Below are 144,179 nucleotides of genomic sequence, written 5' to 3'. Positions count from 1 at the left end.
ACCTACAGAAGGCTTTGATATTGTTAGCAGGAATGGCATGTACAAGATCCTGTTGGCTGTGAACAAAAGGTGCTCTCCCTATTTAGAAGTTCAATGGGGGAATGAAGGCAACTATCCAGTATGAAAATTAAACATCGTCTGAGTTTAGCATTGATACTGGCATGAAGCAAGGCTGCGTCTTAGCACCTACCGGATTTGGCATCTTCTTCTCTATTCTTCTTAAATACACTTTTGGAAACGATCAATCTGGTGTACTAATAAATCGAGGATGGATGGCACTTTAACAGCAAGTGATTTCAGAGCAAAAAGGCACGTCATCCAACTCACTATTCGGGATCTGCTCTTCACAAATGACGCTGCATTCTCTTCTAATTCACCTGATGAATTGCAGATCATGATGAATAAATTCTCTGATGCATGTATCAAGTTTGCCATAGTAATTAGTATTAAGACGACAGTTGTCATGTCACAGGGCACTAACATCCTACCTAAAGTCTATGTCAATAATGAAGCTCTGGACAACATGGATCACTTCTGCTGTCTTGGCTCAAGTTTAACCAGTTCACTTAGCCTTGACACAGAACTTGATCTGAAAATCAGCAAAGCCTCTGTCACCTTTGGCAAACTTACCTCACATGTCTGGAACAACAGGCTGCTAAACCTGAATGCAAAGGTGTCCGTTTATCAGGCTTCTGTCCTCAGTACCCTTCTTTACAGCTGTGAAAGCTGGGTCATGTACTCCAAGCAGGAGTGGAGATTGAACAGCTTCCACCTTCGTTGTCTCAGAAAAATCCTTGGAGTCACCTGGGACTAATGGATCACTAACAATGAGATCCTTGAGAGAAACGGCCTACAGTCTATGCAGACTATGCTGGATGCTTGCAGGCTGGGCTGGCTGGGACACGCGGAGCACATGCCTCAAGATCGTCTGCCGAAGGTTGTCCTCTATGGCCAACTCAAGAACTACCCACGACGCAGATGAAGGACACAGCTCCAATCAAGGACAAGAAGGGTCTCAAGAAGTTCAGCGTTCCCACTGACAATGGGGAGAGCCCTGCCTACAACCGCTCAGTCTGGAGAAGCCGGGTCAAAGCTGGCACAGCCATTGTGGAGAGTCGTCAGAGAGCCCAGGCGGAGGCCCATGGGTGAGCCCGTGGAAAGCAGTGTGCATTCCAACTTCCATCTGGAGAGTATATCTATAGCCACTGTGGGAAGGTCCTGCTGCTCATGCACTGGGCTTTTCTCCCACACTACTGCCAAGCACCACTGATGGAGTGACTTCGCTGTGTTTCTTTCATCTGTTGGATGGATAATAATAATAACAAAAATATAGCTGAATTTCAGAAGCTGAAGAATTTCTGAGCTTATATAGCATCACTAGCATACAGTACAACAGGATGCAGCCATCAACGGGAGATTGCCAAAACTCATGAACTGGACTTTAAATGGGATTGGTTGGAACATATATTACTAACAGTATCAATGAATGGTAGGCGAAAGAAATGAGCTCAGGGCCTACAAAAGATGTAAGGCAGAACACCTTGGCTGTATTCCCCTCACAGTGTTGTGCATCATATGTAACTCCACTGAAGTCAGTCAGTGGGTATGTCTACACTGCCAGCGGCTCTGTCGGCATTGCCGGATCGATGCCGCAGAATCGATTAAGTAGGCCGTGGAGACCTGCTCAATTGATCCCAGAAGTGCTCTCTGGTCAATGCCGTAAATCCACCCCTGTGAAAAACGTAAGGCTGCGTTGACCAGAGGGCATCTCCCATCGGTGCAGCGGAGATGCTGCGGTAAGTCAAAGTTAGTAAATCGACAGGAGATACACAAGCTACACTACACAACTTGCCTATCTCCTGTCGACTGCCGCCGGCATGGTAGACCGATATGACACAAACACAGAAGAAATGTAAATGAGAAGAGAGTCAGGCCCCATTACGTATTTGATGTAAATGGAGTACAGTGCTCTAAGAGTTTGAGTGACAGAATAGTCATGGGTGGTTCACAAAGAACAAGTTCCTCCCATAAAATTAAAACCTTTAAGCCATCACAGAGTTACATATTTTATTTATGGCAGATTTTCAAGAAAAAGATTATTACATTACTTTTGAATAAAGTATTTGCTGAGGATTATTAGAAAGCCTGAAATCCCAATCTTTTAGTGACTTCAGGCAGCTTAGAGCTTTGACAAGTTAGAAGGTTTTGTTTTTTTTGGTGTAGATGGATTAGCAGGTAGAGTGCAAGTGAGGAGGTTAAAGATGCAAAAATAAAAGCCAAACCCAGCTTATTCTAGAGTAGCAAAAATAAAGCAAATTTATTCCATGATAATCATCATGATGTCTATGTTACCACTATTTATAGCCTTGGTATTGTGTTTATTGAACATATCCACTTGCGAGCAGGTTCATATCTTTATCACTACATCCAACAGCATCAGGGTGATGGTCTAAATCTTCTTTCCATGGTCCTCACATAACCCAGGGTTTTAGAGCACTTGACAGAGCAGCACTCCAATTTTTGTCTCAAAAGGAAAAAACCATTGTTCCAGCAGGAGACAGTCTGTTTAACTTCTTTATCCAGCTGGTCACCATGGGAGTCATGAACTTTGTGCAGCCCAGCAGGGTGCACTTACATAACAGAGTCAGCAAGAACAAGAAGCAAGAGATGTCAGAGGTCTAAACTTCTGTGTTTCCCAGATGTCCCAGGAGAAACAGGGCAGAGAAAACTCTCTCTCTCAAAACGATTTGTTTAAACATTTGCAATTGTTGAGCTGGAACCACTGTATTGGATGCTTTAGACACAACAAATTCAGCATGTTGTCAGGGGGTTAGACTAGATGACCCTTGTGGTCCCCTCTAGCCCTACGATTTTATGATTATGGACAAGCTCAGAGAGAGCACTGAGGAGATGAACAGCCCAAGAACAATTTACAGAGAGGAGATTGGGAAACATCAGACACAAAGATGTCAGAGAAAGAAACGGGAAAAAACAAAAACAAAATAAAAAACCCATCTCTCTATATGAGCAAGTACTGAGTTTGAGTAAAAAAGCTATTGTATTCAAGTTCCTGGTAATTATTTGAAATAGTTGTGAGCCTTTCTATCTCTACACTCCCCCCCATTTTAATGAACTCTGGGTAGCAGTCTTATTGATTTCAAAACTCTATACCCTCTCCTTTGAATCCTTTAGTGTGTTCCCAGTCAAATTATGTTCAGTTAGGGTAAAGTTGATACAAGATATCCTCCTCCAAGAAATAATTCTTAATATAGGTCCTGATCCAGCAAAACATTTAAACCCATGCTTAACTTTTAGCGCATGAGTAGTCCTGCTGAAGTCAGCTGGACAGCTCGTGGACTTAAAGTTAAGCACGTTTAAATGCTTTCGTTGGTGAGAGCTATAATATTTGACTTAGATAATGAAAGTTAGATTTCGCACTAAATTTATATGTTCTCTCTAGGTCTTCAAAGTGCTTAATGTCAGGCAACCAGAAGAGTTGTTTTTCCCATAGCCCATTATGCAGGCTGGCCAGGCTTTGTCTATAAACGCAGCCTCGAATCTTTAGCAGTGCTGAGATTTGGAAAGACTGTACAAAGCTATGGTGTTTTAAAAACTGTATCTAGATTTTCCATTTTTGGATATTAATAGGCTAGCCAGTGCCATTGAACATGATGTAGTGGGGCAAGTTCAAAGGTGACAGGTAAGGAGATGTAAGTAACATATTGGTAAGTGGGTGTGAATTTAATGAAGATCAGTTGTGTTTAATATAACTTGCATGCTGATATGGCTGAAAGAAGCTACACCATCTTTGACTGCCTTAGAGCCATTTAAAATCATCTCTGACGGTGGCATTATATGTTGTTCATTCCTACAGTTTACTAGCTCCTTTAACTTATCCGTCAAACCTTTAATTTTCATTTCTGCCTTTTAGCCACTGTTCACTCATCACTGCTCTATTCCCTAAGGGAAAGTCAAAGACTTTTGTCTACCATGTGGTCATTTATTAAGTTACATTCTTTTGCAACCCAAGGCATCAGGATGAGTAGGGGGAGGGGGGAGGTAATCAATCACATCCTTTTGATGCAGTGACAAGTCACATTTCAGCTGTTTGTGACACAGCTGCATTAGATTAATTATGCCCATTTTCTATCATTTCAAGGTGTTCATGTGAGGACATTTTTCAACTCAGAGGGCACAGCATGAATCTAATATTAGGGAGCTTAAGTCAGCTTTCAAAAGCAGATTTCATTGCCCTCCTTCTCTGTCTCTCACACACACCCCTACACCAGTACTGTACCCATACTTCACAGTTGTGGTTTGCTTCCCAAGTCTGTCTTTTCATATGTTGACAGGCCACTTTTACTTAGGTGCTCAACAGCAGATACTCAGGTTTGAACAGTACAGCGTTCAACACTGTATTTTATTAGTATTAATTATATAGCACACAATGAGACCTATAGCATTTCGACATCTGTAAGAATAGCCAGACAACAGGGTCTTAGAAGAACAAACTTTTTTAGCCCACTCATTTGTACTTGTCTCAAGAACATGCAGCTCATATAAATCTTTTGGTTCCCCCTTAGCTTCTTCATTTTCCCTAGTTTCACAGCTGGTCTGAACTGAAGCATGAAGAGGTCAAGTGACTAGCTCCAGGTCTCAATGAGTCAGTGGTTTAGCAGGGGTGGCCAGCCAGGATCTTCAGCCCTTCCACTACTTTTGCGTTAGTCACTGGACCACACATCCTCCTAGACAAATTACTTTTGAAAATCCCACCCTAAGGGTTGGCCTAACTCTGCTCCTGTTGAGGTCATGGGGAGTTTTAGAAAAATGGAGAGAACTTTTGGAAATCACACACTTACCATATATACATATTTAATGCTGTATCAAATGTTTTGAGAAACGATATTTAAAGAGCAAAATTAAAAACTGCACGGAGGTATTTTATGAGAGTCAGATGTTTGATGGAGTAATGATATAGGAGCAGGCCCTTGGAATGTATCTAGAAAGGTAGAATCAGTATCACTGATGTGCTTTTGTATGCATTTTTTCATTTAACCTTTGTCAGATCAAAGGACTCTGTTTATCATAACTAAGCTGGTGGTCTCAGGACCTATGTAAGTTAGGAAAGAGTGTAAACATTTTTATTCAAAATTAGCATCAAGGAACAGAAACATTACTATGCAACACTGACCCAGTGATATAGTGAAAAAGCAAATACAAAAAATAAATGCACTTCACAAACAAGCCAAAGGCTGAAATATGTTTTTCTAGGCTGTCTAGAATTACCAGGAAGGTACAGATCTGCACGACTCAGTGTTTGTTCATCAATACCCCAATCTGGCATGCATGGAAACATATATTTAACTTTGCTCACTTGATTAGCTCCATTTACTTCAACAGGACTTCATATATATGCCAATTTCATCATGCCCCTTAAATGTTTGCAGGATGGGAGTCAAGCAGAAAAGTGGACTAGATGTACCAGTCAGGCATGAATGATTTGCCCAACTAACAGAAATGGAGCTGTGCAACACTTCAAAAGTGAGGACCCAATATAAAATTGTGCAGGAAAAAAAAAATACCAGTGAGGGGCTGGGTGGAAGTGGCTGGGCTAATCAAAAGTCAAATATTGGGTACTCATAAAAGCTGGAGAGCTCTGTCTCTCTCTCTCTCTCTCTGGGAGACTGGAGTGAGTACAGCAGTCTCTGTGAGACCACAACGCACACAATTGGGTTTCAGCAGTGGAAGGGTGAGAAAGGAGTAGATTTCAGAAATGATGCCCACAGAGAAATGGTAAGATTCAGGGAAAAGCCTGGATGTGAGGACAGAAGGAAAATGAGGAGTGTGGTATGCTGAGGACTGTGTTGGAATCACAAGCGATCGCTGTAGGAGTGGGTGGGCGTATCAGGGGTGGGCAGGTTGCTGGCTCTCTTTGCAGGCAAGGGCTCTGCAGCAAAGCGTGTGATTAGGCTCAGTCTGGAAAGAGCCTTCTTAAAGCAAGGTGGGGTGAGTTGTATCTTGCTGCCTTAGGGAGCAGCCTGCTCTTTCTCTATTGGTGTTCTTGTGTGTGAGCATACGCTGCAGCCTTCCAACAAGAGCATTTCATGTTTATCTGATTTTCCCGTGTGTATGCTGTGAGCCCGATAGAGAAACACTGTTGAAGATGGGATTACAAGAAGAGAAGAGGGGGCAAAAAAAAAAAAAAAAGAACAAACAATCCTCCTCCCCCATCAGGTTGCTCTCTAAGACAGTGAGGCACAACTCACCCCCTCGCCCCGCCTCCCCCTTGCTTTCAGCCTGCTCTTTCCAGACTGACTCAGATAATTGCACGCTTTGCCACAGAGCCCCCTTAGCCTGCGAACAGGACCAGAACACTGGACCTGCTAACACTGTTGGAATTGCAAGCTGTCACTTTAAGAGAGTCCTCAGTACACCACAAGGAATATTCCTCTAAAAGATAAAAACACTAATGGTACAAAGCTAGCAAGAGCTCTGCAGTCAGAAGGGACTACAAAGGACTGGGAATTACAGAGATGCCGGTTTCTAAAGCAGAGCCGGTGACATGCTGTTTCCCTCCAGCACCGAGAGAGAGAGAGCGAGATCCTCTACAACTCTGGATACTAGGAAACTGCGTGGTGCAATGGCTAGGACCATCATGTAGGCAGAGTCCCTGCTTAAATTTTCAGGGGGCAAAGGGAGGAGGGTAGGCAGCAGCTTAAACAGTTTTGAGAATTTCAAGCCCAATGAAGGGCAGCTCCCCTCTTTCCCTGAGAATCACTTCACCATAAATTGGCCTCTCCAATGTTCTCTCTGTGTGGACAGCAGATTCTTCAGAGCGCGCAACCATCCCATGGAGGCTTCCCCACCCATGATCTCACATCCTCTCCAACAGCCTTCGCATTAAGTGGATTTGTACACGTGTGGTTAACATAGAAATCAAAGCCTGTCTTTGATCTCATGAGTAAGTGAATGTTTACTAAGCTTTAAAAATCAAATTATTTTCCATTCCAAATCCCACTGTCTCCTTTTTCTCTTTATTTTAGCTGCCACCCCCTTGCATCTGTCTAGCCCAGTCTCCCCCAATTCCTTTGCCCATCCTCTGCTCCTCTGCCCTCTTCACCCCACAAAAAGAATCTTGATGGGGAAGGTCTTGGCTCCTACCCACCAGCAGCTTATGGGCTCATTTTCCATTAAAAGATCTAGGGTTCCCAACCTTGAGGTCGTGACCCCATTTGGGGTCATAACGATAAAAAACAGGGTTGCAAAGATGCTCAACAGCTCCCAGCCAGGAGCACTGGGCAGCGCGGGGCAGGGCTATGGGCCCTTCGGGGCAGTAGCAGCGCCAGCCTGACTGTGTCATGGGCAGGTGGCCTCACTCCTCCCCTTTCGCTTTGCGTCCTCCCCACCACGGTGAATCCTGGGCGCGTCGCAATACCTAGCAGTGCTCAGCTCGGGGCAGTGGCCCTGGAATGGAGGGAGGGGGGCCAGGAGAGATGGAGGTGCCACAGTGCTTGGTGTGGGGCTGTCTAGGGCAGGAGAGCAGGGCAGGGGTGTGGTCACACTGTTGTGGATGGAGCCTAAGTGAGATGAATGATGACAATTACTGCAAGGCACTAAAGAGGTGCAGCACAACAAAACCTGCAGCCCGAGGGGAAAGGGATGAGGTGACTTTAAGTCATTTTGTATCCTCTGGTGTCTGGGATGATCTGGGAGCCAGAGACACCCATGGCAAAACTGAGACAGCACCAGGGAACAGCCTACATTACAGCAGTCTGTTCTGGATACCTATACATAGCAGCAGTGCCCAGAATCTCTGCAATGTGCCCCCTTCCCTCACTTTTAAGTCTCAGTTTAGCAACTGTGAAATCTAGGGTTGTTTAACAGCGTGACCGCACAGTAAATACAATCCACAGTTAAAGCAAAAGTAATAAAGGGCAGATAAATGGATTTAATAGCTATTTTAGGCTTTGTATTCAATGTTGTATTTCTTATTTAAAAAAACGTTAAAATGATTTTAAATGTTTTAAATGAAAAATATAAATACCATAAGCATTGCAAAGCCCTGACCTGTTTGCTGAGGTCACCAAAATTTTCAGTGTTTAAATGGGGTCACCCCAAGCAAAAGATTAGGAACCCCTGATCGAGGGTATGTCTTCACTGCAGAGTGAGCCTGGTCTAGCCTACTCTGCATAGAGCATCTCCACTGCAAAGCTCTCCCTCTGCCAGACCTGGGTCCACAGTGATTCTGTACTAGCCCACATGCCGGGATGGGGTTCTGATGGCATATCTCATGGTTCTTAGTAAGTGTATTGAACTGGGTTGCTCTGTGAATTCATTTGCAGGGTGCTTTGTGCTCTCTCCTTCTGACTTCTCCTAGCATGGAGCAGCAGTCTGTGGCAGTGTCATGAGAACAATCCTTTTTGTAAATATCTCCCAAGTGGAGTTACTCATTATTGGGTACCCCTACGCTGCAAAACCAAACAACCAACAAAAAAGCCCCACCTCACTGGCAGCTAATGTCAGAGCCTCGGTGAACTGACTGGGGCCTATGCTATGGAGCTACAAATAGCAGTGTAGACATTCATGCTGGTGTGAGAGGGGGCAGGCTTTGAAACCCGGTGAGGGAAGAGGGTCTCAGAACCTGAGTTTGCCCCAATCCCCCCCCCCCCCGTGAGACCCAGGCTCCGAGACTTGCTGTGGCTTTTTTCTTGGGGGTGGGGCATGCGCAAGGGGGGGAGAGAAGGGAGCATAGACGTACCCATTAATGCTGATAGTTCTGAAGATCATAGGAAAGAGCCTTTGGCAGCAAGAACTTTTAATGACGCATGAAAGAATTCAGTCTGCCAGCCACAGAGTAATTTGTAGCTCATCCAGCTGACTTCTGCCTCTCCATTTCTTTCCTGGCCCCTAATCATAAAGGTGCCATTTTGGGTACGTTTCCCCACATTATGGGTTTTACTGGTATCATACCAGCTTTACCAGAAGCCTGGGGTCAGCTTCTGGCCAACTGGCAGCATGGGAGGATTTCTTGTGCAGCATCTTTATTCAAATGCCAAGGAAGTGCAGCAAAAAGAGCAGAAGGGAGGAGGTAGACTAGAAAGTACAGCCCAGCTGGAATTATGGGGTAAGTTTGAAGGACTACCAGCACCTTGGCTTGACAAGCCAGTGCTCACTATAAAGTAGGTAATTTGCCAGCCTAGGCTGAAGTGAAACCCAGCCTCAAGCCTATACCCTCAGGCTTAGAACACCCTCAAGCCAGCATTATAGGATTTTTTGTGTGGACAGGAAGGCTGGGGCAATACCTCTGCAGTAATGTCAAACCCTTCGGCCTGGTCTACACTGATAATGTAGGTTGATGGAATGCAGCTTCCGTCAACCACATAAAATATGTCTCCACTGGCATGTCAGTTCCGCCGACTGAAATCGCAATAAAATGACTTAATAAAACCACCTCCACAAGTGGCATAGCACTGAAGTCAAATTCTGTGGGTTGAATGAGCATCAGTGTAGGCAGAGTGTACTGTAAATCAACGTCATTGGCCTCTGGGAGGTATCCCATAATGCTCTGTTGTGACCACTTTGCACATTCGCGCTCTGTTGCACTGTGGCCAAGTAAACAGGAAATGGCTCCTCCCCGCAAGCCCCGGGAAATTTTGAATTCCCATTTCCTGTTTGGTCAGCATGGAGACAGCTTGCCAGCAGAACTGATCATGGTGACTGAACGCCCCAATTGTGCTCCAGCCTGGAGTTGACCTGAGTTCTTCGATCTTATCGGTCTGTTGGGCGAAGAGTCTGTTCTGGCTCAGCTCTGATCAAGCAAAAGAAATTTGGATATCTACGAGAAGATAACATGTTGGAGCATAACATGTTGGAGCAGGGGCACGACAGGGATGCGCAGCAGTGCCGTGTTAAGATCAAAGAGCTGAGGCAGGCTTATCAGAAAACTAGGGAAGCTAACAGTCATTCTGGCTCCTCACCCAAAACATGCCGCTTTTACGAGGAAATGCATGCGATTCTGGGCGGAGACTCCACCACTGTGCCACCATACAGCATTGATACCTCGGGGGAATCCGAGGCCAGGAGGAATGAGGATGAGTCTGTGGATGAGGAGGAGGAGGATGAGAATAAGGGGCAGGCATGTGAGGTATCCCTTCTCCCTGAAAGCCCAGTGCTGTTTGCAACACAGGAGCAGCCCACCCAGATGCAGGAAACCGTGACTGACCGGGATGCCAGAGAAGGCACATCTGGTGCAAATTGCATGTCTTTGGTTATATCTCCAGCCCAGAATCTTGTACCAGCGGGAAAAAGTGGTGTGCATAGCGGTGGGGCTGCGCTTCCTCATACTTGGTGTGCTTAAGCATTGGGTTCACCCCAGAAAAGATTATTTATGTGCATAGGGATGCTCTGAGAATCCTCCATGCATATCTCCAGGAAACTTTCATGTAGGTACTCTGCAATCCTTTGTTTCTTGGGAGGGCAGCCTTATTTCTTCCACCGCCATAAGACACTTTCCCCCACCACTCTTATTAATTGTGCAGGCATCATCGCAGAACACAGCATAGCAGCATAAGGGCCAGGCCTGTAGCCAGATGCTTGCAGCAAATCCTCCCTTTCCATCTGTGAGACCCTCAGCAGGCTGATATCACTCCTGGTTACCCAGGGAAGATGGCGCACATTTACAGTACCTGCCCAAGAAAGTTTTTTAAAGTGTGTGTTATTGCGCAGCCGGGGATGGTTTCTTGGTTCAGCACACCACAAGTCCCTAAGCAGGACGTTGTTGCTATGGGCCTTGGGCATCCGCAAACGAGTTCCCATTTTTTTCTTCCAGAGACAGTTAACCCATACCCACCACTCACTCTTTCTCCTGCCTGTTAAAAGCCTGATCAATGGGAGCCCGACATCCATGCTGCTCTAGAGAGCATGGGCGCCAGGGATTTCCCTAACAGAGATGCACTAGCCCCTTACTTACCATGGCTGGAACAGCGCTCCAACCCCTGCAATAGTTAGGCAATGGTATGCAGTTCTAGCCTTCCCTTGAGAATGCTAAGGGGAGTTATTTATAAATTGTAACATTGCTTTTCATCCATGGGGTGAGTTAAAAATGGGTACCTTGTGATTTGCTTCCCTTACAGTGGGCAACCTGGCCTTCAACACACTGTCTCATGCTCCTGCAGAGTACCTGTCGCAGATAAGAAGGCGAAAAAAACCCACCTCGGGATGACATGTTTAATGAGATAATGAACATCTCTACGGCTGCTGACACAGAGCTAGAGTGTGGAGGATTTCATTATCTGACAGGCTGAACATGGACAACAGAAAGGCAGCACAGGAGTATGAGTGTTCAACGCAAGATGAGATGCTGCATATAATGTGTGATCAGTCAGACATATTGAGGTGTCTGGTTGAGCTTCAGGAAGCTCAGCAGCAAGACAGACTCCCTCTGCAACCCCTGCAAAATTCTGAGCTAAAGCACTCTTTCCTAGCCCTCACATCCAAGCGGTCTAAGAGGAGGTTGAGCAGGCTGCACTCCTTGCCTGTTGAGGGGAGCAGAAAGAGGCGATGGCCTCTTTAAGGAGTGGGAATGTGAGATTCTTTTGTGTGTGCACAGCCAAAATGGGCTCTGTATCCCCTCTCAGGCCCCACACAATGCATGTGTAACATTCAATTATCTTCCTTTCCCCTCCTCTGTGAAGGATCACCAATAAAAAAGTACTGCTTTACAATTCATTCTTGTTTATTTATTGATAAGAAGGGAATAAAGGGAGAGGGAAGGTGGGAGGAGAACTGGAACGGTGGGTGAGGCAGAAGTGGAGAATTGGACTGGTTGGGGATGGGTAAGGGATGTGAAGTGAAAGCACAGCACAGATAAGTGACACACATTACTGTTGTGTCTCATTGCAAAAGTGGTTTTTCAATGCTTCTCTGAGGCGCAGCGCTCAGCGATTGGCTCTCAGCGTTGCAGTGGCATCTGGCAACTCAAAACTTGCGGCCAGCCTATCTTCCTCCACTACCCAACCCAATGGGAACTTCTCCCCCTTTGTCTCCCAGACGTTATGGAGCACAAAGCAAGCAGAGATAACTATTGGGATTTTTTTTCAATGAGGTCTAAGCTAGTGAGCAAACTGCGCCAGCGTGCCTTTAAACATCCAAATGCACATTCCACCAGCATTCTGCACTTGCTGAGCCTATTACTAAAATGCTCCTTCTCACTGACCAGGTGCCTGGTGTAGGATTTCATTAACCAAGGGTTCACTATTGGCATTTCAACATCACCAATATTTATTTTTTGGTCAGGGAAAAAAGTGCCTGCCTGCATCTTTTTGAACGACCTGAGTGCCTAAATATGCGCGTCATGCACCTTTCCAGACCACTCCACACTGATGTCAGTGAAGCGTCTCCTGTGATCCACAAGGCCCTGCAACACCATTGAGAAGTATCCCTTTCGATTTATGTACTCTCTGGCAAGGTGGTCCGGGGCTAAGATAGGGATGTGTGTGCCATCTATGCCCCCCGTCCAGTTTGGGAGCCCCATTGAGGAAAAGCCTTCCACTATATCCTTCACGTTTCCCAAAGTCACGACCCTTCTTAGCAGAAGTCTATTAATGGCCCGGCACACTTGTATCACAGCTGCTCCCACAGTGGATTTACCGATTCTGAATTGATTCCCAACTGACTGGTAGCAGTCTGGCGTTACTAGCTTCCACAGAGCGATGGCCAGTCTTCTTTTCCACTGTCAGAGCTGGTCTCAAGCGAGTATTTGTGTGTTTCAGGGCTGGTAAGAGCTCTCCACAAAGTTCAAAGAAAGTGGCCTTTCACATTCAAAAGTTCTGCAGCCACTGCTCATCATCCCACAGCTTCAGTCACTCACTGCTTGTTTCCCAGGACCAGAAGTGGCGCTCCACCAACTGCAGATGGTGTGTGACAGCCTGCAGCAAATGGGAATTGTTTCGGTCAATGGCTTGTAGCAAGGCGGCCTCTGTAACATCGCAATTTTCAGCACTGCAGCTCCTGTCTCACCCCTGAAAATACTGCAAATAAGTCGTGAGGTGTTTGTGATGCTCACAATAATAGTGCAGAGCTGAGCAGGCTCCATTCCTCTCAGGCAATGGTGTGCACACGGCAAAGAGTGAAGGGTTTGAAAAAAAGGTGCGAAAAGACGATTGTCTGTCTGTTTGGACTGGCACAAGCAGGGAGGTGGGAGGGAGTACGTTGCATCATGGGAGGACGACAACCTTCCCAAATGCCCATGTGGGTAGTTGCACTGTGGGATAACTACCCATGATACACTGCTTTGATTGTCGATGAAAGCGCAGATGGTGGGGACGCAATCCCCCAACACAATGAATGTGGTGTCATCAAGCTCCTCCAAATTCTGCAGCTCAGTGGATGAAAGTCAATTTAAATTAAATTGACCTCACTCTGCAGTGTAGACATACCCTCAGTCTATTCCTGCTGACAGTTATGGGCTCCTCTTCCTCATCGGGCAGCAGCATCGCCCTAGTGAAGGCCATCCACTCTTTGTGTGGTTCCCAACACTGTGCTATCCAAGGGTCTCGGACAATAATGAATTTATCCTCAACACTCGTTTTCTTACAGGGGAAGAAGCTGGAGCTGATTAAGTGCACACAGAAAACGTGACACAGCTAGGAACTAAACCCAGGTCTCAAAAGACCCAGTCGTACCTGCAAGACCATCTTTCCATCTCTCCTAAAATTGCTCCTCTCCTCCTATACAGTGCTTCTACAGACATCCAGACTCTAAACCTGTTAAATTAGCAGTAAAGGAGGAGTCAGCACCCAGTGCTCTCTGGACCACAATTTGAGAATTGCTACCACAAAAAGAAACCAGAGAAAAGTCACTGCTCCTGAGAGGACTCACATTACTGGCTCTGTGGTGAAGAGGTTTTTGGGCTCCTTTAATGTTCTGACTCTGTAGGAGGGTGGGAGAGTGATCAGATGTACACTAGCAAGATGTTTGCAGAGCTAAAAGGTTGTACTGATAGTTTTGTTTTTTATTTCAGTGCCTATCTTAACAGTAGTGTTGAATGCGTGAAGAATCAAAGATATTGATTCAAGAGACCAATATCTCCTATGAAGCATTACAGGGTATCTGAATTGGACATATGTTTAGGCACAATAAAAGCTCCAGCAACTGCCTCACTTGAAACAGAATGCTGATTCTTGCTACCCTCCAGTGGTGATTTGGTATGACTGCAGGAGTTTCCTTTGGAAAAGGAGCACAAACAAACTCTGAGCACTCATAAGAAAGCCCAAAATAAACTCAAGCAGCTTCTTATAAGCAATCCCCAATTACAGTCATTCTCTTAAAATACATACTATTGCAAGCTGGAAGCACATTTCACTGTGAGGCTTTTCTCCTCAGTTTTCATGGAGTTACCCCTCCACATCAAGCGAAGAACTGTTCATTTTAAGCACACTGCATTCTGGGATTGGTCACAAGTAAGGGGTCAAACCTTAGTTATGCCCTACAGGTGCCCAACACTCTATATGCAGTAGAAATGCTGCTATCTGCTGCACCAAGACCAAGCAGCAGAGAGCTTCAACTAGGTAGACCCTCTGTGTGCCACAGCTGCCCCATAGATGGTGGAGAGAAGTGAATCAGGATCATGAAAATGGGGTGGCTAGTGGGTATTTGTACAGCATAAATCCCCTGTAATTATTATATTATTACTTGTATTTAGGTAATGCCCAGAGGTCCCAGTCAGTGACAGGGCCCCACTTTGGTTGGCCCTATAGACTGCGCCCCAAAGAGTTTGCAAGCTAATCTGAAACAAGATGCAGCATGAGACAGTGTGACAACAGAAGAGGGGATAGTAATCCACCAAGCTGTCACGTAGGATAGCTATGTGCATCACGAGATGGCTCGGAGTCATTGGAAAGGTTTATTTTAAAATCAAGATACACGAACAAATATCAGCTACTTTTGACTGCTCCTCAATCTGGCCATCAACAGGTGGCTGACCACTCACACCAGAGGTGAGCCTTGAGGAGACATTTGAGGGAGTAGCTTGAGAGAGGTGTCAACCCCAGAAAGTGGAAGTGCGTGTGGAAAAAGCTGTGGGGAAAGCAGACAAGTGTGTATTCCAGGTGAGCAGCACTGGTAGAGCTGAGGGGTCAGGGCATGAGGCCGCAAGTGACATGGGTAGATAAGTAAGGAGGGGTATAGTCATGAGGAGCCTTGAAGGGGAGGATGCTAGGCCAAAGAAGTCTGTGTCCACTGCACAGATTCCCTGGCCATTCCCTATCCTTCGCACAGCACTTGACTATATACCATATGTATTCAAAATGTACCAAGTAAACAAGCTGAAAACTAGAGAAGTGATAAGTGTTTCTAGTAATCTTAGCAAACAAGATCTATTCAAACAGCAACATAGACTGAGATTTTCAGACTAAGAAATGTCAATAACCAATTCCCATTAAAATGAATGGGGTTGGAGCAAGCAAATCCTGTATGAGGCTTTGAAAAATCTCAGCTCTGAGAGACAATCTTTGTCTGTCAGCCTTTGTCTATCAGCTTGCACCACTCAGGTGACAGGTAAACAGTTATTTGTTTTTATCTGCTCTAAGCATTTTGTTTCTAAAGGGTACGTAGAGAGGGAAGATATCGATATACATCACAACTGACACGCTGAACCCTGATGGCTCATTTAGCGCTTTGCTGGTCTGTTGCATAAGGGCTAATGGATTTTTAAAAATCCACGTTAGAAAGATAAATGAGAGTTTCTCTGTTCTACCTAACACTTATCTATTGCTGAAACCCCCAGTGCTTGCCTTACAAGAAAGTAGTGCAGCTATAATTATACCTTAGGAGAGGAAAAGAAAAAAGGTATGTTCTTAACTCACGTTAACTAGCACAGGATGAAATCCTAGAGAAGACAAGATAGTTTTCACATAGCAGGGTCCTCTACAGTCTTTACCAGAAACTGCATTGTCTTCACTACTGTTTCTGCCTGGAGTTAGTTAACTCGAGTTCAGAGCACACTTTTTCTCCTAGTGAAGGCCCAGATTTTCACTTCATTTTCACTGGGGCCAGATTTTCATTTCATTTACACTGGTGTAAAACTGAGACATCTACTTTGACTTTAGTGAACCTATTCTGGATTTACACTGGCATAACAGAGGTCAATACCTGGCTAGAAGGGTATTAGCTCAAGACACAGAAGTTGTCCATTCTTCCACGTAAGCATGCTAGTTTGATCTGAAAAACCAAAACCCAAGAACCCTGCATTGCATAGCTAATGCATTCCCATATTAAAATACCCATCTCCCTCCTTGAAGAGCTACCGGCCTTAGTCCATAAAATACAGAATGTTACAAGTCATGAGTCTAAGAACAGAAAAAAGGTTTAGTCTGTATGTCTAACCACACTATGGTTTTAAGAGCGACGATAGCCACATTTCCCTGCAATGTATAAAAATAATCTTGTCCGGGATTTTCAAAAGAAACCTAAGGGAATTCTATCCCAGCTCCCATAGCTTCTTTGGAAATTCCATCCTTTGCTTCAAAGTAGAGACTTGATCCAGGAAAGCACTTAAACATGTGCTTAACTGATTCTTTTGGGACTATCCATAAGCAGGTGCTTAACTTTAAGTATAAGCGTTTTGCTGGATTGGGACCTCAGTAAATAAATTTGAGCCTGGTATAGGTTTGTACCATTTAGTGAATCCAGTGTTGCAATGAATTTGTTTGACTGGAGTGTTCTCTATGTTAATCTCTCTCATGCCGCATACCTCACTTTGGTAAGGTAAGAGTTGTATTTGTTAGGTCATATCTTTTCTTCTTCAGATTATAAATATTGTTGAGTGACAAACATCAGTTCTTTTTATTCTTTTCTGAAACGCTGCCTGGTAACTTGGGGCACAGCTCAAGAGACTTTACAAGCCATTAGGACTGTGGCAATTCACAGTGCTAACGTACAGGCAATGGATAATGTACATCCAAACCATGAACCACTTGTAGCTACCTATGGCAGCAGATAAAATTACTGAGGTGTGCTCTGAAAGGGAGTTTATGACAGGAAGGAGTAGCAGTGTTACTATAACAGTGTTACAACTTATTGTAACATGCAATATGCCAGTATTTACACAGAGTGCATTAATTCATAAGGTGGTAATGACTTTAGGTCATAGTCACCCTATGGTTGTAACAAAGACTGAACACAGTTACAAGCCAGTTTTAACACCATATGCAGTCGTGCACAGAGTGATACAAGCTGCATGGGCCCCAATCCTGCATTCCTTGCACATCCATAATTGCCATCGATAGACGTGGGAGTTTAGGGTGGGCAAGGAATGCAGCAAGATCAGTCCCTATGTTACAATGGTGGTAAGGAACTGTGCTCTAGACTAGCTGAGGGGTAGGCTGTAGCATGGTTTCTGGAGGAAAGGTTGTTTAGAAAAAAGAAATACTTGTCCATTCTGGATAAGATTTTTCAACCCGGGACTGGGCTAGGATAAGATACTCTCCCAGAAAATGGAGCAATTTATTGTTAATATCAGTCATGAATTATATATAATCCCTAGTAGGAGAGAAAAACCTCTTATGTGACATCTGCTGCCTAAGACATCTAGAGCCTTTGAACACTAAACTAGTTACAAAGGCATGACTAGGAGTTCATTTTCAGTGACTGTTCCACATGTGGATTCTGTCAAGAGTGCATAATAGCATCAGTTTTTATGGTGATTTTATTATGTAGGCCCTCATCCCCAAGGTAATGGAATGAGATCACCAGCTGAAAGATACTAGTAGCCTTCAATAACTTCCAGCCTGGGCCAGATTTGATTTAGTGATAAAATACTTATCCCTATTCTGAACCCTCAAGCGTCCACACGCCAATATTTCCGTAGAAACTCAGTTATTATTCAAGTATATAGCACCAACAGTGTGCTAGGCACTTTACAGACATGAGTGTAGGCTCTTGCCCAGAGACTACAATTTAACTTCACTTAAAAGTTCCTTTTAGTTCAAACAAGATGAGGGAAATGAAGGAGAAAAAGTTCACCTGCAAAAAAAAAAAAAAAAAAAAAGAAGAAGAATCTAACAAACAAAAATTTAAGTTTGATACCTCCTGCTTCATCAACTTAAATTTTTCAAAATGGGTGAAAGCCTAGCTTCCAATTTAGGTGGCTAAGCGACTTGACTTTCAAAAACATTAAGCACCTCTCACCAGTCACTGGTTGCTGCTCAGTGTGTTATTAAAATAGGTCCTTTATTCAAGCACCTAAACTGGAAGTTAGGAGCCTAACTTGTAGCATGCATTTTTTAACATTTTTATTTTTTAAAAATAAAAGAAACAAATAGCTTTTAAAATGAACACTGCTACAGGATTTCTATCCTGATCCTCCTTGCTCTTTAGAGGGTTGATCTTGAAGCTGATGGGAACATTTCCCTTGACTTTGATAGGCTTTAGATCAGGCCCTAATCTTGTGCTACCTAAAATATTTGAAAAACTTAGTTTCACCTTTGCATGAACTTTGTGGTTTCAGACAAACCAAAGACAGTAATTTATTGTAGTTATACTCTATGAAGAAAAGACACTACAGTGAAAGGAATGATTATAGGCTATATTACCGAGCTGGAAGAGAATTCAGAACCCCACACGCCCACCTTAGACGTCTGAAAGGGTCACATTTTGCACTGTATCCTCCATGCAGTGGTATGCAATCCTCTCCCCACAATGTTTCTTCACAGGCAGAGTTGTTGACAGCAGCATTTGAAGTTTGCCTACATTGCTTCTACCCCTCTCAGCACATCTTGTCGTCTGCTCCTCATCATCCAGATCAAAAGAGCCCACACAATGAGGTTATCTTAGCTGTGGGTGGCCTGGTGACCTGCCAATTCCACCCATGTGCGGGCACTGCTCTGCAGTAATTAGACGGGAGTCAGAGCACAGGAGGGGCCGACATGTCTCTAAGTGTGTCAAGCCGCAATATATTATAAATGCAGGGCGTGAACAGAGTGGTGCTTTTATTCTTTCCCATTTTCTGATGGAACCCCTCCTCCCCCTGCAAAGACTACCCATGTCGCCTCTCCAGTCGTGTGATCTTGTGTAACTCTAGAAACCTGTAGCTCCTTCTTTAACTATTTCTTTTTGTTCTACTCCAATCACACGCTGCATCATTGCTGAGAACTACAGCACACGTCTTCTGAATCACAGCTAGCGAAGATACAGGCAGCTTGGTGAGATGTACTGTATAATAGAAGACCAAACACTCTGCATTCTCCTCCTTTATGTGATGTTCCAGGTTTTGGAGCTTTGGACTTTCAGCCTAAGAACCTTTAACATTAAAAGGCTTGGCTCTGCCCTTTTGGGGTGTTTCTTTGCTAGGAAAAAAGGTGTGTTCTTAATTCAAGTTAACGAATTCAAAGCAAAAGTCCAATGAAGACAAGGCAATATCTAGTTTCTGCATGAGTTAGCAGGTCAAAACAAACACTAGGTTCCCCCATAGCCTTTAACTGCATGGTTCTGCTTGTGTCATTCCATACACTCCTATCTAGTGAACCATAGCTTCTCTCCTTTCACACCTCATCAGTACAATCAAAGAAATTACCTCCTCTCCGTAATCCCCTCTGTAGATGTGGTCCTTACAGGACTCCCTGGTCTCAATTGTTCAGTCCTGTCTGGTCAGAAGCAATGGGGCTAGCTTCCCCATGTCTTTCATGAGACAATTTCAGTCTAACAGGTGTCACCATCAGACTTGTGTACAAATCGAACTTGAATCCAAATTTACTCTCATCCCTAACATTGTTGGGATGCTGCTGGAAATCCTGTAACGTCTGTTATCTTATATCAAATTTTAAAACAAAGTTTATGTAGCTCATATGTTTTAGATCTATTGGGGACCATTTGGTTAGCTTGATCCCGTGTTTACAAACAGCCTCATATCCCAGTTTTGTATCTATTGAAATATAACCATAGCTGGATCTATGGCTTACTGACAGATGTTGTGTATCTTCGTAAGTGGGGGTATCAGCCCATCTCTAGGAAAGCACCAGTAAGGGCTTAGGGTGTCCCCAGGAATCCCAAGGACTTGGTCCACAGAGACCAGGTTGATAGAAGTGGCAACGCTGTTCTTATGTCAGCCTCCTTGTACAGCTGGTCCATGCAACACTTTTCAGCTTTGCTCTAAGATAAAAGTTACTATGCCCCAAGAAAAATGGTTCTCTGAATGAGAAACTTAGTTCATCACAGCTTTATCAAAAGCTGTTTAATTGTACAAGGAACATGCACACACAGAGCCAACCTATTCCCTTTGTCAACATTCACACAGTTGTGTATTTTTGGAGATGTGATACATATATCATCCTTTGATTTAGCTGTCAGTCTCTGTCACAGAGTCCTTATCCTCCAGCATCGCTGCCTCTATTTCCCCTTCTTGTTCACGGCCTCTTTCAGTGGAGATTTTAGTGCTTTTGCCCTTCTGGCCAAAGCAAGAGTCCACCCCCTCCCCCCGACAACAAAATTCTCCAAAAACTTAAATAAGGCCATCCTCATTCTCTTCCTCCTATCTCATTTTCCCCCTTGATCTAGGGATTTCTGTATCACCTCTTTAGGTGGCACCAGAGCCTGGGGGAGAAGTATGACCTCTCTCTACTACAAGCCATGGCTCTGAGTCTCTAATTTGTGGGAGGTGGTCTGCCCACAAGCTCCGCTCCACTGTTTCCCAGGAGCACTTCCTCCAGTGGCAGTTAGTCAAGCCTTCTTCTCTGGCAGTGCACAAACCCTTCTCCTGGGACCTCCTGTAGTCCACCTGCAGGCCTTCCCACAGGCCCTCCTGCCTCTGCCCTGCTTGGGCTACCTCCCTCGCTCTCTTATTAGAGAGCCCTTTCCAGGGTTTGCCCTATTTCTACCTTATCCTAGACTGAACATAGAGTTTGCCTTATATTCCCCAGTAGGCCTCAGTCTTGGTCTACACTTGATCCTGCAGCCACTGTAACACTTCAGTGAAGACGCTACTACGCCGACAGAAAAGCTTCTCCCATCGGCATAGTTAAACCACCTCTGGGAGAGGCGGTAAGTATGTCAATGGAAGAAGACCTCCTGTCAACAAAGCGCTGTCAACACAGGGGTCACTGTGTCACTGGGGTGTGGATTTTTCACAGCCCTGAGCAGTGTAGTTAAACCAATGTAAATTTGTAGTGCAGACCCTGCTCCCTCTGGCCTTAACAGTAACATGCACACTGGTGACAGCTGCTCTTGAAGGGGCCAGCACACCGAGTCTCCAGCAGATCAGAGGAGGGGGAATCAGAATCCTTATTGCTTTCAGCATCGCCTTTCTAGTATGTTTAAAACCAGAGGGCTGGTTAAAAAAAATGGACAACTAATGTTATTCCCTGAGGGCCATGTTTAAGCCCATAAATAAGTGGCCTGGTTTTCAAAGATAACCACCTATTAGTGTTTATTAGCTTCATTAGGCGCTTCTGAATGCTCAGTGCTTTCAAAAAAAAATAAATAAATCAGGTCACTTTCTCAGCCCCCTAAATCCAAACATTAGAGGCCCATTTTTGACATTTTAGCCAGCTGATATAACTTCATCTAATCATAACCTCCCTCTACATCCACAAACAAGTTTTAGTTTCTTTTTGCGTTGTTTTAAAGCTATTTTGTTCCCAGTGTAATTGCTTCCTCACACTTGTGCGGTTGTCTAGAATACCAAGAGAGCAACTACTAAAACAATACAAACACAGGCACCATTTTAAGTTTAATCCTGAGCTTTATTTCGCTATGCGGCAGACTGATTTGTGAGCAAGTTCTTAGCAAAGTATATGGAGTATAATTAAGCTGCGAGGTCAAGTTGGTCAGAAAAACAACTTAAATGGAACTATTTACTGTCAGAAAATGCAGTTCCATCCAAATGGACATGCTCCTCAAAATCATCAGTCTCTCAGAAATTTAGTTTTGGAGGGGGAGGAGGGGTGGCTGGGGGGGGAGTCCTGACAATGTCAAAGCCTCCTGTGTTTACATCTTCAGAATGAAAAATGTTTCAAATTTTCATTTTGAATTGTTTTATTTTGTAATATAGTATTAAAAAAATTGAGGTTTCTATCTGGCAGAATTTTGAAATTCTCAGGTTTCGTTTCAATTTGAAATGTCAAATTTCAAAATCCCTTTGCAAAGTGGAATTTCCATCCTCTGCCCAGCTCTACTACTAGGAATATTTTATCATATTCTGTGGAAATGCTTTTGTGGTGTGAACATGCCTTTCCAGAGAACATACTTTAGTCAAATAAGTTATTGGGCTCAATACAGGGGGAACTGGGTGAAGTTTTGTGGCCTGTGTTATATAGCTGGTCAGACTAGATCTTAAATGGCACTGTTAGGCCTTAAAAATCTAAGAATATATTTTAGGAGCAGTGAATCAAGTACTTCAAATCAACTAATTTCTTCTGTTGAAAGCTCTGTTTTCCTGGAATAATACAAGACATTGGGACACTGGAAGGCTTAGACAAAATAGTTATAGTTAAAAGTTCTGTTATTGTCTATATCTGGGATACTGGCCTTGCTTAATAAAAAAATTCCTTTGAGTAAAGTTTCATATTCAACCAGAAGATGTCAGTGTTAACACAAATAAAGTAGTGCTGGAGTTTTTAAAAATAGAGCAGATGACACACTAAAGACGACCTATTTAGCTTTACCTTAGAGGCTAATACACTGGATGAAATCACATGTGAATATTAAATGACTTAGCAAGAAAAGATTTGCTGAAGAATTAAAATAGTTCAGTGTTTGTTGGGGAAAACACTGAAGGATTTCTGCATCTGTGTTTTACTCTACGGATAAGGTCAAAATGATTACGGTTGCATTTTTCAAATCAGCAATCAGTTCAGCATTAGAGCTCACATCTATTCAAATGACTATATGAAAATATTTAAGACAAGCCAAAAGACAGACAGGATCTGTAATGAGATGTGATGCTTGTCACCTCTAACTCACTGGCTCTGGTCTGGCCTAGCTTTTACGACTGAAAGTTGTTAGTGTTTGACAGCTGTTTGGTGGTCTTCCTGAGTTAGTGATCTATGTGCTATTCCTAGTGGATTGATGTCCCTGACACATAAACCAGCTCAACAACTGGCATTCTTATGGACAGTTTCAGCAGTCATGCTGAGGTATTAATGGAGAATGAACTGATCTCTTACCCCATAGAGCTGGTCTCCCAGGTCAGGGTACAGGCACGCTGAAGGGGCCATTTGGAAAACTTTCACAGACTGTACTCTATATTTCAGTGTGGTCAATCCAGCTAATTTCACAAGGGCAAGCAGATTGGTAGTGAACAGAACAAGTTAAGGAGCCAAGGCTTGTCCTATTCCTATTCAAGCCTATGGACATTTTCCCATTGACTTATATGGTGCAGGACCAAACCCCAGAAAGCTTTTCATACACAGCTCAATGAACACTTGTTGTTTGGAAAGAAAGCAAACCTCCAAGTGGACGTCATAGTGAAGTCTTTAGAAAGGAAGGCTTCAAAAGACTTTACGAGTTCTCTAGGACACAAAGTGTTAGGAATTCCTTGCTTGTATCTTTATTAATGATAAAGTTCCTGTAGGTTTGGAAGAGGCAGGAAGCACCGTATAGAGCAGGGGTGGCCAGATTTATTTATCCTCCCCCACAGACCCTTCTCCCCGCCGGGCAGAATCCTCTAGCCCCCCCTCACCACCCTCCTGCTGCAGGGCAGAAGCTCCGAGCTCCCCACCCCAGTCTGGTAGGTGGAGAATGGGAGGGGGCATAAGGGGCTCTGCGAGCCGCACTTGAGCTGTAAAAGAGCTTCATGTGGCTTGCGAGCCACAGTCTGACCACCCCTGGTATATAGTTTGTGTTCCTTGGTGCATTTGTTTAGGGCCAAATCCTGCCTTTAGGCATGTCCCTACAATTCACAGACAAGTCAGTGGAAATCATATATAGGCCTGAGGACAGAATTTGGCTTGTGTCTATATATCAGCACATCCACTTGCAGAAGTACTTACACGGCCTCCACCATTGGAGTAGTTGAGTGCATACATATGAGGTGTCCACATGCCAAGACACATGAAATATCCGTTGGATTAGCTTTGGGTTGCCACTTATATTTTTATATAAGCAAGTACTTCTATATAAAATATAGAAATTGTTCTTCAAAATTGTGGCATTCAATACTTCAGATATACTCAGCTAAAGGCCTACGAAAAACTCACTATTTTCAAGTCTACTTTTGATGGTTAGCACCTGATTGACTAGGTCTGTATCTTGTAAATATTGCCTGGGATCCCAGGTGCTTGTGGCCATTGTAACTGCCTCATTGATAGTGGGATCATGGAACTGTTCTCCTGACTAGGGAGAGGGGACTTGGGATGCACACTACTCCATTTGTGTGATGTTCTAGAAAAACAAAACTATCATTGTTTATTGGTGATGTCTAAGAGCGGAGATGAACCTGAACCAAAACCCCAAACCCAAACATCCTCAAACTTCAGGGAAGCTCACACAGGGACCTGACATTGGTAGCTGACTATTGTCTTTACAGTGGGCCAAACCATAAACCCTGCTGCAAACACACTCAAACATTCAACGTGTTCCAATCCAATCCAAACGTGGGCCCATCTCTGCTGAAATTGCTTAATCTGGTGATAAAAAACTTTTACTATCCTACCCAACTGAGTATTGTTAAGAGTGCAGAACAATAAAGGGTTTAATAGGCGTTTGTATTACAGTAGTGCTTAAATGAAGCCAGACTTTCAAAGAAAGATATGGAAAAATGGTGTCATTTTAACAATGTTGTGAGGGGATATTGAATTGTTCAGGAAGAAATTACTTACAGAATACACATCAGGCTCCTATGAAGCCCTTTGCACATAGTCACACAGTAGGGTCTAATTTCAAGCACTAAAATTTCCCCTAAAAATGAAGACATGTATAATACACTGTCATTTCCTCTACACATGTGCTTCTGCAACATGCTACATCCTGGCATGATGCATTTGCACATTAAGTCGTGTTCTGAGCAATGAAACAAGCTTCTGACTTACTCTTCTCAGATGAACTCCAGCCACAGGTTTAAACAGTTTGATGCCCGTCTGAAGAGATCAGATGATCCAGTGCACATAGCTCTCAGTCCTGTTTCCTTAAAATCCATGGCAAGACTCCCATTGACTTCAAAAGAGAAGGACCAGGCCCTAGATTCAGCAGAGATGTGCAAATGGAATAAATCAGACTCCTGTACATTTGGGTAGATTCCTTTACATTCAGTAAGGCTTCCTTTTAACTAGCTACTAGAGTTTATTAACTTTTTTTAAAATGGAAAAAAGTTCGAAATGGCCCTTAAAAAAAACCCACAAAAACAAAAACAAAAAAAAACCAACCCTGAAACATTTCATACACAAAAACCTGACTTTTGAAGGGGATTTGTGTGAGACTTTGTCAAAAAATTTACAGAAGTTTCTATCAAAAACTGTTACTGAAAACATGAAAGTAGTTATCAAATAGTTTACCAAAATCCCAGGTTTCAGTAAATGAAATATTTTGATTACCATTTCAATCATGGTTTGGCAAATCTTACATAAAACAAAACAAAACAAAAAAAATCAATTTCCTAAGTGGAAAATGGGTCCATTTCAAACCCTGCAAAATGAGAACAGTTTTGACATTTTTTTCCTCCATAAAAAGTTTGTGACTAGCTCTGCTAGTTATCCCTATTGTGAAAGGGAGTGAAAAGTAGTCTCACAAGCCAGCAGGAAATGGTCAGAAGACATAAGTTAGACTTGGGGCTGGCTGACCATAATATACACTACTGAAGAATGCAGTTTTAGGATTAACAATAGTACCAACCAACTGCAACAGAAGTTGATGGATTTTTGGATTCACTGCATGATGGGTTGGGTTAATTCAAAGCCATGATGAAATGGCCATTTGAGCAACAAAATAGAAAAATACAGTGGGCGAAATTCTACCTTCATCTTAAGCGGGCTTGCAAAAGTAAAAATGAAAGCAGATTTCCAAACACAGAATGTTAAAGGTAGTAATTTCAGAGTAAACACCCTTACAAGAACATTCTAGTTTATATTTGTTTATTGGGAAAAAAACCCTAACCCATTAAAACTAGGAAATTAGTTTAAAGTTACAAGAAACCCACACACTGGAAATGATGGGTATCTTAACTGTGAACTTCTAAACGACCTTAATGCTGCTCCTGCTGCAGTGCATGAGACAGCAATAATACCTAGCTCTTATACAGGACTTTTCATGAGCAGATCTCAAAGCACTTTACAAATGAAGTATCATTTTCCCCACTCTGCAGATGGTAAAACCAAGGCACAGAACAGCAGAATGACTTGCCCAAGGTCACCCAGCTGGCCAGTGACATACTCTGGGAACAGAGCCCAGATTTCCCGAGTCCCATGCTTTATCCACTAGGCCACATTGTCAGACCATCTTATCTAATGGAATCGGTTCATCTTATCATTAATCACACGCACCTTTACTTTCAGAGAATGAAATTCATCCCTGTGCAGAGGACTACACAAGATTTATGCATTATGAAGCCCTCAAAATAGTGCTTAATGGAATCATATAGGCCTTCTGATAGCACTGTGCACACAGATGACTTTCACTACAAGTACTGTACCTTTCAAAGCCTATTGAAATCTATGGAAATCTTTCCATTGACTGCAATGGGCTTTGGATCAGGCCTGTTACTGTTTCATTACTTTAGCACGCTAATTTGCATACACTGTACATCCAAATGTGTTGGTCACAGAAAAGGCATTTAGGAGGATTTTGAAATGTTACTCTGGTTTACTACATTGCAGACACTTGAGATAAACATAAGAAGGAAAACTGGATTATATTAAAAAAAGACCTACAGCAGTGACAAATTAATTTTCATTCTATCATTCTGACTCACGAGACAGTGTGACGATAACATTGCATAAAAATGTCCATTAAAGTAGTAGTAATTATTTCCATTGCTAATGGTTACTCTGGCTCAACAACATTTACAAGCTTTGTTGCACTGCCATAAAATAAACAACGCAAGGAAATAAACATGACTATTTTACCAGTATAATCAGACCCCTCTCTGTTTAGAAAATAAAATGGATTTTTTCCTAGCCTTACACTTGAGATGTCATGATGTCCAATGAAGAAAGATTTTCAAATCAACTTGCAAAAAATTCTTGTGGTAGTACATGAAAACTTATTATTATTCCAGCAGCACCTAATTGCAAACTGGAGTATGGGGTCACAGTGACACTCGTGTTTGGCTTAGCTACTCCTAGCAGCTGGGTGCCACCCTTCCATGGGCCCCAGGGTGCTAGATACTGTACAAATATAGAATAAAAGATTATCCTTTCCCCTTAATCCTTTATTTATAAAACAAATCTCACAGAAAACAGAAGGAAATTTTTTTTAATGGATCAGAACCTCATCTGGTGTAAATCAACATAACTCAATTGAAGTTAATTATAGTAACTGAGGATCTGCACCTATATTTTCCTATGATAGGCAGTATGTCTAGTGGTTAGAGTTGCAGATTGGTGATACAAGAGAATTGGGTGCTTAAGCATTTAATTTTTTTTTTTACAATCCAATACTTACTTAAAAGTGCACCAACACCTAAGGGCGCTGTATGTCCAGTGAAGGTTCTCCCTTGCCCCCAGAAGAACATAGTCTCCATCAGATTGCAGATGGATTTTTTTTGTGGTTTCAAGCCAGAGCATTTATAATAATTCAGTGAGTAAATTAAAGCAGGACATACCAGGACAGAGAGATTGTCCCTGACAAAGCAGATTTTTGATGAAGTTTTATAATGGTCATGATTAGCTGTTGGGATCCTGAAACCCATGATTATAGTAATTCAGCTGTACAGTAAAAGCCTTATGCTCTGCATGTAATTTATAATCTTGTTGGCAACCCTTAAACTAGATGATTAAAACACTATTTTAAAACACCTTCCAGAGCGATCAATAACTTAGGGCTTGTAACAGAGTCTACTCACCACAAAGCAGCTCCTCATGGCATCCCAACTGTCAGCTAGGCTGGAGCCCCCTGCTCATATTTACTCACGTGCTTTTTCTGTCAGGAACTGAGACCTCCACCCCTTCAAAGCTCACAGTTGTCCAAACTAAGAGTCTAAAGATGTCTTTAACAGAAAAGAAGTTCTTCTGTCCTCAACCTGCCTTTGTCTTAGCCAACAGCCCCCCCACTTGGCTTCATAACCCTTTCAATAGACTTGTAGACCCCTAATCCCACCTTCAACTCTGGGTTCTGCCCCACAGCTGTACCAAGCAGCTAGGCCTGCTCCTTCACTTTTGCTTTGTTTTTCCCAGGGCATTCCCTACCTCTCCTTCTATTCCCAGCCTTTGAGTCTTCCAGTAACTTCCATTGTTAGTCAGGGTCTCTCCTAGACCTCCCTGGCTAGAGAACTTTCTCACCTGCTGACTCCATCTTCTTCCCAGCTGGGCTTTATTACCACGTTAGCCTGGCTCTCTATGGGGAAGTGCCCGATTTCCCTCAGGTGGGATTCATTCCATAATCAGGTTGGCTGAACCCTGGGCTCTCCAGCCCACTCTGGTGCAGGGCTACATGGTGACATACATTACAACCTGTCCTCTATAAGGGGCAATGTGTAGCCATATTGCCCTAGGAGCAGAGCAGAGAATAAAATGTGACTCTGAGGGTCATAATTAAGGTCCCTCTGACTCCAGATGGAAAATAATGTGCTATTTGTCTATACCAGTAACAGGTTACGTCCCACTCCAAACCACCTTAGCTGTGCTGGCCAGTGCAGTGAGGGGGTGGGGGAATTTAAGAGCCAAGGCTCCAGCCATTTCCCTCGCATTCTCTGCTCTCCTTCATAGGGAGATGTACTGGCACCTCCTCAGGGGCTGCTTTTCCACTCAGTGAGCTCGTCTTCATAGCAAGGCTAACTCAAGTTATAACTCAAATGTGGTGGTGCTTTTCACTCATGTTGGCTGGCCTATCAGGGGGTCTGGGCTACAGTGCGAGTTAGTACAACTCCTCAATTGCTAATATGGCCACTCTGCAGTGTGGACGCAGGCTAGCTCCACTTGAATGCTACTAGTCCTCCAGTGCCTTTCCACTTCCCCCCATGTTCCCAGAAAGGATAGGCAAGGTCTCCCACAACTGAGAAAAAATTCATATAGTTGCTCAGCTCAGTGAAGTGCAGTGCAAAGAACCATGGGTTAGGCCTCAAGATATCTAAGTGTCAGACACTAAAAAGTGCAGCGTGGACACGGCAGCTTGAGTTCATTTCGCAGAGTACCTGCTCTCACTCGAGATAACCTCAGTTAACTCTACAGTGAAGACATGCCCTGTGCTGAGACGGTGTTACTATCCCACACAATGGCGTAAGGGAGTACTTCCCCTATGTAGCACTGTATGGCCAGGTCACAATACTGATCCTAATAATAAATATTTATAGATACAGATGAAGTCATGTTTATATAATTTCCATATAGGCACTTCTATGGCACTTGTACAATAGTAGCTCAGCACCTCTCTAGACCTAATCTCTCTCTAATTCTTTAGACATATACCCAGATAGACACACCGCAAGCACAGAACTCTGCAAAATGAATACAAACATAATGTGTTAGGTTTTGCTGAGATCTGAGAGAAAATGGAGAAAAAATATTTCAACGCTGCATTAAAAAGGAAAAGGATGAGATCATAATTCTAAGATGCTTGCCAAAGGTAAAGTCAGCAACAATTGCTGAAGCATTTACAGGAGTGGAAACCAGCTATCAGAAGCCAATATGAATACTTGAGTTATAAATATATAATTATATATAGAGAGAGTATATAAATATAGAGCTATAAAGACTAATATTTCAGATGAAGTTTGAGATTAAAGCATGGATCAAGTCATTTGGCAAAATTTGATCATTTTCTCACTGTCTGGTCTCAGTGTTGCTTGGCAGAAGCAGGTGATTACTGACTGATATAACCTTTGTAGATTACAGACTAAACAGCCTTATATGGACTTTAAATCTGCATTAAAAAAAACCTCTTGGCTATAATTGTATAAAAGTCAAATGATAGTTCTAGGACCCTAATTTATCCATTTAGTCCAGCACCTCTGCTTTTCACATCTCATCTTTATTACATGAAAAAAGAGTAGCTCTCTCTGCAACTTCTCCTGACCATTTTACCAGGAATAAGAGGACTGAGAAACAGCTAATTCTTTTCACATAGGGCATTGAGTAGACAGTATATAGTAATGGCGTCTGGTTACTACCAATTTTGGCTGGATTAGAATGGGCCGAGTAACAGTAAAGACAGTGTAACCTCTTCCCACTCCCAGCAGCCATCCTGTCCTCACTCGAACACTGATTTGAGGCCAGATTGTGACCGGCCCTTGCAGAAGTGCAAAGTAGGGTGGACTCAAGAAGTCTTCTCCATGCTGTCACCTCACACTAGGATCAGCCACTTGAAAGAGCATGGGAAGTACTGCCCTCAGGCTCCCCAAAGAGAATATGTAGAGACAAAGCCCTGCCCACCTCTATACCAGGCCTCCAGAGCAGATTGGGCACACAGGGAACGCAATGCTGCCTGCAAATGCTCCTTCAGACACAAGTGGCACGATCCCTTTCCCAGCTCTCTGCTGGGGTAGTGCAGCTCTACCCCAGACCTGACTCAGGGCTATGCTTACCTGGCACAGCCTAGGCCTTTGGGTGTAAGATCCTAACATCTTGCTTAGCCCACAGACAAGTTCATGGTTTCATACGGTGACATACCAGGGCGTAATCCAGACGAATGAGCTGCTGTGTCACCCCTGCCCTGCAAGTTGGGTGCCTTACAGTGCCTTGCTGAAGTCGTTCCCACCTGGGCTCCCCACAAACAGCCTTCCACCAGCATGCAAGCCACACTCTGAGTTTCTATGGTAACAGCGGCCTGCCAGCCACCCTTGGGTTACACGCAGGTTCTCACCAGCCTGGGTTATACTGCAGGGGGACCCCAACACACCCCCCAGTCCCAGATTTCCCCCCCCAGAAATGTATGTCTTGTTCTGTCCAGCCCTCTCCTGGACAGTAAAATATATTTTAAGTCCGTTATTTTTTTAAAGGAATAATACGCCATTTTATCATCTCACAGAGTTATTCAGACACTTCAATTTAAACACACTGGATTAGATAAAACAGCAAAACAAGTTTATTAACTACAGAGAGAGAGATTTCAAGTGCATACAAGTCACAAGGCATGAAAGTCAGAAATGGTTACAAGAAAAATAAAGATAAGACATTTGCTAATGCCTAACATAACAGACTATATCAGATTCAAGCAAAGTTATCGCCACGTGTTTTCAGCAGTCTTCTTGACCAACCGTGTAGGTCAGGACCCATCTCTCAAACTCCAACAAATGCTTCCTTTGTCACTTCAGCTGCTGTGAATGTGATGGGCAGAGGGAGACACAGGGGAGCCTTCAGGTGTTTGTCCCTCCTTTTTATAGTTTCAGCTCCTCGCTTGAAACACATTTCCAGGTGGGCACTAGGAGACAAAGAGTCTATGTGGAAGGATGTTCCCTGCCTCCTTTTTCTCATCTGTTTGAGCTCCTTTGCTGCTTACTGATTCTGTTTATTGCTTGAATGCAAATTAAGCAGAGCAAACGTCCCTTTATTTAGGACAGACCTGTTTTCCAACCTCAGTTTGGACAGGACTGTAGGGCTTGGAACATGTGTTAACAACACCACGTAGGGAAATGTCATAACTTTACATTCAGTATTGTCACACATACTGTATTTTAGCAGGATGATACTGACCAGCTATTTATGAGTTTTACAAGACATGTCTTATACACAAATTATTACAACAGCCTGGAGGGCGTGAACACAGGGATACACACATATAAGCTCCTAGACAACAACACTGGAGACAGGGTCTATGGCAAGGCTCTACAAATATTCCATTAAAAGGAGAGGGCAAAACAGTCTGCCAGCCTAGGCTGTAACAAGCTCCCATGTCCCAAGGGTGCCTGTGCTTCTGAAGGAGAAAGGTGAAGGAATCTGGAATATATTCACTTTTTCCCATAAAATATCCATGGCCAGAAGCAGCACCACTTTGAAAAGAAACCGCTATGAAGAGCACTTGCTGGAAATGCTGATGCTTGCTTTCTGAAAAACACACTGTATACATTGACAGCATGGTGCAGCGTGCAACGTGTGGAGTCTAACATGTGGGGAGAGGAGATCTTGCACGTGATCCTTCCCCAGGAAAATACTTATTTATCCTTCCCCAGAACAGTACTTAGGAAAGACGTGACACTTGAAAGTTGCATCACAGAGCCCTAGAAGACCACAGTGTCAATTAGCTGGCAGGGATAGTAGCTCATATCCACACCAGGGACAATGCGAGCGGCTGTAACTATTAGTGGCAGTATCAGAAATAGGACAACTGGCCCCTTCTCTAACTTGTATAAGGAATTTTGTTACTTTAAAACCAAGTTGTTCCTAGTTATATACATGACTAATCTGAATGTCACCCCACACATAAATATCACAATACTAGCATCTGAAGGAATGATGTGCCAAAGAAATTTAGGAGCACAATTCCCCTTGAAAGCCAATGACACTCATGCTCCTAAACCTCTTGGGCACATTTGAAAATCTGTTCCTTAAATTGTGTTAACTTTTTCATTGTATAGTTATATTGAATTCTCATTAAATTCAATGGGAGTTGTTCCATTGATTGCAGCCCTGGCTATCAATTGCTAGGTAATTTGAAGTGAATCCACCACCCAGGATCTCGATCCTGCAACAATTAATCTCACAAGTACTTCCATTGAAATGAATGGGATGAGTAACATGAGTAAGGATCACTTGTGTGAATGAGGATTGCAGCATCAGCTCCCCAATCTATCAACAGGATTTATTTGATTCAGTGTTGTCAACTCTTGTGATTTCATTGCGAGTCTTGTGTTATTTGGTGTTCTGCTTAACATCCCAGCTCCTGGAGCCATGTGACGAGGAATGAATCTCAGCTTTACTTAAAGTAAATATAATAAAGTAAGTTTCTAGCCCTTATGGTTGTGGGGAAAAGCTTGAAAATGTGACCCCCTACAGACTGAAAACACCAGAAGGAAAATAAAAAGACCTCAACTTATGGTATTTTTTCCAAGGCCTGACTTGCGATATTTGTACGCTCAGGGTTGGTAATACTGTGGTTAGCCATGCATTTTGACCAAGAATGCTGAAAAAATATATTTCAGTTTCTAGATTAGTTTTTTAGGACTGGTGCCCTTGCTTAATTCAGGGATTTCTTCTTCCCTAATGTTTTATGCAGTGTTTTATTATAACACATTTCTTACATTCCAAAAACAACCGCTCCTTCCAAAAAAGCCTGAGTCACCCATCAGGCGAAGTTCCTTAATGAACACATTTCCTAAAGTGGTTTTTTTTTGTTTTTTGTTTCAAAACATCACTGTTTCACAAGAAAACCTACTTCTAGAAAGTTCAGTTTTAACTAGTTTTCCATGAAGTGTCCTTTATTAGGTTGCAATACAGCAATTAGAGAAATGATCTTTCCTTTCCCAGTGTCTGGGATCATAGGCACTATCATGGTGGAGGGAATGAGGTGAGAACGTGTCATTCACTACTTCCCCTCCTCACACACAATAATTTGCTTGCCCAAAGGCTGGGAAGGAAAGAAATTCTCTTTTCCCCATAAGCATAATATCCTCCCACTGGAGATCTCCATTCTATGGCCCCATGCAACAAACCATTCTGTCTCCCTCCTTCGTCCTACCCTTGATGTTGCCATGAGGGGAAGGGACACAGTGTTGGAGGGACACACAACACAGGCTGGAGCAGGGGACAATGGGAAATAGAGCATGAGGAAGGAAAGAATCCTGGAGCCTTCTACCAACTCAACTGGTGTAGGCTAAAGTAGTCCCCCAGGGCTGTGGCTAAGGTGGAGCTGTGCAGAGAATCAGGGAACTGAAGTCAGTTGCTTAATGGTTCCCCTGTCTTTGCTGGGTGAAGAATAAAATTTGACATGGATAGAGTTTGTAATGAATGAGCAGACCAGCTCTGGGGGCCAGCCATGCAGGAGAGGAGCATGACCACTTCTTACTTGTGCCATCCCATGGACTTTTTGAAAAGATGGGGAGGTAAGGTGTTCTGGCCATACACGATCCCCTTTGTGATTTCAGTGGCACATTATATCCTGCTTCACATTCTTTCCTACATGACTGTGAACTGTTAAAACAATTGTCACATTGCATCTTAGACATGGTTGCATGTCAGTGATTCCGGCCTTCAAAAGGGAACTTCAAATACACAGCAAGGGCAGAATTTGGGCCACAGTTTGTAGTTTGCTTGTGCACTGAACGTCCTCTGAAGGAATACTTGGCCTCAGTGACATGAGTCTCAAAAGTGAACAATGATTTCATTTACAACTTCCTTCACACAGGTTTTTAATGTTAATCAGTTGTAGCTTTAGCTGGATACAATCAGTTTTATAATTTTGATCCATTGCTCTTGATCCAGGATAGGCCTAATATCTCTTTCCCAGAGCTGATTAGATTTCCAATATCCGCATCTCTTTCCTTTTTTCCCATCAATCACATTCAGGGAGTTTGGAATAAATATATTGCTGTCATGATTTAAGGTTTGTCTATCTGGGAAAATATCCTGGAATTATTCAGTACTTTGAAAGTGGATTAAGCTAAGCCACACCAAGGGACTCAGTGTAGAATAAGAGTGCCCATACAGAGAGTGAATGCAGAATAGCTATTGCACTTTAAAACTGATACCCTGGCTCATTTCACAAGATGTCCCTTATACCTTGTATGCTCCTGTTACCTGTATGTTTTCTTGATTTGTCAGACAACACTACAAGGGAGAAATCCTGGACCCCCTGAGTTCAATGAGAGCTCTGCCATTGTATTCAATGTGGCCAGGATTTCACCCCAGAAATTAATTTACAGATGGAGAGAAAGGGTCTCTTTTCCCCAGGTGCCCCATTTTGCATAGCTTCAACCACTGCATAAAAATAGGACCCTTTTGTTATCCATGAGACTTATTCTTGTCATGTTGTGATGCTACTATACCATTAAAGTGGTATCCAGGCTTCCTAAGACCTATCCAAGTCATTCCTACACTGATGACTATTACTGACTGATCGGGTTCCTTGCCGCTCACACAGAAAATACGATTGATCCAAACCACAATGTTCCAAACCACAATGTCATCAGAGTGGACTTGGTCCTCAGTTGCACGCTGTCTGGAAGGGCCCTTCTCAGAGACTGAGCCACATGATTACAGATAACAGATGTCCTCCAGCAAGGGACACATGAGATTTCAGTTTGACAGAAGTGGCCTCTGCGCCAGAGGACATATAAATTATCAACCCGCTACTAGGAAACCCCCCTCCTGCTACATACACACATGCACGCATACACCCTCTCAGCAGCTGGAGCATATTAAAAGCTGAAGGGGGAAAAAATCAACCTGGGTGTAGTTCCACTGGAGTCAGTGGAGTTACATTAGAGATTAATTTGGCCCAGTGCTTTTTTATTTGCCAAGACACTGTAAAACTGTCACAGAAGAGGCAAATATTATGATAAATCTTCAGCTGAAGGCTTGCAGCAGGAGAATCACTTAGCAGCACAGTTTACTACGATTTCATATTAAACTATTTTGGGAAACGAAGCCCAGCATTACTCACTCATCATGTGGCTGCTGGGACAGGGTGCTGCTGCCCTGGTCATCACAAAGATATGTGGGTTGTTATGGTGCTCCTTGAGAAGGTTCATTTTGCTTAAAGACATTGGTATGTTTGATGGGTCTTGGGGTACCCAGGACCATAAGTCACCTTTTTATCCCCTCCTCCAGCATGCTTGTGGTAACTAGCTGTTAGCGCCTTACCACCCCTAGCCTGTTAGCTGCCCAACCACCTGCCCCGGGCTCTGCCAGCCCTGCCTTCACCCTGCTGGCTTGCAATACATGCACCTCAGCCTTTGAGTCCCTTTGAAGCTTTCCCCTGTGATATCCAGCCCCCAGTACTGGTTACTTACAGAAATCCCAGATCCTTGGCCTCCAAAGGTGAAGTGTTCCCCGGTAACCAGTTTTACCTTATACTGCCGCTCCTGTAAACCACACAGCACTTGTATTAAAACAAGAAAAGGTTCGTTTAAGAAAGAATAGAGATTAAACTAAAAGACAAGAGAGTGATGGAAACAAACGGTTACAATGGAAAATAAAATCATAAATGCAAACTTGGTTTACACTTATTGATAGTTACCTTTCCTATCTAATGAAATAGGTTTCCCTCACAAAGTTCCTTCTGTTGCAGAGCTGGCTGGCTTCACAGGAACCTGGATCCAAATTTTCATTAGAACATCCCTATTTCTCTGCAATAGGATACAGAGTGCATTTCTCCACCCTCCGTTATACTGAAACAGTCTTTTGAATTTCTCCATAGGTAGGGTGATTCTCTGTCTGTTGTACTATTCCCTTTTCATCTCCAAGTGGTTTTGATTGTTTGTAGTTGTCTCTGATGGTTTTCCACTGAAAGTCTTGGGACAGAGCAGCTAAGACAATTGAGCTTTGTATTGCATCACCAGCTAAAAATGGCTGGGTGACAATACCCTCCTGTATGAATGGGCCATCACTGAGACATATTATCCCTTGGTGACTAACTTTTACTCTAAATCCATAAAGCAGATTTTCAACATAAATATAGTATTCCTTAGCTATTACTTGTACATACATCTCACAGTGCTTATGAACCTTGACAAGTTACAAGCTTTTGGTAGATACCTTACATGTTACCCTTAGGGACACATATCCTTCAAAACGTGTTTGGTGTAATGAGTTTGTCAGGTCAGAGGTGAAAGTTGTTTGCAAAGAACAGGGGACTTTTTGATAAACCTGGTCTGGGTTTACAGGTTTACAGAAAACAGTGACTTGCACAAGCTTTCATGCTGAGCTGTGATTATTTTTCAGAGCTCTGGTTGATGTCTTGATAGTGTGAATGACAGCAAACAGCACAAAGCTATAGGGCAAAACTCAGCCCATTCAGATCAGCTGAATTTTCATGTGCTGGAGCTAAATTTGACATGCAAAACAGTACAGTAAGTGCAAAAGGAACTATATTTTGCAAATATTATACAGTTGATAAGGTTAGTTGAAAGTTTTCCATCAAAACAGAAAGTTAGAATTTCAATTAAGCTAAAATGTTCATGAAAAGTGTCTGCTTTCAACAGAAAATTTTGATTTTTTGTCAAACCTCCCCTTCCCCTCCAAACATCTGAACACTGAAATATTTCAGTTTGGAAATGCTGCTGCAGTGTCTCATGGGCGTTGTAGTTCAGTTGTCTCGTGTCTCCATTGTCTTCTATGGGCTAGGCTCCTGTGATGGACTAGATCTTCCACGATGCACATGGCCAGGGACTCCCATGATGAACTTCCTCCCTACTCCAAGAGGAGAGACTAAGGTGCCTCATGGGGCAGTCCGAGCAGGGAGTCTGGCCTATCAAGCAGAACAGGAGCATCAGGCATCTGAACTACATCTCCCCTGAGGCCTCACAGCAGCTTTTCTGAATCAAAATGTTTTTGCTTTTTGGCTAAAATATTTTGGTTTTCAGCTCAGGTTTTTTTGGGGGTTTTTTTTGTGCTAGATGAAATGTTTACCAAAGAGCTGTTTTCCATGGACAATTTAGAGAAAAGACCATTTATTTCATTGTTGTCAAAACTTTCCATGAAAAAACCCTATTTTCCAACCAGCTCTGTTGGATAGATCACTTACACATTCACAGTCCCTTTAATGTCACCATCCTACTCCTTCTACATCACCCCCGGCACAAGATGTCACAAGATTATGCACCCAAACCGGGTCAGTTGGTCACCCAGGAACAGAATCTCGGCCTCTGGCTGAGTTCCTCTGGAGTTTACCCCTTCCTAGGTAGGAGGGAAGAAACAGAAGAGCAAAGACACTGAAAAAAAGAGAAGGAAACCAATAGCCAGCCCCAGACAGACAAGCTACTGGCCTCTCTTCCTGCGGAGGGGCCCTGGTGAAGGCACAGTCCAGCTCAATGTTCACCCTGATCTTGCCTTCATTTCAGGGAACTTGGACCATCCATAGGAAAGGAAGCAGGCTGTGCTGCCTTTAGCCAGGCCTGTCCCCCCAGGCGCTGGGAAGTTAAACACTCTGTCCTGCTGCCAGAGCTGCCCCCCCACTTTTGAACTCTTCCCCCCACTCCCAACATAATGTGCAGGGCAGCAGTAACTTCTTAACCCCTTCCCATCTGGTGTGAGGTTTGTACACCCATCTCACTTAAAGGTCAGGAGCATGACATTCTCACAAGAGACCATGGGCCTCGCAGGGCCAGGTGTAAAGTGGGTTAGCTGCATTGAAGTCAATGAAGCGATGCTAGTTTACACAACAACCAAGCTGCAAGGGCCTCATGCAAAACCCTCTGAAGTGAAGAGAAAGGCTCCTATTGACATCACTGTGGTTTAGATCAGGTCCTAAATGCTGTAGAGGCATGTAAAAAATGTAATTCACAGCTACATAGAATGAAACTCTTGAAAATGAAGGATCTTACTGGAGAGTCAGCACCTGAACGAAATAAACAAGTACTGAATGGAAAAGCCAGGACAAAGCTTATGGCTAAGGAACAAGGGCGCATAATGTTTTATTCATAGTGCAAAATCATACATTTGGGTCAGTGTATTTTCCTTTGCATGGTTATTGCCGAAAAGTCATAGCAAAGTGTATTCTATAAAGCCTTGAACTAGGCTCCCAGTGCAGGCTATCATTAAAACAAGGTTCTAGCAGTCATCACCCTAATTCACCAAGTGTTTTCCTGTCCTTGGGTGCTGTTCTTCCATTGCTTATGCACAGACTAGCTTAGTTTTTCAATAAGAAAAGTGTTGTCATGCCAGGGCTCCTTCATTACATGCCATTGGTATTCAGCTGCCACTGTTTCTGCACTCAAACTGCTTCTTCCGAGGGACTGAAATTCACCTGTGATGCAAAGCCAAGGGCAGGGGCTTCTTCTCCCCGCTTACTGCTCACACAGGGGCTTTGCTAACACGGTGGCTGTGTGTAAGGGTCCCTGCACACCCCCTCTGTGATACAGAAAAGATCTGTGTAAGTCCCACATGAGCAGTGCAGAAAGCACGGCTAGGTCTGCATTTACCTGCATTGCTTGGTCCCAACATCCTGCAGTGCTAGCAGAGAGGGACCACAGCTGCTATTTCAGCCCGTCGGCAGTGAAGAGCAGGGGAGGGCTGTGTTTTGGCAAGATCATTGACATGAAAATGGGGTCTTTGATTCTGCTCTCCTTTCTGAGTCCTGTTTCTTACCTGAAGCCATAATCCTTTGTTTGTGACGTCACAGTTGCAGCGCTCCCCCTTAAAATGCTGGCATGTGCCATGGGGCTCCAGCAGTATCATTCAACATAGGGAAGACCTGCACAATCAGCGACACTGAAGGGCTAATCACAGTGCTTCCAACTGGCAAATGCCAATATTTTAATTGCAACCCACGTGTCTGCGGTCAAAATTAGAGATGGAGCTAAACCAAAACTCCAGAGCCACGAACCCCTGCACTCTAGTGAAGAGCAGAGCTGGATCTAACCTTTGCAGCAAAACCCTTCTGTGACACTGGCTGGATTAGGGGGGCCCTTGAGGTGTATTCAGGAGCTCTGATTACTCCCTTCTACACCAATCTCGCGTTGGGGGTGTCATGCTGGCTAGATTAGGGAGGACATTTATTATATTATTTAACATCACTGTGTCAAAATCATAATAATTCATGTGAGATATGCCGTGTCAGGTACTGATAGAAAGGCTATAATACTCTAAGTAGGATGATAATGTTTATGTTCATGTGTTATATGTGTAATGGAAGTTATGGATATGGGTGTTATCTCTGTATTTCAAATTGTGCTGTGTCTGGGCGCCACCCCAGACAGGATGGCTGCAACACTAGCCTGCTTAATGGCCCATTAAGAAATTCACAGGTACAAGGGGCCCAGGTGGAGAAGCCACGGATATACCTGATGAGTCACCAGGACTTACTCATGTGACTCTGGACTCCATCTTGTTCCTGTAAAATTCCACAAGCAGCATGGCAAAGACCAAAGAACATAAAAGGCAGCTGCCCCACATCCATTTTGTCTTTAGTCTCCAGCCTACCTCTGGATCAACTCATCTACAACGGAACTGAACTGAAGCTGTGAAACAAAGGACTGAGACCCATCCAGGTACTGGATGTATACCAGAGGGACTATATAAGCCTGCAACTCCACAATTCTTCTAGAAACCTAATATATATGGACTTTCAAATCATTTGTATGTATTTGATTGATTTAATCCTTTAATACTTCTCTTATAGTTTGTTTCTTTTTATAATAAACCTTTAGTTTATTTACTAAAGGATTGGCTGGCAGTGTGGTATTTTGGGTAAGATCTAAACTTATATTGATCTGGTACTGTGGCTGACCCTTTGGGGTCAGGAGAAACCTTTTTGGTAAAGAGCATAGAGTTTAAATAACTGGTCTCTTTACTGGACCTAGTGGCTGACTGGGAGTCGGAGACTGAAATGCAGTAAAGGGGGCTGTGTGTATTTTTATTTTGGCTTCTTGATAACCAGTGTGGGGAATCAGAAGCACTGTTTGTGACTCGTTGGGAAGTCTGACTTCAGTGTCACCACCACTGCTGGAAGAATCCGCTCTCCTTTTACAGCCTGCCCTGACCTTGGCATTTTCAGGTGGCTACCCTAGGCATGGACGGGTCACACCTTCTCTAGTGGAAATAATTGGGATGTCACAACGCATTATGGATTCAAATGAGAAGCAGACGAATTCTTAAGGAATAAAGATCACAGGTTGTATTCTGCTCTCAGTTACACTTACACAAGCCCATTGATGTCAAGGGTTTGCATGGGGGTAATTTAGAGCATCAGCTTTAATGCAAATATCCTTAGCTCTGTTAACATTTTTTTAAAAATATGCTTCACATAGCCCCAAAGTACTGCACTGTTACTCCTGTGATGGGCTGCCATCAAGGCATGCTTAATTGTCACCAGCAGATTAGGTTCCTAAAGAAAGCAATAGGGGATGTAGCATTGTGTAGCAAGGTGCGTCCATATCAGTGAAGCGAAAAGAGGAAGCGACACCTCTGATTTGTGTCTGTGACATGTCATCTGCAATCAGATAGAAGTAACATGGCAAAAGTTACAGCATGAAAGAGCAGGGCAGTCGCAGTTCAGGTGTACCATCAGGTGTACCAGCTCTTCTTTCATTTCCACTATCCTTCGCCTGCTGCCAGATAGAGCAGGAACCTGCCATATTGCTGATGGTACTTTTTGAACTATAGCGTTTCCTCTTGTGATGTCCAAATGTTGCAACAGCTCCCAGGTCCCAGTGATATTACGATACGTCAGTGATGGCATGTCTGGGTTTCTGGGTGCTTTCCTGCTGAAAGGCGAGTGTGTTTCTGAATACTGACTAGCGAGGAAACTAATTACTATTATTGTTGTGTTGTGGTAGCGCCTAAGGACCACAATCACAGGCCAGGACCCCACGATGCTACGTGCTGTACAAATGCATTCGAAACCGAGGCACTTATTTGTTCAGACAATGCCTAGCACAATGGGGCCCGCATGCACTATTGCAAGACAAATACTGAGGCTTATTAAAAATAGTAACAGAAACACAGCAACATTTTAAAACCTGCTGCCTAACATTAGACATGTGAATCCATACTGAGGCACCTATGTAAGAGTGGGAGGTGATTTATCAGAGGAGCTGAGAGTAATTAAAGCGTGACTCAGGAGTTCTGGGAAGACACAACTGAACTTTATTTCCTGGCTCCTGTCAGTCGGTGCTGTATTCACTCATCAGCCTCTACCGTCGTCATCTGGCTAAGTTCAGGTTTACTTTATTTCTCAGTGCTAATGGGACTTTCCACGGTTCATGTATTTTGGCACCACACTGGGATCTATATCAACATGACGTCTACCCTGAGTGCATCCCAGTCTGTTGAACACCTCATCATCTTCTTCATTACATTTTACACAGATCACCCACTGAAGTCTATGGAAGCTGCAGGCCTCAGCACATCTGAAAAATCAGGTCCCCTGTTTAAATAGCTAAAATAGATTTGGGGACCCAACATTAGGCACCCAAATTTGAGAAGTTTGGCCTAAGTGACAGGCAAAATCTGTGGTGGAGCTGGGAATGGAAGCTAGATTGTCTATCTTCCCATACTATGCTTTCGACACAAGCGCGTTCTGCTTTACAGCGACAGATTTTATGTGAATTTTCAATCTTACATCAAGCTTTAAGTGATTTCTTTTTATTCCTTGGAAGCACATGTATAAGATTCCATCTGCTAGTTGGTTTAAGATTCCCTATAATAAAATACACTCTCCATTGCTTTCTCAGGTACCACATAATTGTGGATTTCTGTATAAGGGCCTATTTTGCCAAATGGGAATGCACAGGGAAGTTCTCTAACTCCACCAAAAGTTAACGGAGTCAGGTATATTTACCTGATTTCCATGCGGGCTCTGCTAAATGTTTCTAAACGTGTCTCTGATTTCTCACTCACTGGGCCGTTGTACAATATGACAAAGTGAGGGTTCCATAAATCAATGGGCATAGTAGCCCAGGAGTTCACAGTCCTCTTACTGCATTTAGAGTCAGAGGGACTGAAACTAGAGAACAGTGAACACCAAAGCTTTATGCACCTGCTTGGGGTGTCACTCTGTAGAGAAATCATGACCTCCACCCCGCCCCAGTCATCTCAGAAACACAGCGACAGCATTCCTGTGACAATGTTGCTGAGGATAACTAGGCTGAAAGATTTTCAGCAGAGCGAGGTTAAATATGGCATGCTGGTACTTCACTGAGAAGAAAAGTGAGGTCTCCCAGCTGAGGGAGGCCCATGCACAGTAAAGGATTAATCTGTAGTGATCTGCCAGGGAAGAAAGATAGCCACATGACTGCCTTGGCTGGATGATTTGTAGAGAAAGGGCACTGCTAACAAAACCCATATGCAAGGTGTGAATCTCTTTTCCTCAGATATCCCTGTGCAAACTCCGTTACATCCTGTAACTCAGTGACCTATGTAACAGAAGGCAGTGCATGGCTCTGTGTCACAGCTTGTATGTCTACATGAGTGTGGGGGATGGGGAAAGTGTGGCAGTAAATGGAAGAAGGTTCTCTCCCAAATTATACCAATCCAATGCAAATATTTCAGGGTAGGGGGCTCTGCCAGTCTCCCTGGCTGGACTACAACTCCCATGATACATCCCAATCACATGACTCCAATGAGCTACCACCTGGCACAGTCAAAAGGAAGACTGCATTGTAGCATGGGATATGGAGTCTGGCGAGAGAGCCCAGGTCGTAAGGGAGAACGGGAGCCTGGGAACCAAATATAATGAAACAATTCAAAAACTGCGAAAATTTAGCCTCAAAATGAGAAGGTTAAAAAGGACTCAACAGAATTATTCAGTATTATGAATGGTAGAGTGAAAATGAATGCATCACTCCTTTTCATCCCTTCATATACTTAGAGAACAAGTGGGACATTGATTGAACTAAAGGGAAGCAAATTTAGAGTAAATTTAATGGAAATACTTCTTTACCCAGCTTAGAGTGGAATTCAGAGTTGTAGGCAGTTGCTGAGCCTAATAAATAATAGTAATGCCATGGGGCTGGGTTTAAAATAATTTAAGATAATTAAAAACATTTGTAGCTGTATGAATTAAGAATAGAAGGGCGACTAAATCTCATGCTTTACTGTGCAAATTGATTGCCTTCAGTGATTGACAAGGAATTTCCCTGCCCCCCCACCCCACACACATCACAGAACAGTTACCAAGATGTCTTACACGGGGTTTTCATCTTTCACTAAAATATCAGGTAATGACCATGGCCAAACATAGGATATTGGGTTAGATTGGCCAGTGGCCAGATCCACTATGGCAGATCCTGTAACTTCAAAAATCCCGGACAATATATAGCAAGAGAGTGTTCTGAGGATAATGGATGTCTTGGATTCTTTCTCTAGGCCCTGAGAAGGAGATATTTATCTAGAAATCTAGCATTATAAAAAGAGATGAGATTCTATGCTGAAATAAGAGATTGAGCGAAGCTGCTGAGTTCAGATGCAAAGCCAAATGTCCACATCCGGATTTGGGTTGGGCCCATTTTTCATTAAAATATTTTAAAATATGTATTTTTTCTTTTATTGACATATCAAGCAAAAGCAAAATACAGTCCAACACTACGCCCCCCCAACAGTACAAGCAAGATGTTTAAATTAAGACAACACTTGTTACTGGTATCAGGAATAACACCTTGCCACAATGTGCACAAACGGCATAGGATGGGATTTTCAAGAGTGCTCATCATTGACCTCTCTCTGCTCCCAATGAAGTCTGTGGCAAATCTCCCACTGACTCCCATGGGAGCAGCGTTAGATAATCCCTGGTTGCTTCTGGAAATCTACCGTCAACTTTTTGTTATACCTGGTGACTTTGGACTTTACACGGTAAGTGGGAAGCTGCATTACATATCTCGTTGGCAGAAGAAGACTGGGACGCTTTATGACAGAGTGTTAGAAATACATCCAATTCATTATCACCACACTTTTTCAAAAACAAAATTTTAAACAGACTTTACTGGACACCACAGCATCTCCATAAAGCAGATTTAGCTAAGCATAACAAGAGGCTGCCAACCATCAGCTAAGCTATAGGACCAATCCAGAGTTTTTGCTGAAACACTTTTAAAGACCCAAGATTTCATGTGGCACTAAATCATAATCCTGTTGCTTGAAATCCTCGCAGACAGGATCTAAGAGAGAGCGAGTGAGAGATAAAGAGACAGACAGACCTTCTCAGTATGTCAGATTTAATCATGCCTCTCAATATTTCTCTCACTTTTACTAATTTTCACAGTTATCTGTGATGGAGCACAGTCTTGGCCCATCTTCTTTGTGGACTTAATGCTGTAGTGAAGTTTTGCATCATATCCTAAACAGGTGTAAATTGTCCTGAGATCCACTGACTTTGACTTACGCTAGTGAAAGGTCTGGCTAAGAGGAAAATTAATGTTAAAATCAAAAGGCTATTGATTGCACTGCAGAAGTAGCAAAAGGAGAAACTAAGTCCATGATGGAGGAAGCTCTTATTCAGACAGAAATATTGCTACATTTATTTGATGTTTAGTACACACCTATCACCCATCTGGAAACATGACCTAAATTGAAAGCAAACATAACCTCTCCGGACTTTTTCCCATTAACTGATTGGTTGAAACACTTTTAAAGACCCAAGATTTCACATGGTTCATAGTTTACAATAAATACATTAATTAAAGTAAGTAGAAGAAAAGTAATTAGTTATCTATTCAGTTATTTAATTGTTAACTTGTGCTTGCCCCAGTCTACCTGTCTAGATCAAACCCATTGTGTTGTCATACACTTAGATTGTAAGCTGTTTGGGGCAGGGACCATCTTTTCATTATAAATGTGAACAGTGCTTAGCAAAATAAGGCCATGATTCCTGATTGGAACCTCCTGTTGCTACTGCAATACAAATATTAAATCATCATCATCAATATGCCTTCCCCTGTGCTCTATAAGGCATCAAATCTGTTCTAAATGAAGTCAATGACAAAGCTCCCACTGACTTAAATGGTGCAAAATCAGGTCACAAAGTCAGTAAGTTTGGCTCTAAGGAGTCGTGTACATGGGGATAAAAAACCCGCAGCTGGCCTGGCTCAGCGGACTTGGACTCACAATGCTCCCGCTCTAGGGATGAAAGATTGCTGTGTTGACTCCCATCAGAGGGAGTCTGCACCACAGCTGGGGACCTTCCACAGAAATGCTCTGCACCTCCAGTCCTCTAGAACAGACATGTAGGAACTCTCAGGAAAAATATCTTAGTGGATCTCAGATGGTAGTGCATAGGGAGAGAAGCACTTTGTCAAGTAGCCAAGAATCAAACATGGCTTTAGAGATTAAAATTATCAGCCCCCTGAATAGCCTCAGCATAAGAGAAAAAATGTCTACTATAATCAATCAAAGCAGATTAAAAAAAACCCGACCAAATTCTTAGATGACCAATCAAACCCCACCAATGCCAGACAGGCTAAAAATGGGTTAATCCGAACTAGTCTGGAAATACTTAAGAATACTGAATTTATTTGCAGAAATCAAGATCAGTTTGTAAATGATTCATGAACAGAAAAAAGGGGTAAATTATTATTGTCAATGTCTAATTCAGCATGCTCCAGCGGTGATGAAGTATCTTCTCCCTTTGCCAATCTTGTCTTTATAGGCACTGATTCTGCAAAAGATTCAGCATGTGCTTATCTTAGTGTATTGTAAGTACTCCAACTGACTTCCATGTGATATTCACAGTGCATAAAGTTAAGCATGTGTGTAAGTCTTTATAGGAACTGTAAGTTCTTCCCAACAGGGACTGTCTTACTATGCTTGTGTAAAATATCTAGTACAATGGGATCCCAGTCTTGGCTGGGGCCTCTAGGTACCATTGTAAAATAATAATAGATACATGTGTCTGGAAAAATCTGTAAAGCCAATAATCTTTGGTTCATGTGCACTACTTTCTATTTAAATTTAACAAATATATTCTCTCCTTTCATTTTAAGATAGCACAATTGTAAAAAGCTTTTATTAAAAAAAAAGAAGGGGCAGATGAGAGGCTAGCAGTAGTATGGTCACTCTAATTAAAAAAAAAAAGGCTTAACCAAATCACAGATTTCTGTAGCCTATGCCAGTGGGCTTCAAGCCCTTATACAAAATCTTGGCTACAAAACCAAACACATCTAATTGGACAGGTACTGAGCGTGAAATTCACTCATGGGTTAACATACACGCTGTAAAAAGGGACTGAAAATGTCCTGAAAATAGAGCTGGCGTAGGACTTCAGTGATGTATGTGTCTTGGGCTGACTCTCCGCACAGTGGTGATATTTTGTTTCAAAATATTTGTGTTTCTTTCTTTTTAAATTCTGCCTTAACTCTGAATCTTTTAGTTCCCCAATGTTTGTTTTTTAGTTTTAGTTTTTAAAAATACTTTAACATTCTTTTCACTAATATGTACTTTCAACTTTAACCCCAGCTTAACAAAGTGCTTCATCTGAAGAATTTTCCTCAAAAGTCATGTTGCAATGCCAAACGAATGCCAATAACATTGTTGCACAACCACACACCATTTTGTATCTCTTTCTGCTTCTCACAAACACACATGTACGCAATTCTGGCCACTTTAGCTCCATTTGCCTGTCAGGGGAAATTCCCCTGAATTCCATATGGTTATTGCAAGAACTACTGTCAACGCATAAATTGAGAAATCAAGTATGCAAAAGTCAGGAAATTCCAAAGATCTCCATACAACATTAACTCGGACCCAATATTATTGCACATTCCCTGACTGCTTTCCCATCTACTAGTGCTCTGTGAGGGAAAACAAACCAAACATTGTGGTGCTATTGTGACTGTCTACAGTACAATCCTTGGTGACTGAAAGCTCCTGGAGTAAAGGAGGCAATTGTAAGTGTGTGGTGCTATTGCTCTGTTTTAATGACTACGGACCATAAAACACACATTCAGAACAATCTATAATTCTTAGAGCAATTTGTATAGAACCCTAGCACTCTGTTTCCCTCCCTTTCAGTTTTCCCCACTGTTTTTCTATATCATAATGTTGTTATTATTACTACTACCACCATGGCACCAAGGAGCCCCAGTCATAGACCAGGATCCCATTGTGCTAGGTGCAGTACAATCACACACAAAGGCAGCCCCTTACCTTTGCTCATGTTTTTCCAGTGTCTGAATTGAATCCTCACCTATCCTCCTTCTCACCCGCTCCTACATGTAGCCCCTTGGAGCTCTTCACCGTATAAGATGTTTCAGGACCTCTGAGGTTGCTGCTGCCCCTGCTGGCTCTGTCTGGATAGCTAGGACCTTCCTTCTTTCCTTGACCCGCCATTTAGCACATTCACTGCAAGTCACTCCTTGTGTAGAGCCAGCACACAAGGTGGGGGATGAGGGAAGAGCTCAGTTACTTGGTACTTGCAAGTCAAATAGTTATCTAGCCTATAGTTTCAAAAGTGGCCACTAATCTTGGGGGCCTCAGTGCCCAGCTTGAGCTTTCTACAATCTGATTTTCAGGAAGTGCTGAGCAAGGGAAGATACAATGAAGTAAATTTCTTTTAAAAAAAAAGAAGGCACCTAAAATTAGTGGCCACTTTTGAAAATGTTGCTATCCAAACGATCCAATCTGTGCTGCTGGCATGGTTGGGACACATGCAAATGATGGGCACCTGCACACACAAATAAATGTACCATAAAAATTGTGGGTGCATATGTAGGTGTTGGATTGAGGCTCCCTTGAAAATGTGCTTTGCTTTTCAACAAACACTTGGCAAATAATAAGAAATTACTGACAAAATCATGCCTACCTTTAACGTCTATGTTTGATAAAATGACTGTATCAACTGTTGCCTGAATTTACCATACTGTTGCTGGGATTATAATTACATTATAATGTATCCTCCAGAGCATAAACTGAGATACTTCCCCTGATAGCTATTAACCTTTCACTTTCCCAAAACTTGTCTGGGTCTATTTGCGGGACATGACACTGCTTTCTCAGTTTGTTGCAACAAATCTGGAGAACTGACAGTCTCCTTGGTAAACAAGACCAGCTTTCAGCTCACAGATTCAAACATCTCTTACTCTAGCAGATGTATCTGCTCAGCAAAAGAAAAGTGCTATCAGCTGTGGAACAGGTGGTATATCTCAGCTAATCACCAAGGATTATGACAAGAGAGAGAGGAGGAGAAAAAGAGAAGACCAAGTTGAAAGAAAATCCACATTGTCAGTGACAAACATATGTATTACTAGCATATTTACCTTGGGCTGGGGTAAAAGCCTGACAATTTGTGCTGTACTGGGTCAGGTTGCTATTTTGGAAGGACATTCAGCCATTGTATTCCACGCTCTGCTCAAAAGGAATGCTAAAAGGATTTGCTTTCTCTTGTATCATGAGCCCCACATTTTCATACTGACCTAAGTGGATGCACACCAGCTGGGCACGTCCATCACTACCGCCAAGTCTGAGAATTCCTGATTATACTTAGATCCCGTACACTCTGCAGCAGAGACAGTCACTAGCTGAGGGACTTTGTAATAAACCATGTTTTAAAATGAAACAGGCAGGGAACTTAATGCACTTTGCCTAGAGGAGCCTTGTATGATTCTGGATTAACCATGAAAGACTTAATGAACATTCCACTTGTACATATCTTCACCCTGGCGGCCTTCAGCTTGGCCGAAAAACGGCCAAAAGGTTTGTTTAAACAGCCTTCATCTTCTCTTTGCTTTTGTCACTGGTTAAGGAGTTCTATAAGGGCAGTTGAGGCTTGTAAGTACCGTGTGGAGACCCTTGTGTCATTACTGAAAACTGTGTAAATGCACTGCTTTCAGTTTCACTAGTCTGGTCATTTCTTTATTGTCTTCAGAGAATAATGATGAAATAATCCTGCATTTCTATCAAAGACTGAAGTTTGTTTATTTACAAATAGCATGTAGTGTCACTATAATGGGCAAGGAAGTTATTTGGGTCCAGTTTGCGTGGGATGGATGTTTGTCATGTCAAAGGAAGCTACTAAGACTTAGCTGCTGACTAGTATACTATGTGTTAGGGTCAAAAGTTTTATGATAGTCTTGTGTGTCTATGTATGTGTGTAAGTATAAAGCATATATGTATATATAATGCATATACACGTGTATATATAATGCCTACATAATGTGTATATATACACACATGCACACTTACGTATAATATATTATTTATATAATATGTCATTCATATTATACATGCACGCACCCCAAAATTAGTAGCTCATATGAGATTCTAAAAATCTGTTCAGAAAATTCTGTGAGATGCAAAATGCAACTTTATTGTAATGGGAACTGAAGGTTTACCATATGGGAACCCAACTGTCAGCTAGGTGAAGGTTTTTGTTTTTCATATTGGTTATTAGGACTGGATCAAAATATACCATAAACTACACTGTCTCTGGAAAAAGAAATATAACCCAAGAAGAAGCTGCTAGTCACCTGTTACGCCAAGTAGCTCTGCCCAGGTTGAGATGTATACCTATAACCGGTGATCAGATTGTTTCACTTGCTTTTCAAATGTATCGGCATGGAAACTGGATCCAAGGTTTTGAGTTAAGACAGTAACATTAAATAAGGCTTGGGAAAAGCATGATAGATAGTTGCAAGACTGGAGAGACAAGAAAACAAAAAGAGATGGAAGTGATTTTCAAACACCATCATGCAATGAAGAGACATGTATTCTTTCATGAAACATCTGCACTGAATTTTCTTTTTAAGAAAGCTAAACACCATGTTCATGTCGATTGTCATGTTTCATGAGAGAGTCTGAACATGTGAATGCAGCCAAGTGTGCTGAAAAGTCCACAAAGTAATATCTTTGATAGGTTTTGCAGCAAAGCTGGACTAGCAATGGTCAGACACACACACAAGAGCAATTCATCGTTAGAGAAGTTTCATTATTTCCAAGAGTCTACACTGCTGGAACGGGGGTAAATTTTATTTTTCAGTTTCATTTGTTCACTACAAAATTTTAAATAAAAACCAACTCATTACTCTCTGATAGACTGAACTTAGAACAGGGTCCACTATCTTCTCATAGTAAGTAATGAGCACTAGGAACTTTTAATATCAATCTTGAATCCTTTTACTATTTCCTGAGCTTACAGCTGATGCCCAGGAAAGTGGCACCCGAATGGCCTTAAGGATGTAGAATTTATATGCCTTATGATGCTATTTAAAGTCATAATGTTATCTAAAAATGTCACAGGCATAGTCCTGACCTATGTGCTGCAGCACACAAAAGGCTGGCCAGTTTCTCAAACCTAGGCATGACGTGCTTTGCATTTTTCCCCAATTAATTTAAAAATTGGCAGTATGGGCACCATTTGATTTGATGTTATTTTCTGGCTGGGAGAGCACTGGTTCTCACCAACACCAGCACTTTTTTGATGTCAGTCTCTAAATAAGCACCGGTCACTGCCATTTTGGGGTTCTGTCTCTGGACAGAAACAAAATGGTGGCACTCCCCACAAATTACTGTGTCACACAAAGACACTGAGTACTTCTCGGACCCATGTCCTTCTTCTCTCTCATCCTAGCAAAATAATACTTTCTTAATCTTCTCTATTATTCCAACATTACATTTTAATATAGGAAACTAAAAAGATAGGAAGGTAAGTGCAGGATACACCCAGTTACTAACATTGTCATAAAGGCTTAGGAAGGAACAGAGGACACTGTTAACAAGTTTTCTTTTAACTGTCTTACCTGAGTGGTAAAATATTAGTTGTTTGGATGTCATTCCCTATACAAAGAGGGGTTAATCCTGCCCTGAGAGTTATGCCATTAACTTCAGTGGAATCTGGATTAGGTTCATATAGCAGAATGATGATAGAACCAATGATATCTATCCATAAAAAGATCAAATAAAACTCTTTAATTATGCCTATTGTATCTGTTTACTGTATTACTCTTAAGGATCTTGTTTGCTTGATGAGCAAAGTACTATCAATATACATCCAGTATTTCAGCTGTTATTGCATTCATCCTCAACATGGCTACATTTATCTCATGAATACAATCAGTATGCAGAATACAGTATGCCTTTTAGTTAATTCACTAATTTAAGTTACTAAAGATCAAAAAGCACCTTGCCACAGACCTAGCACACTGATATAAATTAAAATATCATATATAAGATACAGAAAGCCATTGCAACCAGTCCATCCTATAACAGAACCCAGCCATAAAATCTGATTCACAAAATAACTAAGTCTTCTTTAAAATGGACAGAATTAGAGTGAAAACTTACTAGCAATAGTAAATGACTTCAAAAAATGCCTTTGGTGTCTGTTTTCTAACATTTCTCTACAAATTATTTTCTTAATGTATTTTTCAGTAGGACCTGGGGCGAAATCCTAGCTTCACTGAAGTCAGTGACAAAACTCATATTGACTTTAATGGGGTTAGGATTTACTCCAACTGGAACACTTGCTAACAATGAAGAAAAGACTTCTTACCCTGTAATAAACAAACACCCTGCATCCTTTAAAGCAGTGCTACACAGTGGTAAGCTGATGCAACTATCTTGTTTCTTTTAGTTGCAGAATTATGATTTTTTTCTCACATACATGTAATTACTGACTAGTAGGAACAGTTTGTTGTCATACTGAACAGAAATTTTATTAGCATAAATTTGCCTTAGTGGCAATTTTAAAAAGTACTGTACAATAACACTAACTTGAAAGGTATAGTTAGTATGAAGGGCCTTATTCTCCTTATTTATTATCCCAATTTTACTCCAGTTAGGACTCCATTGGAGTTATGGAGTTTAAGTTACACCCAGGTAAGTGAGAAAAGAATCAGGTACAAATTCTGTCTTTTATCATATAAATATTTTGTCTCATTTGTACTGGAGTGCTTCGCATTGCCATATGTTTTTTGTGCATTTAGTGCTCATCAACATTTAAGATTGATTGTATTGGCTAGAGAGGAAGCAGACACAGTGCAGGCAAGATTTTTTCCATAAAGAGACATCAAAATGTACCAGACATCTCTGCAGAAAACAGAGTATGTCTATTTCGTAATTTATGTATGGGCAGGATAATTTTTCTTTGCATTGTTTAAAGGTCCTTTCAATTTCTCTTGCCACTCCTTTATGTTCACTGCAGTATTTCACAGAGAAGCATACAGCTAATTCATATCTGCAGAACTATCAATGATAGCTAGTGTACCAAGTACTGGATGTATGTCTCTACCAGACATACATTAAGAGTTACTGGTTGTGTGCCTTTGGTTGCTGTGATCACCACATAGAGGGAAAATAGTTCCAAGAGGTGCCTTTTGATCTCTACCAACTATGCTTCAGCTTTCACCAAGTGACATGGAAAATCCTTTCCAAAGATAAAGCAGCATTTCATTTGATGATGGGTGCCTGATAATAAATGTAAGATATAGTTATTTATTATCTACATCACGTTGGGCACCAGTTGATTAAGGAAGAAGAAACAAGAGGTTGTGTGTCAGTCATGCTGTGGTATTACCAGGCCTCAGGGGCATTTATAAACTATCCCTATAAATAATAGTATTACTCTTTTTTTTTTTTTTAATTAAGAAATATAGTAGAACTGAATCAGTCTGTATTAATGACAGGGATTTCTGAAGCTCACGTTTTTTGGCATCAATGGTGAGTCACTTACACACACATAGAGGGGAGTCAAGGAATCCCCTATTCCCACGTACAGACCCAGCATTATCAGTCCATTCAAGAACAAGCAGTTGCTGCAGGGCCACTAATTCCCCTTGTGTAGGCAGGTAGTGGGCAGAGCCTTGAATCAGCCCCCTCCTCCTAACATGCCAACCAGTGCAGCTGAGTGGGAACAGAGGGGGAAGCAGGGACTGAATTGTGACTCTTTGCATCACACCAGGCTTGGGGTAACTTCGTGATTTAGCCCTTTGAAAGAATAAGGAAAAACATGATAAAGAAACCAGGAAATGCCCACAGGAACCTCAGGTCAGCTGTGCTAGTGAAGGAGGCCCAGTGTGTTTTGGGGAAGCGCACGGACTAGTGAATGCTTGGGCTAGCGAGAATTCCCACTGCCAGTCTTAAGTGCCCTGCTTCTGTGTCAGAGAATTCCTGAATGCCAGGGAAGGGATCAGGAGGTGACCATGTTGGGCATATGGTGTCACCCACATTGGCCCTGCACGGCAGCAGGGTCTCATTGCTTTGTGCCTGTGAAGTCACCAGGCAGTTTGATACAATTAGCAGTCGCTGTTCAAAGAAACCCAGGATTGAAATCGCATGTTTTCTACCCTTCATTCTGTAGCACCCCTTATCAACACTCCTCTGGAAACCATGGATGCATTAGTAGAAGAGGTCACCAAGTTCATGTGTGTCGTGGACTCCTACCCCGAACCAGAGATTACCTGGACACGTAATAACATTCCCATCAGGTAAGAATGCAAGCCTGAGAAAGTGCAAGAAGGGGCATCCTTGTAAATAAGCTAGATATTAGAGCTGGTTGGGAATTTTCCATCAAAACGTTTCTTCAATGGAAAATGCAGATTCTGGGAAAAAAACAAACAAATCCATTTATACGTAGAGCCCTGCGCAAATACAAAATTTATATCTGCATCCAATCCATAATCTGCAAACACTGTCCGTGGATATAAAGTGGACAGCCGCAGATTTGCAGAGTTCTACTTATATGTTTTGTTTAGAGTCAGCTTGTCCTGAATTGAAACTCTTTGGTTTTTCAAACAAATTGAAACATTTCATTTTATGTCAATTCAACATTTGGTCCGTCTGAGCTGCCTTCTGTGAATTGTAGTTCAGATGCCTCCTGTCCTGATTCTATTGCAAGAGCTAGTCTTCCGGGTTGGATGACATCTCAATTGATGTGCCATGGGTAAATTGCCAAGTAATGCACCATGTCACTTCAACCAGAGGGGAGACCATGGTGTGTCACAGAAGAGGCAGTCCAGTTGAAAAACCCAGCTCACAGAGGAGAATGAGGGCATGAGTCACCTGGACTAAACTCCCGTGAAGTACCACGACAACTCAAGGGGACGCAGATTACAATCAATGTAGAATCAATGTACAATAATGTAGAATCAAACCAAAACTAAAAGTTTCCATTCAGTTCAACAATCCAAACTGAAATATTTGTATTCAAACTCAAACATTTGATTCTGATAGGAAATGTAGAAACAAAATGTTATGAATAAAATTTTTTTAGGATATTTCCATGCCATGAAAAGTGTGGATATTTCAACTTCTTATCCCAAATCGGGATTAAAACAAATTTTGAAATACCAACGTTTTCTGCAGGATGGAAATTCTGACTTCCAAATAGCTCCACTAAAATGTAATACCGAGGAACATAGCATGATGTAATTAATATTTGTAGGGCTGAATTGAAAACTATGGATGAATAGCACTAGCGAAGTGCCAAGTAAGTCCCTCATTAGCATGTTCTTTATAGAACAGCCGTGTCACAGGATGTGATCTATAATAGGGAAATAAATGATGATACATGTAGTGATTCCAGACAAATTACTGGGTCAAATTTTTTGGTAAGAGAATCACATGTGTTTTCCCATGAAAAAGACGTTTGTGACTTTGACTTGGTGCATTTTGGTGAAAATCTGTCGTGGGGAAATGAGCAGAACCACATCAGCAGGTGTTCTGTAAGTTAGAACACAGCACAGGTGGGATGCCTTAGTGGATGCTTTTTAAGATTATCACAGAGTGCTAGGAACATGGTAGCTGATTACATGATTCCACTTTGTGGTCACAGACGAGAGAATGTCTCTCTGAGCTCTGCTCAGAGCCTGTGACTACGCTCCTTTATGTGGTGCAGCCTGCTTTCCTCAGCTCACTGGTCCTGCTCCAAGAGCCTGTGCAGTGTCCTTCATCCTCCTTTTAGGGCATCATGAAGTCACAGCACTCCCACTACGCAAGCCACGTGGGGAAGGAAAGCATCCTTTCCTTTCTCTAACTCTGCACGCTCATGTAAGAGTCAGGCAGAGTCCAGTCTAGATAGAGAAGCCTATCTAGGCATAGAGCTGGTTAGAATGTTTTCACATGAAACTCCCATTGATTTCAATGGGAAAACTAATCTGTACTAGGAGGAGACCCAATGCTACTGGTGACTTTGTGGACTAGTGAGTGCTGGGGGTGGAGCACTCTAAGGGTCCTGGATGCATGTCAGGGTATTACTATGTGCCCGGTTTTGGGGCTTGGCCCAAGATTCTCAATGTTAGGGAAATAGTTTTGCTTCACTGGAGTGAGATAGTTAAGGGGAGAGTAAGACTATGACTGACTGGCTTTATTAGTGGATTATTATTTATTATTGATCACTCACAGTGTGCTTGACACTGCACAGAATGTGCCAAGAGTGCTGTATGACAGTGATATACACTGATGCTTAATCGTGATGGAAAAGACATTGGACAGGGAGTCAGGAAATCAGTGTTCTAATCCCTTCTTGTAGGGCTTCTTGTATGAATTTGGGCTATTGTATTCTTAATCAGACTGGGGTTATTTTCAATGTGGTCATGAGGGCATATATCAGAGCAGAATTTGATCCTTGTTATTCTTTAGGTCTCATTTCTGTATACGTTAGAAGTAATTTCCCTGTATAGCTCTACACACTCGAATTTAAAGGAGCAGGCATATGACTTGGATTCTGTCGTTGGCTATGCCACCACAGATTTCTTGTATTACCTCAAAGAAGGGAATTAACTTTTTTCCTCAGTTTACCCATTTGCAGAATGGGGATAACATTTCTGTAATGAAAAGGAATGTTGCAAGACTTCATTCATTTGTGTTTTGCAAAGTACTTTGTGATCCTTGCGTGGAAGATGTCACGTAATAGTAAAGCATTATTATTCTTGCCTTGTGAACATACAAAAAGATTGAAACATGGCTTCTTTGTATTGTACACTGTCAAACATTAATCACTACCTAGGAAGGCATCATCTAAAGAAGAACTGATGTGCTGCGCTTTGGAAACTGTTCATTTCAGGACGGTAGGGAATATTGCTTTTGTTGCTTTGGCTACATTTTGCAGATAATTTATTACAAAGGTAAAAAACTGTCCCTCCACCTTTAATCATTTTGGATCAGACAAATTCCTTTACATTCTCTGGTTCACATTCTTGATCCTTCCCTGGCTTCTCTTTCAGTGATGGGAAATTTCATTTTGTTTAAAAAATAATCATGCAGATAACGAGAACTGTTTTAATTGTGTTTTAATTTGCACGTTAATCAAGATCTGCTTGGGGATGACTCCTTTTTGTGGGCTTGTGAGAAACACGCAGGAGATTTCAGACAGGTCATTACTGCAGGCAGGTTTGACTGCTAGTGTGACCATCTTAGAATACTAAAAAAAAGCCCCATCAATTTGTTTAAAACTTCATATGCATGTCCACGCAAAATATTTTAGAATTCAAGCTTCAGTGACTGCAAGAGAACTGTGCTCTTTAGCCAAATGTCAATCCTGCAAGAACTGTACTAAAGCCCCAAACCTCTGTGCCACGCATCTTGCAGGACAAGGGCCTAAAACACCACGGGTGGTATCTCCAGATCAAATCACCTGTCTTCTAGTTCCTTGCCCATCAATAAAACTAGCACTGAAGGGAGAAATAGCCTGAAGAAAGCCTTTTATACAGCAGGACTGGGGTCACATGACTCCTCCACCTCAATCATTAAATGTCCACACTCCTTCTCTGAGAGTATACAGAAAAGCAGACCCTTTTCAATCCCGCTAAGTGGTGCGCTATCTCCTTCTCCGATAACTCTAAACACCTTCCCAAAAGGGGTATCACTCTGATATTAAATATTAGCTCCTCAATAGGCAGAGCACGCCCATTTTACACCACTGCCAAAAAACCTAAAAGCCTATTTTTGTGGGACCAAACACGTCAGTTGCTTTGTTCTTCTTCTGGTGTTTCTGCAGCAGAAACAAACAATATAGCTTTTCTTAGAGCAGTCCCGACATTAATGCTTGGATACAAAGTTCTGGCATGTAGCCAGGGCATTATATAAAACTGAAACTATTTCAACTACGTTCCAAACACAGGGGAGGGAGAAATATTTGCTAAATGGAAAAGAACCAAATCAATGGATTTAAAAAAAAAGCAAATGCTGCAGAGGCTAATTATTACAAGCAAGAAATATTATTTATTTTATTTCTGAAATCCTCTTCCTTTGCCGAGGTTCTGGGGCACTGGCCAGCCAGCTAACTTCAAAACAAAACTATATATGAACAATTAAATTCAATGGGAACGGTGCCAGAATAAGGACGGATGAGTTTTAAATTGCATGCAGCTCCTTATGTATTTCTTGTATATTACGGTCATGGAATTGTTGACATATATAGTAGAGTTTTCACCCTGTAGTTAGCTGCTGGCCAGTTAACTCAAGGTAGCTAATATGTTTGCAAAGCCTACTGTAAAGCCACAAATGTTTGCTTTAGGACCTGCAGTATAAATGTGAACTAGGCCGACATCAGGGTCGGGGTATCATTTCCAACAGAAAACCTGACAGACTAGGTCATAGGTTAGAATTCCGAATAATAGGAATCCACTGCTTTGCCCCCTCTGTAGTTGTTTACATCTGGGTGAGTGTAGGATGCTACCATTCTGATTTTGTAGTATTTTCCTGCTCCCATTGCATGTATGTAAATGATAATATAAGGTGCAAGGCAGTAGAGAGTCATGTCTTGTGCTTCCATAGCACTTTCACGCCAAGAACCAGGAAGTGATTTACAAACCTCACTGAATTAAGTCTTTCAACAATCCGGTGAGGTAAGAAAGTGTCATTATTTCATTTCTATACTTAAGGAAAAACATTGCCTTAATTATTGGGGGCCCAATCTGCAACACCTGGGGCCTGATGATCAGAGGTACTGTTGAGGATGCCAGAGGATGTTGCGAAGGCCAAGACTATAACAGGGTTAAAAAAAGAACTAGATAAATTCACGGAGGACAGGCCCATCAATGGCTATTAGCCAGGATGGGCAGGGATGCAAAACCATGCTCTGAAGTGTCCCTAGCCTCTGTTTGCCAGAAGCTGGGAATGGGTGACAGGGGATGGACTTGATGATTGCCTGGTCTTCTCATTCCCTCGGAAGACTTGGCACTGGCCACTGTCGGAAGACCGGATAGTGGGCTAGACAGACCATTGGTCTGACCCAATATGGCTGTTCTCATGTACCCAGGTGAGTTGTGGCTACTCAGCATCTCTGAAAATCATGTCCTTGAAAATTAGGGTCTAAAGCGCACACCTTCAAAGGTATTTAGGTGCCTTCAATTGGTTTCTAATGGGAGTTAGGTGCCTAAATATCTTTGAGGATCCAGGCCTAGGTAACTTGCTTTAAGTCACAATCAGGTATACAGAACCAGATCTCCTGACTCTTATTCCTCAGCTTTAGCCATAAAACCATCCTTCTTGGTCACCATTTTGGGTTTGTATCTTTCACCCTACTTTGTAAGCCCCTACATTTTCCAAGGGAGAACTAGGAAAGGCAGCTAATTGACATCAAGAAACCATTTATTGGCATTTATGAGCATATCAATGTGTGCTAGAGGGGTTTATTTAAATTGTGGTTACACAGAACAGCTGACCATAACATTTTTCCATTTGCTCACCTCCTGCTCCATTGTCCAACCTAAACAAGAGTGTGGAAGCTTTCCTAGTACTCAGAGCGCCAAGATAGCTTTATAATGCTGCCAGGGCAGTTCTGGTAACATGTCTAATTCTCAATAAACCCACTGAAATGTAGCTATTCATGACATGTGTTTGGCCAGCGTACAGATCATATTGCCAACCTTACTTAGATGATCACAATGGTCCCTTTTACCTTAAAGTCTATGAGTCCATGAGAAATTGCTATCCTTGAAAAATACTGCCTTAGTCTCACAACATCTTCCACTATGGCTGGCACAGTCTTCAAAATATATACACCAATCACACACCTATTCCACAATACCTCTGTATTGATTGCATCCAACTCTGTTCTTGTTCTGCTTTGTACTGTACTGTCTCATATGGGGGCAACTTGTGCCCACTGATTTTAAGCCCTCATGATAAGGGCTTGATTACTTGCTGAACCCAGCTCTCCTGCTGTACTGCATCATGTGAACTAATGGCATGATGTGAGTGATCAATAAAAATAAGTACAAAAATCTGTGGCGTATCATTGTTCTGGGACAGCCATAAGGAATGCAGCAAAAGAAGGAAAAAGTATCCATCAAAAATAAATTATTCGTATATTATGTATTCATATGATTTATTATATTATATTATTCATATATCATTTATGCAGTGACAAATGTCCCAATTGTGTCTCTGGTACGCTACTGGTAATCATGGTTTATATTCTGCTCTTGTTTAGAGTCTGATACTAAACATATTGAAATCAATGGCAAAGATCACACTGACATCAGTAAGCACAGAATCAGGTTCTTACACAGCTACAAATCAAGGGTCAAATCTTGATCTCACTGAATTCTATAGCAAAACTCTCTTCAGTGAGGTCCAAATTTAACTTCTGGACTTCATTCACTTCAACAGAGTTAATTTGGATTTACACAGGCTGCATTTGAGAGCAGATATGGCTCCTTATACTTAAAGGTGGGTTTTGAGGTATCTAACTTTACTTTGGAAAGCTGAGCTCATAGAATCTTAAACGGCAGATTTAGACTTACTAGGTGAACAATACAAAATGTTTTAACACTAAAAGAAAACGGCAAATAAGGCTTTGGGGTTTGAACCTTCTTGGAAGTACACAGGGCTCCCCTCCTTTCAGTAACATTTGACAGAAGCGAAAGGCCATTTTCATGAACGCAGTTGTAAAAGGTCCCAAAAAGATGTAAAACTCAAACTTATGGATATCAGCTACTTGATGCAAGCAGGAGAAATCTTGTACCATGAAAATGATTGTAAAATTTGTTATATTTTCCAGTTTTGCAAGGGAAACCACAAAACAGCCCCCTTCCTCTCCCCTAGGAATTTTACATTGTTACACATCACTTAGTCTAGCGCTACCTCCCTTTTCCAAAGCATGGAAATTTTCACAGCTTTGTGGCGGCCTTAGGAATTTTCTTTCCTTCTCTAAGGCAGGTGGGACAGATCCTGCTGTCATTAAAGTTATAACCACATTCAGATCTTGTAGTCATTTTTAGAATGGATGGTACATTTTTCCTCATGAAAAATTACCCCCCAATTTTTTTTTCTTGTTCAAAACAAAACAAAAACTGGTTTTTGGTTACCAGAAACTTAAAATTGCTTCACTTTTTCTTGATCAAAACCTGTACATTTTTGACAAAACAAACATCTTTTCTTGAAAATTTCCATTTAGTTGAAATGACATTGTTTGTCCAAAAAAGTTGTGGTGATAAATTTTCAACCAGACAAATCTTCATTGAATTCAAATGCACCTCAACTACACTCAAAATATTACTCAGCCGGTGAAGACTACTGGAGATTTAAGTGGATGCAAGGTTCTGTGCTTGTATATCCCCTTTGCAGGATAATAGTCCTAGATACTCAACACCTACATCTCACAGAAATTGACATTATATAAATATGACAGATTAGATAGATTGGATAGAGAGAAGAGAGTTCAGAACTATAACTGGTATCATTATATTTAGATGTCTCACCATTTTAGGAACCACCAAAAAAAGCTAAACTTGTAGTCGTTACCTTTGGAGTGGGTTTGGTGACTTAGAATGAGTTCTGATTTATCCTGTACACCTTGTGCTCTTACCAATATGTCACTGTATCCTGCAGGCTGTTTGATACACGATACAGCATACAAGAAAATGGGCAGCTTCTGACCATTCTCAGCGTAGAGGAAAGCGATGACGGAGTGTACTGCTGCTCAGCTGACAATGGAGTTGGAGTAGCTGCAAGAAGCTGTGGGGCTTTACAGGTGAAAATGAGTAAGTGGGGAAGCAATTAAACTGAGTGGATGATAAAAGCTGATCTCTCCTTCTGAATTAATGTAGCAGACACGTAGGACTCCATTCTGCTGCTATTTGAAAAATAAAAAAGCTTCTCTTTACACTATAAAGACAATTTACAATCTCACATGATGCACTCTGTTTTTGCATTCCTGTATGCACACATCTGGTTTTGCATGGGGTTTCTATATCTGGCAAATGTAGTCAGTGTTTCTTGCATACAAGTGACCATGTTTGGGTCTTTATGCATGCATATTTGTTGACCATGTACTTTGTTTTCACTCTCCAATCCCGAATGAGTGCCCCAACTATTTCTTGGCAGAAAAGAATAGAAATCCTTACTGTAGTTGGACGGATAATGTGAGAGAAAAACAATTAGCTGCTCAAGCGCCATACTCACTCTCACACCATAACAGGTCAAGAGTCCATCCCGTCTGGTATCTGGTCTTTGAATGTGTCCAATACTGGATGCTTCAGAGCTATAAAAGAAGGCATAAACCCTTCATAATAAACCTAACTGTGTAATGCTGTGCAACATGTGAACATTTCTTCCTGACCCCATCTGGAGATCAGTTTATGCCCTGCAGCACAGGAATTGCTAGCTCCTGTGACAGACAATGCATGTGGCTACTGTAACAATGATGCTATTTTATTCATACAGGGCTGCATTTTTGCTCTTGGAGTGAGAAGCACACTAGGGGAGCAGGAAGATGTGATGCTAAATTGGTAGTGCCCTAAAGCAGTTTGCCCAAGCACAGCAGGACACAGGCAGGGAGCACTAGGAAGGTGACCACTGAGTAGCGACACTTACTGTGAAAAGCACAGCATGCATTCTACTTGTATTTTAGTAACCAGATTTATTGTAGAGCCAAGCAAAAACAAGCCCACATTGTACTGTGAGAGCACAGATTTTCTGATCCACAATCTCAAAAAGTCTTGAGCATTGCTCTATATGTGTAGTTGTCCCTTCTTCATATCTAGGGTCTGGTCCCTGTGAACACTTATACACCTGAGTAGCTCTGTTGACCTTAGTGGGAATACTCACATGCCTACAGTGATTTCCATGTGTTTGCAAAATCAGGGCCTAGATTTGTAACGGCTAATACATATACGAGTATGAAGAGGCATGTGTGAGTTAGTGGGCCAGATCCTGCAGATTCCCTGCATGAGGAACACACAATGACTTCAACAGGTGTTTTAGGTATGGGAAAGTTGCAAGATTGGGCCCCAGGTTAGTTAACTCTCGGTCTAATGCAGCGCCCATTGACATCAATGGGAGAGTCTCCTTCGATGTCAATTGTCACTGGATTACAGCCATTATGAGAAAATAAATATCTTTGAAACCATTTTATTACTTATTTATAATTAAATAAAAATCCTCCTGGAGAGCACGGAAGACAAAACTTCAAATGTTTTCGAAAAAACTGACACTAAGATTTTTTTTTTCAAACTTGAAGTTTCCAAGGTTGATTTTGCCTTCCAGGAACACACATTTAAATTTACCCAAGTCCATCTCTCAGTTGCTCTGCGTTTTGTTCACATCATGGGTCACAACTTCTATCATAAAAGACACAGATTTGCTCTGTAATAATGGTGTGACTTACAGGAGGCTAGTAAGAGACTCAGTGTTAATTCCTGGCCTGGGCTGCATACTAAACTTGACTTAGATTAATGAAGGCTAATATTCCTGTCACACACCCTACTTCTTGGATTACAGATGGAACCTGATATAAACTTTGCATTTGGACTCAGCACCAAAGAAGTCTGAATCCAGATCCAAACTTTCACAGTAAATGCTCTCTTTACAATGGACAAAGCAAAAACCCTGAAGACAAATATTCTTGAATGTGGAAGAAGACTATTATCTGGATCTCTGACCAGTCCCTGATTCAGATCAGTGTCAAACTCCACTCTTATTGAAAATGAATAATTTCCACTAGGGTACTTGTTTTGGTGTCATTTACCTGAATTTAACATTTTAGGGTGTAGATATAGTTTATAATTATTTCTTTCAATGGCATTACATGGTCTATCAAAAACTCTCTTGGTTCTTCTGTCATTTAGGCCCAGATTTTCAAAGACTTTAGGTACCTAAATACCTTTGAGGCTGGGCCTTGGTGAGATCAATACAGACTATTTGTACAGAGATGCTGACAATGGATTTTTGATGATAAAGAATAGTATCGAGTGTATGTGAACTGTGTCTCTTGTCTGCTGTTCAGATTTAATTTTGGCCTTTTTGTTTTAGAACCTAAAATAACTCGTCCTCCCACAAATGTAAAAATAATAGAAGGATTAAAGGCTGTTCTCCCTTGCACTACAATGGGGAATCCCAAACCTTCTGTCTCGTGGATCAAGGGAGAAACTCTTCTAAAGGTGAGTAGAGGATGAAATTAAAATATTGCTTACATGCTAAAAATAGTATGACATCAGTCCAAATATTTGTAAATTCTATCAGAGAAGCATTTAAAGAGGCACAGATGTCATGTAGAAAATGTCAAAACAAGATTTTGTTTAGGGATAATTCTACTTATACAGAATTTTTTCCCTAAATTTCTCTATCTCATCATTTAATTTCTAGTAGATCTGGCCTGATACAGCCAAAAAGTGTTTGTGACTAATTGTGAAGAGAACGTGCTCATCTGCTTTGCAGATATTCATTCACAACCCGTTTGAAATTATTATCCACTTATTTGCAAAAATGTGGGTGAATGAATGGCTTGAACAATACGAACTGAACTTATTGAACTAGAGGATCCAGCTCTAAATTCCTTAATTCATAGGACTGTACAAATAATTCTTGTTCAAAGGTGAACATAACTTTTAGCAGTGCTTGAAGTAATTTTGGAATTCACTTAACAATTCCTGTAGGACAGTCTATGTTTGTAAATGCAAGTTTCTAATTGTATGACCCAACAAGTTAAAGTATATTCATTTTTCCATTTCCCAACTCCCACCTTCCCATCTCTGTCAGGAAAATGCTCGAATTGCTGTTCTGGAATCAGGGAGTTTAAGGATCCATAATGTTCAAAGAGAAGATGCAGGGCATTATCGCTGTGTAGCAAAGAACAGCCTTGGCACAGCCTATTCGAAACCTATCACAATGGATGTGGAAGGTGAGTGACCCTCATACCCAGACTATCAGCATTATAATAGCTTTCAGACACACAGAATCCAATTTCAAGCTAAATAAATGGGACCTACATTTTGTTATTCAAAAGCATATGTTAAAGGGAGTGCAAAAGGCTAGCGAAGGGCAAGCAAAGAAAAACTCAGGCTGAGAATATCAGCTCTTTGTCCATGAGTGAAGGAAAAGCAAAGGAAACACAACATAGCAAGAATATTTCTCCATTGCTTGCTGATGGTGAAAGTGATGAGTTATGGAGGGCCAACTCTCGCAGACCCTTTGACTTCAGTGGGAATTTTGGCTATGTAAAGACAACAAGATCTGCCCTATAGGGGGACAAGTAACTGATGGATTTTCCTTTTCTTTGTCTAGCCATTCCCATGTCTTGATTTGTAAAGTCTCACTGTGGTTCTACCCTACATCTTTCTAGCTTGTTCAGGAGTGGGAATGTTGGCGCTCCAGAGAGATTTCAGAAAGAAGGCTACTGCAAAATGCTCACTCAGAGCTGTTTTTAGTTCAGACTGTTGCAGCACCGCTTCTGAGCTTCCTATAAAGGACTGCAGCATTATTATCATTACTGCTGTGTCCATCCTTTTTTCATATGAATTGGTTGAGTCTTCAGCAAAACGGAAAAGTTCTCTTCAAGGGACCTGTATTTGCTCTCTGGTATAAATTATCACCAATTTCAGTGTGCTGAGAGCAATAGGCTGCAGCAGAGAGAGACTGAAAGAGTTAAAAACATTCTGCTTTCTTGGATACTATAATGAAAGTTACATCTAGCAGCGCTTTATGGTAGTCAGTGATGGAGGAAGGATTAATCCAAATGGATGAGTCAATTGCATTTCCCATTCTGAATGGAACCCCATGCTTCAAAGGGACTGCCCATTTTTCTAGTAACACTAGTTTTGGGGCTTCATGATTTTGATCAGTGCAGTTTGTATCATGGTTTTGATCAGAGCAGGTAATATTTAGTCTTCTGATGACATTTTTCCATGTATAAGTGACTTCATTGGGAGCAGGATGCAGACCATTGTACTCAATTACAAGTTATTGTAGGTTTGTTGTTTGCCTAGCAAACCCATTTGCAATATCATGATTTTTCAGCCCCCTTTAATATTTCCCTGGACAAGTTCCAGGTACATCAGAAGATTTTGCAGTACACTGAGTCAGAGATAAAAGTGTTTTGTTATAACTAGTGATCCAGACTGCCCTACAGTTCGGACCTGTGGTTTTGGTCTGAAATCATTACAGAGATGAGGAAATCCAACATGTTTGGATCTGGGGTTAAATTTCTCTAGTATTTGGGGCTGTTTGGTTTGGGCCCATGGTAGAGATAAAGTCCATGAGGTCCTATGACGAATGAATTGTCATTCAGTGGAACTTCCCCTGCAGGCAGGACCAGCCACTTTTAAATTTTAAAGCTCCAGGACTGTATGAACCAGCTGCAAAGTTTGAATCTGGGTTGGAACTGCACCAAAATTTGGGGTGCTTGGATTAGTATTTTGTTTTGTGTCTGTTAATTAATTCAACCAGTGCAGAATTAATCAGCAAAATCACATTGCAAATAATTCTGCAAGCATCCATTCTCTAAAACAAGAAAGATTAGTGCTTAATTAATTAATGAAACCTTAGTGCTCATGCACAAATGATTCCTTCATATTCCATTCATGTATGTTATACTAACAAAGTAATGCTGTTCATTAGTCTTGCTTTGGTTTTTCAAGTAAGGTATCCACATAATAGATCTCATTTCAGGCTTCAGTTCTGTTTTACTTTTTAGCTTCCAAAATCCAAAGGTAAAAATCCTGCCGTGCATAAGAGTCTGTTTCTTCTTTGGGTGAGTGTTTGGGTGTAACTCCTGCAAACATTAACGAGAGTTGCGTGCACACATACCATACCCCCCGCAGGCATTCAGTAAACTAATTTACAGCCTACCACACACTAATTGTCATTATTTTTAGTATTTTCCCCAGATGTCAGAATTTTAAAATAGCTCCAGGTAAATAATAATCTAAAATGGCATGGTGCAGGCAATCAGTCCTCAATTAGGTCAACTGGGTGTATTCACTGCAGTCCATTGGCGTTTATGTAAGAAAACTAATGAAAAACACTTCTTCTATATTATCTTTCCTTAATAGAAAGAAAATGGTTTTTCTTAGCTGATATCTTGATACAGCCATTCACTGAAGTTACTGGATAGTATATTATTAATTAATTTTAAAACATAGTTACCAAGAATGATTGGAACACCATCAACATTTAATCCCAGAGCAAATGCACATTCCAAAAATAATACAAATATATATCATACCAAGCTAAATATAGATCAAATAGGTCCTGATTTTGAAAAGATGCTCCACTTGGGCTTCTGATTTTATGTTTAGTCTAATTAGTTTCAGGTACAGTACACAACATATACATTTCTAACTGCTTGAGGGATTAATCCTGCACCCATTGAATTCAGTAGGACTGCTCATGTGTTTAAAGTTAGGCACATGCATAAGTATCCTGCTGAATCATCACCAAAGAACATCAGGTTCTCAAAGCTGCAGAAAATGTTTAGTGCTGGATGGCTAAAGAATTAAAGTGAACTGAAAACACTATGTTCTTTGCACTTACAAATTCAGTGGTGTGAGCTGATGTAAATTAACAGCCTGGTTCTGCTGCTACTGGAACGAATTGCAAAGTCCCATGGACTTACATAGTCCAGGTCAGAGTTGGCCAAAAAATGCCAATTATTTTTTGAAAGAAATGTAATTATTTTTCTAAATTACCTGTGAAAGTTTTTCTGTTTCGTGACAGAAACCTGGACCTCAAAAAAAAAAAAAAAAGTTTTCTAAAACTGTGTGCATGTTTAATATATATATTAACCAAAAATTTTGGTTTCCAGTTTTGTGTCAACTTCCCTCCTCCAAAATAATGATTTTTTGCCCTAAATGTTAACATTTTTGCCTATTTTCATGAAAAAATTTCAGTGAAAAGAGTCAACCAACTCTGGAGCAGAACAAGGGCCAAAATGAGGTAAGGTTCCTATGGAGGCCTTCCTCATTCTGTGTATGCTTTACTGCATAGCCTGTGCATGTTCAGTGCAACTTACTTTTATTTTGCAGGGCGAAATGCTGTCCCTTGTGAAGTCTATGGGAGTTTTGCTACTGGCTTGAATGGGGCCAGCATTTCATGCATAATTTTTATAAAAAGGACTAAAAAACTCAGCCCATTTGCACTGTGCTGGCAAGAACTCCCTACACCAAAATCAAAGGCAAGTCAAAACCAATTTTCACCAGAACACACAAAGGTTTTTTTCCTCCCTAAGGATTAGTTTGCTGCCAAATCTCAGCTTTCTTCCTCTAGCCATTTCAGCACTAGACATACTCAAAAAATGTCTGAAGGAGATTTTTTTTACAAAATAAAAAGTCTGTTTTTCTTAAATTTCCTTTTCTTATTGTCAAAACTGACTGAACAGTTTTCACTCAAACTTTTGAAAAAAAATTCACCTGCCTTCTGAAAACAAGCCCCCAAGGATCAAACTTTTATAAAGTTGTGAATGACTAAATACAGTGCCTTAGAATGGAAATGCTTACAGTACACTCAAAAGAACATGCAGGATTTTAATCATGAATCATCCAGTGAATGATGCCATCCAGATCAAAAGACTGTCACTGAAATACTCAGTACAGGCATGCATATCAGTTCACTAAAGTTGGGCTTATGGAATTCAAAAGCCCGCTTGTAACTTGAAAGAAAACATCTGAGCGCAACTGCAGCAAAAATAGCACAGATGGGTTTGCACATATGAGATTTAGGAACTGATCTTGACAGAGGGGAAGGAACACAAGTGGCAAGCATTTGTTAGGAGACTGTTGGCAGTAACTATGTTAGATAAGCTGAAATAGTAAGGAAAGACGGCACAAACTATTTTTACCATCCCAGTGTTGCCTTTAGTAATAAAAGTACACTGAAAGGGGACTGGAATGCAATTTTGTCTGTCTTTAGAGACACCATGGCACACTGCAGCTTATTTTTATTGTTTCATTTCAGAGACAATAGAGATGGTTCCAAACTAAAATCTCATTTTCAAACAGCCCGGAACTTGGAGAAGGGATCTAAATGCATGTGTAGGCATTGTGACCTGGCGTGCATGGGATTCCCATTTATACCAGTGCAGGTGAAGAGCAGGGTATGGCTCTCATTTGTTTCAAGAATGCAATTCTTAACCCTTTTCTGATAATTAGAGAAATGTGGAGCTTGTATAGGCAAAAAAAAAAAAACAAAAAAAAACCCCAACATTCATCTGCCTTTTCCTTTATTTGTAGCACAGTCCTTAACGTGACAAATGCAACAGAAGTATATTCAGACTGTGTGCTGCATTCTCAATGACTACATTGCTAATGATATTTGCAGTGATACTCTTCCAGGCATCAGCTGTACTTTGCTGATGATGCTAATAGAGCTGATCCACAAAGCCAGTGATGGTAGAGCACATTGCAGGCACACATGTTGCATACAGTTGGAAACAGCACACTTCTGCAGTCCTGAATGCTGATCTCATGAGCATGCATTCTGTGTGTTTTAACAGGGTGTGTGCATGTTCTAAAGAAGGTGATTGTAACAGTGATATTCACCATAGCTAGGATGTACCAAATTTATTAGATATGCAAGATCAGCTAAAACCATGGGCCAAATTCATGACTTGTGTAAGTCCACTGAAATGAATGGGGATCCACCCAGGAGGAACGTAGCCCTTTCTATGAAAAGCAAGCACTGAAGCTGGCCAGCAAAAATATTTTTTAACGAAAAATAAATCTCTGTCAAGACTTTTCCCCTTCTGTTCTGTTTGCATTTCAAAATGAGATACTGATAGTTGATATTCAGAGTAGACATGACATCTGCGGTAAATAATAACAGATGTGGCAAAAGCAAAATGGAGCAATGCAGTAATTGTGATGAATTCAGGCCAGGGCCAGCTGATCAAATGATCTGGGCCCCATGTTTTGATACAGCCTCCTGCTCCTGAATTGTTGCCATCTTCTGCTTTTAGAAGACCACAGGGTCTGCTGCCACTCAGAGCCATGCTCCCTGCTGTGTGTGTGTCTCAGAGACTTTTCATCATTGGTTCTCAGCCCAAAAGACCCAGCGACAGACTGTGGCCTCCAGTGAGACTGTTTTGCTCTGCCCTGCTGCCACAAAGAAACCTTAAAGCTACCGTTACAGCGTAGCTAGGGATTTCCTCAGCACAGAGAATCTCTGGCTGGTGTAGAGTGCCATCGTCATCCTACATATGTCAGAGTATGCTACACTTCAGCCATTCCCAGAGGATCCAGTGGTCAAACCAGCATACATTCGGGTAGCCCGAAGGTGGCTTTAATTCACACCAGAAATCAAACTAGCGTCACCTGCCCTGGGTATCAGGGAGCGCAGTGGTGGTGAATAACCTCCTTTCCTTCCCTCACCCTGGGTCCTGTGCTGTGTGGATCAAAGGATCAGGATCACAGAGTCGTAGGGGCTGACTGTCTTTCTTTTCCAGACCATGGATGGAGTGGAAGGAATCCCTTGGTTCCACACAATGTAGGGAGAGCTAGACAGAAAGAGCCACAGAAACTCTCTTTAGATTTTTGCAAGAACATTTTATATCAGGCTATTTGAGTTGATCCAGGCCTCATTTAGGTTTAATCCATTCCTGGCTATAAGGCTATTTTAATCCCATATTTTTTATATTAATATACACTCACGTGTTCAAACAAACTCAGCAAATTAAAAAAACCCTTGGTCATTCTAGTCTTTAAAAATGATGAGTCATCCATAGAGCTGCAGGATTTGAACCTAGTACATTATGGAAGTAAACTTTATATGATAGCTACAGCCATTTAGCTAGTGGTGCAGCTGCTAATTACACACTCAGAACAGCCGCACTTGGATTTGGTATGGCTGCAGTTACATTTTTTGAGTATCACTTTCCGTACAAACACGAAATCCTCTAGAGAAAAGGAAGTACCGCTTTAACACATATAGAAGGGCTAAAGAGAAGATTATTCAAGATCTTTGCCCTCGTGCTGTATATCTCTCACTCTAAAAAAAATTTCACAACATGAAAAAAACCCAAAAACTCAATACAGTGATGAAGTTACTGTTTACAGAATTGTGTATGTATATATATATAAAACCTGCTTTTTTATATTGGGCCATTCATTTTTACAGTATACGCTGAAAACTGCCTGTGAAGAAAGTATTTCCTTGAAAACAAATAATGTGTAAAATGCCCGAAAGACATTTTTCTCCTAGAAAAAGAAGAACCTGTGCTTAACCCAAACTGCCTTCCACACCTTCCCAGGTGCAAAAAGCCCGACCTGTCTCTCATCCATCTGCTAAAACCTCCAGCATTCCCCCTTCACATATAGCACAGTTGTGTGGTGTCAGTACAAACACACTGCATAATACAAATATAGGGAAAGGTCAAATAAATGGAATTTAATATCAAATGAAATAGCACACGGAACATTGTGCTGATTCTGTTATTCCCATTTGTATTTTAATTCAATAAAAGCCTCTATTTTTTTTTTCATTCATCAGACAGAATCTCCAGACTGCTGCAGAATCTGGGGTCTTGCCACAGAATTATTTTATGGTTGCCATGGAGCCCGTGGGGCTGTGGTTACAATTCTAGAACCATTGTTCGTATGATGGCATGAGATGGAGGGCTTACCTGTGTTAATCAGGGCTTGTCTACACTTAAAATGCTGCAGCTGCACTGCTGTAGCACTTCAGTGAAGATGCTACCTACGCTGACGGGAAGGCGTCTCCTGTCAGCATTTGTACTCCCTGGGGCAGTAGCAAGGTTGACAGGAGAATTCTCCCAACTAGTGCTGTCTGTACCGGGGCTTAGGACAGTTTAACTGTGTTACTATGGGTGTGGACTTTTTACACCACTGAGCAACATAGTTATGCTGACCTAATTTCCTAGTGCAGACCAGGCTTCAGTGATCAGCAAAACTCAGCAGGAAGGAGGTGTGGTTCAGCTGGAACAAGCACTGAAAGGCCCAGGGGCCAGGTTGAAAACACCATGGAGACTTCAATAGGGCTTTTTGTCTTAGACTGCAAGCTCTCTGGGGCAGGGACTGCCTTTTTGTTCTGTGTTTGTACAGCATCTAGACAATGGGGTCTTGGGTCCATGACTGGGATTTGTTGGTGCTACGATAGCACAAATAATTAATAATATTAATAGGTATCAGGCCCTAGCAGAGTATCTGAATTTCTTTGATCACGACTGGGTTGAAAAAATCTCATGAGAACAAGGTATTTCCAGTCAGGCTGAAAATGTTTCATTCTGAAGAATGCACTCAGCGCACTCAGTCATTATCCAAGCAGATTCATTCATCCCTAATTCAGAATGGTCCTAATCCACTTCCTGCTCTGCTGCTATTTGACATGACAAAAGGCAAACAAATCAAAACAAGAGTAGGAGCAGCATGCCTCACATCCTGTTACTTCGAGGGTGTTTGTTCTAAAGGTCCGTCCCTTGTAGTCAGGAGTCCTTTGCCGCCCGCAGTTTATTGCTTATTTTTAGCTACTAAAATAGTACTCTGCCACACCCCACAGAAATGTTCCCCCACAAGCCACTTGTGAGAACTCTAGTGCCCTTAAAAATAGGAAGTGCTTGCTATGGAAATCAAGAAGCTGAAGTGTAGATTTAAAAAAAAAAATTATGCTGTTTCTACATCTGCAGAGACTTTCACTCCTACCCCTACATTAGCCAGACTGCTTAAGGAACTGAGAACTGCAGATACAACAGACAGTGATTTTACTATTTGTCAAGCAGGTTGAGGTCACAAGTTGTAGCAATGTTAGTTTGCTTCCATTACTGAGAAATGCTCAGAGTTCTGTGTACTTTATAAATTTGCATGATAGCTAAGTTGGCTGACACAAGAAAATTACTGTAAAAATAAGTGTGAAAATGATGCTTGTTGGGAGGGCAGACAATTGTGTGTGGGGGGCAGATTATCTGTGTACAATACACAGTTGCAGGAGCAGAATGCATGACAGGATTCACAGTGACATATATTGTTCTTGCAACTGCAAATGCCGTTTTAACTTCACAGGCATGTTTTGTAAGTGCCTATTTTTGAAAAACGTGGTTTGCAGTCTCTCAGATCTATGTGTTGTGTTCTTAATGAATGATTAGCTACCAATCATTCTTTGGTCACTAGGAAAAAGTTAGACACCTATCTGCTGGTACTGAGACTGAAGGACAGGCATGGCATGATACAAGTAAGCACACTGCTTGAGCACAGAAGAATAATGTAGTCTGTTACTAGTTCCAGGTGATGCACCGCTAGTGTTAACTTGGTCCTACCAACCTATGGAGCAAAATTTCTGCAGTTCACAGTGATCACAAAGGCTCTAGAAATGCAAAGTGACCATATGCTACTGTTGAGTTGTCTGGGTGCCTAGGAGATGTAAGAAAGCAAAGGGCCACGAAACATTACCATCACAGGCAGGTATGAGCTGACCCTTGGTTCTGTCAGGAGCTGATCCATTAGTCATTGCCTTGTCTAGCGCAGGCATCCTAAAGGAATGGGGGTTGAGAGGAGCAGGCCTGATGGCCATATCATCATAAGAGAAGAGGAGGGGCCTGGCAGCCCACACAGGCACTAGATTGGAAACAACATGCCCACTGGTCTGTACTCTGAACATGCCAGAGGAATAAGTTGGTCTGCTGGTGAAGACAGAGATAAGATGCCAACAGAGAGAAGACAACTGTGTGGAGAGGGCTGGGTATTTAGAATAAATTTATGCATCTTATCTATCTGACTATTCTATTGTAATAAGAGAGGGTCAGTCACTATAAAGTCTAGGCTAAATGAATTGAAAGCAAACTCTAAACCTTGGAAATGTTCACTTATCACTACCCAAAAGGTTCTCCCAACTCATGTTACCAACGCTTAGGTACTAGGGCAATGGGCACTATTGGGATAGATAAGAATACCTTGCTCTTATGTAGCAGTTTTCATGAATAGATCTCAAAGCCCTTTACAAAGGAGGGCAGCGGTACCATTATCCCCATTTCACATATGGGGAAACTGAGGCCCAAGGAAATGAAGTGATTTGTCAAAGGTCACCCGGTAGGCTAGTGGTAGAGCCAGGAACAGAACCTAGATTGCTTGAATTCCACTCTAGGGCTCTATCCATCAGGCTGCATTGCTTCCCCTAGATAGCTATATCAGACTGGAAGCTGTGACCTTCACAATAGTAAAATGGCATAATTACACTGCACCTGCTTTCAAAAAGTCACTGAGTTTCTCTCTGCACGATCTGTTTGAGGCAGAAAAATCTCAGACAGGAGCATGCAATTTTATATTTAAGAGGCAAGCTGTTCCCTAAGAAACACTGACATTGTCATTGAGAAGAAATGTCTGGCTGTGACATGGGTGACAGTATGTGTTCTGGGAAAGGAATTCCTTTGGTGACAAATCACCAACCGAAAGGATGAAAGATGAAAATGCCAAGATAACCAGGTGGCATTTGGCCCCCTCAGACTGATGTTCAAGGAAGCCAGCATACAAATGTTGACAAGTTTTCAAGGCACTGCTGTGAGCTTTCTTTTGAAAGAGAAGATCATCCTGACACAGCTGGTTTTCAGGAGAGAAATACATCTATGCTATTATTCACTGTACACATCTAGCCTTTATCATCCATGTTCTTCTTGGCCAGCAAATCATTTCTTTCCATATGACACGTCGACTAAATCTGGAGAAACTACAGTTCACTAACTGGAGGTCATCTAGACTTACACTGGTGTTAAGTGAAAGCAGAATTTGGTCCCGTATTATTGTTGTTATTTACTGATAAGTACCAACGATGTATGTCCTAGGTGTATATATATACGTACATTTGCTGTGTTAAGTTGTATATGCAATGAAACTTGTGTGTGTATGTGTGCATGTGCCGGTGGATGAGCATAGGGTGTTACTTAACTGTAGCACCAGGTGTCTAACTAGAATAAATGGTAGAGTCTATGTAAGGTGAAGTCTTGAAATTAAAATTTGAGGACATCAGTCATTCAGGCTATGGGCCTATTCCAGGAGTGGGTGGATGAGGTTCTGTGGCCTGAGATTACAGGTCGTCAGACGAGGTGGACCTGATGGTCTCTTCTGGCCTGAAAGTCTACGTGCTAATGTTAGTTTAACGATGCCATTTAATTGTTGCAAGAGGGACAGGGTGCATGGAAGGGAAAGTAGCATTAAAATTAATGGATAGCTGTTTGGAACTTTCCCTCAGTTATCCCAGTGCAGAGGCCTGACTTCAGGAGGGTGTAGCTGAGGACCCAACATATCTAGTAAAATCTCCTCCCCGGTTTGTAGCAGAGTTTAGTCACCATGGAGATGTGTGTGTGCCGTGGTCCTTAAGGCACTACATAGACACCTATAACCCTAATTATAGAGTAACGGAGCATGCCACTTTAAAAACCCTCAGTGTATGAACAAACAATTTGGTTCATTCCCAAGCTGGCCCTGCTGTGAAAGAGCAGCGAGCAGTTCTAGGCATTGACATGAGCCAATGGGAAGCTGTGCTTTGTCCATCAGCAGTTGCAATATTGCCAAACTGGTGCATTCAAAATTATGAGTCAGGGCCCCAAATTTTGAGATGTTAAAAATACATTTGGGGTTGTTTTCATTTGCCTCCTGGTGTCTGAGCCTTTGGGGTTCTTGTTTCAAGCTTTTCTCTACAACCACGAGGGCTAGAAACTTACTTTTACTCCCCCACCGCCCGAGATTCTTGTCTAATCACCTGAACCAAAAGATGGGAATTTGGGGGAAAACATACAATATTGCAAGACTCAATCACCAGAGTTGGCAACTCTGCCAGCTCTCATGATTTCATCATGCAGCTTGCGATAGATGGTGATTTTCTTAAAGCGTCAGCTCTTAGAGGTAAGTGACTGTGTGAGAATCTCAGCTTTCATTTATTTAAAAAGTAAGTTTCTTACTTTTTAAAGTAAGCCTTCCTGGTTGCAAAGAAAAACTTGAAAATGTGACACAAGCTCACCCTAAAGGTTCAGAAACCAGACAGCAAATACAAATAATAAATTTGGGTCCTTTTTATTAAAATATCACACTTTTAATCCCATGATTTTTTGGCTCCTGACTCGTGCTTTATGAATGTTTAGGGTTGGCATTAAGAGGTTGTTGGGTCACAATGGCAGAAGAGAGCTTGGTGTCATGAGGGGAGGAGAAGAACCTAGGGCAGCCTCCTGGGAAGGGGAGGGAAGTCTGGGATGTGTAAGGTTTTTGGGGAACATTCCCTCATTTTGCCCTTTTTCCCCCTTAGCCTCCCCAATCACTCCCCCTCCCGTTACCTATGTCCCTGACAATTTGTCTCTCTGCCCCATCCTCACTCTCTCCTACCCCTAGCCTGTGCCCCCATTACTCCCATCACCTGCCAGCTTGCTGTCTCCTGCCCAGGGGCTCCACACTGGCCTAGAGCCAGTGGTGGGAGCAGAAAGAAGGGAGACAGAGAGAAGCAACTGTTGTCTGACCACAACCCAGCTGAATGCTTGAGACCTGAGCTGGGTGCATGAGTGTCACACGAGATGCCTGACACTTGGCAGCCCTGATTCATGCCGTGACCACTATGGAACAAATTTAAACATTAGCATACTTGTTTTATATCTAGGGAAACTGAGGCACAGTTGGAGCAAAGCCTATCAATGATCTTAAGAAAAAAATGGACATTCACTCAGGGCCAACTTTTCAAAACTGGCCATTTACACTGCTTCCCCACATGTCCACGGTGCCTGCAAAACCCACATTTCAGACCATGGGAATACACAAAGTAGCAACAAATAAGGTAGAACTGAGAGGGTTTTAAAGTATTTTATTGCCATCTTACTATTCTACAGTAAAAGAATGTCTGTGTACACCCTTCATTATAAATTAAAATGCTCAGGCCTGGGAGAAAAAAAGACAGGGAACAGAGTACATGGGCAGAGCTAAAACCATTTGTCTTCAGTCTGAACTATTATTGCATCTTTGACCCAACTGTGTCACTGTTTCTCATTGTGAAAATGCAGGCACTTCAGGCTGGTTGTCTCAACCCTGCCACAACTACCTCTTCTTCTCCATCCAGTTCCCACACAGCTGCAGGCTTTTTCTAGTCCTGCCTTTCCCTGCCACTGTGTCAAGGAAGTTTACGCTACCCAGCTAACCACTATTATCCAGTAACCTGACATTTAATAAAATCCTGTACTCTGACTGGCTATATGACATTATTAGCCAGAGTGCTGTCATTCGCATAATCACTATACATCTATTTCTTAATAACTGTACAATGATTATACACATCTTTCTGTTCTGATTAGCTACTACACATCCTTTTTGGTTTGATGGGCTGCACACATGCAGATATCTGGCAGTCAGCACATTTCCAGTGGAAATATGCAGAGATAGGAGACAAATATAGTAGAAACAAATTGAGGTGTCTGACTTTAGGTTTGATTGTGGTATTTTGCTACTGCTGATGATTATGTCATAGGATTGTAGCAATATAAATACATAGACAGCATTGGTAAGAACTACCTAGAGGTAGACAGTTGTGGTAATGGCTTTCAATGAATGTAATTAGTACACACCAATTTTATACTTAGGGGTAAAGTATATATGTCAGTGGGTGTGAGAGAGAGAGAGATCAAGTACATTCCATATGAAATCCATATGATCCATTGTTCATCTCTGATTCTGCGAGATGAGTCACTGCTCACTCTTTATTGAAGAATCCATTTGGACTGTGTGTGGGATCTACTCCCCCAGCGTCAGCTGAAGAGACTGTACCTCACTTCATCAGTTCTGGAGATTAGCGTGAGATTCATCACTATGTGCAATTCTACATGGCAGTGCATGTCAATGCAGCATAACGTATGATGTTTTTTCAGACATGGTATGTGGAGAAGTATTGGGATTTCATGCAGATTAATTGACAATGTCAGAAGGTAAAAATGTCAGAGTTTACATACCGACCCTTCAAGAAAATATCTAAGCCCAGGTCTCATTGTTTCTTTGACCCTTCTTGGTTTAAATTCCTCAGAAAGAATTAATGAATGTAGTAGATTGGGATCTGGATGATTGTATTTCTTGTGGGCAAGAAGAGTGACTGGCTTTGCACAACATTTGTGTGCCTTTATGAAGCATCTTGTGTGGCAAGCACAAGTGATTGTGAAAGATTAACAAATAGAACCAAATTTTGGATAAGTCCTCAGGGGAAAGGAGGTGATTTCAATCTATTCGTTGCATTGTGGGTATAGAAAGACTGGTGGGAAATATGTGGACATAGGCCAAGATTTTTTTAAACATTGTGCTTAAAGTTGGGTTCCTAAATCTTTACTTAGTCATCCAAACAAAAAGCTCCCATGTAGACACCTTTCATGATTTTATCCTGAGTCTCGTGCTAGTTGGTGTTTTTCTTAAAGCCCCAACTGCTGGAGTCAAGGGATTACATGAGACTCAGCTTTCTTTCTCTGTAAAAAAGTAAATTTTTAGCCCCGGCTGTAGACTGAAACCAATCAAGCCCTATATTAACAAAGGGCCAGCTCCTGTAGTCCTTGCCTATGCAAAACTCCCACGGATGACAGTAGGAGCTTTCTATTTTAAAGGATTGCAGGATCTGGTGCACTGTTTGAAAACAAACAGAACTGACTAAAAGGAAAAGGAAAGGAAAGGTCACCTGCAAAGAGTTTAGTTATTCAAATTTGGGAGAAGGTGTTTTAATCTTTTCATGACATGCAAAGTTTTGTGGCTGAATTAAAATCTTACTGTTCGGGCTGGATGATGATACCTCATTCTCAGAAATGAGAACAGCTGGCCTAGGAACAGATGTCTCCTAGTCAGCCTGCAGTGATACAGTACATCATTTAGCCTGGCTGTAAAATAAAGGAAGACATTTATTAGGGGGGTTGGGATGAAGCTTAGTTTGCAGGCCTGGTTTATGGCTGGCTAGATTTCATTTCTAATTAACACAAGGAAAGAATTCAGTATTTTTCATTGAAAAGTCCTCAAATTAGCACCCCTGGTGTGTCACATCTTAATGTGGATCCCATTTCATTGAGAAGTGCTCAAATTAGCACCCCTGGTGTGTCACATCTTAATGTAGATCCCATTTCTTAAAGTATGGGGTTCCACCACTCCAGTGGTGGTGAAGATGTGTCTGGGGATCAGGGCATGTTGCTAAATGGGAGGGGGTCCTGGCTAGATCAAGTTTAGATGCGGGAGTCCTGATATGGAAAAGTTAGATGGGTGGCAGGGAGTTGAAACACTGAGGCAAACCTGGAAAAAGCAAACATGTATATCCAAAGCTATTTACTTGACCAGGATGTATTCATGTTTTCTTTCCTGCTATTGAAGACAACTTTGGTGGAGTTTTCTGGATTAATGGCCTTGGAGATTCAAGCCCTCTATTTAACTACAGGCCTAGTATAACTGGTGCCAGATTCTCCACCAATACAATAGGCAAAATTCATTCCTGACTTGCCTTCAGTGACACTGTTCCCCTTTATAACAGGGCTAAGTGTGAGAGTGTAGTTCAGTCTCCATGACCTATTGTGTCCTGGGCTTCCCAACTGCCAACCAGGGTGCCAGTTACTTCCAATAGTGGTGATATGGCCACTGAGATATATCTGATGTAGTTTATTATTTATTAATTATTATTACACTAGACTTTCACAAGAGTTCAGCACCCAGCAGCTCCCATTTAGGCACCCAAGCGAAGCTGCTCAGTGCTGAGCTCTTCTTGAAAACCTGGCTTCTTCATTGGGTTCCCTAAGTGGGAGATGAACCCTTTGGGAAATCTGTCCTATTATGAGTATTTCAGTCATGCTCAGAGAACCCAGTCAGGATCAAATCTGCACTGAAGAAATATAGACACAGTCCCTGCCCCGAGGAGCTTACAGTTTAAGAAATATAAAGATGTTCTCCATCAGTCCATCTCCTGATTTGTCCTACAACGAAATCACACTCTTCTGGTTATATTATAACTCCCTAGTTTATTGCCATGGAAATAGTTTTGCTATCATCACTGTGGATCTTATTTTGAAATACCTCTGGTTTTGTGCTCACAGTTGTGTGTCTGTACATAATTAAAGGAAACGTTTTATGGTTATAAATAATTGCAGGTGTGTCCTTTGGCACCCAGATGTTTAGGGAAAAATTTTCAAACCTGCGTGCCTAAAGTTAGGCATCTAAATTCAATACATAGATATAAAAATAAGTGGTGTAATTTTCAAAGGTGTTGAGCTCCCATCCATGACGGCCTTCGAAATTAGTGTGAGCTGTGAGTGCTCAACACTTCTGGAAATCAGGCTACTTATTTAGATGTCTAAATATGGACTTAGTTGCCTAACTTCAGGCACCCACTTTTGCAAACTTGCCCGTAACTACCTTGTTGCTAGAAAATGTACTTGCAAGACATTGCACACACAAAATCGGAGGTAGAATTGAGGCGCTTTTTAAAAAAAGAAGGGCCTACAACTTCACTGAAGTAACACTAAGAGGAGAAACTCAACTAGGAAGAAAAGTCCTTCTTTAAACATGAATATATCTGATTTGTTCTCACAGAAAGAAGGATGGAAGATATGTAACTGTTTATGAGAGGTGTTTATTTGTGGTATATTTTTAAGGGTCTCTGTTTTGGGAAGCTTGACTTAAAGGGCAAAACTTTTACTGAGGCTAGTGTAAGTTTCAGGTGGAAGTTTTGGAAAAGCTAGTATTGCAGTTAGGGCAGTAGATTGGGAATCAGGTGATCTGGGTTCAGTGCCCATAGATTTCACGTGATCTTAAGCAAATCACTTACTCTCTCTCTGCCTCGGTTCCCCATTGGTAAAATGGAGAAAATAATACTTTCTCCCACCCTTTCTCTGTCTTGGTTGTCTGTTTAAAAATATATGCCCTTGTTCAAACATAATTTATGGGCTTGATGCAGAAATTATTGGGTGAGCGTCTCTGACTTATGTCTTCCAGGATGTCAGACTAGATGATCTTAATGGTTCCTTCTGGCCTTAAAATCTCTGAATCTTGTCTATTTACATTGTGAAGTTTGTAGGGCATATTTGCTTCTTACTATGTGTTTGTACAGTGTGAGGGATGTGAGCGTAAGGATGTAAGCGTAAGGAGTTCAAAAGACGATGTTGAAATGTGCCAGAGAAGCGTGGAGTTTTGGGACAATACATGTTAAGTGGGGGAATTCCTGCAGAACAATTCATGCAAATTCCATAGCTCAGGTTATACAAGAACACTGCCTCTGTTGTATCTAGGGTCTGAGGAGAGGGCCATTGACTGGTGATTGATCTCCAGTCTCCAGGAACAGATAATCAAAGGCCCAAGCTGTATCAAGCAACAGCTGAACTGTCCAGTAGGGCTTCTGGTTCCTGAGCTAAAAAATGACATGAACTTGTAACCAAGTGGGCAAACCCCTTTGAAAGACTGACACCTATCAGAGGTCTAGGCTGGAGCCGGGGTGAATGCTGGTGAGCTTTTAGCATGCATGTAGGCTCTTTTATTCTTTTTAATATGTTTTCTCTGGAATGCATTTACCTTAAGAACCAATGTGCTTGCTCAAAAGGAGCTGGGTGGTAACTTGTAACAGCTGGCAATAGCCATCAGAGAGAAAGCAAAGCACAGCGCTGGCCTTTAGACTGACTGCTTTTCTGGGGAGATCACAGTGTAAGGCAGGGAGCTGTGCCGCCTTAAAACCTCTGTCAGGAGGAGAGAGAAGCAAGTCGCCATCCAAGAGAGGTGATGGCTGAGGAGCTGGAAGTCTTAAGTGGATAACCTTGAGGGACCACAGATGCAATGACCTTGAAAGTGAGACATACAATGACTAGTACAAGGGTCAGTGCCTATAGCCGCTACTGTAATACAAATAAACAATAATAACAACAACAATCTAGTGTCATAAGAGAAAGTTAATCATGTCTTTATAATCCTCCTCCAAAGATAATTTTTTTCCCCCAAGGTCACAGTTTTAAATCTTTCCTATCCATTTTCATCTCCATTACATTTGACATTACAAGGGGGAAAAGAAAGTGAAATAAAATCTTCATTATTTCACGAGAAAGCTCTTGTGGCATTATTTTTTGGGTCTGATCTCTTATTGAGCATCCCTTTGGAATGAAGGTGGAGCTTTTTCTTTTCAGCAATAGGAAAAAGTGAATCTGTGCAAGATGCTGGTGCTGTGTGTGCTGACTTCATTGGTTTATTTAGCACAATACATTTCCCTGTCCACTTTCTCTCTCCTCCTGATAAAATCTATTTCTTCCTCTTGCAACTAACTGCCCTTTGATAAATGGATAATTCCTGAACACTGCCTTTTTCCCTGGCTAGACGCACTTTGCAGACTATGGGTAAACACAAAGTACAAAGAAATAAACATATGCTTGTAGTTGGTGCTATTTGATGGGATGCTATTAATTCATTGCTTGGGTCTGAAATGAGCTGTAAAGGCCCAGATCAGCAGAAACACCATTCAAACTCAGTCCCAGTGGCGCACTGAAAAAACAGCAGCAACACGAGAAGCACATTAAAGGCCATCAGGTGGCTTTGGAAATGAGCATGCAGCCTGGTATTGGCTTTAGTGGGAACCACGTGAACACATGCAGAGCCAGCGTATAGCCCTGAAAGTTTAGTATTTCTCTGAAGAAACTATAAAAGCAATTCAGTCTGTGGGGAATTGATAAACAGCTGGTGTTAATGGCCTGAAATAAGATCCAGGGCAGCAGCTGGACCTTCCTAAGCTAGTCATTATGGTCTAGAAAATGCCTTGGGCTACAGCTGTGCTGGTTTCTCTGGGGTGTGTTATAAGAGGTGCACCAGCTGTGCAGCTGAACATACCATCCCTGACCCATCCTGATACTTGGTTTTTTCCTATGTAAATAAATGTCACTGTTGTACAACACTGAGGGAGGGCCTGGAGTGGGTCCAGGAGTGAAGGGACTGGCGATACGCCCTCCTATCCTTTTAATTTCTATGTTTAAACTTCAGACATAGGTCTTGCCCAGGGGCCTCGTGAATAACTGTGCTCTGGGAATGGACAGCTTTCTAAACTGAAATATATTTCTATTGTTATCTATTAAGGCCTATTAATGGTCCTTCGTTATGACAATGTTTGATTCACAGTTGTGTGTCTCAGGCCAGCAGTGGTTAAGAGCACAGAGTGAAGAAGGTACCTTACACCTCAGGCCACATTATCTGGACAAAGATTCTAAGCAGCCAGAAAAGGATGACCCACAGATTAGGGCACTAGCCTAGGACATGGGCGACCTATGTTCACTTTCTTGCTCTACCACTGACTTCCTGTGCGACCTTGGGCAGGTCACTTAGCCTCTCTGTGCCTCGGTTCCCCATCTGTAAAATGGGGATAACAGCAGTTCCTTGCCTCACAAGGGCATTATGAGGATAAACACATTAAAAGACTGTGAGGTGCTCAGAGACTACATGAATTATAACCTCACAATAGCAGCTCTTTCCATTCCACCTTTGGCGAAAAAAGTCCTCTTACTAGTCACGATGGTCCCCACTGCTGAAGGGTGATCATGCAGAAATTGGGCAAAGGAAGAGGATGACAGGCTGCACTGTATACCCCCAATACAGACTTGTAGGTGGCCCTCTCAACCTCTCCACTCCCATCTGAAAACGGCCCAGCCTACTTCACTAAAAACAACTTAAATTAATAAGTTCATAACATCAGTTTTTAAGCAAATCCCTAGTGATGACAGGGGAGATTTCTGCTTAAAACCTGACAGCACAACATGGTGTCCTGTGACCAGCCCTTTACCCTGGGGTTCCTTGATGCCTATTGAAGGGGTCTTCAAAACGTCTTCAGTCTTGGGCCAAACCCCAAAATATTTCAATCGGGAAACATCTGATGTGCTCATTCTCCTTCATGGGCCAGGCTCTGCAGCGAGACCCCGTCTCCCATTATGCACCAGGCTCAGGGACTTCCACGATGCACTGCCTCCCCTTACCAAGAGCGAGAAGACCATGGTGTACCAGGGAAGATTAGTCTGAGCAGAGACCCTGGCCAGTCAAGGAGAACGGCGTCTTTATAACTCTCTTCCAAAGACAAAAAAATGTTTTTCAAGGTCAGGGTTCATCATGGCGGCATTTCAGAATCTAAATTTTTCAGTTCTGATTTTTTTTGGCCAAGAAGTCAAAAATTCCTGCGAAAAAATCCCTGTTTTCTGACCACCAGCTGATGTGCTGCCTGCACTGGAGGTGGAAGGGGTATCTAGCAGTGTGGGGCCAGGGACACAACTCATGGTGACGCTTGGATCCATCAGGTGTGACCCTGCTTTCCCCACAGCACTTGACCTCTGCAAGTTCAGCCTCTCAGTGCACTGCTAGCCACTCCTCCCTTGAGGGATGATGTGGTGGGAGTGGAGAACCGCAGGAGCTGGGCATCATTTGTGGTAAGTCCTTATCTCGGAGGTTCCCAGTACAATTCAGTCTGAACTTTAATGAAAGGCCCCTCCCCCAACACCTTGTCAATAGTGAGCGCGACTGATTTCTGCTGGTCCCTTGGGTGATTGTCTACAAATAGAGAAACCTATTTTAAGCTAAGAGATCAGGTTATGCTGCGTAGAATCACAGCTTGCTGTGCATTTATTGTAGATTGGCCCACATCAATGCATTGTACATGGGTTTATTCCACTACACCAAACTTTGCCCTCCAAATTATGCACATGCACTCTTCTCTGCTGTCTGCCAGAGTTGGCCACAAAAATCTGAAGGCAAAATCTGACTAATATTGGGTAGCGTGTATACGACACTTTCTTCCCTTTTAGAGTCTCTCTCCCCATAACTGTCATCTCCTTCGCTAGTGAAAACAGGTAATATTTTTATTTATTATAGGCCTTGGACTCTTTCAAGATTTACTGAAGAGGAAACATCCCCATGTCAGAAGAGCATCTCAGCTTCACCTTTAAATAGTTCCTTAACTAGTATCTTTGTCTTTTTAACAGTTTTTGCCAGAATCCTGAAGGCTCCTGAATCCCACAATGTCACCTTTGGGTCTGTGGTGACTCTGCAGTGCACGGCGACAGGCATTCCCGTTCCCACTGTCACATGGCTTGAAAATGGGAAAGCTGTAAGTGTCCCTTTTATACTGATGACTAATGAGGGCTGGCATCAGGAGGAAGCATGATCTAATGACTAAAACACAGAACTGGGACCCAGCAAGTTGGGTTCTATTCCTGTCTGAAATGATATAGCGTGCCCCCTTGGACGAATCGTTTAACCTCCCTGAGTCTCATTTTCCCCATCTGTAAACTCTGGATAAAAATCCAGTGCTTTCCTGCTTCACTGGTGTGTTGTGAGTGACCTGTTAATGATCGCAAAGGGCTTGGTAATCCTTAGGTGCAGGGCACCATAGAAGTGTGCAGTACTGTTGTTATTAATGGTGCTCTCCATAAAAAGATCTGTATGTCTGACTTAGTGTTTTATGGGGCTTTTCTCACCATCCTTTCTGGCTTTCCTTTTAATGATCCCTTTGAGCGATAGCCAAATATATCAATAATAATAGGGCAAAAAGATACAGGAAAAGACATGCTGACTGTATTTACAGAGAGAATCATAGCATGAGACTGCTGTGAGATGTTAGTGCCAGGTGGATGTTCTTGTTTCTACAGATTGGGGTGGAGGGGATGGATATTAGGACAAAATATCTTTGTAACAATCTATCCACACGGAATATTCACAGGTTCATTGATTTTAAGGCCAGATAGAATCATTGGATCATCTAGTCTGGCCTCCTGTATAACACAGGACCTTAAATTTCACCCAGTTACCCCGGTGATATGCCCAATAACTTGTGTCTGGCTAAGGCATGTCTTCCAGAAAGGCACCCCATCTTGATCTGAAAACATCAAGAGTTGGAGAATGCACCACTTCCCTTGGTAATATGGTCCAATGCTTAATCTCCCTCACTGTTAAAAACATGCACCTTGTTTCTCATTTGAATTTGTCTGGTTTTAATGTCTAGCCCTGATTTCTTGTTCTGCCTTTCTACATGTGATTGAGGAGCCTTCTACTACCTGGTATTTACTCCCTGTAAAGATACTTATGCACCATAATCAAGTCAGCGCTCAGTCTTCTTCCTGTTAAATCAAACAGTTTGAGCTCTTTAAAAGTCTCTCACTGGAAGGCGTTGTCTGCAGCTCGCAAGTTATTTTGTCTCTTTTCTGCCTCCTCTGCAATTTTCAACATCTGTTTTAAAACGTGGACACCAGAAGACAAGTGGATGAATTATTCTAGTATCAATCTAACCAATGCTGTATATAGAGTAAAAATCACATCCCTAATCCTACTCAAGACCCTCCTATTTATAAATCCAAAGATCGTATTCGCCCTCTTTTGCCATAGCATCACACTGGGAGCTCATGTTGTTCACTATACCCGATAAATCCTTTTCAGAGTCACTGTTGTCCAGGACACAGTCCCCCATTTTGTAGGTGTGACCCACAATCTTTGTTTGTAAATGAATGACCTTTGGCTGTATTAAAATGCATTTTGTTTGAATAGGACCAGGGCAATCTTTGTGTCATCTACGCATTTGATCTGCAGGGATTTTATATTTACTTCTTGAACATTGATAGAAATGTTGAATAGCTTCAGACCCATATTGATCCCTGAGGAACCCTATTAGAAAGACCCGCATTCGAGGATGATTCCCCTTTGATTTTTTATGATCTGTCAGTATTAATGCATGCACTGCTAGAGCTTGCAAAAAACCTGCCAAAAAGGGTCTCCAAATTTGTGAACTGCCCCCACTCATTTTCTGCATTAAGGACAAAATTCTTGCCTGTCCAGAGTGGGTGCATCAGGGCATGGCGAGCAATGTCCTCTAATGTGAAAATTAAAACAAGTAATGGACCCTCAGCTCCATTGTGTGTTAGACGTGACCCCCAGGAACCATAATCAGCTGGTTCAAGGGTGATGTCCCAAGACGTCTGATACATAAGGAATACTACTGAACTTGCTGCCCCGAAATCCCGAGGAAGAATGGCTCAAGAGCCTTCTGCTCCCCATCATCACACTGCTTAGGGATGCATGGTAGAATATTGCCTTAACTTCTTTATCCTTTGGCTCCTTGTTTAGCGTCTCGTGTATCATCTTACTGGTAGTCAAATGGCTTTTTCCAACACACCCTCAATTCCTTTAATTCATCTTTACTAGCATTGGTGAAAGATCTTTATTTGGGTTCAAGTGGATAGAGGGTATCAATAGAAAAGAATATGAAGTCCATGTGCAAATTTTGTCATCTGCAGGGGTACATTAGAGTAATCAAAGTGGAAGAGCATAGCACACGAGGAAGCCTGCTTGAGATCCTAATTAAAATCAGACCCTTTCTGCATTCAGTTTTTGGACCATATTGCACAACTGTTTTTTACAGCTGGGTTTAACACTGTTTTACAGGGACAGCTGTTATTGGGACTTTTTGGTGGCATAATCTCTTGGTGATGAGCACTGTGTAATGGCCTAGAAAGTTAGGTAGCATCGTGGCGCCTCTGTGGAATGGCAGCAGATGCTGGGGCCTTGCAGGTCAGTTCCTCTGTGGAGGAGAAATTGATGAGGTGTTGTCTGGGTATTTTTTAGTGAAACTTGTTAATTTTACACTGTATGCAACAGCCCTTGAACACAGATAGTCACAAACAGCATGCAAGGCAAACTCCTCTTTCAGGAATCTCAGCTCAAATGCCAAGGCCCGATTTAGGAAGAAAACGTGTCCCAAGGATTGACATGAATTACAGAGATTAAGGCAGAGAGCAAACTCTCCTGCTGCTTGTAACTGCTCCCCGAAAAGGAAACGATGTCAAAAAACTAGCAACCCTGCATCAAAGACTGAACAGGGGCCTCGTGCTAAGAAAAAAGATCTCGTAAGACCATGTGTAACAGTACTAGCTGATGAATGCTACATTATCTTTCTAGTTCTGGCGTCTTTGGAGCATAATACTCCCATGTGCTTGCCTCGCGGTTCATGCATTCAGTATGAATCACATGCCATCCCCACCATTCACATTCGTTCTCCCAGTTTCTGCATGGCCCACTGTTGTGTTCTCCTGCATGCTGGGTGATGTGTGTTCTCATCTTCTTTCACATCCACTTTCTGCGGCGCTTATGTCTGCGATCGGGTTCCTATGTAGGAGCAATGGAGCAGCTGAGAAAACAGTAGAACCACAGAAGTCCCTGCCTTCTTTGTAAGAGCTTTATGAAAAGCAAGATGCCCCTCTCCTGATAGGCCTCACTATATCAGGAGCCTTCAGCACATGATCCTAAATGCCTGTTGTCTGTAGTATCAATATTTTTTCCCTCCTCACTTCCTGCTCCCTTGCCTCACCTGGTGATTTACTAGTGCCTTTGTTCTGCGTAGATCCAGTCAATACAAACCTATCCCTCAGAAAGGAGGGTCTGACCAATACACCTGGCCTCTAGCCAAGGGCTGAACTTTGTATACTCAATCCATTCCTTAACTTGGCACGGTTTGGGTGGGGTGTGGGGGGTCAGATCTGCTCTGACCTCTATGCCTGCAAAGCAAAAACAGTCCCAAGAGGAACGCCTTCCACCACATAGCTTTAAATCTGGTAAGGAGACCTTTGTTTAATGAGTGCCTGCCTTTCGTAAAGTTAAACCAGGAAACAGGTGGAATCGAGCACATGTATTTAAAGACTACTTGCAAGCAACAGCAAGTAATTTGAGGATGTGCTCCCGGCAGTGTCTGTTTTGTTATAGTCTCTGAACGCTGACCTGTAATTGTCCTGAAGTTTAAAGAGGATGAAAGCACTGTAGTCATTAAACTGCCCAGGAACAGAAAAATGAAAGTTCCTCTAAACAGCAGCTATCTTGTCTAGCCAATGAACAAACAAACAAAAATACCGTTCCATTTCTATTTCCCCTTGTGAGTCATTGCAAGACACCATTGGACTGAACTGTAGCACTCTGTAGTACTGCAACGGATTAAGAATGAAGCTAAATACAAAGATACGGTAAAGCCTTTTTCTTTGTTAGGTTCCAAAATGGAATTTTAGAAATTAAAACAAAAATCCTCCTGGAAAAAAGCAATTTCTTTAAGGAGGTGCTAGAGCTGGGGATAGCAGTTACATCCCACAGCAATGTAAGAGGTGCTCTGAGGGTGAGTAAGCCCTGCCATTGTCCTTTTCTCTGCTTTCTGGTGACTTAAAAAGCTGGTACAACATGCAACCATACTGAATATTTGTGACCCAATTGAGTTTCAATAGTACTGAGCTATTTGGAAGACATGCATTTAGTTAAAGATTTTGCCAGATATTTTCTACGGGCAAGGCGATGGCTGAACTACCACTGGGATGATATGAATCCTATCAGAACTGATTCCTGTTAATAGAAATCTCACTCCTAACATCATACTGGATAACTGATACTAAGAATGATTCCTGCCGCGTGGCAATAGCCATTCTAAATATGGCCCAGATCCTTCCTGTTGGCTCTGTTGCCTCTCTCCAGTTTGATTCTGTTTCCAGAGATCTCTCACCTGCTCCTTCCTGCTGCCTGACTCCCTCCCTTAGTGACCTGTGCATGTATGGGTATCCACCAGAAACTGCGAGCCGTTAGCCATTAGCCAATGAATCCCAAAACCATGGAGGCTGCACATCCCGAATCAGAATGGATCCAATCTCGGTTTGAGGTTTATTGTTATTTTTCACTTGATTTAAAAATAAATATGGCACAACATGTGAAGGCCAGATCCACCAGCAGTACAAAGAAGCCATAAATGTGGCTTAAGCAGCCAGTTAAAGTGAGTTCACAGCTGCTTTATGTCACTGGAGTATCACAGAGTATCCAGAGCCTGGTGGTGAATCTGGCCTAAAATGTAAACTGTAAAGAAGGGACTTTTCTGATGACCCAGTACAGATCTGCAGACCTCAGAAACCAGCATAGATAAGGAGGGTGGGCAGATTCTGATAAAATAAGCACCAACTTAACCTTTCTTCAAACTCTAACCCAAACACCTCAACCTTTAAAGAATCATTTAAGTCCAGAAGTGCAAGTGCTAACAAAGCACAAGGATGGGTGACATTCTGACCTCATTGATGTCGATGGTAAAATTCCCAATAGCTTCAATGGGACCAGGAGTTCCCCCCACTACGTTTCCAGCCTGATTGAAAGCAGGAGGTATTAGGAATCTCCCGAGTAAGTCTCTTCTCATGACATATCCAGTTCAAGAGTTCAGTTCAACTGGAGTTGAGGGTGCTGGACCATAATGTAGCTTTGAATAAGCATCTACACTAGAATACCCAATCTTTTGAGATTCAGCGATTACGAGCATATATTCCACTGTTGTGGTGCTTGTTACTTTAGAGATGGGCATTGTCCCATTGACTTCAATGGGACCGTTCCTGTATTTCATGTTAGACACGTGCTTGAGTACCTTGCTGAACTGCACCCTGTAATGATGTTCCAGATCACTAGCCCTAATTCCCACCATAGATAACGCTACTAGCATCCAGACACGACTCTCTCACTTGAATTATTCCTGATGGTTTGACACTATTTCTGGCTATCAGTGGTGGAGGGGCTCAGTTTTAACTTCATGATGTAACTCTGCAGGAGTTATAATTTCAGTGAGTGCATGGGTTGTACCAACAGAAAAAGACTGAGCATGAAATTATCCCAGGCTAAAATCACATAGCTCCCAGCTCACTCATGGATTTCTGAAAGGGGCAAAGAGAAACACCAAATCTGAACGCGCTCTCACGTTACTGGGGGTGCAAAGTAAGAAAAGCTGTCAGACCTTTCATAACATTGGAGGCAGAATGCTAGCTCTGTTCAAACGCTGCCTTAAAGGGTAGTTCTACCCTGAAAAGAGATTCTGTAAAAGTGGTTTGTGAAAGTTTTTGAGATTTTGACTTTTCATCTTGATTTGGGACAGGAAAATTTTCAAAACCTCAAATTCTCACAGGGCAGGAGAACCATTTCCCACCCCACCCTAATCCTTGGCTTCACATTTAATGAAATTCAGTGAATTCAAAGGTAAATTTGCGCAGTTTACAAGTAACAAGACTTTCCCCCTAGCAGCGAGTCCTGCAATCTCAAAGTCATGCTATGTTCTTTGTGGCTCGTGTGTCCTCACCAGTAAAGAAATATCCTGCACCAGATTCTCAACTCAATTACACCAGAATATGGTCCTGTGAAACAGCAGTTTAGTTAACAATTACTGATGAAGCATGAAACAGAAAGGAATCAAGCTCTCCCCGGCATTGGATTTGCAGTGCTAACACAGTTAAAACATGTTAGGCCTCATGTTCAAAGAGTGTGGGCCCGCCCACCCTCTGAGAAAAAGATCCCCTATGACGTCTCACGTTGGGCATCTCAAAATCACCACTGATTTGAACATCTAAAACTTGCTTGTGTCCGTAAAGTCAACTGATATGAAGGTGCCGGTTTTAAGCAGTTCCTTTTCTGACCATGCCATACTTTAACTCCCCGACATTTTAATTCACCTGGTCCAGCTTTTAAAAAAAAATACAACCCAAAACCAAACCTCAACCCATTGTTCTGTTCTTTAATCTTCTAGGTTTCTGCAGGATCCATAGTCGAAAGCGTGAAAGACAAAGCGATTGACTCCAGACTGCAAGTGTATGTCACCAGGCCAGGCTTGTTCACTTGCATTGCCACTAACAAGCACAGCAAAACCTTCGGCACTGCAAAAGCTGCAGCGACTATCAGTGTGTCAGGTATGCTGAAAAGAAAAGGCTGTTACGAAGCATCTTGCAACCCAGCATTCGTTTTCTCCTCTCAGGGGGAAGGAGCTTTGGAAGACGTGAGGGGCTCTCCTTAATAATCATTTACAGTGGGTTAAATCTGATCACAAGTGCAACCCCCTGCTGGGCTATTTCCGTGATATATCATCACACTTCAGAGACTGGCACAGCTGCCATTTCCTGCTAACCTGCTGTTGTCTTGCGTGCTGTGTCCCAGAAGTGCTCTGCAAGCTTATCCTTGTGGCGGAAGTGACAGTGTTAGCACAATATTAATATCACCTGACAGGAAAGTGAAAATACCTTCAATGGGCTACCAGCGTCTTGTTGTGTTATGTCAAAAAAAAACCCCATGGAGCTCTGTGGTGGAATGGGTTCCCCTCCTCACAGAGAGAGATTGCAGGGCAACGCAGCTACTGGTCCTTGGGTGACCTCTCTGTTTGTTAATTGAACTGTGCTCTTGGGAGACCTCCTGAGCTGTGAACTGGAACATTTAGGGTATGATAAAGCAGGGAGGAATTGTTGATCATTGCATGATAAACTGAGGCTCCCAATTCATTCCTGAACTGGCACAGTTAGTGATCTACAGAAGATCATTTGTCCCTCCCTTATGCAGGATTTGTTGGGACGATGAGAAAACAAACCAAGGCCTAGAGTTCTTACAAGAGAATGCTTCGGGCTTGATGGCAGAGTTACCATAAGCCCTGCATAAGGGGCAGTGTGTAGCTAGTACTGCCCAAAGAACAAGCCGGTCACAAGCCGGTTCCCCGCTTGCTCCAGGAAGAAAGTAATCTGTGTCAGTCTTTTAGTGGGAGCAAATTACTTCTCTCTCTGTGCCAGCTCAGCTGTGCTTGCTGGCATACTGTGAGGGGTAAAGGTTGTGCTCCATTCATTCCTGACCTCTGCCTGCTAACTCTCTTCCCAGCTGTGGATGCTCATCCCCACATGCTGTGCTGGTGTCCTGCACAAGCACAGCGGGTGAGCCGCAATTTAATCTTCAAGGTGCTACGCTACGTGGGCTGATTTTGTTCGACCTACCTCCCACACCTTCTGCTGGCCTGCTAGAGTCAGCGCTGTCGGCCCTTGGATCACCATGATGCATTTCAGCAAGAATTTCACAGAAAAAGCCTTCCTGTTCCTAATTCGCTCTCCTTCCTCTCTTTCCAAAACACAGCCAGGAAGGAAAGTCTTGGCCTCCCCCACCCTTAGAAAATACAAATCAGTGACAGAAGAGAGTGGCAGATCATTTCCTATATGAATCTTAAGTTTTGCATCCAAGAGGAATGGGTAAAAAGTCACTGACAAACTTTTCCCTTTCTCTCCCAAACCTGGCTCCTGTTGTGGCTGGAACACATGCCTTTTCAATAGAATGGAGGTAAGACAACATTATCCTGTCTGTTGAGGGAGGAGATGAATTATGATGAACAAAGAGGGTTTTGTTATATATTACCTAAACTAACGGATAAAGTGTATGGGACAGCAAGAAGTAAGAACAGCATCTTGAAGAAGTTTTCATATATGTAACACTATTCTCATTACACAAGTAATTACTGGGAATTGGCCTCTAAACAAATTAGACTTCTGTTTCTAATATGTAACATTAATAAGAGTATTTACAATATATATGACTGAGCAAAATTCTCTGAGCCAAATTCCGTTCTCAGTTACACACTTGCAAGTTTATTGACTTCTTTATGTCGCAAGTGTGACACTGACAGCAGAATATGCCCCCACATGTATAGATTTAACAAATGAATTTTAATATAGTGTCTAGTCTTACAAATGTATATTTATATAAGATTTAGACAGTTATTCAAAGCAATAGTAGAGATGGACGTATCAGTTTGGATAAAATAAGAAATGACATGGATCTATGCCTAAAGGTTTCATTCTTTGAGGTAAGTATTAAAAAATTTGGCTAGCTTTCTTTTTAAAAATGTTAACACACTTCTGCATGTCCTGCTTTCAAGTAGGACTGGAAGCAAAACTCCAGGATTAGCCTGCAAAATGGAGCACAGTCTAGTAGTCCAGGGAACTGTGGCTCATGAAATTTGGATGCTGGCGCTGGCTTGCCACTGTCTTACTTAGTGTACGTTTACACTACACACTCCTTATGGCAGTATGTAGAGCACATACATTGCATGCCCCCCTAGCATGGGTATAAATAATAGCGTAGACACTGAGGCATTTCTTAGATGAATAGATCAAAGACACGTCTGATGACTCTCTAGATGGCCAAGAAGTGCTTCCCCCATCTATGCTGCTATTTTAGTGTCCCCCCCGATGGAGTCTTTCCCTGACATAGGGAAAGGCTCTGATAGCAGGAGGCAGTGGGGAAGGCTCCAGTAGATTCCCAACTGCAGGGAAAGACTCCAGCAGTGGGGAAAGGCCCTGGCAGGGGGGAGACCTCGGGGAAAAGCTCTGGCAGCTTTTCCCACTGCCAGAGCCTTTCCGTGCTGCTTGCCCCCCTGCTGGAGCTTTTCACTGACGTAGCTATACACTGGAGTGTGGACGCAACTGCCTTTACACTGTGGTGTGTAGCTACATGTATCCTACACACTGCCACTGCCAGTGGTGCGCAGTGTAGGCACAGCCTTATTGATCTTGAGCAAGACACTTAACATGTTTGTGCTGTCTCAGTCGCCCCATCTGTAAAATGGGGATGATAAGAAATAAGAGCTAGCTATGAACAACCTCTTGTACTCTTTCACAATTAATTTACCATTTATTATATATATAAACATCTATTAATAATGTATTAAACCTTTATAAGCTCTTCATAAATGGAGCCTTGATCTAAAATGACTGAAATTACTGTGGTATACTCATCCCAGTTGAAACCAAGGAGCATTAGAAAGGATTATGAGACCCTCATTTGAGATTTCCCCTCTGATTTCCAGAATGAATAATTTTTGGATATATTTGGTTGAGCCTTTTCCAATTCCTTCATCATCTTTGACTGAAACCTATTTAAGTCCCTGTGTCACTGGCCATAGAATTGGGCAATTGATTCATAAGTGGAGCCCTGTAAATCTGCAGATATCCACTTTATAATCTGTGCACCATTTCTGCAGCTCGGATGAGGATACAAATTTTGTATCAGTGCAGGGCTCTATTAATAGCTGATCATTTACTCTGTGAGTTCAGCCCTGGTATTCCCCTCTCAAGTAATCCAAGAGCAGCGTTCAGTTTGTAGCGTTTGTCATTCCGCGCTGTTCGATGCAGATTTTGTGTGTACATCTTTCAGTCCATGTCTCTGCACAAATTCTTTGCAGCAACTGTTTCCTTCAGCATTTGCTGTTCAGAATTCACTTTTTGTACTGCGTGATTAGTCGCCAAATGAATATGTTATTGTTTCTGCTCTGTCATTAGATGACTAGGTCTGTGGCTCTTTAATTTAGTTTTAAGATGACCACACATACGCATTCTTCTGAGGTCTCTGACACCAGGAAAACAGGATAGTTGCACTTATGGTTGCTATCAAGCTACTCCTGTGGGCCTGCCATAATAATAGCTGGTTTCACAGCTGACCACTACAATCCTATGCATGCACTTCCGCCTTCCAGCTTTCTCTGGCTAAGGATACGGAGGACGTCCCTCACCCACTAAGCACAAAAACAGTAAAACAACATTTTATAAAAATGAATACAAGTGCTCTACGAAGGAGCTGACCCTGCCCTGTTTCTCACTACAACAAGCATTGCTTCAGTGTAGCATCAGACACCACAAGGCTGATTAGGAAACCTACCCTCCATAACATCTTTCTTGGAGAGGCAACAGCTTACCAGCAGAAGGAGTATTCATGGGCGTAGGCTGACTGATGCAAGCAGAGGTATCCTGGTCAGCCCATTGAGCATGCATAGGAATGTTGGGGTGGCAATGTTCAGTGCTACCATCATTAGTTACTTACTTTTCTTTCAGCAATTTAAAAACAAAACAAAACCCAAAAACCCACCCTTGATATTGACCCCAAAGCACTTCAATTAGATATGAGAACACATCCAGAAAATGTCATTAGATTGCCAGGAAAATATCTGAAAATCATTGAAATTAGGGTTGGAAAAGGCTTATTCAATTGCCTTTGTCTATTCCCTTGTCAATGTCGCTTCAGTTTTCTCATGGGGCAAAAAAAATAGCACACAAACAATGGACAATTTGCAGAGCGGAAAGAAATAAAAGGCAGATGTACAAATAGCTCCACTGGCTTTCCCAGATGGTTAGCATGTTGTGAATTGAACTCCACTGATTGAATGAGCAGCAATGACAGCTGCAGCCCTGCCCCATCCCTCCGCATTTTGATTGCTCTCTGCTTAATGTCAAGGCAGATGGTCCCCAGGGTGTGCTCATTCAGTGCTCCTGCTGTCTAACTGCTCTTGGTGGGATGGCCCACGAGGGTGTGGATGCCTTCGCGTGAAAGCAAAACTCCACGTGACAGCAAAACCTGGCAGTTGCTCAGTCAGCTCATTTGACATAAAGTCGCTATATATAATAATTATAAAACCCATAAATTGTCATGTTGTCTTCTTATGCTTGTTCTGTAGTAGGCCAGTCCCTTCTGTTTCTGGCTCACAGTTCTGGAACCCAGAACTGCATCAGAGCGGGAAACCAATCTTTGTCTGACCTGAGAAAATAGTGGATGGGGGTTTCCTTTGAATGTTGGGCTCTGGTTGAGATTGGTTCTTATCACACCCAAATCACTTTGCCCAGGCCTAATTAGAACTTCTGTACTAGGGCTTCCATGCACAGATGTCTCTTGGAGTACATTGCACGCATGCTCCAAACAGAGTGGAAATCTTGTGTTCCATGTTTGGATGGTACCTGATCGCTTTAATGGTTATATTTGTGCCACTGCTTCTTCTTCACTGCCTAGTTAGCCTTATAAATACTGTCTTACAGATGAAACTATGCACTTTAGCACAATTTACTGCTGTACACTTATTCTTGTGTATATTCTCCCCACCAGCAGACTATACAAGGGAGATACAGGCTTCTGCAGCACATACAGAGGTGAGGTGTGTAGTGCTATCTTGGTGAAGGATGCTCTTGTTTTCTTTAACTCCTCCTTTGCTGACCCAGAGGAGACGCAAGAACTGCTTGTTCACACTGCCTGGACTGAACTGAAAACGGTGAGTTCATTCTGCCACCCGGCTGCCGAGTCTCTGCTGTGTAACTACATCTTCCAGGAGTGCAACCCCTCAGGCGCTGGACCAGCTCCAAAGCCTGTGTGCAGGTAAAAAAATATTGACGAGCTGGGTGGATTTCAGAGAGGACAGGTGGTGGTGGGTGGCTGTCCAGACAAGTAGTGGGGATTGTAAAAAATATGACCTTTTTAACGTTTAAAACAGTATATATGTATAGCATTTTTCTTTACCTCCATTTCAGCTTTGAAGAACATCTGCTCATGGAGGTTCTCATCCCACCTCCATTGAACTCAATCACAAAGCATGTAAAAGAAAAATAGCAAACAAGAAATGTGTAGAATAAATTAGTGTGAAACAAAAAGAAACGTGTGCCCTGCCCCACTTCAGTTACATTAAAATGTAGCTTCAGGATCTATCCAAAGCTTAATATACCTTTTGCAAGTACAGTTAGGGATACTTGACCAGTTAAGAATGGAAATGCAATTCTGCCAATAATTGGGTCTTGAATTCTTTCTTCCCATCTGAGTTTCCGGATATAGAGTCTCTGGTTCACTGATTAGAGTATTTGAGTATTGTGGGTACCTGCTTTCTATCTTTTAACTGAGTTTTCTCTGAAAGACTCATCTTGCAATTAGATGGCATAACAAAGAAAATGAGTCAGGCCCAACTGTGCCCCAGTTACAAGGGTGCAACTCTTGTTAACCTCAATAAGAATCACACTCAGGTAAAGGAGGACAGGATGGGAAACTTAGCCTGGGATTTTCAAAGCCGAACTATCATTCTCTTTCAATGAGATTGAGGTACCTCACTCCCTTGGAAAATCTCACACTAACCGTCCTGGTCATCCTCTCTTTGTCAGGAATGTTGGCAGTTGTCATGCTTCTGTGCTGATTCACAGGTCGTTCTAAAACCACAAACCCCAAATCCATTATACACTATATTTTCATAGGGTTAGGTTGCCATGGGTCTAGGTGATCATCACGGACACCTGTTGTTAAATGAACATTAAAGCAAGACTGCCTACTTGTGTTAACCAGGTTCTTATCTTGTAGTTTACAAAAGGGATGACTTGTTGCAAAAAAAAAAAAAAAAAATTGTGAGCACCATGACTCTCAGGGAGTCTCACATTCTTTCCAATGAGCTCTGGAGTCCCTGGATAAGATGCACTGGAAGAAATGGTGGATTACCATATTTTGAGGGAAAGTAACTTCTTATCATATGTAGTTATTGATTGGATCCATCCTTCTCCCGGTATTGCTAGCTGGGTATGACAATAGCTCAGGCAGGAGAAGAATGAGTTAATTCCTTTTGAGATACTGCTGCCCTTAGAACTTAGTGGATCAGGCAGCAAGTAACATTTATATGTTAAAAAATAATCTAGAATGACCAAGTGGGCATCTCTGCCTTCGTCTCTTATATGAGGCTCCTTTTTTCCCCCTAGTCCAAATGGTCAGTAAGAGGTTACTGGCCCACCTGTTCTTCTGCTGATTTTGTGCATCTCCCATTTACATTACACAAGGGTTCTAACAATAGTCTGATATATATGATCTCATCAAGTTCACATTCCTCAATATTAGGTTTTGTAACAAGGAGATCCTACCTGTCTCCTTAACATGGCTTGCTCACTGTAGCATCAGAGCACCTTAGAAACATTTTACAGGCACAAAGAAATTAAATGATTTGCTCAGGGACATGCAGGGGGTTTGTGGTAGAGGCAGGTCTTGAACCTACATCTCCCAAATCCCAGCCCCAGTGCCCCATGATCATCCTTCTTTCCCAGTTTAGGGTGCGTATCTCATTCCTGTGGAATGTGCTGTTTAATTAAGATCGATGTGTCTGGCAGAACTTGGTGCTTACGGGAGTTAGGAAGGAGACTACATTGGCTAAGCAAGCACAGTGCAGGCAGGCTCGGTGCATTGTTCTTACACAGCTCTGCTCCTAAATACTTGACAGCGCATTCCCTGCAGCTGCAGAAGAGCAGCGGCCTCCATCCTTTGGTAAAATACACTCCACCTCAGCTATGAAATCACTGAACACTTGTGACTTTCCAGGTGCAGACCGTTTTGTAAAGATCCGTGATGTGCCCAGCTATCATTAACATGAATCCTCACTGCACAGCCGTGAAACTGATGGCAAGAAAAGTGATAAAAATGCATCACATTGCAAAGTGGTGCTTTAGGTTACACATTTCTGTGAGTGACTGGTTCAGTTGCTATCGTCACGTGCCAACAGTTCAACTCCTAATTATGCCAAAGCCTGTATTAGTTTTGAGAAGTAGGCAAGCCTCTACAAGAATCATCTCCACTTGTAACCGCAAAGCTAGTATCCCAGCCTAAGTTTCCAAAAAATGAATGGCTGATCGTGAACTAATTATGACCCCCGAAAGCTTTCCCAACATTCTTGTCACGACAGTTTTGGTGTTCTTATAAAGCAGACAGTCATTCCTGACTACATGCTATTCCTGAAACAACTGAAAAATCATCAGCATTCTGTAAAATGTAAATGAATTTCAATCATTTATTTATCAATCACTTTCAAATAATAACCTGGGATGACAAACATCAGACAGTCCCCTTTTTATCTATTATTATTATTACACAATTCTATTGACTTAGCACCTAGAGATCTCAGCCATGTAGGCATTCCATTATACTAGGGGCTATCAGAGGTCTCTGGCTCCAAAGAGACTACAGTGAAAAAGACGAGACATAGCAGGTGGATCAAGGAAGATCAAGGAGACCAGTGCGGGGAGATGAGATTAAAAAATAATAGGATGTGCACAGTTCTCAGTCAATCAGGAGAAGTAAAGGCAGCTCACCACCTGTTATCAGATTGCAATTTTCTGTATGTGTTACAGCAGAGAGGTGAGTTTTGAGGAAGGACAGAAACAGGTTAAGGTGATCCACAAGCATGACATGTTGTCATTAGATGGTGGCAATAAATGTGTGGGAAACACCTGGTGATACATGATACAGAATGACATGCATGGTGCTTTGAACAGAGCGCTGCTTCACAAAAAATGCAGCTTCAAGGATTTTGCTAGAGCAAATTGTTATATTTCATGCCGTGTTTCCATTACAGTTCATGGGCTGGATTCACAGCTAGTGAAAATCAGCACGGCCCCATGGAAATCAATGGAGCCATGCTGATTTCCACCAGCTACTGATCTGCCTGCATAACTTTTGCACACCATTAATGCAGTGGTTGTTAGCAAGCCATTGACTATGTATTTCACTATTCTTTGTAAAATAATGTAGAGAGCATTGCCTTGCTGTGAAGGATCTCTACTGCTTTAAGGAATGGCTCTCAATGGAGGAAAACTCCCAGAAAGGGATTTACAAACCAGGATTAATGCTGCTCACTCTACCTGAATGCAACAGACTTCCCAGCCTGCACCAGGACCCCAAGGCCTGCACCAGGATTCCGTATTTCGGTAACTGAGAAGTCTACTGTCAGGGTGCATTGCTGCTGTGCTAAATGCAATCAAGATTTAGCAAGAGTCTGGGGAGGAGGGAAAGGCCTGAACCCATTTTCACAGCTAGTGAGTGATCAGGACCAAAGTGCGGGCCACATTATGCACTATGGATGTGGCGCTCTTACTCCTCAAGGAAAGGGGGATTATCAGACAACACCATTGTAATGCTGTCCCCTTTCCTTGGGCTCCATAGTGGATTCTTCAGCGTTCTGGGGATCTGTGGATGGGATGGAGGAGGGAGAGCACATCCACGTTGCACCCAGAGGCTGTAATAGCTTTTCTAAGTCTGCAGGGGAGCCCCTTTAAAGAGGGACACCAGGGGCAGGAGGATGCTGGGGAGTCCCGGGCAGCGTGAGGCAAGGGAGACTGGGCAGATAAAGGAATCCCACTCACTTCACTGGAGACACAGAGTATGAATGAGCAACTGGATTTGGCCCACGGTATCTAAATATTTATTAGACTGTGGCATGTCAAATATCCTCTGACAAGGAGGAAGACAATTGTAAAATATAAAATTTACAAATACAATAAAAATTGGTGGGAAATCAGCTTCCTAGATATCTGTCTATCTAGTTGGAAGAGGCTCTGGAAGTCAGTTGTAGCCTTGCAATATCTTTAGTTCTACTTTACCCTGTGTTTGAAATGCTAAACTCCGTGTGTTAAAGAACCATAGCCGCAACAGTGGCTTGTTTATTTGGTCAGATCTAATATGCAACCCACCCAAAAAAACAACCACCCTATTTGAGAAATGCTGGTCTCAAAAACGATCTAGTTGCTAAATCCAGTTTCGTTAATGATAGTGTTGCCACTTTGAGTAACTGGTGTATTTACAGAGAAAGCCGTCTTTAGAGCACTATTGGGAAAGAATGTTTTCCCACGGCATGAGCGAGAACTGATAGTAGCAGTGCCATTGAGCAAAGTTTTCAGTTAGAATATCTGTTGCTTACTTGTTTGTCTTTTTTTGTCTTCCAGATTTTAAGACAGAAAATACAACCAGTAAGTAGATTCCCTTAGCGTTTAGAACTAGAGTCCTTGATCTGGTCTATTTGTTTAAGATCATGTTGCCAACTATCGAGATATTTGGGGGAGGAGAGGGTTCTTTCAGCCCCACCTGCTGGAATCAGGTTATTACCTGAAAAATCTCAGCTTTCATTTAAAAATAAAATTAGCTCTCAGACTTGGAGAGAAAATGTGATCCCCCAACATTTCAAACACGAGGAGGCAAATAAAAAGAATCAACAAATGATTCATTTTTAAATGTTGTGGTATTTTTTAAGAGCCAATCTCGTGATTTCAGGGGCCTTGACTCATGGCTTTGGAACACTTGGGGGTGATTGGTAAATCCAAAGATGTTTCAGGTTTAAAGTAGTTGCGATATACTTTTTCATTATGGTGAGGCAGGATTTTTGCAGCTGTTCATACCTTCAGTGAAGCTTTTGATTTGATAAATTGCAATGGTCTGGCCTTTGCATAGGTTGAATGTGTGCAGACAACTCCTTAGAGTAATGCCAAAAGCTCTTCATAAAGACTTTGAGTTAAACTCACTGCTTTGGCTGTTTAGCATTTCCACAGACGAACTAAACAAAACAAGGAGGAAGAAAGAATGTGGAAGTGCAAATGAGAAGAATGCAGAAGAGAGGAGTTGTAAAAAGGGCCAGGGGAGAGAGAGAGAGAAAAAGAAAAGAAAAAAACCCAGAGTCCTAATCTCTTGTACTTTTGCTTTCATCCTTGGGAGATGCTTAAATGCTATAGGACTGGGCAGCCTTTGCAAAAAAATCAGGGAGGTAAAAATAGGCTTTTCCAGATAATAGTGTCTCTCTCTTCCCCCTCTCTCTCCCCACCTTCCCTCAAGATTTGGCTTCCAGAATCAGTCATCCAAATCCACAGAGCACTTCCCTCTTATAGTTTGCTGGGAGAAATAGCTTAATTTATTACAGCTGCTCTAGTCCTGCTGTCTTGAGACAATCCTTGCATTTAAGGCATACAGCTGTAGTCATTCCTCTGCTCAGAGAGAGAGCGAGCGCTTTTGGGTCAGAGTTTTTAAATGCTGTGGCAGGTCAGAAGAGGGACTGTGTAAACATGCCACCTTTTTGTCTAGCATCAATGGTATTTTCAAAAAATGACAGCTTCTTATTCAGTTGATCTGTCCTTAAAGCCAGCAGATATGACTGAGCAGTTACAGGGGGCCAAAGTAAGGTTTTAGTGCTTTTTTTTTTTTTACTCCAATCCTTTGCCAAGCTCATACAGCTATGGAAGAGTGAGCTGGGTTGTATTCCAACTCACAAATCATCAACAGAGTTACTATTAACTAAATCCCAAATATAGAATCTCTGTTACTGCCTGCTCCTTTCTATGGGAAGCTTGCCATGTGAGTCACATCTTTGTTTCCTAGTTTCTCGTCAGGGGCTACTTTTTTGGTAATTGTTTCCATCTCCAAAAGGTCACTAGAAATGATCTACCTGACATTATATGATGTTATTTCAGACATGTGGTGCGAGTACCAAATCAGAGTGCAAGGGTCACTGGGGAAGGCTTTTATTTCTGGCAAGAAACAGATTAATGCTTTTGTGGCATCTGGGTGCCAGATCAACCATTAAACAGGTTTCACATATTATTCACCTTGCCTTTGAAAGGGAAACTCCTAAAATATTCACTTTGTGGTGCCAGGACATTGTCATTGTAGGGTCTAATGTGTGTTTTCTTTCCTTTGCCAAGAGTGTAATGCAGGAAGCCCTGTATGCATCCAGAAGTGTTTGGGGACTATAGAAGAGAAACTACTGTAGTGACTGAGGCATGAAATGCAAGAGATTAAGGGATATGTGATCATCTGTGATGGCTGATTTATTCTAGTAGCGCTACTTCCATTGGTACTTTTGAACTTGTACAGCTACTGTAAATGTCCACCCTAAATATTTACACCAGCAATCTAGGGATGAATGCACTGTATGTATCCTACAGACCTCGGAATGGGTACATTTGTTCAGACAAAATAAGAGCCCAAACCTTTTGCCCCAAACTCAGACTGAACCCCAACAAATCTCTTCTGAAGTTAAAAAATGTTAGTGTAAATTTTCACGCTGCTTCCTGACGTTTTCCCTTCTCTGCACTTGTGGTGTGTGGCCAGGAATGGAAGAAATGGTGCTGAAATACTGTGAAAGAGGCGGCACTTCCAGCCTTCCCAGAAGCAGCAAGTTTAAGAAATCTTGCCCTTAAGCCTGTTCTCACAAGATTTCCTGCCCAGTTTTTCTCCAGAATGGATAAGCTGCGGATACCTGCCTGAACTGTATTCATTCTTTGTTATTCTGAATATTATTGTGGGCCGGTACCACCTACAGTGTGTAGGCCCTGTCCACACACTCTGCCCTGAAGAGCTCACACTCTAATAAGACGAGCCCCACATGTAGGTTGGAGAAAAGGGACACGTCACAGGGCTTGATTCTCCCCACTGAAACCAATGGACACTGCTGCCACCCCGCCTCTCCAGAGGCTTGCAGGGACCTCTGTTGGCAGTCCCGAGAGGAGAAGAGGATCCCTGGTCACTGCCAGTCCAAGCGGGTGTGAGTCTGACCCACGAGGGCCCTGTGTTTCAGTCTGTTTAGGGCAGTGGTTCTCAACCTTTTTGGCTCAAGGGCCACAGATATAATTTTTACAACCCTGAAGGGCCACCACTCTCCACCAACAGCCCCCTTCTTCCCCCCCACTGCAGCCAGACAGCAGCCTCCTCGCTGATCTCCCATCTCCGTGGCTGCAACAGGGAAACTGCACATATCCTGTAGCCCTGGCGCTCCACCTGGGTCCCTAGGCAGTGGCTCCCTTCTGCAGCCAGGGGGACGGGAGATCAGTGCTCCCCTCCATCTGGCTCCAGCAGGGACCCCAGCGCCTAGGGACCCAGGCAGAGTGCTTTGCCCTGCTCCCTGCTACATCCGGGGGAGGGGAGCGCTGACCTCACATTCCCTTGGCTGCAGCAAGGAGTCTGCACCCGCCTTTTAGCTCCACGGCAACGCACTCCCCGCCTGGCTCCTTAGGCAGTGGCTCCCTTCTGCAGCCAGCAGGAGGGGAGCCACGGGCCACTTTGAAAGCCCCCGGGGGCCACTTTTGGCCCCTGGGCGACAGGTTGGGAACCACTGGCTTAGGGCCTCAGATTGGCATGATCTGGCCTTGGAGTTTAAAAATAGTCCCAGTGACTGTTAGTGGGGCTCGTGCATCTAAATCTCTCATATGCTTTTGCAAATCTTCCCCTTTGTTCATTAGAACCAACTTCTTTCAGTCCGACCGGCAACCCTTTTGATGTACAGCGCGCTATTTAATTGTGCAGTTCTGAGAGCTGTCCCTCTATTTATTCTACATTGTACAGGAAACAAGGAATAACTCATTTGATATTCCGTGCAGCCTCACTTACTATAGATGCATATGAAACAACTAGAAAGATACTCCTAGGCTGCTGACAGTGGTTCTGTGCTGCATTTGCTGAAACCGGAGGAATGAATTGGATGGATGGATGAGGTGGACGGAATGGCTAGATTGGAATCTGAACCCATGTCACAATGGTGTAAACCTGGAATAACTCCACTAGCTCCTCTGGAGTTACACCAGATTTATCTTTGTGTAGCTGAGTTCAAAATCTATTCCATGGTGTGAACAGAAATCTAGATAGTCTCTTGATGGTAGACTAGCTATCTGGCCTTCTTAATGTTCTCAAGGTTTTTGGGTTTTTTTGCTTCTAATCTGCAACTGTTGTCATTTACTCCTGTTTCATGAAGTAGTTTTCTACATTTTTGATTCTCTGTGCTGCAGTCCATTGTCTTACTTCACTTCTTTATATGGCCTTTTTCCACAGCAACTTGCTACAAAGGCAATGGCAGGTTCTACCAGGGTTCTGTCAACGTCACAGCCTCGGGCATTCCTTGCCAGAAGTGGAGCGAACAGGTGAGCATTAGTTTATTCAGATCTACAGTAAAGGTTGGATTTACCGTGTCATGCGGAGATAGCCAAAAGAGTCTAACGGAGTTAGGCACCCAAAAACTCAGTGGGAGTTGGGCCCCAACTGACTTAGACACCTCTCAAAATCCCAGCCTAACTATCTGATCTTGTTCCAGAGGGGTAGCCGTGTTAGTCTGTATACAGCAAAAACAACGAGAGTCCTGCAGCACTTTAAAGACTAACAAATATATGATCTTGGTTTTACGAATCCAGAGCACCACTTGTAACTGAAGGACACCCACCACAGCTGAAGGGAGTGGGGGCAAAGGTGGCAGTATTACAGCAACCTGAAAACTAGTTTAAATCATGCTAATGACCCCAAAGGCAGATGCAGATCAGCTGGGCATAAAAAATCCCCTTCGCCTTCTGTAGTCCCTCTACCAGCATCAAGAAAAGGGAGGATGCTGGTATGGAAGCCACAACACTATCTACATACTGATGAAAGATCTGGGGCAATCATTCTCTGACTGGCACTCAGGCTTAGGATCAGAACCCCTCAGCAGCACAGCAGACACACTACACAGGAGGTCCATCTATTTAAGCGATCGCTTTTTCCCTTAATATGTACAAATAATAGGAATAAAATCCCACCAACTGAATATGACACTGAGGCCAGCAAATTACTCAGGCCCAGCTCCTCAAAGCTATTTATATGCTTAACTCTCATTGAAATCAATCGGAGCTCAGTGCCTAAATACCTCTGGGCCTCAGAAGCAGAAAAAGGGTGGTTAAAAGGTGGGGTGTGTTGGTATTTCACCCTCATGGCTGCCCCCATGCAAGATGCAGACCTCGCGTGTTTCTTGGCCAGCTCTTGCAGACCTGCAGCTGCCAGCTGTTTCTAAAAGCATCTGGAGGAAGTGAATTCTAGAAACCCTAAGCTAACTTATTCCTTCCCCCCAGGTACCCCATTTGCACAGGAGGACCCCTCAGGTTTTCCCAGAGCTGTCAGATGCAGAGAACTCTTGCCGTAATCCAGGAGGTGAAAATGAACGTCCCTGGTGTTACACAAAGGACCATTCTGTCAACTGGGAATATTGCAGTGTGCCTCTTTGTGGCGATGGTAAGGGACGGCAGCTAACAACTTCTCACTGTAGCTGTTGTGTTTGAATATCATGAAACTCTGAGCCACAGAACTATCCAGGACCATCATATCCCAGTAGTTACCACCATAGTTCTGAGAATCATGACTTCAGTGGGAACAGGATTTGGCCCTTAATGTTCAGAGTGCTTTGCAAACTACCACATCCTCACAACACCCTGACTGGCAGAGAAGGAGAGATGAAGATAGAGAAGAAATCAAGTGACTTCTTGCCAAAGGCCATTGAGAAATCCAGGTCAGAAACAGGATTAGAATTTGAGAGTGCCTGCCTCCCAGTCTTATGCCCATGCACACATTTCTATTATTCATAGTTTTCAGGATTTTAAAATGACCATCACAGAAATACTGTACGATTCAAAATATACCAGAAGCATCGTAAGCTCTAGTGAACCAAAGCTATGTCACTTTAGTTGTTCTTGAAAAGAAATGAAGGGAACAGTCTAATTTAGCTTTCCTTTTAGTTTTGGCCATTACATATACAGACCAACGGATTACTAGCATGGCACGGAAGGAGCTAAATCAATACTTATAGGTATATTCATGGTTTTTTTTGAAAGCTATAATGAAACTAGAAAGTTTAAATACACTTGTACCTATCAGATTGTTTTTCAAAATTTTTATTACTTTGTTTGGTCCTTACCAAAGTTACTGGGATGAAAAAGGGGTTTCTTCCTTCCAAACGACCATCTCCTGTATGATCCTGTTGTGAAGTCATGCTGCTGAATTTATGACATCACAATAATTTTTCATGACAACTGGATGATGTCAGAAGTACCTTACCAAGAAATTCGGTAGAATTTCAGAGGGATGGAACCATTGTTTTTGTTTTCTTTACAGTATCCTTACTACCAGGAACAAAAAAGCCAAGTGCAGAGACTCCCAATCTTCCTTCTTTCTCCCCTACATACTCCATGACTGTCATCATCTCCATCATCTCCAGCTTTGCGTTGATAGTGATTCTCATTATCACTGCTCTTGTTTGCTGCCGGAGGCGAAAACAATGGAAAACCAAAAAGAGGTAAGACCTAGACATCTATAGATAAAGCCACATAGGACTTGTTCCAGCGAATTCAGTTTGACATGGGGCTTGGAATTGAGATTCCAGTACTCACTAAATTCAGATTTAAAGAGGGAACTTAAATTGACCTCCGGGAAGTCAGGTTTCCCATTATATGGGCAGAAAAAGATTAAACTGATTAAATTGATGAAATCCACCTTAGATGTCAGAACATTTCTTCTTGACTGACAGCTTGTTTTTTTCTTTCTATGTCTGTTTCACTTTTAAGGCGGATAGGGCAAAGGTAAATATTAGATTGCAAACTCTTCGGGACAGGGATGTGTCTTTATACATCTATTCAGTATCTAGCACCCTGGCTAGATATCTAGCTCCAATCCTAACTGGAACCTCTGGGCACTACTGCAGAACAAATAATACATTAACAACAACAAATAATGCAGGCCAAAAATTCTCATGTTCTTCCATGGGACCTAGGGCAAAACTTCAGCAGCAGTCTGCTAAATCTGAGAGTCTGTTGGGGCTTGTCCAGTATTTCAGCTTTCCTTCCCATTCAGCTGAGGATAGCAGTGTTTCATTTTGAATTCTCATCACACTAAACCAAGGAACTGGGGACTTGTATACTGTACAACTAAGAAAATCACATGAACAGTAGCAAAGTTCATAACTACACATAGGACCTCATGTAATATGATGGATCACATGACAAAGACATTTGGAAATATATATGTACGATTAAGCAGTCATTTGCTTTCATTCTGGATAGCAAACAATTGTTCTGCAATTAACAGATTAGAGTATCAGTTGTTCAGCTCAAGTTTACCTTAGAATGTAAGAATTTACTATCTTAGGCCACTACTAGACAGTCTAGGTTTAGGAAACTTTCCTCCATGGGGTGATTACATGTGAAGTATTCAGTAGATATTTGGACATTGTTAAGAATTGAATGATCAAAGGGGATAAAAAGGAGCAACCCCACCCACCCCCAATGAAACAAAACAAAAGGAGCCTCAATGAAATTCCTTCTGTTTCCAAGTGTTATGCTACAGACTCTCAATGGTGAGACTTCAGTGAATATGTAAGAAGTTATCTGGACATGAATGTGGTTGAAAATAATATTTGTGGGTTTTGTCCCTTCTCAAAACCCTCATCCACTTAAAGCAAATTCTTCAGCCTCAACCCTACCCTTTGGGCAGGTCTACACTACCGCTTAAGTCGATTTAACTTACATTGCTTAGGGGTACGAAAAAGACACCTCTCTGAGCGACACAAGTTACAGCGACCTAAGCACTAGCCCTGGTGTGCACAGTCTCCCACTACGGTGACCAGATAGCAAGTGTGAAAAATCGGGACGGGGGTGGGAGTAATAAGGTACCTATATAAGAAAAAGCCCCAAATATCAGGACTGTCCCTGTAAAATCAGGACATCTGGTCACCCTATCTCCCGCCAGCATAGCTTCCGCGTCTCATTGAGGTGGAGTAATTATGCTAACGGGAGAGCACTCTCCTGTCGGTGTACAACATCTTCGCCAGATGAGCTCCAGAGGCGCAGTTGCATCGATGTATCACTTCTAGCATAGACCTGCCCTTTGTGATTAACAGCTTACACTCTTTGTGGAACAGGCCGGAAGAGAATTTTTCCAGCCACAAGATTCCTTCTATTGTCAAAAACTGAAAGAATGCTGGTTTCAGAAAAGCGTAAATTTGCAGCGTGCTCTGCTGAGGGTTGAGAATAATGTTTCCAGGGTATCATCACTTTTTGCTGAAGGTTCCCACGTGTTAGGTCTCCTTTCTCTATATTGTTGCCCCAGATTACTGACAGAGGGCATGAGCCTGCAAACTCTTAACCACAGGAGTAATCCTGGCTCACAGGAGTAGTTCTATTGCATCTGCGCACGTAAGGACTTCTCCCATACCTAACAGCCTGCTGGATTGGCTCCTGACTTGGAAGGCCAACGTATTTCGCCTACATCCCTAGAAATAACAGGCAGACTGGAAATGCCCCAGAAACACTAATACAATGTAATGAGACACATGGCAGTGCACCCCTGGTAAGAAAGGGGCAGGAAGCAAAACGCCCACACAAGCAGACTGTTCACTGGCACGCACAGATCTCCATGTTAAGGGGCACCATGCTCACCCATCAGAGACACTTGCCGTGTGCAGGAACACGTTGGCAGGAGGAGAGCGGGCACGGTGGGAGCAAAGGGCAGAACACATATTTTAGGACATGCTCTGGCCTGGCAGCCATTTTCATAGATAATCACTACTCCAGCAGCAGGGCAGGTGGGTAGTTCCTGCAAGGATGGCATGCAACTCCGTATGGGTGTGAAGAGGCCCCGTGCACAGTCTTTCTACACCGCCCTTTTCCAGCCGTGCACAGCCAAACCCTGAAGGAGGTGAACAAAATGTTCTCTTCTCACAGAGTACCTCACATGCTCTGACCCATTGATCATTTCCTTATCCATCATTTCAGGGCGTCACAAGCACCAGCGTTGACAACTCTTCCATCAGAGCTCCTATTGGACAGACTTCACCCTAACCCCATGTATCAGCGCATGCCCCTTCTCTTGAATCCTAAATTACTCAGCCTGGAATATCCAAGAAACAATATTGAATATGTGAGAGATATTGGGGAAGGTGCATTTGGAAGGGTCTTTCAAGCAAGGTAAGTGTCCTGCTAGCAAGTTCTCCAATATACCGGTACCCGGAAGACATTAACATCTGGCTAGAGTTCTGGAAGTAGTAAAATGTATGTTCATTTACCATGGAGAAATTACCAGTTACCATGGAGAAATTAATTGTTCTAACCAAAATGAAATATGTATGTGAAAGTGGGACAAAACTCGTTATAAAACTGGACTAGTTTACTCCTGTTGTTTTCCATTTTCCATTGTTATTTGGTAAAACATTGTCACAAACATCCATAGTTCTGTTCTGTATATTAGAGTGCCTCAGATACTCCTGTTAACCCAGTTTAATGTGGCAGCAAAGTTTATGATGCATTCCATACAGTAGGAACTTTGCTTGTTTTTACTGCGACTAGTCCATTGTGAAATTCTCAAATTCTCTCAGGATTTCAAGTTGAATTAAGATGTTGGTTCATGGTAGCCACCATTAAAACGTCAACATTTGCCGGTGGTTAACCCCACTGCTATTTGTGATCCTGCAGTTAGGCCCTGATCCTGCAAAAATCCCCTTCCTTGCTCAGTGGGTCCTGAAATTGACAAGTTTTTCCTATTTGTCTGGAGACCGGGTCATAGTTGGTCAGGCCTAGTGGTCGGAATGGGAGGCTGGCTTAATGGTCAGAGTCCAAATGCCTGAGACATTTGAAGTCAGGAATCAATTGGTCAGAATTGGAGTCAAAGTCCGAATGCTAGAGCCAACAGCCAAGACAGAGTTGGAGTCAGGTATCGGACCCGATGCTGGGAAATGGGTTACCAGCAGTCAGGGAAAACAGGAGCAGGGCTGATTCTGAGGCAAAAGCAAGAATGGAACAGGATGGGAACAAGTCTGGGTGCAGGACAGGATCTGGGCTGGAGCTGTGGAGGAGCAGAGAAGAGCAGGAATTTGGTGAGACACGAGCAGAGGGAGGCAGAGAATCCGTGGGTGTGTGCATTGAGCAGCCAGTGAGCTACTGCTGCTGCTGGGTTTAAGAACTGGCCTGCTGGCTTCCTCAGCCAGTCAGGCAGGGTGGCCCATCAGGCACTCTAGCGGTCTCGTTAGGGTATCAGAAGAACTGAGCAGGCGCAGTTGCCGGGCCTTACTCCTGACACTACTCTGAATTCAAGGAATTAAGAACGAATCCTGTTCCGATTGACTTCCATGGGAGAGGAGGGCATCCGCTACTTTGCAGGTGAAAGAGCATAAATCATGAGCCGTGAGGTAAAGCTTCACGTAAGTTATGAGTCAAGCAGGGAGGATAAAAGGGCAGAAATAGTATCCCATTGCTAGCTCTCATGAATATTAATTATACTGAACTATTTTCCTGTATTGGTTTCTCTAAATGTTTTTAATAGTTTACAGGTGGGATTTTCAAAAGTAGTTGCTTAATGAAACCTCTATTGACTCCAGTGGAGTCCATGGTAAAACCCCCATTGACTTCAGTGGGATAAGATCAGGCCAATGATGAGTGCATTTGAAAATCCCACGCCAAAATTGCAGAAGAAAGTGGAAAGGCTGAAGGGTGACTTTATTTTGGTTCCCTTTCCTCTTTTCACAGTTAATTTCAGTGGTGATGTGTTTGTTGCTTGTGACAACTCTGCAGGATGGAACATGACTGGTTAATGAGGTTATATCTGGAGTTGTATGAGAGAGAAAGAGAAACAAAAGGAACATAAACAACATGCATGCCCATCAGCAGGCACATGGACCCACAAATTTTACTTGTGGGACTAGTCTCATTGATTACAAAGTCAACGGTGTCCTCTGGCAAGTCGTGGTTGCAAGAGAAGATATTTTAAAGTTAATAGCATGATAATACTCTGCACTGACTTGGCCAGTTATACCACTGACAAGTTTATTAGGAAATGCATTATCTAGCAGGTTAAATTTGCTAGAGTGAGGAAATACTTCTAATGGATGTGAAGGAATTTCCCCCCCTAAAGGGACGTGGAGGAAGTGCACATTTATTTATACGGACAGCGTTAAAAATAACACGGTTTAAAGGGCAGACAGCAGCGAAATCACAGATGCTTAGCTTATGATTGACTGCTAGCGTTGATGGCTAAACTAGATGAGCTGAACTTGAAGCAACACCAAAGCACATTGGACCGTGCTCCCGGATAGCGAGTGCCACTCCGATGAGGCAGAGCAGCCCTGCATCCAGTGTATCTGGCCAGCTAAACCAAGCATCTAGACCACACTGGTGAATACAGCCCATTATTTTGTTTCACCCCTGTGCAGAGAGGCAGCACAAGGAGTATGCCCCACTTGAGCTCCATTTTGAGGGCATAGGCCGTGCTTGTGCTATCCCTCTGCACAGGAGTAAAAGTTCACCCACACAGAATGACACCTAACAAGGCTATTGAAGCCCTACTTAAGCTCTGTGTTAAGTGGGCCTTAAATAGGATATAGATCTTCACATAGGGCCTGTTAACTTGGGTAATTTCATCCCTGGTGAATTTCCTCAGAATAACCCTCAACCCACCATATGCCCTTCCCAAATACCATTTTCAATGCATTTTGCAATTATTTTTAATAAAACCTTGTGAGCTATATTTTAAGAGACGCAGAAAAGAGGGCAACGTGTATGAACACAAAATGGAAAGATACTGCGCTTTGAGGAACGACTCTTTGCTGTGGCTTGACGGACACACTCCAGCCATCTTGATTTCTGAATGACTTTCCGCCATATTGTTGGCATCATCCTCTCACTGACATCTGCATCAAGGCGGCCCGGGAAGTTTAGCATTTACTGGGCAAAAGCTCGCAGCTGGCATTGCTGCACAGGGTTGGTGGATAAAAAATGATGGTTCTGTTAGCTTCCAGTACTGCCAGACCCACATCTGGGTGGAGCACTAAAACGATGGCAAGATAAATCATCTCTTTCTGTTCTCAGAAACAAAATAAAATACACTGGCCTATGTACGTTAATGGATGCCTCAGAGTAAATTTAGTAAGCCTCTTCTTTAACCTGGTATAACATTTCATCCCTGTAAACATAATTCTACACACAGTGCCAATCATCTCTTTGCCAGTTGGCTTACTTAAAATTCTGATTCACTGTTTACTTATTCTTGGGTGAAGCAGCATGTCAGGACAGGAAGTGACTGGCTGTTATTTACCGGCTCTTTCTGAAAGGCTGCCATTTTTTATTCAGAACCATCTCCTGCAGTGGGAATTGAGGATGTAACAAGTTGTTGTCACATCTGTCTGAAGAACAAGAGCAGTAGCCAGGCTCAAGTCACTTCCATAAGCAAAGCTGTGGCCAGCTCAGGACCTCCGACTAAAAGTAGTTTTGAGCATGATCTTAGGCTTCGCTGATGCTCATCTGAATAGCTCTCAGACCACATGATTCTACACAGACCAGCATGCAGCTTTCTTCTTGAGTTTGAGCTCAGTGGCCAGGGCCCAGCATGGCTAAAAGACTGCCTCAAACTCTGGGATTAAGACCATGGTCAACAACTGTAATCCTCAGGCACAAAAGGCTTGTCCACCATAAGGGCAGACATACCCACGCAGACAGATTCAGGGGCTAACTCTGTTTGCACTCCTGGTCAGTTCTTTGCGCTGGTTGTCAGCTAAGAACCACATCCTGTCCTTTACTGCTCAGATGCATGCAGGGGCCGCTTCCTCCACCCCATGCACCATCATGCACTGGCAGCATAACATTTAATCCAAGCACTGAAGAAAGCTCTGGAGAGAGAGAGAGAGAGAGATACTAGTGAAAACATCAGTTGGTGCAGGCTGGTCCCTAGGAGGAAATAATCCGTTTTCAGTCCTGGAGTCAGGACAGGAAGTAACTGGCTGTTATTTAAACTCCTCTGTTTAATGTCAAAATAAGTTGTTTCCAAACACTGCCCTGGAAAGAGCGTCTCTGTGGATTAAAGGACTCTGTCTCTATACCTCTCTGCTAAAACGGTTAACAAAGACACCAATTAGGTGCAAATCATGATTTTTGCAACATGGATTCCTATCTGCTAAGAACTGGACTAAGTGATCACAGAGTCAACACACACCACATGAAACACACCTTGTGCAAAGCTCATGCACTGCTTAAGTCCCACTTAACTTACACTTTCAGGATTTAAGAGGTTTCCGGGCTTATTGCTGGCCTCTGCACAGGGGTGAATGTCTCACTCAAAAGAGCACAATATGAAACCTGTGTGCTGCCTTTAATTTCTGTTCCATATAAACCCTTCTAGACTTTTGATCAGGTGTAATGAATCCTTATGCGAATCAGAAGAGAAGAGCCCCCTTATCTTCCTTACATTTGCATTATCTATCAATAACTACAGATCACTCACCCTCCTTTTCTCAAGCCTTGAAACATGTGATACTGACTGGTACATTAAAAGAGTATTGTCCCTAATAGCATAGTGGAAGTTCTGATACCCACCAGAAGGGGCAAAAGGCGTTTTGCTTGAAAGACAGCAGTTGCAGACAAAATGAAGAATGACTTTTATTGCTCCTGTGTGCTGGATCTCAACTGGCAAACTTTTCAGCGGCAATACTGGCTGCCTTGGGAGATTTCTTTTTAGATGGGCATTTTGCCATTCTCTGACATTTGACAATGATGTGACATTTACTGTAGCCAACTGCATCTGTTGCGAGGCCATCTGTTTGGAGTAGGTGACAAGGAAACTGGAAGTTTGCTTTGGAAACTAGCACCTCCCATGGCTACTGAACAGTAAAATAACCTGACACTTAAGCGATGGTGGATCAGTAAGTCAGGTGTAGTAATATAACTCACAAATGGGTGTTACCTTCTATAGGCAATAGCTGGCTACATCCAGGAGGGTTACAATGCAGAGGGCATGGCTTCCATATCTCCATGGGCAGGAATTCTCTCAGGTAATAAAACATACATTGTCCCCATAGGTGTGACCGACATTTAAAGAGTGGAAAGTCACCGTGTTTTCGGAATAGATCTTTGGTCAGCTCAGAACCCAGTACCTCTAATTAAAAGCATTAAGTGAAGAGTGCCCCATGGATAAGAAAAAATATTCATGGTTATTATATCACAGTGGTGGTTAGAGGCTCCAACTGAGAAAGCCATGATGGGAGGCACTATAACCAAGTGGATTGGGCACTGGACTGGGACTCAGGAGACAAGGGTCCCAGGTTCCCAGGCTCTGCCACTCATCTGCCAGATAGCCTTGGGCAAGTCACATCAGCGCAATGTGCCTCAGTTTCCCCCATCTGTGAAATGGGGAAATGATACTGGCCTCCTTTGTAAAGTGCTTTGAGATCGAAAGATGACAAGGGCTACGTAACAATATTGATACTGTGTAGGCACTGTAGATGGACAAGACACTGATTTTCCCCAAGTGCCAAAGCAGGTCAGTGGCAGAACTGGGAACAGAACCCAACTCTCCCGACTCCCAGCCTCGTGCATGAGCTACTAGGCCACGTAGCCTCCCAAGCTCTAGAAGTCTTCAGTTTATAGCATGTCACAACAGCTGCGCTAGGGCAGGCTGATGAGCAGGCAAAGCTCAGCAAAAGGTACCGTCCTCTCCAAAAATATTCAAAAGGTAGAGCTGGCAAAATGTGCAGGACTGTCTAGAGGGGGTTTAAAGTCCTCAGATGCCCACAGAACAGACACAACAAGGGCAGCAATAGCGCCACCTTTCACACACATGGACCAGGTGTCTTACATTCCTGCCAAGGAGGAGCTCCCACTAACTGTGAGGCGGGTTTGATCTTCATGCTCCTTCAGTCCTTGCCCTCTCTGGAGATTGCCCAACAAAGCTGCAAAATAATCCCAGCTGTGGGTCACTGCTTTGAGACTACATAAGTAGGGTATGCAATAGCTCCAGTCCTATGTAGAGATTTTCTTTGTTTCTCCTAGGGCTCCTGGATTGCTTCCTCATGAGCCATTCACAATGGTGGCAGTGAAAATGCTGAAAGAAGAAGCTTCGGCAGACATGCAGGCTGATTTCCAGAGGGAGGCAGCTCTCATGGCAGAATTTGATAACCCAAATATCGTCAAACTATTAGGTACAAAAACAAAATTCTAAGCTTTTGGAGTATGGTCTTTCAAGGAATCCATTTGTCGTCATCTTGGGTCTAAATTTGAAAAAATGTTATGTACCTAGGTTGCATGCACAGGATTTGAAACTGCAAATTAAGCAATGGGAAACTGAAAATTGTTTCTGGCAGTCTCCAGGGTTTTTTTGTACATGCCACTGCACGTTTTTTGCATTCTCCGTTGGCACACGTTTGAATATTTAGCTCTAGTGCCATCTTTCAACAGTGATGGAGGTCATTAACTAATGCCATCAGATGATTATTCTGGAAACTCCCTGTAAGTAGATTTGGCCTTTGTCATCGAGCAATCAAATCTTTGTTCATATCAATAGGAACTTTGTCAGGGAAGTTATCCATAGTGCAGGAATTCTGTAGGCAATCTGGCTTCATGAAAACTGATCTAGTGTACGTACTTCAGCAACAAAAACAAGGAACAGGAAGTGCCCCTAAACTAGAATCAACTTTTTGTTTATTGTTAACACATTGGATAAATTAGGGAAAGCCAAAGACACAGTAATTAACTGGTTTTGTATTGGAAGGGTGTGGGGAAATGGCCATGCTGTTGAACACTATTTGACCTATAAACTTTTCACATACACGGCTTGTTCTTGCTAGAACCAGATGTTGTGTTGGGAAATGTTGTCTGTTCTTTCTCAGAAAGTCAAGTGTTAGGTCACTGGCAAGAATTGCATATTTCACAATAAGCCATATCATTGACTGTGCTGAATGGCAGTCATAAGAAAGCAAATTGTGTATGGTGTGAATGCTGGTTGCACTGGTTTTCAGATGCTGGCAAGCAGTAGAACATTGGTAACTTTCTTGCCTTTTTGGCCATCTCTAAAATGGATTTAATATTGTCATTTGTTTGATTAAATTGTGTGGGTAGTTTGGAAATCTATTAATTGAATAATTCATTCTTTTATCCATTGAATGTTGAAAAAACAAAACAAAAACACAGAATAAAGGATCTGGGGCCAGATCTTCAAAAGTCCTCAACATCCCACAGTTCCCATTGAGAATAATAGCTGCTTAGGAAATCTGGCCCTTGATAAATAATAATTCACTTTCAAATTCAAAAGAATATTTGCTCATCATTTTTTTCATCAGACACCTAGTTCTTCCCATACTTATAATGCTTTTTTCTTTAAGACACACAAGATACCAAGTACATTTTGACAGTATATTTGTCTCCATTTCACTCATCTGGTTATGAATTTGTTTGACAGAATAGTCGCAACTCCCAAGGGAAAATACAAAATTAAGATCAGATAAAATTTTTCAAATATATATTTTTAACATGGAGAATTTGGTTTTATTCCAGGATAGGTGTCACAAGATATTTGGTGAAACAATAGAAATTGGGTATGTGTACCCCCAAGGGGGGCAAAAATATGGTCTTTTATAAAGAAATGTCAAGGAAAAATCAGAATATTTTTGGGAGTAGCTCAAAAGCTTGGTTTAAGAGAGTTCTGCTACATTAAGTTGTAAGCTCTTAGGGGCAGGGACCAGCTGTTTGTTTTGTCTTTATACAGCGCTTATAGCACAATGGGGTGAATGGCAAAAACTCCTGTTAATGTCAATTAGACCAAGATTTGGTTCTTAATCAAATCAAGGCATCCACATTTTTTATTTTGGGATATCAAAATATAATATCTTTTCCCCCCCTCCCGAGAGTTTAACTTTAGAAGAAGATCAACAAAGCGAGTCAATGAAAGTCAGTGGGATTTGAGGGCCTAATTTATATTTGTGCTTTTGAAAATCTTCTTCTGTTGTTTGATTTCTGTTTTGTCATACAAAAAAAAAAAAAAAAGATGGTGTATTTTCTTGCTTTCAGGGGTGTGCGCCGTTGGGAAACCAATGTGTCTGCTGTTCGAATACATGGCCTACGGGGATCTCAATGAATACCTGCGCACCCGCTCGCTGCGCAACCTCTGTAGCTTGAGCCACAGTAACCTGGATACCAGGATCAGGCTCTCCAATCCCAATCCATTCGCTCTGGGCTGCACCGATCAGCTCGGAATTGCCAAGCAGGTGGCAGCTGGCATGGCCTACCTCTCCGAGCGCAAGTTTGTGCATCGGGATTTGGCCACCAGGAATTGTTTGGTGGGGGAGAATATGGTGGTAAAAATTGCCGACTTTGGCCTCTCAAGGAATATCTATTCAGCCGACTATTACAAAGCCAATGAAAACGACGCCATTCCCATACGTTGGATGCCCCCAGAATCCATATTCTACAACCGCTATACAACGGAGTCTGACGTGTGGGCCTACGGCGTGGTCCTGTGGGAGATCTTCTCCTATGGCATGCAACCCTATTATGGGATGGCTCACGAGGAGGTGATTTACTACGTGAGAGACGGAAACATCCTTTCTTGCCCCGACGACTGCCCGCTGGAGCTTTACAACCTGATGCGCCTTTGTTGGAGCAAGCTGCCTTCTGACAGGCCCAGTTTTGCCAGCATCCATCGCATCCTGGAGCGTATGTATGAGAGGGCAATGGCTGCTATTCATCTCTGATGTGTGTACTGCAGCATGACAGTTCATCCTCATCCCATACCCTGTTCTTGACGACAACCTGAATAACCTTCAGGTTGAAAAGCATTAGCTAGGCTCTGGTGGTAGGTCAGGGAAACAGTGGGTATAACCAACACAACTGGGCCAGTCCTTAGTCACAACTCCCAAGCTGAATCCAAGGGGAGTTTTCTGAGTGAGGGCCAAAGGGTTGAGCCCAGTACGTTTAATCTGCTAAACCAAAAAGGGAAAGGGGAGAGCCTGGGTGCGCCAGAGGGGACGTTTGGAAGTGGTGACTGCATTAGAAGAGGACAGTTTTGTTGAGAAGAAGCAACTTGTTCATCAGTCAAGGGGCAAGTTCTCATTTTGTGTTTATAAACAAAATTTGTGTCTTGACTTATTGAAATAATTTGCAGTAGAGAGGCATGGATTCCTTCTAAGACCAGTGAATCCAGGTCTTATTACTGCACATTAGTTCAATAGGTTCTGCCTGTTATCTCTTAGGAACAAAGAAAACACTCCCATTCAAGCAAAAGTTTCTGTTGACCTTAATTTCTCTGTCTTCCCATTCTTTCCTAGCCCTTGACATTCACACCTTCTCATCAACTGTTGTGAATAGCCTCATCCACCCTGATTGAATTTACCCCGTTCACACTTGCCCTCCTCACTGTGATGTAACTCACCCATCCTTGCATGTGTATATATACCTACCAAACTGAAGTTTCCACTTCATGCAACCAACGAAGTGGGTTTCTGCCCACGAAAGCTTATGCCCAAATACATGTGTTAGTCTTTAAGGTGTCACAGGACTCTCGCTGTTTTCCTGACTCTCTTTATCATCCCATTTTCATAGCTTTTCCCCCTTTTCCTCTTCCCTTTCTGCTTTCAAATTTCCTTTTTTTGATTTCCTTTATTTTTTTTGTACAGTCACCTTTTTTTAAAAATGCCCATCCTTTATTCCGTTTCCCCCCCTTTAATTTCCTCCTCCTCTCTGACACACTAAGATAATATTTGCCATACGAGGTCAGACCATTAGCATTAGCAGATCGAGTAATGGCCCATACATGATGCAACAGAGGAAGGTAAACTCTCATAATGAACGTAGGCCAAAATTTTCAAACTAGGGTATTTAAAGTTAGGCTTCTGAATCAAGTATCTTGATTTTTTTCAAAGACGCTGGGCACCAGCAGCCCCCACTGAAGTCAATGGGAGTTTGCCTGAGTAAAGCTGGACTAAAAAGTGAGGGCCAGAATGGTCCTGCTGCTCTATAGATGTGCAGAAATGCATGAGGAAGGCTGCAAACCTCTGTCCCAGCACAGCACAACACCACTGCCATCCCTGGAACACAGGGACTGCTCCCCTCTATGTACCTCCCAAGGGGTAGGGCCCCACCTTGCACCACTATGCACTGGCCGGGGGAGCAGGCCAAACACACAGGAGAGAGTAGGCTGCCTCCCCTGCAGGCATCCAGCAGTTGGAGCACTCCTCCTGCATGCCAGGTTGCTTGGAGGAGTGCTGCCTCTACGAGTTGGAATTCCTCTTTGTGCTCCACGTAGGGCAAAGTGGTTCTACGCAGCTTCCAGGAAAGGATTGTCCATGAGGACTTTAGGATTTGGCCCTTTAAAATTCTGCCTAACAGAAAAATTGATCCAATGATGAACACCGGACCTGGGGAACAAAATGAACACATTGGCAGACTGAGCAATCTCAGCAAAGGAAAGACTTTAAAATGACCTTCCAACTTGTTTCATCATACTGTCTGCCACGGGCAATTTGGAGGATGGCTCAAAACAGAACAATGGGTACACTTGGGAGTGTAGGATGGAAATTTTGTATTCACTCTTTGTCCCAATGGGCCTTGTTAAGCCCTTATGAAATACTCTGTTTATCAGAGAATTCACAAAGAAATGGAATACTTTAAAAAAAAACCCCAAACCCTGATTCTTTAGTTTCACAACCCGTCTGTTTTGCTATGTGCACAAATTACACTGAAATATTATTCTGATGAGGTTACAATCTTTGTCAATGCATACTGGATGGATGTATGATTTGTGTTAACCTTTGAGTTATAAACTCACTCTGAGTCACACTTTTATACACCTCAGTAGGAGTTCCTCATGCAGAAAAGGGGCAGGATTAGGTTCTAAGCCTGTTCTCAGGAAGGTATTTCCTAGTTATCCTCTCTGATTAAAAGCAGTGCTTACACACCAGAGGTGCTCATCAGAACTTTGAGATGCCTTGGATCAAAAATAGCGGTGTTCAAACCTAATCTCCAAGAACGAGGGGTGGGATTTTCACAAGTGCTCAGTTTTTTGCCTGATTTTGCTCCCGTTGATGTCACTGGCGCAATTCTCATTGACCACAATGGCAGCAGTTAGGCAAATGCTGAGCGCTTATGAACAAAAAAAAAAAAAGAAATCACACCCCAGATTCATCCCTGATGCATAGGCCTTGTGCAGTTTTATCTCTACTTCATGACATAGCTACATGTTTTCTTACCTAACCACCACTCGAAACATTTTAGTTACAGCCACAAGAGCGTGGGGTAGTGTTTTTAAACCGCTGCCGCTTATTTCACCCAAACCAGGAGCTCATGATTCCCAGAAACACTGCAAAGAAATAAGCTGCTTCCTCCGGCCATAGAAGGGAGCTGCAGTCACTGCTATGGGATGTTGTGATCACAGTGTTAAGGAACCTGTAAATTGTGGGCACAATTATCAACACTGTCCAGTGAACACCCAGAAGTCCCACAGCCACTCTGTGGAGGGAGAACTATTTACATAGGTTGGGACACTAATATAATATCAAGAACCACTGTTCCAGCAGAACTACCTGTGCTATTTGTATGGCCTTCATCATCATAGTATCTGAGCAGTTCACAATCCTTAGCATTTGGTTGCATAACTGCCCAGTGAGCTAGAAAAGTGCTCTTATCCCATTTTACAGTAGAGCAACTGAGTCACAGACTCCACAGAGAGACTAAGTGACTTGGTCCAATGTATACAGGTTGTTTGCTGCAGAGCGAGGACTGGGGCCTAGGTCTGCTGAGTCCCACGCTAGTCCCCCACCTGCTGATCCATCCTTCCTTCTCTAAAAAAGAAGGGCTGTCTTGTGGTTAAGGCACCGGACTGGGACTCAGTTAATCTAATTTTAGTTTCTGGCTCTGCCATACACTTCCTGTTTGACCTTGGGCAAAATAACTTGATATCTGCGCTCCTCAAGTCCCCATCTGCTAAGTGGAGGTATCAGGACTTTTTCCCCCCCACCTTTTGTCTGTTTTCTCTATTTAAATTATAAGCTTATAGAAGCAGATGCTTTTTTCATGCTATGTGCATATACAGCACCTAGCACAGTGGGCCCCAATCTTGACTGGGGCCTCGCGGCACTACAGTAATACAAACCCGAAATAATCATCAGGCAAAAGTCAAGGGCCTGGTTCTGATTAAATCCATGGGCCTTGTACATCAATCAGTTCTGAGTCCATTGGAAGTACTTCTGTGAAGCAAGCACCTCTTTCTATTCTAGGTACCACTCCTCCCTTAAGGCCTCAAGAGTGGACTTAGATTTACAGAAAGGCTGTACTTTAGACAAATAAACATTTAAAGCTGGAGAGACTGAATTTATATTTTCTCTTTCTAAGATCCCAGTGCTGGCTTCAACTAATCACCCCTCTTCCTTTCCCCTCACCTGGTCCTGAAATCCTGATGCAGTTTCTGTGCTGCTTTGATGATGTAATTTGCAGCCTGCCCAGTTAGAAGCCCATAATGTTATCAGCTATAGCCTTTCCTCACCCCCCAACTGAGAAAGAGGATTCTCATTGGACTAATACTCCTTTTCGTTGCACTTTCCTAACCAAGTCTTTGACTCAGTGACACCGTTCCAGCCCCTTTAAGGTCAATAGGGATGTATCGGTGCAAACAAGAGGAGAATTTGGTTTTCCTTGTCCAGCATTCCAGCCTTTGCAATATAAGAGTGAACCTGAACTCTATGGTAGTTAGCGATTGTTCTTTTAAATGCAACAAAGAATGGTTCCACCCTTTTTGCGTGGGGAAAAAAGATCTTTTCATAGCAAAACTTCCCACGACATGGGCAGAACTCACCCCAGTGTAGAGGCCCAGCACATAGGCCATTTAAATGATTCCCTATTTTGGGGGCATAAGTGCTGGTCCTCTCCACCTGGGTGAATTTTATCCTGAGGACTCTCTTCTGTTGTATATTTTTCAGCTTGCTGTACAGAAATTGCATTATTTCATGTTTTTTTCCTTTGTTTGAAAGTTTAGCTTTGTTACTTTATGTTTGCTACTAAGAGGTATACAGTATTCTGTTAACCATTTACTTTTTAAACTCAAATTGCTTTTAATGTGGGTTAGGGTGGAGGTCTCTTGTTTAAAGCAAAATTGAAGACAAAACATTTTTGCTGCCTCTAGTTTGGATTTAAATGTTCATGAAGAGGAGAGTAAAATATCAAGTCAGAATTTTCTAAGGGACTAATCCAAAACCCGGGGCTTAAATCAGTAGATTTGATTTATCATCACATTTGACAAAAGCATTCAAAAACTTTTCAAAAGCATTCAAAAGTATATATATGAAACTTTACCATTCAGACATATAGAGGTGAAAAATCAGAAAAGCCAAGGGATACAGAAATCCATCCATTCGTATTTTTTTAAATTATAAAATATAATTTATAAAATATAATTTAAAAAATATGATTAAAATACATTTTATATGCTTGGATTCATATTTTTAATGGTCTCCTGTCAGCAACATGATGCAATCTTGGCCAAGAAGAACTGCCTCATAAACATATCATGGACTAAATCTGATTGGTTAATCTAAATAAAATATTTTTAATAAGCTCTAGACATGTTTTGTTCTGGTTTTATCCTCTCCTATAATTATCTGATATGCATTTCATGAATGATGCTTCTGAATGACATTACAAGCAGCAATGTATATTTCACAGTAAATTTTGCACATGGGCACGGCGTGTGTGTAATTCTTGTGTGTATCTTTTATAAAATAAATGTATATCCTGGAGGAAAAAAAAAAAAGCAGTCAGGGCAATCTTTTTATTTCCCCCCCAATTTGTGGTATTGGAGTTTTGATACTGGGTAAATTATTGAAACAGGATCTATTTTATGTCAGAACAGCAAGTTTATTATAGCTTTATTTATTTATTATCAGCTCTGGTTTGGTCAAGAACAACAGACTTATGTGCTTAATGCTGCAAAGTGAAATGAAGTTAAGATGGGATGTTTCTAAGATATACAGGGCCTACGTTTCCTTTGCACAATGACAATTTTACTCTGCCAGGGCAGTGTAAAGGAAGCCTAGTGTAAATGAGAACACCTGATATCACTTATGTTAGTGTGACCCAAGAGTAAATCTATGGGGTAAAATGAAAAGAGTATCAGGCTCTGTGGTGGTAGGATACAGTTGTGCAAATTATTTGCAACCGATGATTTATCTTAAAAAAACATAGCCTCTTTTTCTGCATACAGAACATCCACAAACATAATTCCCTTTAATTTATTCATTCAGTGAGTGTACTCCATTACGTTTTTTATCCTATGGATCGACTGCAAACAGTTCACTTCATGTATTTGAGAGATTCTCTGCTTAACGTTTGAGAGCCATAGTGTATTTCTTAGTTGTGATTCACCAAGTCAGTCACATGGTATTTTCCTCTTTCCTTACTTACGTGAATGCAAGTCCTTGTGCAAATACTATTACTTGGGCACTAAAAATTAGCTTTCTGCCAATACCTTACTGGTGCATATGACTTTGAAATTTCCTTAACTGGGTGACTCTCACCCCTTTGCAAAGGGCCACTTGTGCACCAGTTAAATCCCATGTAAGCCCTATTTTGAAGGTGTAAATGGGACATAAGTGGTGCACTGGCCCTTTGCATAGGGGTGACTTTTGCCCTCTATGAACATTCCTGGGAGTAAAACCCTGCCACATGATATTCATGGAAGAGTGTCCAAAAATTATGCAAGCTCAGCCAATTTGAGTGCATTCTTAAAACATCGAGCTAGCACTCACAGAAATATTTTGCAACTTTGGTCTATTTGGCTCCTGTGCCGACATGCAGTAAATATACCACGAATAAAGAACCAGGCTACGTTCTTCCTTCTTATAAAGGAAAACTCCAGTGTATTTTAGAAGTGGTTGTAATTCCTGAATCTCATTAAAATGGAAGTGCCTTAAGTACCACTGAAAGGGATGAGCGGCAGATTTTCAAGGCACAAAGGGGCCCTCAGCTCCCAGTCAAAAACAAGTGGTTTTCAAATGTTTGTACACACTTTTCTGAAAATGGCTGAATGGTGTTAATAATGTCAGAGTTTCTAGTGTCTAGCTGTCAGATGCTGATAAAAATGTTTGCTTACTGCCAGGATTCCCACCTTCAGGATCACCTGGCCTCTTTAATAAGTCTCCAATTGGGCATCCGAAAAGCGAGTCACGGTTGAAAAATCTTCTAGTCTATATAGTTTCCTACTGTGTTCCCGTTTCCCTAATATCAGAGCGCCTTTCAGTCATGCATTAAGCAACATGACAAACATCTCTCACACACAACTCTGTTCTCTCTCTGTCTCACTCAACTTCTCCCCACGGGGAGAATTGTCTGTGCAGTGGAGTGTTTTGTTTTGGCAGGGGTTAGTTGGTTTTTTGTTTTTTAAATGGAGATGCTGCTCTGTGTTCAGATTGGAGAAAGCAGGTAGAAAAATGGTGAGCTGTGCGAAGGTCCTAGGTCCCTGCCTGCCCTTTGGGTCTTTGAAAATCTCTCTCTTTTCCTTTGCCATTATATTTAAGGCACTTCCTTTTTTAATTAGAGTCAGGAATCAGAACCTCTTCAGTCACACACAGACGTTTCCCTTTACAACATGAAAGAGGGCAGCACCACTCTTCAAGGACAGCTGGGTGCCTGGCTGCCTTTTTTTGACCTTTGAAAAACTGCGCCTCCATGACTATAAAATGGAAATGGCTGCCCTGACAACTTCAGGCTGCAAAGTGTCACAAACCTTTGGAAATCCCAGGGTTTGCAAGATTCTGAAAGGCTGCTTCCAGGACTTTTCTACTATTTACATAAAAGTTGCCAAAAACCAACTGTTAATTTATTATCTTTTTTAAAAATGTAGAATGTATCTTACCAAACCATGGAGGCTTTTGGATTTCCCCATGCCCATTAACAGGAAAGGGGATGTCTGCCTTGGAACACTGCTAGGTATTTAAAAAAAACTATCAAAATTGTTTATATGCAATTCTTGCCGTATGCAGTAAATAGTATTTTAATGGGGCTCGCTTACTTTAGTTCGCGGTACACTTGGTAGTAACTGTGTGCAGGCTGGACTCCTGTAGTCCTAGCTGTCTAAAGTACTAGAACTAATAACTGGAGTTTTCTTTTAAACAACCTGTTTCCAGAGCACATGGGTGCTATCCGAAATAAAAAGGTCATTCTATATTAAGAGTACATTTATGTTTCTAATACCTTTCCAAAATTTAGGACTAAGTAAGTAAACATTGTATCAGCATCGGACAGCCAGAATAATCAACTAAAAAACTCACCCAAGAGCCATTTATTTAAAAAACTCCAAATCACAAACAACATTTGAAAACCATGCATCTTTCTGTTGATGTGTTGTAAATCTAATGCTGTTTATAGGCCAATAAACTTATTTTGCCTGTAGAATGAGTGCAAGAATTGAATATATGCGTAAGTGAGTATGCATGAAAGTTTGTCTGTTTATCTGCTGTCCCCCAGGACTCTTATGTAAATGAGATGCTATAGCTCATGAATGTATCTAGGCGAGAAAACTTTTATGTAAACAAACAGCTCCATGGAAGAGAGCGGGACTGCACTGAAATGAGCAGCCCTGGATGAATGAAAGAGGGTTATTCACTCTCTGGAGCAGTGAGCTCACCCAGGGCTAAATTTATCTTCTTATGTAAAGGCATATTAACTTCACAGCAGTGATACTAGAGAACAGGCAGGCTTTAGTTACAGCAAAGACTGGGGAGCTTCTAGGGTCCTGCGGAAAAGCAGGAGATGACACAGTATCCCTATGAGGAAGGAACATCAGGGAACTGGAAGTTCTGCGCTTGAGGTACATGACATTTTCTTCATGGATGAAATGCCAAACATACTCACCCTAACTGGAAAGCAGCCAGAACTCTAAGTTTATTTGGATTCTAGTGGCTTCTGCTTGCATTTCTTCCTTGTTTGTTATGGTTATCCGGATGAATTATTTGCACTGCAGTAGACGCCCCATTCCCACTGTGCAATGTATGCACACAACAAAAAGATGGTCCCTACCCCACCGAGTTTACGTTCTGAAGTACAGGTATCTGCTCCGTTCTTATTCAGTTATGGGTTGTGAGGCAGGAATTCTGATCTCACTGTGGTCTCTGATTCCGCACAGCTTACAACAGAGTTACAGCTCCCAATGGTTTTGCATGGCTCCTCCTCCTCTGGAGAGAACCCCTGGCTAGAACGGTACAAAATGTTCGGAACAAAACCTTACACCAGGCCAAGTCGCCTGCTTTTGGGTGTCATTGCTAGCTTGGAGCAGGTTCATTAAAAGATTTGTGAGAGCCTTTAAGATGAACCTAGGCTCCACTTCAAGTGGAACTGGGCTGATTTATGGATTTGCCTCAGTGACACACAGTAGGCAACAGTACCAGCTGGGCAGGGAATAGAGTAGATTAGTGTTTCCCAAACGGTGGGTCCCGACCCACCAGTGTGCTGCGGAAATGCTCTAGCTGGGTCACCCCATCCAGGGACGGATTAAGCCATCAGTGGTCTCTCGCCAAGGTGAACGTACACTTCTCCTGGCCCACTGCAGAGGGAGGAGTTTTAGAAAGTGAGCCTTGCCCGCACTCATCCCGCAGTGGCAGCTCCGGTCCTGTGGGGCTGAGACTGGCTCCCCACTGTGGGCATCGTGATATGGCGCAATGCCACTCACTCCAGTTTGGCCCGTCATCACAGAGGGGCCCTGTGTGCCATGTCACAGCATCCACAGCGAGGAACCTGGCCTGGACCTACAGGACGGGCGTCATCACGATGGGGCAGGCTCACTCTCCAACAGGTCCCCTCCCCCGGGCCTCCCCTCTGTACTGGTCCAAGATCAAGGTTGAGGTGGTGGGGCATAAAATCTATTTATGGGATGGTGCAAAAAAGGACAAAAATGCAGTTGGCCTTAGCAAACAGTTTGGGAACCACTGGACTAGACAACTTAATATCCATAGGTCTTCCAGGTGAAATCCTGGCCCCACCATTGAAGTCAATGGCAAATCTCGAACAATTCCTTCTCTCCAGATTCTTGGATGATAAAACTGCTGTTTAATGTATGGTCACTAGGATTATTTTCATAGCATAAAGCCCCAGATGTGTACATTGCACTCTCACACTGGTAACTGTGCTAATCAAACAACAGGGACCCTGTCCATTGTGCAAGCATGGAGCTAGAAACTCTCCCTAAGCGTGCCGGGCAATAGCATTTTGGATTTGATTGCAACCCTTTTTTTCCCCTCCGTGACTTGCATGACATAAATCATGTCAGCTAAAGAGCACACTCTTTATTCTGAAACATACATGGACTTGCCTGACTTTGCATAAATATTTTTCTTGGACTGCCACCATACAATTAAGTAGTTGCTACTAAACAATTTGCCTTTTTATACCATCCTAGACTTTAAATGAGCACAAAAGGTTTATCTATTTGACAGGTTTAAAAATAACTTTTGATAAAATATTACTTGAAAACTTTCTGGATAAGATAACTACATGTTGACTATGAGAAAAAAATTAGGCATAGTTCATTCCTGGGTAGTTTAATGGAGTTCTCTAGGTCTGAGTCACCACAGCATTATTCTGATTTTACTCAATTGACTTTGGGGAATAAGGGCTTAGAAGTTCACTGGCTCAAGCCATTCAGAGACGCATATGTGGAAGGAGCTATTTAAGTCTGAGATGGGCTCTAAGGTACAACATTTGGATCCAGATCAGAACGCCCCATAGCTGGATTGTTCTAATAACCTTTGCCCACTATGCAAAGTTATAGTATTATATTAACAACATTATAATGAATAGAGAAGAAGAAAAATGAATAAGGAGGGGGAACAAAACACTATTGTGCTGGGTGGGTCTGCAGGGTTAATTCGATGGATAGGTGAAAGACCTAAATGCAATTGCCTGGACAACTGGTTGTTAATGTCTTCCTGGTTCTTTGATTTTGCTCCCTTCTTGGGTTACGAAAAGATAGAATTGGGATTTTCCCTGTGGGAAATCAACACTATCTAGTTGGTCTGAATACAGCACAGTTCAGTAGTGACCCAAAGTTGTTACCATCTAATGACTGTGGGGTGGCTTATATGAAATGAGTTTTGCTGGCTCAGTCCAGCGTCCAGAAGACAAATTTCCACCTCACAAACACCCAACACCACAATGGGAACACGGGTGGGTGCTCTCAGAAGGGAAATACAGGACAAAAGCAGCATGGGACCAGTGCTCCTTGCTCATCCATAGAAGTAGCCATATTGAGGCTCCAAGGTTGCCTTTGCTGTATCTGTTCTGTGGATGCAGATCTCCAGTGTTGTCAATCTAGCACCGTCCACCAGCAGTAAGTGCACATAATAAACTTTACAGTTAAAACATAAACAACCCCTCCCCCAGACATTTACATTCCTGATTTCAGTGAGCCTGCTCATATGTTTAAAGTTATGCATGGGTGTAAGTGCATTGTTGGATCAGGGCTTTAGTATCAAACCTTGTTTTCTCTTACTGCACTTTACAAATATCACCAAAATATCCATGTAGAAGCAAAAGTAACAGAGCACTACAGCATTTATCGCCGAGTGCTTTTTTCCATTCAGTCACCAGATGTCAGCTCTCAATCCCGTGGAGAAAGAGGCTAAAATGAAATGCTCATGGCCCAGTATGACTCCGATAGTTCCAACACTAGAGTGGTCAATCTAAATAGCTGGCTTTTTAACCTCCCTCGGGCTAGTATATTGCTAGAGAACTTCATGATTCATCCGCAGATGGTGGTTTGGACAGGGACCCAGCTCAGTTTCCAACTCCAAGAAGTAGGTCATCCCAATGCAGTCAGCAGAAGCAGGACCAAGAATGAATGTGCACTCCAACATGTATGCTCCCATAATGCTGACATGATCTCGTGATCGGTGTAGAACTCTCCCAACTACTGATGTTTCTAGACACATTTCCAATTTATTCTAAACTCAACATTTCACTTATTATTTTTATTAGTAAGACGAGTGTCTAGCAGTTACAGCAGGGAACTAGGAGTCAGGACTCCTGGAGTTTGTTCCTCACTGCCATGGACTCGCTACACAACCTAATGGTTACAAAGGGTTTGACCATGAATGGCTGATGTCAATGGGAGTTTTTATAAAAACTGGAATGGGAGCAGGATTGAATCCTTAAACCTCCCCCCCCCCATTCAGTTTATACATCTGTGAAACTGTTATAAGGGATAACCCACTTCACAAGGATGTGTTGAAGGTGCAGTAATACATTTGTACAACACTCAGCCCTTTGCTTGACAGAAAATAGAGAGGTAATGCAACGCATGTACATCAATCAATCAATTATGAATGTATAATTTTAACAGTAATTGGAATTTTCCATTTGCCACCAGAAATTTTTGGGCAACACATTTGGACAATGAACTAACCTTCCTGGCGACCCAAGCAGATTGTGTTACTCAGTCAGCAGCAAATGTTTTAGTATATCAGTAAATCATTCATCTCTACCATATGCTACATTTTCTGGGGAGGGAGAAGTAAGGCAGTATTTTGTGGTTACCTCTTTCCCGCCCACTCCGCCAGCTTCTCTCCCTATATATATGGTGGATGGCAAGGGTGGATTTGAAAAAAAAAGTGCTCACCTTTGGCCTAACTCTGCTGCATTGAAGCAAATGATAAAACTTCCACTGATTGGTGGAAGTAGAATTAATTAGCACTGACTTCAGTGGGAACAGAGCAGCTAGGCCAACACTGAGTGCTTTTGAAAATCCCACCCCAAATCTCAATTTTTGTAAAGTCAGTAGTTATGCAAGATAAAGATTTACATTGAAGGTGATACGAGGCAGGATGGTTTCAGTCAGTGAATGCAACTTCATGAATTGCTGCATGTTATTATTAAAAAGTTATATAAATGTGACCTGTGGCTGACCTTCCTTGGCAGCTTCTTGACTTGTAACTAGAGATCTGCTGGCTACAGGTTTGTGCTGGGATCCAAACAGTTTGTCTAATTCCAGATACAGTGCTCATTTTTGGCAAGCTGGATATCCAAACACCCTGAAACGGTCTCCTGGAATGGCTTCCCTTGAGAGTCACATTCTTTCATTAGCAAATGAATGGAAGATTTTTCAGTTCTTTCCCCCTCTTTTTTCAGCTGAAGTACGTTTGTGAGGAACAACACTGGCATCCAGTGACTGGCTAGGATAACAACAGGTGATCACAATCTCCATGGGTGCCCCCAGCTCAAAACCCAACATGCTCCCATGTATCTTCTTTAAAACACATCTGAAATATGGTCAAGTGGGACCCTGTTCCCTGGAGTCTTTCACACGTATCTGCTACAAAGTCAAAGCAAATTACATTGTCCTGCCATCTCCCCGCGGTCTATGATACAGTGCTCATCGCTGTCTTGGAATGTACTGGTGTGTACAGTGGGAAAGAATGAGTACCGTTCACAGGCTGAACGCTTCCTTCCAGGCTAGGTAGTCGCCAACCCGGCCTATGCTGGTAGAAACCGAAAGTTGCTCCCGCCTGGTAGCTCTGGGGTTGGCTTTCATGAAATGAGCTCGTGGGCTCAATCCAGACCTAGAGAACAGGTCTATACCATAAATAGTATTATGTCGTAGCCTGTTGGAGGTCTCCATAGAGAGGCCAAGGATTGAAGAGGCACCTTCTTTCTAGCTCAAGCAGTGCCCTGCCGAGAGTCTGGGTAAAGCACATTGGCGGGGAGATGAGGGGGGGTGGCTGGAAAAGCTGTTGCTCCCCATGCTGTACCTGTTCCGTGGGCTTCAGCGTCGAAGGCTGTCACGTAAGCAATTTTCATCAGCAGTCAGTTCATGCTCACCCACCTTTTAAAAAACTCCAGGGTCATTCATTTCAGTGATGGGAAGGCTTCTGTCCTGAATTAAAACAGCCAATAGGGGCTGAACGGGCACAGTGATGCAGGGGCTCTGCTACCTGTCTGCAGTAGGTCTGCGAAGTGCTGGAATGTGACTGGGATGGTTCTTGAACGAATCAGGAGTGATGGACTCTCACAGTGGCCTGTTGTCAATTTATCCATAAAACTACTCTGAGGTGCCTCAGGCATATTGATAGGATTAAGGATCAATTAAATCATCCAGCTGCATTTAGCCAACACAGCTTTATTTAAAAGCCATTTACTGAACTCTGGCTGTCCAAATGAGACATAAGACACACAGTAGCATAATGGAAATTTCACTAGACCTACCACAGCCAATTAATTGTTTGGCATTTTTAATGGAATAAGGCATACTCCTGTAAATGACATGCTGGATAGCTATGAGAAACGTTGTTGTTCTTTCATTATTGATGGATTGAGTTCAGACTAGTAATTAATCCCATCTGAGTGGTTTATATGAGGCATTGACTATCACTTCTGTGCACCCACCAGATGTCAATACTTAACTGAGCACTGAAATGAAAGCATCTAGAGCTTAACCCATCTCAAGCACAAAAGGTTAGTATTTGACCGGAGAACCATTTGAACCTGCACATCAACAGATGACTGGAAATGACACACCTACAAAATAAGTGTTCAAACAAATGGGAGGTCTCTTGGAAATGTTCAGCCATGTTCTTCTCCCCCTCCCCACACTGTGCTCTAACCCAGACTAAAATGAAAACAGAAATGTGGTAATCACCAGAATTATCCATACAATCAGAAAGTGAGTCCCTGATCCAACTCCCCATTCATGTCAGTGAAAAGATTCTCATTGACCTCAGTAGACGTTGGATATAGTCCACAGTGAACAGAGACATCATATGGTCACTATAGTTATATAAACAGCAAAATAAGTACCTAGTACACTTCGGTGATGCTACCTTGTGCTATGATCTCCTCTGCTCTCACAAACTATGCAAAGTCCAGGTCGGGCCAATATTTGGATGCAGGACCTCCGAGAAATCAGCCTGTTGTAGGAAACGGTTTTGGTGATTCAATAAGTGACATGCTTTCCCCTTAATGAGTACTGAAGTAACACTCCAGCCTGCTGTGCTGGTGGGTGTAGGGTTACCAGTAGCATTGTCTTTCAGATGAGATGTAGACCTGAAGTCATTGTGTTTTTTAAAAGTTCTATGGCAATTTCATAAGAGTAAAGATGTTGGTTTTAGTGTCCCGGCCAAATCTGAACTTCGGTGACTATATTTTGTTTATTTAAATTCTCACTGCTGTTTCAACTAACCTCATTATTCTTTATTCCTAAAATGCTTTGAAGTTAAACAGTTGCGACTTTCCACCCAAGGATTACACTGGCTATGTTTCAGTGGGAAGCACAATCATTCCCAAGTTTGTAAAGTGTTTGGTAATCCTTGGGATGTGAGACAATATATAAACATGAGATCAATGGTACTGAAAACCAATTTTTATTGTGGGTCACTTCTTATAACACAGACCTTGTCATAGATGATCTCCCCTTCCCATGCTGCTTCCATACAAATATTATACTAGGTTGGTTACATTTAAAAGCATATTAAAACAGTATTAAGAAAACAAGTTTAAAATAACTCTCAAACGTGATGGGTGTGGCTGTTTTAGTAATATCTGCAACCCCATCTTTCTTCCCTGATTATCTGTGCTGCTTACTTTGGTCCCTGAGTGCACAACTTCACATCTATTAGTAGTGAATCTTCTCTAGCTCTTTCAGACACTCCACTGATGAGTGTACCATAAATGATCACTAGAGAAACCTTCTGAAACCCTAAGAGAGTCCTAGGGCTGAGATACACTTAGCAGAAGGCATCACAGCTTGAAGACTACCAGAAATTTTATCACCCAGCGCCACGGAAATGCTCTGGATCACACAGTTTGGAGGGCCACTTTCTAGATAATATTCCTTTCATTGAAAGGAACTGGCACTTTGTCTGAACCTTCATGCCCTGCTTAATGTGGGTTTGTTTCCATTAAGGAAATTGAAAAAAATATGAAATGATCCATTGGCTTTCATGCTGATTGCCTGCAATTTTCACAGTGCTGTAAGATTTGGGATCTTTCCTCCTCTTGATGGGACTGATTTTGAGAGGTGCTAAAAACACCCTTTTACTCTAGTGGATATAGGATGTGCATACCTCCCTCCCAGTCATATTATAAAGGGCTCCCTATTTGGATTCAGAGGAGAATGAGTTGACACCTTTAGACTTTGAGGATAGGGTGAGGTGAAGAAAGACTATTACATGCAGTAGTAGCTAGATCCACTGCAGAAAAGCCTTTTTGTGTCATCACTGCCCCATCATTCATTAGCTCTTAGCTGTCTATAGCACCATCAGTCACATCTCCAAGGTGGCAAATGTAAAGGACCAAAAAGAGGCAAAATACTGTATATTGAGGGGAGAAGGAAGAGAGGAGAAGAAAATAAAACAGAAGTAATCTCTTCCCCTGCAAAAAAGGACCAAGCAATGCTGGAGTAGGGGAGAGGGAAATGTTCTTCCAAGAACAATCCAAAAACCAGAATTCATAGCTGCTGAAACCAAAGCCAGTTAAATGGAAAGAGCTGAGGTCCAGTAAAAAAAAAAAAAGATGCACATGCACTGAGCAACGGGCTGATTAAGCGATAACGTTTATCGAAGCCGGATGTCTTGGCATGAGGATGCATCTATTCCACTGTGTTCTATGCCAGGGAGCTTTGGATTGGAAATGCACTGGTGCCAAAATATGATGCACACTCAAATCACAGCCGTATACCGTACTGTCACAAAGGAAAAGACAGCACGGCATAGTTTTTGGGAGAAGAACGAAATCTGCTTTCCTGGCGTTCTTAAGTGATGAGGTGGGATCTCACTGAGCGTTGTTTACCGAGTCCCATTGTCAGAACATTTTGTGAAAGAGAGGGGAATTGTCACACAGCTCTCAACTAGCCACCATTGCTTTAATCAGAGAAACTGTCAAGATTTAGGGCTTTCATTTCACGCTTTGTACTTGGATCAGAGCGATTTTGGCCAACAACAGACAACGTTCGCCAGGTCGGGAGGTTTAGGCACCTCTAAGCATCTGTGGGCTCATGTAAATCACATAGGATTGCTTTTCTGGGGAAAAGCGTATTAGCTCATCAAAATTTGTGATATTGCAAGTGAGCAGGATGCAGAATTACTGGCAAAACAATTTTGGTTGGGAAGTGTAAGGAAGGAACCACAGGAACAAGGCACTTGCTATTCCTGGTCAAGTCATTGGCTTATCAACTCAGGCACCCTGACTACAGAAGTGATCATCGTTTCTGGAGAAGGTAGCCCCCACCCTAAAGAAAGCAGCATAGCTAACTGTGTGGATTGGAGAGGGATTGAAATACCCAGTTTGGCCAAATTTTTCAAACTTTGGTCCATATTTAGGCATCTAAATAAGTGGCCTAATTTTCAGAGAGGCCAATCGCCTGCAGCTTAGTTTTAAAACACCTAAATTTGAAAACGGGGGTCTAAGTACCCGGCCAAAAGTCTCACAAAAAGACAGTGACAGAGCTCAATATGCAACCCTGATCACTTGACTCACAGCCCTGTGCCTCAACTACAAGTCCATCCTGCCTCCCTCCTTATGCCCCAAATACATAAAAGGTGTCATACAGTGTCCCTTGCAGAGATTACTGCCCTGCTCCATCAGGCTCAAATTCCTTTTGAGTGGGATGATCTGGGACTAGAGGCTGTAATACTGTGGCGCTTGTGTCTGTGAATGAGGGATTGCTTTTAATCTCGTTTTGGAACACGCTGGACATGTCTGTGTTCATTAAATTAAATCTCTAAAGGCAACACTGGCTTTCACAGAATCAGAGATTTGTTCCTGGAAGTTGGATGCAGACCTCATCTGAACAAGCTGACTTTTTGGCCTGTACAATAAATCCTTGGAAGGAGCCTGCCTCAAACTTTAAAATAGGTTCATTCTCTAAAAACACAGCCAGAAGGTCCTTTTTACATAATGTTTTTATAAACCACTTAAGACTTTTTTATTTTTTATAAACAATGTATGGTAATATATGAAGGAGAGAGACTACGTTTTAACCACAGGAAGTTCACTATCGCAGCCAAAGAGATAAAGCGAGGGCAAAAAGACAGTTTGCAGTGATGAGCTGAGGGATTTCAGAACGCCAGGAAGATAAGAGTAAGTACAATGGGGCTGCGATCCTTTGTGATGCCTGGACATTAGCGTAATACAAACAACAACAGATTAGTATTTTATCCATTCAACATCCACTTTGAACACTTTTTTGTTCAATCTAGAAATATGCTGAAATCCCATTCCTTTTGCCAGCTGTTTTGACTGTCCACTTGAAAGTGGGAAGAGGAAAAGCTCTCTCAAAAGGTTTCTGGAGATTGTGGTAAGTGACTGAAACTTTAGATGCTGGAGGACTCATCAGATGGTCTAGGAATTAAGAGGTCTTTGCCAGTTGACACGGGAAAAAACGGAGTTCTGCTTAATGTAATATACTGTACTCTTCTCAATGACTGTATACATGACAGGGAAGCCAACTCTGCAAAAATGTGCCATTGCAACTGTTTCAAAATGCTCAGGTCAGGACTTTGCTTAAACAATTCCTCTGCAACAGAGCAGAGTTAGTCCCTATGGAATAGTTTAGGTTAAAACTGTGTTAGATAACATTTTCCTAAAGGGCAACTATAATAAATCAAATGTATCTTTGGTGTCATTCCACTAAGTTACACCAGGGATGAATTTGGCCCTAGCTGTTCATAGGAAAGGATGGCTCAGTGGTTAGGACAGTAGCCTGGGACTCGGAAAACCAGAGTACAAGTCCCTGCTCTCTGCATGCTTCCTCTATAACCATGGGTAAGTCACTCAACCTCTTTGTGCCTCAGTTCCCCATCTGTAAAATGGACATAATAGCACGTCTCTACTGCGCTGGAATGTTGTGAGGATAAAGATGTTAAAAGTGCTCAGATACAGCAGTCGTATGGTTCGCAAGTACCTTACATAGATATAACTTTAAGCATAAATGAAGTACGGTTTAACAAAGGAGCGCCCCAGGAGTACTTTATGCCCTGTAGTAAATGTTTGCAGGATCGTGTTCATGATTACTTCTATTGAGAACAGAACTGCTCATGGCACTAAGCACTATGCCTGGTAGTTTGGAGGACTGAATCATAATACAGCTGGTATAAAGAACATGAAGTCTCCTATCTTCCACCATGTTCATACAAGAAGATTTTTTAACCGCAGAAGTGGATCCCAACATCAAATAACCCCTCCCTCCAGCATCAATTCTTTCCCTCCACCACCACACACGTGCTAATAAGACTTTTATGAAAAGATGTCAAGTGATACAACCTTCACATACAGCATATAGTAGAACCTCATTCATTTGTATTTATGGTAAGGTGAATTACTAAATTTTGTGTTTTAGTGAATGAATAAACACAAGAAAGAAAATAAAAAATGCTGCATCACAAGAGACTTATTAATTTATTTTGACAGCTATTTTTATGATACTATTGAAAAATGAATCAAAGCATAGAAACGAAATATGAACTTGTCAGAAACAAACCATATAGACTATTTTACAAAGACAATGACATCTTGGTAATACCAGGCCCCACTGGAATGTTGTTTTATTCCATCTTTGCTGGGATATGGGGAGAAACCACCATTTCTGATGCATGCAGATAATCAACATGAAGATTAGCAAGGTTCTACTGTACTTTCTTTTGCGCACACAACATTCTTTGCAACGATAGAGGATTTTAAAAGATAAGAGTAGACGTAAGCCAATAATTCCAAAGAAGCAGAACAACTTTAAAAGAATCTGCAGTAACTAAAGAATGTATAAGCAAGATATATTATATAGTCAACTGGAAAGACTTTCCTCAACTGGGTACCACATTTGACATCACAGAAGACTAAACAGGGCCAACAGAACATATCAGAACTAATCTGAAATTAGTGTGTGTTGCTGCATATGCCATCTTTGTCTCGTGCATGCAAAAGTGTGCTTTAGCTCTGCCATCTTAGAATACAGACGGACACTAAAGCAGGATCGTAGCACTACTATAAGCACTTAAATCTAAAGTGCAGTCCGACCGAGAGCTGGTCGAATCAACAATTTAGAGTAACCTCAAAAATCATAGTTTTCAAAAATGCTTTTCAGAGGGGACGCTGTGGCTTTGTGCATGCCTGTGCACGCTCTCTCTTTGCACCCCTTCCCAGTGACAGGCCTACACCTGCACTTCCCTCAAGGTGGAATCTCGCAATTCACCCCAGGTTTAGACTGCACTGACGAGGCTACAGCATGCCATGTTTACCAACCATGTCACCAGCAGTTTGGGCCCCTGCTATCAGGAGCTGCGACACATCATTTAACTGGGTGTGGAGGGAAGTGGGGGAGGGGACAGAGATTTGCACATCCCTGCTTGACCCTCCTCTTCCCCTCTCAGACCACTCCTCACAACAGCCTGACCCCCATGGCCTATGAGCCCCTCCACTCATGCAATCCACATTTGAATGAGTGTTATTGAGATCTGGTGCTTGGGGTTACAGTGCCACTCAGGTTTGGTCCAGGAAAAAGTGGTTGAGCCATGGCTTGGGTGGCCCTTTGGCTCCATGGCCTATGCCTGCTATAGACTTCTCTCCTGGAGTTCGTGACCGGTATGAAATGGCAGTGACTCAGAACAGCTTCTTCAAAACAAAGATTATTGATCCGTTCACAGCACGTGAAGGGTCAGGCCTCATATTTTTTAATAGAATATGGAAGTAGAATTGTGACATCCTGGTCGTTTTTGGTTCATGGGCATCCATATGGAGACTTGTTGCGCAATCTTTACTCAGGTGGGTACTTGTATGGACTCCAGTTAGACTGTGCACCTAAGGAAGGGTGGCAGGGTTGGGTGCTGGAACCTTCCATACCCATTCCTTTAAAAACCAGCACAATTCTCAAACCTGACAATAGCAAAGTATGCGCATTCCATTTTAATGTCGCCTCCGACCAGGTAAGTGCTATTAAAGGCATTTGGGAAAACTGAACAAAAACACTTCAGGTGAAATCCTGGACCCTTTGGAGTCTTAGGAGTTTTGCCATTTCAGTGGGCCAGGATTTCAACCTTCATATTTTCACAGACTACACTTTTACTTTCCACATCCAGCAAGTTGTCCCAAAGCCCCCAAACAGAACAAAACAGTTTCCAATCACATTTTCTCCCCATGGTAAATGAGTACTGTATGGGAAAAGGGGAGTATTCCTTTAAATAGTTTGTGAGCCCTCCTGTGGTGCTCCCTGTGTTCTGTGTTTCAGCTCTATGTATGTGTGTCTGTGTATGTAGCTAGGCCTTGTATGTAGTAAACGTATTTGGTCCCCTTCCTACCCAGATGCTTCCTCTATGTTATGTTGTGTAAAAAAACAAAAAAAGACACACACAGTTACATCGAGTATCCAGCCCTTTTCTTCACAAAGTGAACCATCCATTCTGACCTCTTCCCCCAACCACAGCCCTCCCAGTAAATTCTCCACCATTCACACTTACCTCCGTGCAGTTTTTCCCCAGCCACTTTTTTCACCGGAGGTGTTTCAGTTCATGTATTGGTATTGACTGGAAGTCAACATTTTAATCTGAAAGAGAAATCAAAACGGGTCAATAGATTTAAATGCAAAAGGCCTCTTTACACTTTCTTTGTTCTTTTCCAGGCTGGGGTTAATGAGGATAAGTCAATAATCCTTTCAAAGCCGTGCCATAGTATTTGTGCTCTACATTCACTTCAGATTATTATTAATGGAGACTATGCCTCATTCAAGATGGCACATGCAATTTCATACCTAATTTTTGCATGCAATTATTATGACTGTATGTGCAAGCGGGACATTTACTCAGGTTAATGACCAGCTACTGCCATCATGCATGCAAATCCCCAGTTCGATGACTGCGTGTGCAAATTAGATCTGCAATTCCATGCACACGTTTTATATTTGTACACAAATGCAGCTGAACCGTCTGTTTTTGCTGGAGAAGGGAGAGTCCATGATTCCCTTTTCTTTTTGTTTGTTAAACTGTATGCACAAAAGTCAGGAGATTGGAATTTGAAATGTTCTAGGAGTTTCAAGATAACATGTATTCCAGGCTCCATATAAATGACTGTCCTTGACTTGTTCTAATAATCAGATCCCCATAAGGAGTTCTGACAGCATGGAGAAAAGGAACACTATTAATGTTTTGGTGTGTTGAAAACAAAATATGGCCCGATCCCCAGCATGAGATGCTCATCAAGAAGATTGAGCCCTCACTGAGCCAAAATAAATATAAAAAAAGAGCAATTCTTCCACAACCTCCATATTAAACAAACATTCCACACAGTTTATGGACTTGTATTGTTTTATTGCTTTGGTGTCCAGAGTCTAAATTAAGTCCCACATTTCATAGGAGGCCAGAGGTCAAAAGGGATCCTTCAAAAGCAACAGACATCTTTTGGCCTCTGCACGGCCTCTTGGACCACCCACAATCTTCTTTATTGCATGCCTTGGGCATGCTTCCAAAGAGAGCAGAAGACCCAACGATGTTAAATGCAAATTAAAAAAATCTTTGTTCTTAGTACAGATTTCCAAAACCAAAAACATACTATAATGTCTAAAGGAAGCAGGGTGAAACTTCCACAAACTAGTGTTTTATGAGGGACATCTCTGCTGCTTTCACCAATATATTGCTAGGCTTAGGACCAAATTGCGACTATCCTTCTCTGGCTGTAGTAGATGAGTAACTGGGGCAGGGAAGCCCCTTCCTCCATTTATGCACCCCAGCAGGGGTTCGGTGCAATGCTAGTGTAGCTCTCCAGGCGCCCACCTGAAAGACAGTGATAGGGAAGTGGGTGCTGAACCAGGCTGGGATTTTCAAAGCAGCATAAGAGAGTTAAGCACCCAACTCCTACTGGAATTCAGTGAGATGTGGGCAAGCAGGGGGTAAGGGAACACAGCTCCTCCTCTTATGCGAAAATTAGAGAGAAAACTCCCCCTTCTATTCTTGGCTTGGGTAAGTAGCACTCTCCCACAGCGCCCTCTCCTTCTAGACTGAAAGCTCCCTCTCCTGTTTGTGTTGCCAACTCTCATAATTTTATCCCAAGTCTTGTGATATTTTGTGTTTTTTCTTAAAGCCCCAGCTCCAGGAGTCACGTGAGAAGATGAAAATTGCAGCTTTCATTTGTTTTAGCTCTCCTGGTGGCAGATAAAAGCTTAAAAACAGGATTCCTAAAAGCTCAAAAGCCACAGGGCAAACAAAAAAGAACCCAGAATTTATTATTTATGGTGAATGTTGTTTTTGTTTTTTTTTTTTTTAAAGTCAATGAATCTATAAAATATTAATAAGGGAACCCCAAAAGGTTTGAAGAGTTGGACCAGATGCTTTCCAGAAGTTCATCTAAATCACTATGTCTGGATTAGGCTCTTGCACGATATTTCTGGTTTCAGATGAGCTAGAAATATCACAAGAAATTCCTCTCTCAAATATTTTGGTTCCTCTGTTTCTTGTCTGAGCCAAAAGGATAGGCACTAGAAAATGACTGAAAAAAAGGAAGCCAAATAGTTTTAACCCCTAGGATAACATTGGGGTCAGGAAAGATGAAGATTTGGGTGAAGTGTCAGTTTTTATTTTATCTAAAGTGATTGGCTCAGCCCTATTTTAAGTGCATTGGTCCTAATCCTGCTCCTGCTAAAAACAATGACATGACACGTATCAACTTCAGTGGGAGCAGGACCAGATCCATATTGGCAATGCTGATGTGTGTGTAAAATATTAGGATACATTCTTGATAAGAGTATGTGAAAAGATTGGGGGTATGCACAAACACACCTTTTCTTGTATGTCTGAATTCACACAAAGGTACCACAAACAAGTGTCCCCAATCAACTCTTCAGGCTTGTCTACAAATTAAAGTTAATGTTTTAAATTGATTTGAAATAAGGCACATCTGGAATAAGAGTCTGTACAAATGGAGTTAATCAGGAGTAACTCCCATGTAGACAAGTCCTTAGTAAAGAACACAAGCATTCATACTTTGGAAGAAACCATATGGCAAACTGACCAGCAAATATGCTCAGGGGCAGTTTTGGAAGGCTTTGTTACGAAAGCACTGAAATGGGTTACCTAGGGAGGTGGTGGAATCTCCATCTTTAGAGGTTTTTAAGCTGCGGCTTGACAAAAACCTCACTAGGATTATTTAGCTGAGGTTAGTCCTGCTTTGAGCAGGGGGTTGGATTGGATGACCTCCTGAGGTCCCTTCCAACTCTATGATTCTATGAAAGGCAGGTTCAGGAGACTTGGGACACTTTTTAATGTTAAAAATTATAGTTGGCTAATTTTATATGGTAAATGTTATCACATCTTGCAAAAAGAAAGTGACACTGTTGCCATCTGGACATGTTATATTAAGTCAGTACCAGAAATTTACATTCCCACTGTTCCACAATATAATTTGATTTTGCATTACTGTCTTTCATGCAAACTGCATGCCGAAGCATAGAATTAAATGGCAGGAGGAGAGTGAAATTCAGAGGCAAAGGTAAGGGAGAAAAGATACGGAGAATTAAAGAGGCACAGACATACAGGAAGCCAAATGGCCGGGGCTTCATTGTTCCACTGGTTTTTTTTGGAACATCACCAATGACTCAGCTTCTCTCTTCTATGTCATTACAAGCCAACCACATGCAGGGGCTGTAATATCTATCCCCGAGCTACCATTTGGAGAGACTCTCTCTGAACTTTGCTGACTTGGGCTCTGCTTCGCACACTTTGACCTTGTCTCTGCTAAACTTTTATTCCATAACATTTCCTCCCACTGCTCTGTCTGGTGCAGCTCCCCCAGGAGCATTAGTGTACACAGGAAGCCATTGACATGTTAACCATCATGTCGTTGAGACCCCCTCTCAGTAGGTTTAGGCAGCACCTGTCTTGCCATCCCCAGCTACCAAATATCATGGGATTGCCTCAAAAATCATGATATTAAAAAAAAAAAGTTTGGGATTCTCTGTATTTGCCTTCTGATTATGATCCTTTTGGTGGTGGTGGTGGTGGGTCGCATTGTTCAAACTCTCTCTACAACCCTGAGGGCTGGAAACTTTTTTTTTTTTTTTAAATGAAATCTGGGATACTCCTGTAACCCCAAAACTCCAAGAGCTGGGGCTTTAAGGAAAAACACCAAACATCCCAAGACTCAACAACAGGGCAACATGGAGATTAAAACACCCTTAGTCACTCTGTGCTCCCATGTTCTACATCAGGGGTAACAACAGTGGAAATTTATAAGGGGGGGGACGGGGGATAGGCTAGTGTAGAGACAACCTTCCAGGCCTGGATTCCTGCAAGCCGGAGCACTGCATTTGTGGCAGGGCTTGCAGGATTGGGCCCCTGCTATCTGCTTTATAAAACCTCATCATGCAGGCTCTGAGGCTGCTTCTCTTATTCAATACTTACTAACCTTTTGGTTTGAAGCCCTGTAAACTGATGATGTAATACAACCCCAAAACCACATGGCCGGCCAGCAGACCAGTCAGTCAGTTAGGTCCCCCAGGTTTCCAGAGAGAACATGATCACAGAAAAGACATAAATACATCACAAAATGTTTTTCCCAGTTTGGAGTACCTTACCCAGCCCCAGCTTCAGAGAACAGACTGGAAGGCTCCCTCTGCCTGTTCCTACAACACCTTCTTTGGGCCCCTCCCTGTAGCACCTGTGTGAGCGTGAATTGCTATTAACTCCATTGTTGCATGCAGTGTAGATTGCCTCACCCACCTTGTCTCTCTTGCAATTAACTCCTCACTGACCAGGGCCAGAGAGGGCCTCTGTGCCCAGCTACAGGCCTTCCTTCAATGTTGTATATCCCTGCTTGCTCTGCTCTGTTTATTGAAGCGGACTTGCTTCGTTAAAAGGATGGAAATCTAGTTCCCCAGCAAAACTGGAGCATTGTCAAAAAACTGAAATGAAAGGCAAAAACCAGTGTTTTCCAATGTTATGTTGGCTTTTTTCTTTCTTATTTTCCTTTTCATATCCCTCTAAACCAAACCAATAAAACAAACCGTGGTGCCTTCTTTTATACTTTCTCTTTGGGAAGATGGACAGGTCTATTTATTACAAAGGGATAGGGACAAAGCAGCATGTGTTTTATGGGCTATTCATAAACCTTATGCATTTTCCAGTGGCCTCTCAGGTGGTTTTGTAATCCTGAGTCCTACCTATCTCCTCATGCTTTGCTGCTTGGCGGTCGCACATTTAAGGCCTGCTCAGTGAAGGGTTCCATATTGTTACTGGCTAGGTGTCTCATATCATGCTATTTTAAAATTAATACACAGCCAATTTTCCCTGCCTTATAGAAAAGTCATATAGAGTTTAATATAGATAATGGACTCGATTCTGCCTTCCTTACTCATGGTGAGTAATACCTTACTCTGTCAATAGCCCCGTGACACTAGGCCCGAAAAAGCCAAGCAACTTTGCAAGTTGCAGGGCCTAACTCTGACCTTTCAAGATATATTATAGGAAAATACAATGGTAATGAGGGTCATTCATTATAAGTAGACTAGAGCTTTG

At 42.4% G+C, this 144,179-nt stretch overlaps 1 protein-coding gene and 2 long non-coding RNA genes across 4 annotated transcripts; 1 reads left to right on the top strand and 2 right to left on the bottom strand.

Moving 5' to 3' along the window:
• Nucleotides 1-24,669: 24,669 nt before the first annotated feature.
• Nucleotides 24,670-28,429, bottom strand: LOC137156554 (uncharacterized). Its single transcript, XR_010920814.1, has 3 exons — nucleotides 28,329-28,429; nucleotides 27,986-28,129; nucleotides 24,670-25,166 (listed from the first exon to the last, which is right to left on the bottom strand). It is a non-coding gene; the product is annotated as an uncharacterized lncRNA (long non-coding RNA).
• Nucleotides 28,430-49,223: 20,794 nt separating this feature from the next.
• Nucleotides 49,224-118,999, top strand: MUSK (muscle associated receptor tyrosine kinase). The gene is made up of 17 exons (XM_067553208.1): nucleotides 49,224-49,352; nucleotides 53,953-54,079; nucleotides 61,428-61,579; nucleotides 63,849-63,976; nucleotides 64,575-64,716; nucleotides 84,724-84,848; nucleotides 91,311-91,470; nucleotides 92,863-92,869; nucleotides 96,458-96,724; nucleotides 99,893-100,068; nucleotides 101,083-101,106; nucleotides 104,948-105,036; nucleotides 105,991-106,150; nucleotides 107,027-107,207; nucleotides 109,681-109,872; nucleotides 115,717-115,865; nucleotides 117,730-118,999. The coding sequence occupies exons 1-17, from the start codon at nucleotides 49,274-49,276 to the stop codon at nucleotides 118,410-118,412; spliced, it is 2,841 nt and encodes a 946-aa protein (XP_067409309.1). The 5' UTR covers nucleotides 49,224-49,273; the 3' UTR covers nucleotides 118,413-118,999.
• Nucleotides 96,343-143,311, bottom strand: LOC137156413 (uncharacterized). Of its 2 annotated transcripts, none has more exons than XR_010920763.1 (3): nucleotides 143,240-143,311; nucleotides 139,137-139,222; nucleotides 96,343-96,714 (listed from the first exon to the last, which is right to left on the bottom strand). It is a non-coding gene; the product is annotated as an uncharacterized lncRNA (long non-coding RNA). The 2 variants fall into 2 exon arrangements; XR_010920762.1 differs by having other exon boundaries at nucleotides 143,071-143,245.
• Nucleotides 143,312-144,179: the final 868 nt, after the last annotated feature.

Source organism: Emydura macquarii, unplaced genomic scaffold (genome assembly GCF_026122565.2).
Source record: "Emydura macquarii macquarii isolate MOO-44397 ecotype Brisbane River unplaced genomic scaffold, CSIRO-AGI_Emac_v2 contig_1451, whole genome shotgun sequence".
NCBI classification, from domain to species: domain Eukaryota; kingdom Metazoa; phylum Chordata; order Testudines; family Chelidae; genus Emydura; species Emydura macquarii.
This window is presented reverse-complemented; position numbering and strand designations above follow the sequence as displayed.

Excerpts from the sequence above, each read along its gene's own strand:
- MUSK (XM_067553208.1), top strand. The coding sequence starts at position 49,274 with ATGAAAGACTTAATGAACATTCCACTTGTACATATCTTCACCCTGGCG. Across the intron at positions 100,069-101,082 it reads CACCAGGATTCCGTATTTCG|ATTTTAAGACAGAAAATACA; the intron begins GTAACTGAGAAG and ends TTTGTCTTCCAG. Across the intron at positions 109,873-115,716 it reads GGAAGGGTCTTTCAAGCAAG|GGCTCCTGGATTGCTTCCTC; the intron begins GTAAGTGTCCTG and ends TGTTTCTCCTAG.